The sequence below is a fragment of the Orcinus orca genome, chromosome 17 (assembly GCF_937001465.1).
Source record: "Orcinus orca chromosome 17, mOrcOrc1.1, whole genome shotgun sequence".
NCBI classification, from domain to species: domain Eukaryota; kingdom Metazoa; phylum Chordata; class Mammalia; order Artiodactyla; family Delphinidae; genus Orcinus; species Orcinus orca.
This window is the reverse complement of record NC_064575.1, coordinates 23,506,698-23,650,876: the sequence shown is the minus strand read 5'-3', so window position 1 is coordinate 23,650,876 and position 144,179 is coordinate 23,506,698. Positions and strand designations below refer to the sequence as shown.

Here is a 144,179-nt window from a genome sequence, read left to right as displayed (position 1 = left end):
TGACTTTTAAATATTCTTTCTCTTTTATGGATCGCCTTCCAACTGAAAAAACATAGCCTAGGATAACGGTTTTCCAAGTGTGGTCCCTGAACCATCAGTATCAGCGTCGCCTGGGATTCGGTAGAAGCACAAATATTTGGGCCTCACCCCAGCCACACTGAATCGGAAACTCTGGAGATGGGACCCAGCAATCTGTGTTTTAACAAGCCCTCCAGGTGGTCCTGTTACACACTAAAGCTTGATACCCACTGATCTATAGTTGACGCTCCTCAGCTTTCCTCCACACCAACTCACACCTCTGTCCAAAGACAAGGTGGACGGATCACCAGGACCCCAATGAAAGAGCTCTCTGGAGTAAGCTGGAGACTGCTGTCCTTGGCCCTCTCCCGCTCCCATTTTTATTAATGATGGATGGAAGCACGGATGGCACACTGATCTCATTAACTGATGATAGAGAGCTGGATGGGGTAGAGATGTTGAATGATGACATTGGTACCAAAAGACACAAAGTGCTGGTCCAAATCTCTCAAGATGAAACTTAATAAGGTATATTAACTAGGATTAGGTTCAGCTTTGAGTGACAGAAAACCCAAAATAGCATTGGCTTAATAAGAGAGACATGTATTTCTCATTCACATTAATGAACTCTGGAAGTGTCAGGCCAGAGTCAATGGGGTGGGTCCGCACCCTGGAATTCCGAGGACTCAAGCTCCCTATCTATCCCATTCCTAAGGTATGGCTTCGTCGTCAAGTCAAAGACGGAGGCATCCATGTTTCAGAAAGCAAAATGGAGAAAGGATGGAGAAAAAGGGCCTGTTTTTTGCTGTCTTTTAAGGATTCTGGATCCCATCACTTTATCCTGCTTGCATCCTACTGGCCAATACTTAGTCTTAGGGCCATAGCTGCAATGGAGTCTAAGAACTGTAATCTTTATTTTTCTGGGCAGCTCAGCTAGAAATGTTATGCTATGGAAGAAAGGGAGAAGAAATATTGGGACCCAATGAGTAGTCTCTGTCAACCAAAGCAAAAACAAAGTCCTTTATAGAAGGTCTAGAATGTGAATGTCCCTTGAAGATTGTTGGCAGAGAAGGTGGAAGTAGGGAGTAACAGCCATGGAAGCAGCCCTCTGCTGTCTCTGTATACAAAAGCAGAAAACCCAAGCCATTCTGGCTTAAGTCAAAAGAGACGGTGTGGGGTATAAAACTGGAATTCCCAGACACAGTGCTAGCTTCAGGATTGTCTCAAAGGATGTCATCAAGATTTGACCCTCCTTCCTATCTCGGCTCCCCATTCCTCCGTGGTGGGTTTATGCCTGTGCTTCACATGGTGGCAAGATGTTTACCCACAGGTCCAGGCCCCTATCCCCTGAACCTGCTGGTGGGCCAGGAGAAACTCAAGTTCACTCTGCCCCACCCACATCTCCACCTGTTTCTCAAGTCAGCTTCCTCTAGCAAAGTGGTTCTCAACCCTGCCTACTCATTGGAATCCCCTCTGGGGCTTTTAAAATCTCCTGATACCCAAGCCTCTCTTGGTAAATCTGATTTTATTGGTCAGGGTGGGACGCTGGCATTTTAAAAACTTCCCCAGGTGATTCTCTTGTACATCGAGAGTGAAGAACCCCTGATCTAGCACGCCGCGGGAGAGCGGAAGTTTTGCCTCTCAACTGTCTCTGGAGTCAGGTCTCCAGACACGGTGTGTGAGTGTCACGTGTCTCCTCCATCAGGTTCTGTTTCACTGTGGGCTCCCCCTTACTGCACCGCTGGGCACCCCCTGAACCTCCACACCTGTGTTCCCTTCATAGGATCCCATGTCTCCCTGTGGGACCTGAGGAAGGGACCCCTTGACTGCCCTGCTTTTCTGTCTCCCCAAGATCTCTACACATGGCTGTCAAGGTTGACTTTCTTTTACTAAAGGACTGGGGTGATTTTAAAAGGGAAACACCAGTAGGAAAGAAAAAAATTAAAGGTTTGGGGAACCATCTACTCATAGACTATAATTGAAATCTAAGACCAAGACCTGAAGAAGGTCAACAATTAAGCTCCGTAGCAAGGATTAGCTGATCAAAGAAGCTGGAAAGGATTACCCAGAGCGGTCACAGGAAATCCACAGGAGCATTGGACTCTGGGAGCCTAAAGAACAGAGGCTGAAAGTACCAGGAACAAGCTTACCCACTTTACTCTTTTGTCTACTGACCTCACCTGGTATCGTCTACTCTGATGACTTCTTCTTTCAGTGAAATGTGAAATATTCAGAGCGATGGCCACAATGCTCCAAATTTCACTTGAAGCTCAAGTTACTCCCCTCGGTTGTGTTGTCAATAGACACTCGATTTCTCTACAAAAAAACCCAGAAGCTCATATAGCACAGGGAACTCTGCTCGATATTCTGTAATAACCTAAAAGGGAAAAGAACTTGAAAAAGAATAGATACATGTATATGTATAACTGAATCACTTTGCTGTACACCTGAAACTAACACAACACTGTTAATCAACTATACTCCAATGTAAAATTAAAATTTAAATAAATAAATAAAATAGAGACTTCTCAAAAAAAAAAATACAGAAGCTCATGAAACGCTAGGAACTTCCCGAAAGATCTCCAAAATAGTGCTCCTCAGATCCTCCCAAATATCAAATCAGCTCCAAACCATGTGTGCCCAAATATTAAATCAGAGATCTAGAGCTCCAAACCACGTGTGCTGAGGTGGCCAGGGTCACAGGCTGTGAATCAGGTGGGCCTTGCAGGAGGCTTTAAATTTTTGAGGGAAACACAAGAACATCTGTCGGGCGCCATACAAATTACTGTCAGTAAGTTATTTGGACCTAACTACTTAATCACCTACAATGTTATACATTTTTTGGCTCATGAATAAATGACTGAGTTGACTATAACCATGAGCCCAGAAAGTTTGGGGATGTCCGAAACAGGTAAATAATTGACTCCAGCAAACCAAAAGCACTCTCTCTTCCTCATATTTACCATCGCTGCAGTTGTCAGCCTAAAAATATGACACCAAGGGTTTAAATATTTGTTTATTACTCCAGCTCTAAGGGAATTAATTGTTCCTGTTCAGAAATTATAAACAACCTACGGGTTAGGTGAAATTAGAATTGACAGTAGAAACAATTTAGGTAGCATACTAAGCTGAAATATTTTATTTCAAACCCATGGAATATCTGAAGAAATCTGATTCATATTCAGAACATTTTCAGTTTTATATCTTTGCTTTCAGCCCAGGACTTCGGGGTGAGTGTTATAACAACAAAAAAGCAAATAAAACCATGAAAATCATAGACAACATCCTAGTTTATATCAATTAAGTTTGTTCAATTCAATGGCCAAAGAATAAATTTCTAATTCTGGTTTTATATATGTATTATTCAGGATAGTCTTGGCTAATGTTGCAGTAAGTCCTAAAATGGCAAGCTCTAAAACTCAGTGGTCTAACCACCACCACTCCCAAAAGCTTTATTTCTCACTTACCTAAAGTCTGATGAGGTGTGGGTGTCTTTTTTCCACCCTATAGCTGTGTCAGCTGAAATACCTGGCATCCAAGTTCCTGAGTCAAAGAAAGAAAGAGATGCAGGAAGTACACCAGCTCTTAATTGCCTCATTCCTCATCCCTCATAGCCCATTGGCCAGAGCTTGTCACATGGCTACAACCTCTGCAAAGGATGCTGGGAAATGTAAGGGGGAGCATGGACATTTGGTAAACGCTGTCTCTGACACAATCCACTTGGTTACAGTGACATCAACTGAAGATATAAATTTACTAATTCATTCATTCACTCATCGAAAAATATCTAGTGAGGACCTATTCTGTGTTGGGTGCTGTGCTTACATCCTGGTGGAGAATGCTACATAATAAACAAGATACCAAATAAATGAACAAGAAGGTAATTGCAGATTGTGGCGTGAATCTTCATTCGTTCACTCATTCATTCATTCATATAGTGTTTATTCATTAATTTATTCAACAAATTCGGGTTGAGTGCTGATTTTGTACCAGATATAGCTCTAGTGCCAGCGATATAACGATAAACTAAATAAAGCTTATATTCTTGTGGGGAAGATAGACAACTCACAAGCAATAAATAAAAATAGTCAAGTGGACGGGACTTCTCTGGTGGCACAGTGGTTGAGAATCTGCCTGCCAATGCAGGCGACACAGGTTTGATCCATGTTCTGGGAAGATCTCACATGCCGCGGAACAACTAAGCCCGTGTGCCACAACTACTGAGCCCGCATGCCACAATGACTGAAGCCCACACACCTAGAGCCCGTGCTCCGCAACAATGCCACCACAATAAGAAACCCGCGCACCACACTGAAGAGTAGTCCCCACTCGCCACAACTAGAGAAAGCCCGCATGCAGGAATGAAGACCCAACACAGCCAAAAATTAATTAATTAATTAACTGATTTTTAAAAAAGAGTCAAGTGGAAATAAGAGCTATGAACAACAATAAAGCAGTAGATGTGGTGCCTCTGCTGTAGTGATGTTTGTGTATTTTTGGGTTCCATGTGGATGCTGATGAACCAACACTAAGCCTATTTGCTATTTACCATATCTCCCCTAGCTCCCATTACTGGACCTCAACGTTGAGATTCCATCTGATTTTATTTATTAATATGCAAAGATTTTCAAAATATGTTAAATTAAAAATGTTAAAGTCAGGTTAAAAATGGTATGTATGTAATGATCCCATCCCAAGGACTGGACTATAAAAGGGAATATGGAAGTCCACACATTAATATGCTGACAGAACAAATCCTGGATGTTGAAATTATACACCATTTTGTTTCCTTTCTTCATATATGGATATTCCTACATATTTTCTAATTCATCTGCAATAAGCACTGATTATTAATACACTCAGGAAAATAAAATGTATGAAAACTCTATATGGGTTAAGAGGCTAAATAATTCATAGGTTATATAAATTTTCCTGAGAGAGCAAAGGTATCGTTTTTGAATGTCCTCTTGGGAGAGTCAAGAAGGCACCCGGATTTGAAACTTGTGGAGGTATTCTCAGAGTTAGAATGCTTACTTCAAAGAGAGAAAAAAGAGATAAGTAGTGCTATGTATGTAGGAAGAGAGAATATGACCACTGTTCTAGGGTAAAGCAGAGAGGCTTTTTACCTCTAAGTGCCTACTGCACAAAATCATCAGTACTGGGAGGTGCTGTGCCACTTACCTGTATGAGGATGAAATCCAGGGCAAGACCTAGAGATGCTGGAAATCAACCTGCTCCAAGAGATTCCAAGAAAATGGGAAAGATCAGAAAACATAAGATGAGCTCAGGGTCAGTGAGGGAGATGAACATGGGTCAATGAGAAGACGGCTTGGAGATTCTGGGTACTAGAAGAGTCTTACCTACTGTTATCATCACCATCACCATCATCATCATCATAATGATGATGTACAGTTATAGAGTCTTAATAGGAGATGTGTTACATGTGTTATTTGCATGATCTTATTCAATATATTGTGTACAAATTCATTTATATTTGTGTTGTATCATATATTCTATTATTTAATATCTGGACATATTCTGTGCTAGAGTACTCACAAGCAAGTTCATGTTAGGAAGAAGAACACTTCAAGGCTCGGGCAAGTAACAATTTCCAGGTGCAAAGAAGATTCCTGGAGGATGGGTGGGGAGCCCATCCCACCCATGGGCTCCCCACCCTGGCGGGGGATGCCGATGTTGTGTTAATAACAGAGATAGAAAATGATTTACTATTTCTGGATGGGAAAAAGTTCTGGATGGGAAAGAATTCTTCTTCTCACTTGGGAGTTCTCCACTGAACTCTAAACAAAGACTCAAGAAGTAGAATCATAAAAGAAGGCAAGTGGGGAAAGATCAAGATGTGGCAAGTTACCCTCGCTCTTTTTTGCTCATCCTACTAAGCACTTGTTCCATTCCCATCCCATTTTGGGGCACAACTCTGGGATAATGGAAACATCTGCTGTAAGCCAAAATCGAGTGTCAGGAAGTGAAAACGTTAAGAAGTATCTTGACTGACTGTTTCTTAAGTCCTGGACGATAGAATATATGTGAAAGGAGAGCCAAAAAACTGCCCGAAATCAAACACATTAATATTTCTGCACCAGACATAGAAAACAAACTTATGGTTTCCAAAAGGGAAAGGTGGGGGAGGGATAAATTAGGAGTTTGGGATTAACATGTACACACCACTGTACATAAAATAGATAACCAACAAGGACCTCCTATATAGCACAGAGAACTATACTCAATATTTTATAATAACCTATAATAGAAAAGAATCTGAAGAAGAATATACATATGTATAACTGAATCACTTTGCTATCCACCTGAAACTAACACAACATTGTAAATCAACTACACTTCAATAAAAAAATTAAATTAAAAAAAATTCTTCAGCAGAAAAAATAATCTTACTAAATAGAAAAATAAAAACCAAAATAGCTTTATGTCAGTTCAGAGCAGGTTTTGTGAGTACTTTTCACAGTACCATCCACATCTAAAATTCTCTTGTTCTTTGTAGTCCTGGCTCTTATGTGGTCTCTGTGTCTGCACCATTAGGCTAGCGCACCCCTTCAGCTGTTCCAAATCACCTGTGTGCTTTGCCCACACTTTAGGATTTTCCTTCTTAAGAAAACCAAAAAAAAAAAAAAAAAAAAAAAAAAAAATTTTTCAGAGTTTAACTTCAATTTAAGGGATTGTAATAGAGCGCACTAAAATTTTTACTATTGTACTTTTTCAGTAAAAATATTAATTTTTAAACAAAGTTCATAAAACTAAAGAACTGGTTTATCTCTAGTTTCTGGCTATGTCTGATAGCCATACTGTCTAATTGTCTTTTATGTAGGTTCTAAATGAACAAGCTATAGTCCTTTAATCTTTATTTATTTATTTATTTTTGGCTACGCAGCATGCGGGATCTTAGTTCCCTGACCAGGGATTGAACCCACGCCCCCTGCAATGGAAGCATGGAGTCTTAAGCACTGGACCGCCAGGGAAGTCCCTATAGTCCTTAAATTTAAATTTCTTTCTTCTGTTTGTTTCCTAGACCACATCCCATTCATCTGTTCTTCCGTCCTGTTTCCCCTGAAATGACCTGAGTCTGGAATGTGCAGATACCTTAGCCGAGGCCTGCCTGTTGCGATTTTTCATCGTCACTTCTATTAGGATCTGTGTTTACAGTTACCCCCTACTCTTTGTTTCTGAACTGCAACAAAGTGTTTTATGGATTTTTTTTTTTTGGACATCTTTATGTATCCAAAAAAAATGAGCTTTCTCTTTGGACACTGATTTCTGTCTTGCGTTTACGATATATCAATCTTCCTTAGGACTAAAGGGCTTTATCTTTTCGCCTGCAGCATTTTGCCTTATGCCCCATTCCTTGTTTGTCCTTACGTCCCATCAGTAGCCACATTCTACCTCTAAGACTGCCCCTGAAATGTTTCTGTCCCACTTTTGCCCCCTTAACACCAATTGTATTTTCCCTCCCAACTATTTGATTTAATTATTCTTTTACTTTGCACAGGGATTCTCAAATTCAGCAAAAACTCATCCATGGAATACTACCTTATGTCTGAAGTTGTAATGACTGGTATATTACTCAGGGGATTCCAGAGAAACAGAACCATGGGAAGATTATATACATATATTTTTTATTTAATATAAGATATTATCTCACATGATTATGGAGGCTGAGAAGTCCCACACCTGCTGTCTGAAAGCTGGAGACCCAGGAGGGTTGATGGTGTAGTTTTTTTTTTGTTTTTTTTTTTTTTTTGATGGTGTAGTTTGAAGGCCTTAGAGCGAGAACCAGTGGTGTAGATTCCAGTCCAAGTCTGAAGGTCTAAGAACCAGGAGCCCCTGGGACAGGAGAAGATCAATGTCCCAGCTCAGCAGTCAGGCAGAGAGAGAATTTAACCTTCTCCTCCCTTTTTTTTTAAATTAATTTATTTATTTTGGCTGCACTGGGTCTTCATTGCTGTGTGTGGACTCTCTAGTTGTGGCACATGGGCTCAGTAGTTGTGGCGCGTGGGCTTAGTTGCAGTACGTGGGATCTTAGTTCCCCAACCAGGAATCGAACACGGCCCCCCTGCGTTGGGAGCGTGGAGTCTTGACCACTGGACCACCAGGGAAGGCTCCCTGCTGCCTTTTTGTTCTATTGAGGCTCCCAGCAGATTAGATGATGCCCACCCACGTTGAGGAGAGCCATCTGCTTTACTCAGTCCACCAATTCAAATGTTTCTTCCGGAAACACCCTCACAGACACCCAGAATAATATTTCACCAGTGATCTGGACATCCCAAGGCCAAGTCAAATTGACACATAAAATTATCACAACCAGATATATTAAAATAAGAGCACTGGCCTTGGAGATCAGAAACCAGGCTGCTAGGCCCACCTGTGCCTCCTACCACCTCTGCGAGAATGGGAAAGCCTCAGAGACCATCTGGGATCTGCTATGGGGAGGCTTGTCCAAGTCTTCCTCAACACCTTCCCATGCTCAGCTAAATGACCATCTCATAAGCAACAGGGTCCTACTGCATAGCACAGAGAACTATACTCAATATCCTATGATAAACCATAATGGAAAAAAAATTTTAATAGAATATATATGTATGTATAACTGAATCACTTTGCTGTAGAGCAGAAATTAACACAACATTGTGAATCAATTATACTTCAATTAAAAGATATATTGGGGCTTCCCTGGTGGCGCAGTGGTAGAGAGTCCACCTGCTGATGGAGGGGACATGGGTTCATGCCCCGATCCAGGAAGATCCCACATGCTGCGGAGCGGCTGGGCCCGTGAGCCATGGCCCCTGAGCTTGTGCATCCGGAGCCTGTGCTCCACAACGGGAGAGGCCACAACAGTGAGAGGCCCGCGTACCGCTAAAAAAAAATAGATAGATAGATAGATAGATAGATAGATTAAAATAAATAAATAAATATCTCTCTCTGAATTTGTCTACCCAAGGCACGTGGGCATTGATAGAGGGGGTCCCATCAGCAATTTTCCATTAGGGTTCAGGGGCAAGAAAGGCCCAACTTGCCAATTGAAGCAAATTTAGGAATATAAGATAGGCAGAACAGGAAGTAACAGAACATTTTTCTGGGAGAGAGGTCTGTACTCTTACAGACAAAATCAAAGGAGAAATGAAAATCAAAGTGAACAACCTGCTCAGGCCTTGGTTTCCTCAACAGTTGTCTTTGCCTGGCCAACATCCATGCCCTTTCCTTCTGGTACCAACACTTTGAGTTTGCTTTGAGAAGTACCCTTCCACCACTGTGTCCAGACTTGGTATGACTGTCCAAGAATCCTTCTCTCCCCTGGCCAAGCCCAGCTAAGCCAATGATTAAAGCTAATTTATCCTGTGAGCCCAGCACCAGAGACTGTCCTGGGCTCAGTGAGTTCCTGCTCGCTAGCTCTCTAGAGCTGCTTTTTTTTTTCTTCAATTTAATGTTTATTGTTTCAAACAACTTCAGTTACAAAATAAAACCACTGAATACATATTTTTATTTCAAACAGATCATGTATTCTTCTTCTTACGTATACCAAGGTTATTTTTCTTTTTAAACTTGATGTATTTATAATATCTTGCTCTATCTTTAGAATGTAGAATCTTTCTAGCTATAGTTATCAAATATATTATTACTCTTTTGTGTAAATGTATTTGATTGCATTCACATTTTTTAAAATATAAACTAGTTATCGTGCATTTCTAGTTGGTTCCATGTTTTTTTCTCTCTAAGCATACAGCTTTTTCATATACACACACTATACAAAATTGAGAACCAACAAGGACCTACTGTATAGCACAGGGTGGAGCAGCTCTTCTATGTGCCCTCTCTGGGTCTAGTTCATGAATTTATTTTTAAATCCTGTGACCTATATATACATATCCAATACTTAAGTTATCCATAGTTGGTTTCTGTTGTTTACATCTATATAACCCTTACTGTCCATACAGATTCTTCCATGGATAGGTTTCCAGGAACCTCTTTTTTTTATGTTCTCCCCACTTCTTCATCTTTTTAAAAAATTTTCCTTTTTTTTCCCTCAGCATACTTGCTCCTTCTTGCATTTTCCATAAAATGCTTAGTCTCTCCAACCTGAGAGGTCAGAGAAGGTTCTCATCATGCTTCTTGGGAGAAGCTTTGGGCATTAATATTCTTTAGAGGGGAACATCTACTGGAAAAACAAACCTTTTTCTTCCTAATATTGACCACCTCTCATAGCAAAATTTTGGAGTATTATGAGCCTCTCTTCACTCTGTCTACAAATATCTTCTCTCACGAAAGATGACAAGAGAAAGAAAAGATGGATTAATAAGAGAGAAAAAAATAGAAATAATTTTGGTGTCCAACAGAGTTGGTTAGGTAAAGTACAAGAGTATCTACTTACTCAACAAAGCCATTAAAAAGGAATTATTATACCATATATCAGATAACTATTATACCATAACCAAATAGAACCCCAATGTATGCAAAATAGAACACTTTGCTATCATAGCAAGAATCCCCCAAGGAAAATAAGTAAATATGAGATGGAGCATGAAAAACCTTCCATGAGCAAAAATGGCTACCTGGGGTAGCACACAACAAAAAGCTGAAAACCCCTTTACAGAAGGACAAAATATCTTTCCCACAGAAGGGGACTGCCAATAGAGCTACTAAAATCCATGAATAAGCAAATTAATTCTTGAATTCTTGAATTCCCCTTGTAGATTTTGTTTTTATCTGCCCAGTCCACTTTGTCTCCACTTTTTCTAGAAACAAACCTTACCCCCTTTCCATAAGAAGGTACACACATGACCCCAGCTTGAGTGTCACAGAGCCCTCTTCCTGCCTGTAGTGATTGGTCCAGAGATGGACATGGGAACGCAACTGGAACCAAGTGAAGTCCTCGGTGAAGATTTTCTACTGAAGCAGGTGGGAAAGCCTGTTCCCTCTTTGACCGTGAACAGCACTCACATAATAGCTCAGTCAGCATCAGGGCCCACTTACCTTGGTGAAGCCTGAGAGGATGATAAGGGATAACCCAGCCCTAAGTGCCTGGAGCTGCCCTCAGCCTTGTAGTCAGTCTTCAATTCGGTGATACCTTCCAACAAAACCTCCTTCCTTAAACTGGATGAGGTTCCTGCCACAGGGTCCCACCTGGAACCATCATTCACCTTAACAAACGGTGACCAAATGCATCTGTGGATTTGCTGTCATTTGCACAGTGTTTTACGTGACTTTTTGTACCAGTAATCCCTACCACGGAGGTTGTCTAGAGTGACTCACCTACAAAGCAGTTCAGACAAGCCAAAGCCCAAATCCAGAGAGCTACCAGGGACCACGTACAGACATCCTCTTCTCTCTCTTTGGGCCTAGTAGAACCACAATAGCTTCAGAGTCTTGATTACACAAAATTACCTCCATACCATCATACGGGAATCACTTATTTAAGAAATAATGCACTATGGGCTTCCCTGGTGGCACAGTGGTTGAGAATCTACCTGCTAATGCAGGGGACACGGGTTCGAGCCCTGGTCTGGGAAGATCCCACATGCTGTGGAGCAACTAGGCCTGTGAGCCACAACTACTGAGCCTGCGCGTCTGGAGCCTATGCTCCGCAACAAGAGAAGCCGCGATAGTGAGAGGCCTGTGCACCGCGATGAAGAGTGGCCCCCGCTCACCACAACTAGAGAAAGCCCTCACGCAGAAATGAAGACCCAACACAGCCAAAAATAAATAAAATAAAAATAAATAAATAAGAAGACCCCAAGATCACTATTTAAAAAAAAAAAGAAAAGAAAAGAAATAATGCACTAAAGAAAAAGACCTCAAAGTCAATAGGTGTTAATCCCCAAGATAGCTGTCCCATTGCCTTCCCATGGTCTGAATTTGTCTTTCTGCATAGCAGAGGCCACAACTAAACACCTGGACACAGAAGTGGAGGCAAATGGAGCAGTGAGGAAATCAGACTAGCAATTCAAAAAGAGAGTAAAAAGGACTTTTGACTGGCCCAGACCTTGAAACGTGGGTTCAAGCCAAGTTGACTTAAACCCCTAAAGGGAGCAACGTGGACAGTAAATGATGATCCAGTCTGCTTTCAGCTACAACTGGCTCTGAAAAGGAATATATATATATATATGTTCTAAATCACTGTGCTGTACACCTGAAGCTAACACAACTTCATAAATCAACTATACTTTAATTGTTTTTTAAAAAAGTTACGATTGTCATAAATTATTTATTTAATTCAGATTTGTTATTAACGGAGCAGGGTATGAGCAAATGTAACAGCTAAGAGGTTGCACTAAGAGTTTATATTGTCTGGGACTTCCCTGGTGGCACAGTGGTTAGGAATCCTCCCGGCCAATGCAGGAGACACAGGTTTGAGCCCTGGGAGGGGAAGATCTCACATGCTATGGAGCGACTAAGCCCGTGCATCACAACTACTGAGCCCGCACGCCACAACTACTGAAGCCCGCACTCCTAGAGCCTGTGCTCCGCAACAAAGAGAAGCCACCACAATGAGAACCCCGTGTAGTGCAAAGATGAGTAGTCCCTGCTCGCCACAACTAGAGAAAGCCCGCATGCAGCAACAAAGACCCAATGTAGCCAAAAATTAATTAATTAATTAATTTTTTAAAATGTTCTCAATTTAAAAAAAAAAAAAAAGAATCCTCCTGCCAATGCAGGGGACATGGGTTCAGTCTCTGGTCCAGGAAGACCCCACAGGCCCTGAAGCAACTAAGCCCATGTGCCACAACTAATGAGCCTGCACTCTAGAGCCTGTGAGCCCCAACTACTGAGCCCACGTGCTGCAACTACTGAAGCTTACTTGCCTAGAATCTGTGCTCCGCAACAAGACAAGCCACCTCAATGAGAAGCCCACACACGGCAACGAAGAGTAGCCCCTGCTCACTGCAAATAGAGAAAACCTGCGTATAGCAGAGAAGACTCAACAAAGACAAAAATAATAATAATTAATTTAATAATAAAATTTTTAAAAAGAGTTTACATTGTCTGAACACAAGTTTAATGCAAAGTTCAGGTGAGGGGGTGGGGAACCAGAAGAAAAACCCAAAGAGTTCAATTACATTTAAAATGAGTAATGAGTGGGACCTTCAAGATGGCAGAGGAGTAGGATGTGGAGATCATCTTCCTCCCCACAAATACATCAAAAGTACATCTACATGTGGAGCAACTCCTACAGAACACCTACTGTATGCTGGCAGAAGACCTCAAACTTCCCAAAAGGCAAGACACTCCCCACGTACCTGGGTAGGGCAAAAGAAAAAACAGAGACAAAAGAATAGGGACAGGACCTGCACCTCTGGCAGGGAGCTGTGAAGGAGAGAAAGTTTCCATGCACTAGGAAGCCCCTTCACTGGCAGAGATGGAGAGGGGTGGCAGGGGGGAAGCTTCAGAGCCATGAAGGAGAGCGCAGCAACAGGGGTGCAGAGGGCAAAGCAGAGAGATTCCCGCACAGAGGATCGGTGCAGACCAGCCCTCACCAGCCTGAGAGGATTGTCTGCTCACCCACCGGCCAGGATGGGTGGGGCTGGGAGCTGAGGCTCCAGCTTTGGAGGTCAGATCCCAGGGAGAGGACTAGGGTCGGTGGCATGAACACAGCCTGAAGGGGGCGAGTGCGCCACAGCTACCCAGGAGGGAGCCCGGGAAAAAGTCTGGACCTAACTAAGAGACAAGAGACCATTGTTTTGAGGTGCACAAAGAGAGGGGATTCCTTCCCTGTCTGCCCACACAAGGCCGAGCACTGCCTAAACGAGCTCCAGAGACGGGTGTGAGCCACGGCTCTCAGCTCGGGCGCCAGAGACGGGAATGAAACGCTAACGCTGCTGCTGCAGCCACCAAGAAGCCTGTGTGCGAGCAGAAGTCACTAACCACACCTCCCTCCTGGGAGTCTGTGCAGCCTGCTACTGCCAGGGTCCTGTGATCCAGGGACAACTTCCCCGGGAGAACACACGGTGCACCTCAGGCTGGTGCAACGTCATGCTGGTCTCTGTCACCACAGGCTCGCCCAGCATTCGAGTTGTAACTACAGTACCCCTCCCCCCAGCATGAGTGAGCCAGAGCCCCCTAATCAGCCACTCCTTTAACCCCGTCCTGTCTGGGCAGGAACAGATTCCTGAGAGCGACCTACAAGCAGAGGTGGGGCCAAAACAAAAGCTGAACCCCAGGAGCTGTGTGAACAAAGAAGAGAAAGGGAAATTTCTCCCAGCAGCCTCAGGAGCAGCAGATTAAATCCTCACAATCAACTTGATGTACCCTGCATCTGTGGAATACCTGAATAGACAACAAATCATCCCAAAATTGAGGCAGTGGACTTTGAGAGCAACTGTAGACTTAGGGTCTGCTGTCTGTGACTGATTTGGTTCTGATTTTTATGTTTATCGTAGTATAGTTTTTAGCGCTTGTTATCATTGGTGGATTTGTTTATTGGTCTGGTTGTCCTCTTCTTTTTTTATTATCATTATATTTTTTTATTTTAATTTTTTTCTTTGTTTTTCTTCTCCCTTTTCTTCTGAGCCATGTGGCTGACAGGATTTTGGTGCTCCAGCCAGGTGTCAGGCCTGAGCCTCTGAGGTGGGAGAGCCGAGTTCAGGACATTGGACCACCAGAGACCTCACAGCCCCACGTAATATCAATTGGCAAGAGCTCTTCCAGAGACATCCGTCTCAACGCTAAGACACAGCTCCACTGAACGGCCAGCAAGCTCCAGTGCTGGACGCCCCATGCCAATCAACTAGCAAAACAGGAACACAACCCCACCCATTAGCAGAGAGGCTGCCTAAAATCATAATAAGGTCACAGACACCCCAAAACACACTACCAGATGTGGCTCTGCCCACAAGAAAGACAAGATCCAGCCCCACCCACCAGAACACAGGCATCAGTCCCCTCCACCAGTAAGCCTACACAACCCACTGAACCAACCTCACCCACTGGGGGCAGACACAATGGGAACTATGAACCTGCAGACTGCAAAAAGGAGACCCCAAACACAGTAAGTTAAACAAAATGAGAAGACAGAGAAATATGCAGCAGATAAAGGAGCAAGGTAAAAACCCACCAGACCAAACAAATGAAGAGGAAATAGGCAGTCTACCTGAAAAGGAATTCAGAGTAATGATAGTAAAGATGATCAAAAATCTTGGAAATAGAAAGGAGAAAATACAAGAAACATTTAACAAGGACCTAGAAGAACTAAAGAGCAAACAAACTAATGAACAACACAATAAATGAAATTAAAAATACTCTAGAAGGAATCAATAGCAGAATAATTAAGGCAGAAGAATGCATAAGTGACCTGGAAGATAAAATAGGGGAAATAATTACCACAGAGCAGAATAAAGGAAAGAGAATGAAAAGAATTGAGGTCAATCTCAGAGACCTCTGGGACAACATTAAACGCACCAACATTCGAATTATAGGGGTCCCAGAAAAAGAAGAGGAAAAGAAAGGGACTGAGAAAATATTTGAAGAGATTACATTTGAAAACTTTCCTAACATGGGAAAGGAAATAGTCAGTCAAGTCCAGGAAGCACAGAGAATCCCATACAGGATAAATCCAAGGAGAAACATGCCAAAACACATATTAATCAAACTATCAAAAATTAAATACGAAGAAAAATATTAAAAGCAGCAAGGAAAAAGCAACAAATAACATACAAGGAATCCCCATAAGGTTAACAGCTGATCTTTCAGCAGAAACTCTGAAAGCCAGAAGGGAGTGGCAGGACATATTTAAAGTAATGACAGGGAAAAACCTACAGCCGAGATTACTCTACCCGGCAAGGATCTCATTCAGATTCGACGGAGAAATTACAAACTTTACAGAGAAGCAACAGTTAAGAGAATTCAGCACCATCAAACCAGCTTTACAACAAATACTAAAAGAACTTCTCTAAGCAGGAAACACAAGAGAAGGAAAAGACCTACAAAAACAAACCCAAAACAATTAAGAAAATGGTAATAGGAACATACATATTGATAACTACATTAAATGTAAATGGATTAAATGCTCCAACCAAAAGACATAGACTGGCTGAATGGATAGAAAAACAAGACCCATATATATGCTGTCTACAAGAGACCCACTTCAGACCTAGGGATGCATACAGACTGAAAGTGAGGGGATAGAAAAAGATATTCCATGCAATTGGAAATCAGAAGAAAGCTGGAGTAGCAATTCTCATATCAGACAAAATAGACTTTAAAATAAAGACCATTACAAGAGACAAAGAAGGACACTACATAATGATCAAGGGATCAATCCAAGAAGAAGATATAACAGTTGTAAATATTTATGCACCCAACATAGGAGCACCTCAAAACATAAGGCAAATGTTAACAGCCATAAAAGGGGAAATCGACAGTAACACAATAATAGTAGGGGACTTTAATACCCCACTTTCACCAATGGACAGATCATCCAAAATGAAAATAAATACGAAAACACAAGCTTTAAATGATACATTAAACAGATGGACTTAACTGATATTTATAGGACATTCCATCCAAAAACAACTGAATACACTTTCTTCTAAGGTGCTCATGGAACATTCTCCAGGATAGATCATATCTTGGGTCACAAATCAAGCCTTGGTAAATTTAAGAAAATTGAAATCGTATGAAGTATCTTTTCTGACCACAATGTTATGAGACTAGATATCAAATTATAGGAAAAAACTGTAAAAAATACAAACACATGGAGGCTAAACAATACACTACTAAATAACCAAGAGATTACTGAAGAAATCAAAGAGGAAATAAAAAAATACCTAGAAATAAATGATAATGAAAGCATGATGAACCAAAACCTGTGGGATGCAGCAAAAGCTGTTCTAAGAGGGAAGTTTATAGCAATACAATCCTACCTTAAGAAACAGGAAACATCTCGAATAAACAACTAACCTTGCATCTAAAGCAATTAGAGAAAGAAGAACAAAAAACTGAAAAGTTAGCAGAAGGAAAGAAATCATAAAGATCAGATCAGAAATAAATGAAAAAGAAATGAAGGAAACAATAGCAAAGATAAATGAAACTAAAAGCTGGTTCTTTGAGAAGATAAACAAAATTGATAAACCATTAGCCAGACTCATCAAGAAAAAAAGGGAGAAGACTCAAATCAACAGAATTAGAAATGAAAAAGGAGAAGTAACAACTGACACTGCAGAAATACAAAGGATCATGAGAGACTGCTACAAGCAACTATATGACAATCAAATGGACAACCTGGAGGAAATGGTCAAATTCTTAGAAAAGCACAACTTGCCGAGACTGATCCAGGAAGAAATAGAAAATATAAACAGACCAATTACAAGCACTGAAATTGAAACAGTGATTAAAAATCTTCCAAAAAAAAAAAAATCTCCCAACAAAAAAAAAACCCAGGACCCGATGGCTTCACAGGCGAATTCTATCAAACATTTAGAGAATAGCTAACACCTATGCTTCTCAAACTCTTCCAAAATATAGCAGAGGGAGGAACATTCCCAAACTCATACTACAAGGCCACTATCACCCTGATACCAAAACCAGGAAAAGATGTCACAAAGAAAAAAACTACAGGCCAATATCACTGATGAACATAGATGCAAAAATCCTCAACAAAATGCTAGTAAACAAAATCCAACAGCACATTAAAAGGATCATACACAATGATCAATTGGGGTTTATCCCAGGAATGCAAGGATTCTTCAATATACTCAAATCAATCAATGTGATACACCATATTAACAAGCTGAATGATAAAAACCATATGATAATCTCAATAGATACAGAAAAAGCTTCTGACAAAATTTAACACCCATTTATGAGAAAACCTTTCCAGAAAGTAAGCATAGAGGGAAACTACCTCAACATAATAAAGACCATATATCACAAACCCACAGCCAACATCATTCTCAATGGTGAAAAACTGGAACCATTTCCTCTAAGATCAGGAACAAGACAAGGTTGCCCACTCTCACCACAATTATTCAACATAGCTTTGGAAGTTTTAGCCACAGCAATCAGAGAAGAATAAGAAAAGGAATCCAAATCAGAAAATAAGTAAAGCTGTCACTGTTTGCAGATGACATGATACTATACATAGAAATCCTAAAGATGCTACCAGAAAACTACTAGAGCTAATCAATGAATTTGGTAAAGTAGCAGGATACAAAATTAATGCACAGAAATCTCTTGCATTGAGCTTCCCTGGTGGCGCAGTTGTTAATAATCTGCTTGCCAATGCAGGGGACACAGGTTCAAGCCCTGGTCTGGGAAGATCCCACATGCCACAGAGAAACTATGTCTGTGCACCATAACTACTGAGCCTGCGCTCTAGAGCCCACAAACCATAACTACTGAGCCCATGTGCTACAATTACTGAAGCACGTGCCTAGAGCCCACGCTCCGCAACAAGAGAAGCCACTGCAATGAGAAGCCCGCACACCACAAAAAAGATTAGCCCCCACTCGCAGCAACTAGAGAAAGCCTGAGCAGCAACAAAGACCCAATCCTGCCAAAAATAAAAAGTAAATAAATTAAAAGAAATCTCTTGCATTTCTATACACTAATGATGAAAAATCTGAAAGAGAAATTAAGGAAACACTCCCATTTACCACTGCAACATAAAGAATAAAATACCTAGGAATAAATTTACCTAAGGAGACAAAAGATCTGTATGCAGAAAAGTGTAAGACACTGATGAAAGAAATTAAAGATGATACAAATAGATGGAGAGATATACCATGTTCTTGGATTGGAAGAATCAACATTGTGAAAATGACTATACTACCCACTGACTATACTACAGTTTCAATGCAATCCCTATCAAACTACCAATGGCATTTTTCACAGAACTAGAACAAAAAAAATTCACAATTTGTGTGGAAACACAAAAGACACCAAATAACCAAAGCAATCTTGAGAAAGAAAGAAGGAGCTGGAGGAATCAGGCTCCCTGACTTCAGACTATACTACAAAGCTACAGTAATAAAGACAGTATGGTACTGGCACAAATACAGAAGTATAGATCAGTGAAACAGGATAGAAAGCCCAGAGATAAACCCATGCACATATGGTCACCTTATTTTTGGTAAAGGAGGCAAGAGTATACAATGGAGAAAAGACAGCCTCTTCAATAAGTGGTGCCAGGAAAACTGGACAGGTGCATGTAAAAGAATGAAATTAAAACACTACCTAACATCATACACAAAAATAAACTCAAAATGGATTAAAGACCTAAATGTAAGGCCAGACACTATCAAACTCTTAGAGGAAAATATAGGCAGAACACTCTATGACATAAATCACAGAAAGATCCTTTTTGACCCATCTCCTAGAGAAATGGAAATAAAAACAAAAATAAACAAATGGGACCTAATGAAACTTAAAAGCTTATGCACAGCAAAGGAAACCATAAACAAGATGAAAAGACAACCCTCAGAATGGGAGAAAATACTTGTAAATGAAGCAACTGACCCAGGATTAATCTCCAAAATACGCAAGCAGCTCATGCAACTCAATATCGAAAAAACAAGCAACCCAATACAAAAATGGGCAGAACACTTAAATAGACATTTCTCCAAAGAACATATACAGATTGCCAACAAACACATGAAAGGATGCTCAACATCACTGACATTAGAGAAATGCAAATCAAAACTACAATGAGGTATCACCTCACACTGGTCAGAATGGCCATCATTAAAATATCTACAAACAATAAATGCTGGAGAGGGTGTGGAGAAAAGAGAACCCTCTTGCACTCTTGGTGGGAATGTAAATTGATACAGCCACTATGGAGAACAGTATGGAGCTTCCTTAAAAAACTAAAAATAGAACTACCGTACGACCCAGCAATCCCACTACTGGGCTCATACCCTGAGAAAACCATAATTCAAAAAAAGTCATGTACCACAATATGCATTGCAGCACTATTTACAATAGCCAGGACATGGAAGCAACCTAAGTGTTCATCGACAGATGAATGGATAAAGAAGATGTGGCACATATATACAATAGAATATTACTCAACCATAAAAAGAAAGGAAATTGAGTTATTTGTAGTGAAGTAGATGGACCTAGAGACTGTTATACAGAGTGAAGTAAGTTAGAAAGAGAAAAACAAATACCGTATGCTAACACATATATATGGAATCTGAAAAAAAAAAAAAGGTTTTGATGAACCTAGGGGCAGGACAGGAATAAGGACACAGATGTAGAGAATGAACTTGAGGACATGGGGAGGGGGAAGGGTAAGCTGGGACGAAGTGAGAGAGTGGCATGGACATATATACATCACCAAATATAAAATCGATAGCTAGTGGGAAGCAGCTGCATAGCACAGGGAGATCAGCTCGGTGCTTTGTGACGACCTAGAGGGGTGGGATAGGGACGGTTGGAGGGAGACGCAAGAGGGAGTGGATTGGGGATATATGTATACATATAGCTGATTCACTTTGTTATACAGCAAAAACTAACACAGCATTGTAAAGCAATTATACTCTAATAAAGATGTTAAAAAAAATAAAATGAGTAACAAAACATACACTTGATGAATTACCACTAGCTCTAATTCTAGCCATAGTTTATGACTTTCTAGAACTTTCAAAGATATGTTTTATAAATACAAATGGTTAATTTTATGTGTTCACTTGCCTCAACTGTGGTGCCCAGCTGTTTGGTGAAACACCAGTCAGGATGTTTCTATGCCAATATTTTTTATGTTATTAACATTTAAATCAGTAGATTTTGAGTAAAGTAGATTACTCTCCACAATGTGGGTGGGTCTCATGCAATCAGTTTAAAGCCTTAGGATCAAAAAGACTGACATCCTCCAAGAAGGAAGAAATTCTACCTCCAGACTGTCTTTGGAGACAAGACTGCAGTGTTAACTCTTGCAGAAATTTCTAGGCTGCCGGGCTGCCCTACAGACTTTGGACGCCAGCCTCACCAATGTGTGAGCCAATTCCTTAAAGCACCTCTCCCTCTCTCTCTCTTTCTCTCTCTCGCTATATATATGTATAATATGATATGTATATATCCTGTTGGTTCGGTTTCTCTAGAGAACCCTAATATATTTACATGTGTGTATGACTGTGTGTGTGTGTGTGTGTGTGTGTGTGTGTGTGTGTGTGTGTGTGTGTGTGTGTAAAGTCAGGCTCTGGGGTAAAATAATTGGACAGACTATATTGAATTAGGAAATACTATGGAAAGAAGTAACACGGGATAGGGGTTAGAAGATCTTTACATTTAATCTTCCTAGAATCCTTTACTTCAGCCTAATGTTGGAATTTATTTATTATATTAATAGAGTTCCAAATGATCTGCTTCTTAGTTTCTCTTTAATTAAAGCTATTTCTGTTCTTAAAGGGAGACATATTACTAATTTTTGTTCTGCTTCTCATTAAAGGAGCTTACATTTTTCTATTTCCACAGCAAAGTGATATTTATTTGGGTAATAACTGGGGCTTCTCAAACTTTAATGTGCATATGATCACCGGGGATCTTTTTAAAATGTAGATCATGACTCATTAGGTCTGGGACAGGGATGCTAAGATTCTGCATTTTTAACAAGTTCCCAGGCGATACCAATGCCTTGGTCTGGGTCCCACACTTTGAGAAACAGGAACTAGAGTGGCGGTTCTCAAGCTTCAGCAGCATCGGAATCCCCTGCAGGGCTTGTGAAATAACACAGTGCTGGGTCCCACCCCCAGGGTCTCGGATGCGGGGGAATCTAAACTGGGACCCCAGAACCTGTATTTCTAACAAGTACCCATGTGGTACTTATGCTGCTGGTCTGGAGGCCAGACTTTGAAACACACTGAGCAAGTAATATTTCCCTAATCATGGGAATCACCTGGAGCGCTTTTAAAGCTAGCGAGGCCCACGCGCCTCTATTAGAGTCTGATCCAGTAGGTGCAGGAGGACCCAGCATCTGTATTCTCAACAAGCAGCTCAGACTGTTCTTAGGATAGTGAAACCCTGAGCCAAGAAGTTCTCTCCGCCCTTGAAGTTCTTCAAAACGCTGCGTCAATACAGAAGTGTGAGCCCAAACCAGACCCCCTGGATCCCACCTCTGGAAGTGGGGCAAAGCAGCTACACGTTTTGAACAGTCACAAGTGATACTGATATTCACAGAGCTCAGAACCACTGAACTGGAGCCGTGGCCCAACTCTGGCTCACATTAGAGACTTTTTGAAGTATTCATTCCCTTTGGTATCACCATCCCAGCTTCTGATTTAATTAGTCTGGGCTGGGAGCCTGTGTTTTAAGAAAAATACTCCCAGTAGCTTCTAAAGCTCAGTGAAGGTTGAGAACTCTGAATTGGAGTTTCAGCCTCAGATTGGCTTCAGGATAAATTTAAAACTACAAGTACCTTCTTCCCTAAGCTCTGGAACAGGGTGAGCAAAGCAGCCCTTTCCACACCTCCTTCCCCCTTGTGCACACATGGGACACACTTGGTCTCCTAAGGGTGAGACTCTACCCCAGCAAGAGGTGTCCCTGGACCCTGTCTGACTATAGCATCCTCCAAGAGAATGAAAAAAGTGGCCTCCTCCATTTTAAAGTCAGGTCTAAGCTCATTCACTTATTCATTCATTCAAAATATTTATTATGTTCCTATTATCAGCCATCAGTAAACTAGAAGTTGCAAATATAATTAAGCAAGTTGTGTCCCTGCTCTTAACGAGCTTATGATCTAGTAAAAGAGTCAAGCAAATATGGCCAACAGGCACATGAAAAGATGCTCAACATCGTTAATTATGTCACACCTGTCAGAATGGCTATTATCAAAAAGAAAACAAACAATAAGTGTTGGTGAGGATGTAGAGAAAAGGAAACCCTTGTGCAGTGTTGGTAGGAATGTAAATTGGTACAGCCACTATGGAAAATGGTATGGAGATTCCTCCAAAAATTATAAACAGAATGACCACACAATCTAGCAATTCTACTCCTGGGCATTTATCTGAAGAAAATTAAAACACTTATTAGAAAAGATACATGCATTCCTAAGTTCATTGCAGCATAGTCTACAATACCCAAGATATGGAAGCCCATCAACAGATGAATAAAGAAGATGGGGTACACACACACAAAGAAGATGGGGTACACACACACACATACACACGCACACACACAATGGAATATTATTCAGCCATAAAAAAGAATGAAATATTGCCAGTTGCAATAACATGGATGGACCTGGAGGGTGTTGTGCTAAGTGAAATAAGCCAGAGAGAGACAAACACTGTAGGATGTCACTTAAATGGAATCTAAAAAACAAAACAAACAAAGCAAAACAAATAAAAAACAGACTCATAGATACAGGGGAAAAACAAGGGGTTGCCAGAGAGGAAGGGAAGGGAGGGAGAAAAGAAATAGGCGAGGGAGATTAAGAGGTACAAACTTCTAGTTGCAAAATAAATGAGTCACAGGTATGAGAAGTACAGTATGGGGAATATAGTCAAAAACCATGCAATATCTTTGTATGGTGACAGATGGTAACTAAACTTATACTGGCAATCAATTTGAAATGTATAGAAATATTGAATCACTGTGTTGTGCAACAGGAACTAACATAGTGTTGTAGGGCGATTATACTTCAAAAACAAACAAACAAATATAGAAACAGAGATCAGATTTGTGGTTACCAGAGGGGGCGGATTTGGGGGAAAGGGAGCTGGAGGAAGGCAGTCCAACAGTGCAAACCTCCAGTTATAAGATAAATACGTTTTAGGATGTAATGTACAACATGATAAATGTAATTAACACTGCTGTATGTTATATATGAGGTTAAGAGAGTAGATCCTGAGTGTTCCCATTACAAGGAAAACATATTTTTTTTCTATTTCCTTGATTTTGTTCTATGAAATGAGATGAGATGATGAATGTTCACTAAATTTACTGTCATGATGTCTATAAGTCAAACCATTATGCTGTATACCTGAAACTCATACAGTGCTGTTATGTCAGTTCTAGCACGATAAAAGTAGAAGGAAACATTGATTAACTAATTAAAACGATTTTTTAAAAGATTCAAGCAAATAAATGGTACTCTGATTCATATCAACATTCCTATTCCCTGGGATTTAGGTGACAGAGGGAGGAACTTTAAACTTCCCCCTCAGAATAAGATGAAACACAAGATGTATGACCTACACTGTCTTCTTCCAGGATCGGAACCCCACACGCCACAGTGGGCAGGGGCTGCATCATTTTGCAGCTGCAATAATCCGATGTGTCCTTCGAGCGCTCTCTCAAAAAATAATAAAACAGCAGAACTGGAAGTGTATTTTTGTTTGACATGGACAGTTCTGTTTTCTACCATTTTCCATAAGCTGAAATGCCCACAAGAGGAGTTGCTGCTGTATCCCAGAGCACAGATGACCCTGGTGATCGGTCTAGAAAAGACCAAAATTCACCCAAGGGGCTGATGATCCCTGAGCCAACTGCTCCTCCTTGCTGCCACTCTCAAGACCATCTTTTCATCCTGTACATAAGTCAGGAAACAACAGCATCGTGCTGGAGCAGAACAACCATAGCTGAGCAATTGCCTCTCATGAAAACCTCTCGTCGTCTCCTTGTGGATTCCTGATAGGAGAAGTCATCAGTCAGCTGTTTTCATCATTTTTGGTTAAAAGTAAATAAAATATTTCCCAGTGTTTCTTGTCTTCCTCTTATTAGAATGTTATGAAACATTTCCACTGATTACCCACAGTCCTGTTGTCAACCGGGCCACAGTCTGCTGTTCACATCTGGAGGGGAGGATATTGGTAAGGAGAATTTTAATTTAGTTAAGAGTTTTCTTTAATGAATCTCATTTTGGCAGGAGGAAGTCGTGACAGGCATCATAACACCATCTAATCTGCCACAACCGTTTTCAAGTTGCTGTTTTTCCCTTTCCTCAGTCAAGCCCATTATTCCTTTCCTTTCAGCATCCCCAAAGGGTCAAGCCCCTGTAGCTAGAAAAAAATATTATATTGAGCGGCTACCTTTTCTTTAAATGAAAAATGTTTCACATTGCTTCATCTTAATTTAACTGGGGTTTTTTTTCCCCCTCTAAATTGTACAATTTGTGTCTGGCTAAAGGTAGACTGGATCTAGCTTACTTGTAATATTTAATATAAACAGCCCTAAAAGCTTTGCTGCAAAGCAAATTAATTTTTCCAAGGAAATTGACAAGGTTAACAAGTCTTCATTGAAGCCAGTTTCCAATAAGCAAAGCTGAAATCGGTTACATAGGTCTCTTGGCTTCTTCAGCTCATTTCTGGGTTGGTTGAATTTTTTGTGTGCGTGGAAAAAATTTTCTTTTTCTAGAAACGGGGTTTCCTCAGATAGAAGAGTAAAGTCAATGGTATGCTTTAAATACCACCCAGCTGCTTGCTTGCTGTAAAACCTGGACAAGTTGCACAAGCTCTGTAAACCTCAGTTCCTCACTAGTAAAATGGGGCTAAAATAGTACTGACGTCATGGGGCTATTGTGAGCATTAAAGGACAGCAGATCAGTATCAGTCTGAGTGCCACGCTCGACCTCAGAATAGTCATTCAGTAAGGTTGCTGCTGATAGTTTATTATTATTATTCTCTTTAGAACTAATCAGGAAGGATTTGGATTAAGTAATATACAGGCAACTATTTACTTTTCTCTCAATATTTTTTATCCTAAGCTGTCAGATCCCAGCGATCTGCTTATATGTAGGCTCTCTTCAGTAACTAGATTTTTGGGTAACTTAGTACGGTGGTTCATATGTACACAGGCTTGCTTTGCCAATATAAGAAAGAGAGCTATTATTCAGGGAAATGTAGCAGTTCATGCACTGGTAGCACGTCATCGTACTTTACATCAAAACAGAAATATTTTAAAAGAGTCATGTACCAAAATGTTCATTGCAGCTCTATTTACAATAGCCAGGATATGGAAGCAACCTCAGTGTCCATCATCGGATGAATGGATAAAGAAGATGTGGCACATATATACAGTGGAATATTACTCAGTCATAAAAAGAAACGAAATTGAGTTATTTGTAGTGAGGTGGATGGACATAGAGTCTGTCATACAGAGTGAAGTAAGTCAGAAAGAGAAAAACGAATACCGTATGCTAACACATATATATGGAATTTAAAAAAAAAAAAAAAAGTCATGAAGAACCTAGGGGTAAGACGGGAATAAAGACACAGACCTACTAGAGCATGGACTTGAGGATATGGGGAGGGGGAAGGGTAAGCTGTGACAAAGTGAGGGAGTGGCATGGACATATATACACTACCAAACATAAAATAGCTAGTGAGAAGCAGCCGCATAGCACAGGGAGATCAGCTCCGTGCTCTGTGACCACCTAGAGGGTTGGGATAGGGAGGGTGGGAGGGATGGAGACGCAAGAGGGAAGAGATATGGGAACATATGTATATGTATAACTGATTCACTTTGTTATAAAGCAGAAACTAACACACCATTGTAAAGCAATTATACTCCAATAAATATGTTTAAAAAACCCAGAAATATTGTTTTCTTTAATCCTTTCTATAGAAGCAAAATAACAATATTGAAGCATAAAAGTATTGTAGAAAATGTCACCCCTTAATCATTTAACAATGTCCCCTAAATGAAGGGAGGAGAGGGATGGTCAAGGAGCATGAAGTCCTGGGCTTCCCTGGTGGCGCAGTGGTTGAGAGTCCGCCTGCCGATGCAGGGGACACGGGTTCGTGCACAGGTCCAGGAAGATCCCAAGTGCTGCGGAGCGGCTGGGCCCGTGAGCCATGGCCGCTGAGCCTGCGCGTCCGGAGCCTGTGCTCCGCAATGCGAGAGGCCACAACAGTGAGAGGCCTAAGTATCACCAAAAAAAAAAAAAAAAAAAAGGAACATGAAGTCCTGAGTTTGAATTCCATTTCTGCTTCTAATTGGTGACCTTGAGCAAGACTCAGGACTCCACCATTTGGGGGTGAAAAGTAGTTTTCATTTATTTAAAAGACCTTTATAAATTTTAAGTTATAATATTGGAAAGAAAGGTGACTTTCTTAACAAATATAACAATTTGCCCTTGCCTATAAACGCTATTTTCCATGTCGATGTTGTCCCAGATTTTTACGCTATATTTCAAGATGGCTCTGCTGTGCATAAGACCGTGATGCCCAGGGTTGCCTAAGCTATCGATCCAAGCAGATGGAGAAGAATTAATGGATTCTTAAAGCCAGGGTCACAACTGCAGGAGTCACCAGGAACTTCTTCACTGCTGCCTAAAGACAGGGACAAAGATAATAAAAGAGAGAGAGAGAGGGGCAGTCGATCCTCTTAAGTCACCTCCTGGGGTCAGATAACCTGAGTGCAAGCTGTTAATAACATCCCCTAGGCGGTAGGACTGAATTTGTGGATTTGTAAAGAGTGTTACAATGGAACTCCCCCAACCCAATTCAAGTTTAGCTATAATAAAATAATCTCTCTCTAATTATTTTTGCATCATTTAGACTCACAGATATCTGTGCTTCTATAGCAGTTTCTCTATTATTTCTTTCTTCAAAACACTCTTCACTCATTAACAAATCTCCCTCAGGAGTATATGTTGGCTTCTTAAAGACATTTCACAGACAAGGTCAATGTAGTTGGGCAAACTGCCTCCCAAACTCTCGCCTAGAAAGAAAATTTTTTCATAAAATAGAAAAAGGAAAATTCGTCCTGTAATTAGGTCTAGAAATTACAGTGTTTTTAAAAATAATATCAAACATTTTGGGTTTCTTCCTCAAGGAATGAATATTCCATGCATTCAGTTTGACCCTAAAGAAAATATACACTGATCCATACAGCCAGATAAAAGTAGTCTATGTGCGCCTGTAACTTATATAATATTGTACATCAACTATACTTCAATTTTTTTTAATGGTTAAAAAAAATAGCTTATGTGGAAAAATGACAGAGCGTAAGGCTGATGGTCAGTCAGAAAGATCTATATGTGTGTACTGTAACCAGTGGGCAGCCAGACCTCAGGCCCAGCGGAACCAAAGCAGCTGACCAATCATGTGGCTTACTGTCCTCACATCTCCCAAGCCTAAATATCCATATGAGGTCCTATTAATATTAATTTCAAATGACAGTGGCTCTTAGCACCCCCAGTGTGACGCCAGGACGCTACTGCTTCTCCCAAATCTTCCCTGGTTATTTCTGGGAGTCTCCAGAGTGATATCTCAGGCATGTCCAGTCACAAATCTACCCTTGTTTCCCTGCTCCTGCTGTCCCTTGAGGATGTCATACCTGCCTTTGCTGCTCCCCTGCGTGGGAGAAAGAGGAGCCGTGTCAAGACCTTCCCCAAACCACAATCTATGAGATGCTGTGGCACTGCTGGGTCCTGGGGAAAAGGGGGGAGCATAGCCTTTTCCTGATTTCCGGGCACCTCCTTGTCACTCAGGTCTAAAAACTTATGGCAAGATTCTCTGAAAATCACCCATGAAAATGGTTCTTTCATCTTCCAGCTCAACTTCTTTCTCCAATGGGACTTCCAACTAGATCAAAGCCTTAGAGGGAAAACAGACACACGCCAATGCCATCTCTTTCCACAGCCCTTGTTTTCATCCCCTCCTTTTCCCTCCATGAAAGAAGCAAGAGAAACAGACAAAAACTCTCTCCACCTTCAGTTAAAAAAAAAAAAAAAAAGCCTCTAGAATATCAACTCTATCAGTCAGCATAGGCCACACTATGCAGCAGTAACAAAACAAAACTGACAGTGGTGTAGCAGCAAACGTGTATTCCTTGGGCCTCCTGTGTGTTCAGTGCAGGTTGCCAGGGGAGTTCTCTGCTCACCTGAGAAACCAAGCTGACGGAGGCTCCATCTTAACATGCTCCCATGGCTCCTGTGACCAGGCGGCTTCTTGATGTGAAACAAATCACCTCTAAATGCATTTCATCAGCCAAAGAAAGTGTCATGGGTGTGCCTGAACTCAAGGCAACAGGAAAGTACAGTCTTACCATGTGCTTGGAAGGAAGAGAACCAGAACACTTGTGAACCACCCCCTGCTACCGAATAAACCCCTTCAAATAGTATTCAACCCCTGCCAGGGGCACACAGCCAAACTCTGAACCCAGTTTGGGACTCAGCCAGAACCCTTGCCATCGTTAGGAGAATGGTAAAGTCACTTACTTTGGAAATTCAAGGTGTCACCCTGACTGTGTAGGTGCCTATTCTGTGGGCCCTATATAACCGCTGTGGGACCCAGAGGCTCACATGAAACTGGGAAGAGAAATGTTGCCATATTCAAAAGCTCATGTTCAATGACCCCCCTAAAATATAGATGTTTAATTAAAAAATAAAATTTTATGCAGAAAAAAATGATGTAATTTTTACTTCCTAGAGCATGTAGTGGAGCCGCCACACCTAGACTCATGAGTTATCACACAGTCCTCTATCATCTATCAAAGGCCAGGCACTGTGGTCCAGTCTTTAATTATATTGCCTTTTATCCCATTGACTGCCCTCTAAGATAGATACCCCATTTTGCAGATGAGAATCAAGGAAATTAATAACTTGCTCATGGGGAGTTCCCTGTGGCCTAGCAGTTAGGATTCCACGCTTCCACTGCTGTGGGCCAGGTTCAGTCTCTGGTTGGGAAACTGAGATCCTGCAAACCGTGGGGTTTGGCCAAATATAATAATATCATATATTATTATATAATATTATATACTAATAATTTGTTCATCTTCACCATTTCATGTCTTTCTTCAGTTTTCCCTCATTGATACATTTTGTCCTTCAGTGAGCCCCATCGTTGTTCTTCTTTCTTTCTCCTTTGGTCTCCTCATTTTATTTGTTGTTGCTCTTGTTTGTTGTCCAGAGAACATATATCCCAGTCAATCCCAAGCCTCTCTCCTGATTGGCATTTTCTTCTCAGGCCTTGCGTGTCTCCTGTTTGACTCCACCCACCTTCATCCTAACACTGCAGGGAAAGTTGCCTTCTTGCTGTCTCAGAGCTGGTCAGCCCCAGATCCACCAGGCTCCCTTCTGTGTCAGCGGGACATCTAAGGTACAAATACTTGAGGTGAGCAGGTACAAACACAAATGTCTAAGGGGGCCAACCATGGATTTATACATTTATTTATTTACTTATTTATTTATTTTTGGCTGCGTTTGGTCTTTGTTGTGGCGCACAACCAGGGATTTAAATGACTATCGGGTTGTCAGTGGTGAGGACTTGGTAATGGGGGCTGTGGGGAGGTCTGGCGAGCCAACAAGTCCACCAAAAGGAGGTAAGACTTGTTGCTGACATAATAGGAAATCTGGACTAATGTTGCCAGATTTGACTTTCATGAAAAGTCATAAACCCAGATCTTTATATAGGAAATCCCTCTATCGTTAGATGTCAACTTAAATGTAAAAAATTTTGTACACGTCATTTTGGAATCTGTACCATTGTCAAGGGTTACTTGTAACAATATTTTAAAATATGTCTGCGAGAAAATGTTTGGCTCTCCAACTTTCAGTCTGCAGCCTCTCTTTTAAGCAGTGAGCAAATTATGGAGTACACACACGCACACATGCACACACACTTGGAAACATCTAGAGCAAGAAGTCGCTTAGGACATTTAATAACAGAACAGAGTTTTAAACATCACCCACTAGAAAAGGAAGTAAAATAAAAGTTGAGGTACAAGGAAAGCCATTTCACACAAAGGAATAAGAGATTAGAAACTCAGGAGCCAGAAGCGTGAATGCTGAACCTGCCAGGACACTGTGGGACCATAGAGAAGTGGCAGGATCCTAGTTCCTCAAGGTCTTCATCTTGAAACAGATATTTTTTAAAAATTAAGACCAACCTGCCATAAGGGGTTCTGCAAAACGTGAATAAACTTTATAGGACTTTCACATCAAGCTTCCTCAGATTGACTACAAAACCAACAGTTCTTGCAGTTAGAGACTGTTAGGGGCACAGGGTCTTAGAAATCGTCCTGAACCGCGTCCTCATTTTATACTTGAGGGATGGAAGGCCTGGGAAGATCTGGACCAGTTCACACTGCTGGAAACCATGCAAGCCTGGCAGAGAGAAGGAGCAAGATAGGACCAGGATGGAAACAGCCCTGCAAGAGAGCACCTGGAGACCAAAGTGTGAAGGCAGGTTCCGTCCCCTTACAAAGTGTATACTTTTCAGCTGTCTCCGCTTCTGGGTGTCATGGGAATAATAACCTGCCTGAGCCTGCAGGTAGGGAAACTGCCACGATGAGGGGAAATGAATGCAAAAGGACTTCTGCAAATTGGAAAACATTACACAATTACCAACGTTAGTTGGCTTCCTTTGCCTCCCCTGATGTCCCAGGGACCTCTCCATCGAGCTCCCACCCCACGCTTTCCCCAACCACAGCCTTTATCCCCCTGTGCTGAAATTGCCCATTGATGTGCACATCTTCCCCAAGGTTCTGAGCTCTCTCAGGGCCAAGGGCTTCCTCTAATTGCATTTGGTGCACCGGGAACCCCTCGATGAATGTTTGCTCAATGTACGAACCTCTAAATCTCCAAACTCCCAACCCAAAAGACCCAAGTTACACTAAACAAAGTGTATAATTTTAGGATCTCACTAATAATAAGGCAAACATGCTCATATAAATTTGTAAATAAAAACCTTCTGAGAAATGTTCCCAACATTATAAATTTATAACTCACAATAGTCATTTTCTGGGGACTCTATTAAGTGACGGGGATGGTGTCTGGGGACAGAGGTGGGTTGTGGGGGAGACAGAGAAAGAAATGACTATAATTCAGGATGTCTCTAGGCCCCTAAGTTTCCAGGTTCCTCTCTTATCCAAAATTATACAACCACCTGGAATCAAGCTTTCAGGTCTAAAAGCTGCCTGTCTGTGGAATTAGTCACTTGACATGATGAAAATTCAGATACTCACTCCAGTGTTAAAGACTTGGGTTTCTCGTGGGAATCCCAAATTAGCCTGCTGCTAAGTGTGGACATTTGCAAAACTCCCCTTCACGTAACTAAGTATTAACGCCTACTTTATCTCCTACCTCATCATCTGTCACAGTCAAAAAGTGGCAGTGTAAATTAAGATTTCAAGGAAATAGAAAAATATATCGCACAGGAATTCCCCTTTAAAGCATGACCTTAAGAAAATTCCTTTGCTCTGTGTCTTCTAGATTGGATAAACTGGGGTGGAGAGGAGAGAGAAATAATTGAATTTCTGTGGACCCAAAAGCCCAACAAAGGTAATTTGGGTAGGTACTCTCCTGTATCCCACACATTTTGGAACAGTTCAAATCCAAAGATCTTGATAATTTTTCAAATTCTGTAAGTTTGATATTTATATTAGTATTATTCCCATTTGGAAGAAGCAATATACTCTCTGCATAAATATATATAAAATCCCCCCCTCCCTACTACTAATTTTCTGCCCATCTAATAATCGACTTTTAGGTAGTACCTGTTTATATGTTCTAGAAAAATGCCAAACTATTTTAAAATCTGGAAATTTTTTAAAAGCTTAAGAAATAACGTTTATTCCTAACAGGCAGCAGTTTCCATAGTGAGCAAATGAGAACAATCATCTTTAAATCGGAAGATGAGGAAAAACTAATAAAATTACATTCTGTCCCAGGGAATTTGGGCTTTATACATAAGCCAAATAATTAATGTAATCCTCCTTAATGATTCACCCAATGTTTATTGAGCATCTATAATATGCCACCGTTCTGGATATTGAGGATGTAGCAATAAACAAAGCAGACAAAAATTCCTGCCCATATGGAACTTACATTCTAGCAGGAAGAGAAACAAACTTTTATATAAGTAAAATGTATAAAATGGCAGATGTTGCCAAACGCGGTGTTTGATTGCACTCATGGCCCCAATTCTTTACCCTCCCTCTATCCATTCCCTTCGTCATGTTCTCTGCAGTCACCTGGGCTTCTTCCCTTCTCCTTGACTTTGAGTCTGGCCATGTGACCTGATTTGGTCAATAGAATGAGGTAGAAGTGACAGGGTGCCAGCTCCTGACTCTGGTGAAGATCACAAGAGCCCTTCATGATTCCCATGCCCTTCTTGCTCCTCTGTCATTGCCATGGGAAGAAGATGCCCAAGCTAGTCTGCTGGTCTCAGGAGAAGGATAAAAGATATGGAACAGAGCTGTTCCAGCTAAGCTTCCTCAGCCAAACTTAGTCTAAGGGCCTCCTTAAATGCATGTATAAAGCTGAGCCAACATTAGCAGGGCCACCCAACATGCCCAGCCTAGAGGAGCTGACCTCCTGCTAACCCACAGGTGCATGAGCTATAATAATAAATGACTGCTGCTTTGGTGTTGAGTTTGGGGGCTGTTTGTTACACCTCAATAACTAACCAATACAAGTACTAAAGTGTGGTCAAAATAAAGCAGTAAAGAGAGATAAGAGAGTATGTATGTGGTAGTAGTGGGGGAGTCAATTTCAAATAATTTCCTTGTATAGAGTTATTTTTTAGATATAACACAGTATTAGTAATTCTAAAAACATTCTCTTTCTAAGAATTGAGAGGTTCTTATGTTCATTACCTAACATCCTCATCACAATACACTCTCATCCTAGTACAACTTGGGCCCAAGTAAAGGGGAGGCAGAAAAAATATTGCTACCTTGTTCTGATAGGAGAAGCAGAGCAGAAATTAACACCCAGTTCCAACGCAGGTGTAAAATCTTACTGTTTCTCATGTTTAAAGTGCAGTGTGTGAATGCATATTCTCTTTTTATGTGGCATCCTACAGCTCCATTAAAATCTTCCCTAGAAGCACTCTTTCCTAATTTTTCACAAAGTCACTTCAGGTTTAAAGATAGAGGTTTTAGCCAATAGAAGTCTATTGGTGGGCTTCCCTGGTGGTGCAGTGGTTAAGAATCCGCCTGCCAATGCAGGGGACACGGGTTCGAGCCCTGGTCCAGGAAGATCCCACATGCCACAGAGCAACTAAGCCCGTGCACCACAACTACTGAGCCTGCGCTCCAGAGCCTGTGAGCCACAATTCCTGAAGCCCTGATACCTAGAGCCCATGCTCTGAAACAAGAGAACCCACCGCAATGAGAAGCCCGAGCACCAGAACGAACGGAAGTCCCCACTCACTGCAACTAGAGAAAGCCTGCGCGCAGCAACAAAGACCCAACACAGCCAAAAATAAATAAATAATATTTTTAATACCTTTAAAAAAAAAGAAGTCTATTGGCAAGTTGAGCCGATAGAACTCCTCCAACACACTCTTCGAAGTAAGGAGACCACGTTTCAAGGATTCTTTTCAATGGTTTTGAAAGTAACCAGTGTCGTCGTTCTGTGGAAATCAAAGCCTTTCCAAAGTAGCCACCCCACCTTCTAGCAAGATGAACTTGGGTTCCACTAGTCACTTTGTCCTCCTGCCTGAAAAATGAGACCAGAGGGTTCCAGCCCAGCTTTGATTTCCCATTTCATACAAATCCTAACCATGCCTTTTCCGTCTTCCATCGCATCACAAAATGAGTGCTCTAATGGAAAAAAAAGTCACAAGTTCCAGTCCAGGGTTCAAGAAGACTCTAGTGGCTAGAACTGGCTCCAATACAGACTTAAGCTAAAGTTGATGAATGTATAAAGACGGAGGAAAAAAATTCCTCTCCAGGCCTTGTCTTCTAGGGAGTTACCTGTTGGTGGCTCCAGCGGACTGGTGGAAAGGTTTGAGAGCATCTTGATTAAGGTATTTTTCAAGGGCTCCTAAATCTACTGTCTTAAAGTTTCCCTTTCCTTCGTCTTTTATGGATTTGAACAGTTGACATCATATTCCAAAAGCTGTATGATCTTTGGAAAATCACTTAACCTCTCTGAGATTCAAATTCCTCACTGGTAAAATAAGAACTGAAGAAATTCCTCCCTATTCTAACACTCTATCATTTAAGTACACATGTTTAAGCTACTGATTCCAAACTAATGATAACTTGCAGCCTGCTACAGGCTATAGTACTGGGCACAAACCAGCTGAATTAAAGTAGTTTAATAAAATGAATTAGATTAGATCTTTCATTGATAAGTTTTTTAAGTCCTGGTCCTCCTTATGCCTTCTTACATTCAGCCTTACAACTTTGACAAGCAACAACCAAAATGTAAATAGTAACTATTTCAAAATCCTCCTCAGATCTGAACTTTTTGGCTTTTTAGATTTCCGGACAAAGTGATAAACTGTGAGTTCTGTAAGAGTGCATCAGAAGTCTTTAGCAAGACTTTTCCATTCTACGATCTTATGCTGCGACCAGGCTGATAAAACTTCCCCTGTGAACTCTGAGTTTCTCCAAGCCGTACCTAATAGCTACCGGTTCCCAATCAATCGCTATTCACACGCACACATCTGCACATATAAAGCCAATTTAAACATCACGCTGTGGGGTCCTGACATGATGACTGAACCACCAGCTGTCGGGGCACTGCACTGAATTGGGGACACAAACCCCATTTCCTATGTAAATTGGCCTGGACTATGCTTAGGCCCCCCAACAAAAGGGGGCAGTCCTTTAAATGGGGCCATCTGGCCGTCCCCCGGCCCCAGTGATACCTCTGGGATGGGGGTGGAGATGGGGAGAGCGAGAGTGATCTTCGGGGGGCCGCAAGGTAGCTCGGTAGCGCGCAGCTGTCACCCCGACCCCTGGGGTCCGGTCCACAGAGATTGGGGGCCAGCAGATTCGCGGTGGTCTTAAGCCTCCGGGCCTGGGGCGCCTGAAGGTCTCACAGCGCACTCCCGAGATGGGGGAGGGCGCGCTTTGTTCCCGGGCCCCTAGGGGGCGAGGCGCCAGAGCCTCGGGCAGAGTCCCTGCTCCGTCCCCGGGGCCCCAGGGCAGCTCACGGCGGGCGGCGAGCAGCGAGCAGCCGCGAGCGCCTCCATAGCAACCGCGTGGGAGCTCCGCGAACCGGGAAGAGGAGCTGGGAAGGAAGGAGGGGAGCAGGGGGGAGGGGGGAGAGAGAGGAGGGCGGAGAGGTTCAAGGAAGGAGGGAAGGGAGCCGGGAGAAGGGGCGCACGGGAGGAGCAGAGTAGGAAGAGGGAGGGGGGCAGGAGAGAAGGCTGTGGGAGAGGAGGGAGATCTGGAGGAACTGGGAGGAAGAAAGGAGGGGAACGGGAGCAAGGAGGAGAGGTGAGGTGGAGGAAGGGGCAGAAGGGAGGGAAGAAGGAAGGGAGGAGGAGCGTGGGCGGTGGGCAGGGAGGAGTGCAGGGTGGAGGGGAACGGGAGGAGCCGGGAGCAGCAGAGAAGGGGAGGGGAGAGAGCTGGGGGGTGGGGAGGCGGGAGGAGGGGAGCCGGAACCTGGGAGGGCAAGAGCAGCGCCGGAGCAGGAGAGGAGGGTGCAGCCCAGCCGCCCGGCCCAGCCCTCCAGGGCACGGTGCCCCGGGGAGCGCGGCGGCCGAATTCCTGCCCCCAAGCCTAGGGGCGGGAGCCGGCGGCCGAGCGCTGGCGCGGGCGGGGAGAGACTAGAGGGCCGGAGGCCGCGGGGGTAGGAGTTCGGAGAGCCTGGGGTCCGTCCACCCCAGCTCGGGGGAGCGCCCCAGTAGCGCCCGAGGGCTCTCCCCTCCCCCTCGGCTAGAGGATCCCTCTCCAGCTACGCTGACCTTCCCAGCCCCGTGAGCCGGCTCCCCTGCCCCAGAGCAGCCCGCAGTTTTCCGGGGATGTGCAAACCCTCGTCCCCTATACTGTTAGAAAGGTGATGTGGAGCTTCGTTTTTAGTCCTCTCCCCTTTCCTCCCTACCGCCCCCCCCCAAAGGAGGGGCCTCTTGGAGAAAATATCTTGCCAATATTAAGCTTGGAAAATTGACAGTCTGGATGGCATTCTGACATCCAGCTGAAAAGTTTTGGGAAAAGCCAAGTCACACAAACACATCATTCTTAAGTACTCTTTGCTGAGCACCATCTTGTACAAGACATTTCACAGAGTTGGCGGAACGGGTTTGATCGTTGCTCTGGAAGAGTTGACCATAAAAATGGACTAACGTTACACTCTGAAAAGCATTTTTGAATAGCTGTCATGACGGGACGTTAAAATGTGTAAAAACAAAAATTTCAGACTTAGTATTTCAAAAGAAAATCAATAGATATAAGTGGTGTATATTTTATTTTAAAACCATTATACAAAGTAAAGGAAAGAAAAATAAACTTTGGGAAGTTCTCAGCCAACATGGCCTATGGGAAAATGAAAATAAACCTAATTGAAAAAACAGTGCTCACCATAAATAGGTTTAGCTTGCAGTCAGGGAACATGGTTTAAGGAAAAAAAAAAAAACAGCAGAAAATTAACCAATCAAATGTAAGATTGTCCATGTTTCATAAAGCAAAAGTCAAAGAATTCTGTCAAGCCTTAAAGACCACTTTCTGTGTAGATAGCCAGGGCTTTGGTTTTGTTATTTGTTCTGAAAACCCTCATCTTAACTCCTGTTTTCAGGTATTACTCAAAGGAACATTTTTTGGTTTCTTCTACCCACGTATTCCCAAATTAGGTACCAAACTAAAAGAAACAGGAAAACTTGTAGGTTTGTAATTGTGTGATATCCTATCTGGTTTCAACTCTATCTTTGCCCAAAAAGAAAAGATGAAAATGTAGACAAACATCCAACTATGTCTATAAAATTCTAAATGTTCACTTATTTTGACATAAAATGAATGACTTGTAGTCTTTGCTTCCCAACTATTTGGTATGTAATATTTTTTAAGGGTTCTCTTCATTCCAGGCATTATTCTCAGCAATTTATAGATATTAGCAATTTATATATATTAGCATTTTATTTAATATTCTTAAACATAGAAGTGAATATTAATATTATCCCATTTTATAGATGAAGAAACTGAGGCTTAGAGAGGGCATAAAACATGCCCAGATCCTGACAACTGTAGTCAGAAAGTTTGGGATGAAGACCCCCAAAACCAGCCATCACTGAGCATTTTGTTCCCTGACCACACACTATACAAGAGTGGGACTTCCCTTGCATCTCATCTAAAATAATACTGAATACAACTATGGATCAATATAATCATAGATTAACTGAATTTCTCAATTTCATCCAGTTTTTCTGGCATTAGGTAGACATGTAAATTCACAAGTCATTATTTTCTTATTTTTTAAAACGTTCCTATAATAAATCTTGGTCCAATATTGTAAACTTCAGAAATATAAAAAGCAGCAACTTGCCAGGCCCAAATCTCCTGAGCACAAATTGCTAGCGTAATGTCACATGAACACTTAGAATTGTGGCAATATTTAAAATACATATTCTGAATTCAATGATAAACCATATATTTTTTTAATTGTTTACATCCTGTTGCTTATACTTTTTTTTTTTTTTTTTGCGGTACGCAGACCTCTCACTGTTGTGGCCTCTCCCGTCGTGGAGCACAGCCTCCAGATGCGCAGGCTCAGTGGCCATGGCTCACGGGCCCAGCCACTCCGCGGCATGTGGGATCCTCCCGGACCGGGGCACGAAGCCGTGTCTCCTGCATCGGCAGGCGGGCTCTCAACCACTGCACCACCAGGGAAGCCCCCTTTTTTTTAAGTTAAAGAGTTTGATGTCCTTTATTCAAGAGAAAACAATCCACGAATTGCGTAGTACTGTGCCTCACAAGCAGAGGAGTACAGCTCTCTAGGATTTGGGTCAAGAGGGAGTTTTATAGAGACTTAGAAAGAGGCAACATGGAAAGAGGGCATGATTAGTTAGGAAGTCAGGGATTTCCTTAGAAAGCCAGCAGGTCCTGTTTTCTAGGGTAAGGTAAGTTAGCTAAAGCTGAGTTGGAGGATTATGATTGGTATATGTTAGGTTTCCTTGACAGGGGTTTCCCATAAGTGCAGGCTGACTTAAGTTTAGATTTGTGACATCGGCTGGGCCACTGAGGTGGCTTCCATTTTGTGGGTGCCGATATTCAAATTAACTTTATCAATTCCCCCTTTTGATCAGTACTCTCAGTTGTACTCAAAGTTTAAGGTATTGGGTGCCACTCTGAGCTACCGCTTCTTGTTGATGTTGGAGTCAGGTTGGATCACCAACTGGAAAACAAAGGTTGGAATATCAACATCTTGGTTTCGTAGTTGACTGTTTTCTTCATCCCATTTTTGGCATTCTAGGCAAAGGGAGATCATCTGTCTGGTCACCAGCGACTATATGCATGCAGGTAAAGCTTTTGAGAGAACACAGCAAACCAGAGAGACAATCATGACTATAATTCTGACTGTAAGCAGAATAATACCCAGAGATTGGAAGGCACTCTGAAGGCATGGTCCCCATGACCCAAAACAACTTAAATCAAGTAGATCAGAGGAAGAGCCTGCTGAAGGAGTAACTTTCTTAAACCAAGTGGCTTGTTCAGTGACTTTATGTAGCTGAGTCTCAACTTCCCCAGAAGTGTTCATTTAAGTGTAGCAAGTGGTGCTGGCCACAGCACAGATAGTTACCTCCTTGCTCAGCTAAAAGATAATCAAGGGCTATCCTATCATCAAGAACAACTTTGGCCAGAGAGTCTCAGGATATTTATTGGGCAGCTACTGCTTTAGCAGCAAATTCTTCAATATCTTCCAGAGCTAAGGAGAGATTCCTGGTTATAGCCTCGTTTTCACTTACTTTTCTATTCAGGGGAGTAGGCATCTGACAAAGGAAATGAATTTTGAATCAGGAATGCCCCCTGGTATTTCCAGTTTGAGTCTGTGGCTGGGGGCTGAAAAGGTGACAACCATGGAAGCCAGTAAAATTTAAGGGTCTGTAGACCACACAGGTGGTTTTATTTTGATTACCCTTGCCTCGAGTCCCTTTCTTTACCCAGAACCTGGACACAAGAGTCCCCATGTTTGGTGTTGTCCTGTTGCTTATACTTTAACTTGTTTCTTTATTTTCTATCTAAGGTTTGACAACAACCTTAAATTCTTAGGCACCTGCAAATTTGGAGGAATGGACTAAGCATCACTTGATGTTTGTTTGCACATTCAAAGTCAAGTGCGGGTTGAGAGTTTTCTGCTGAACTTGGCCTCTGTCAATAGATAATGAGACTAAACCCACCCTTAAACTGTTTTGCCTCTGCATCTTTTCTTTTCTTCTGTCAGAGTCAGTCCTACAGTCTTCACCTGACTCAGCTAGGGAAAGAAAGGAGGAAAAGGAAAGGAAAGGAGTATGGAAGAAACAAAAGTGAAACATTTGCCTCAAAAGTAAGCAAGGGCCTGACTTTTTCCTGTGCAGAGTCAGCAATGCTAGATGCTAAAAATGGGCAAGGCTCACAATGGAAGGGGGATGGGGGATGAAGTGAGAACTAAGGAGGCTAAGGTCCATTTTTTAGGCTAACTAGAAGGAAGAGCTTCTTTGGGGGCTTAGAAGTCAAACTGGAATTTCAGTTGACTCACTGGGAGTGAGGTGAGATGCCTTCCCAAGAGGCCAGGCCCCCAGGAAGTTTCAGAGGATGGGACTTACTCTTCCTTCTTTCTCCCACTGAAAACTGAAGGGAAAAAAGGATGTTTGGTTGTGGCCAGAGCCATTTTCCCTGATGGCCTGTGTGACTGTCCCAAGGACTCAAGAGTGAGGGAAGAAAGGGGGCCGCTGTGCTCTGCCCAAGCAAATGCTGGGGGCCAATCCTGTCCTTCTGCTGAGTGACTGCAATCTCAAATCTTTTTGTTTCTTTTAATTTTCTAAAAAGATTTTCCCCTTAAGAAAACACCCTCTCATTAACTTTAGTCCAGGGTGATTTTTGTTTTTCTTTTACAGAATTTAGGGGGGGGAAATACCCTGTGACTATTTTTAATACATATGAGAGAGAAGAGATTATTTTCTCTTTGCTTAAATATTGTGATATTCCCACCACTGGTAACTGACATTTCCCAAAACCAAAAGTGAAATTTCCCAGTAGGGTCTCAAGTCTGAATAAGATTTATTAGAAAATAAGATTGAAAGGATGGGAGAGGGAGAGAAAGAGAGATGACAAGAATTTTCCACAGATTTTTAGGTCTGAAATTTAAAAGAATGCAGCTGAATGATTTTCCCCCCTTATTAAGGAGGTCAAACAAAAAGAGGACAGTTTAATCAATATAGAGTTTGGGTTAACCAATTCAAAGTAACAGGATGAAAGTCCAGAATTAAAGCATTAAGCATCCACTGAACAGAATACCTAATTAGTATTGATCACCAAATAATTCTAAACACATGTGCTGTTTACATAGAAAGGAAGCAATATATTTTCTTATAAAAATTAAAGCGGCAACACTATATCTGGACCTCATTACCATGAGGAAAAGGGGGAAAAGCCTTATAAAATGAGACTCTGCCGCATTAGAAAACAACTTTATTGGGCAGGACACATTATTTAGTGGAAGCTGTAATAATGTCCAGGGGCAGAAGACAAGACTTGGGATGAGGGCTATGCTAGCAGAGGAGCCTGAACGGGGACAAGAGTGACAGGCTGAGGTGTCCAACTGGGCTTCTCTGCTTGGATAAAAAGAAGAACAGCTGACACTTTTGTGTGTGCAAGATGCTGGGCAAATAAAGTTACGCATATTATCTGCAATCCTTATATGGGCCCTTATAAGGCCCTCCTACCCACTGTATTATTACTGCACCCATTGTACAGGTGAGGGGTCTGAGGACTGGAAAGACCAAATAACTGACCCCAGGTCACCCGGACCACAGATGGCAAAGGTGGAATCCCCTCTCCCTTCTCCCTCTTTATCCTTCCATCCCAGTGATTAGTGAGTGGGGGGTAGAGGTGGAGACCCCCAAGGAAAAGTGCACATGGGCAAGCAGTTTTCAGCTATTTAAAACTCCCCGTCTTCTACTTTGTGTTACTCAGTGTCACTGGAAGAAGCCTCAGAGCTGGGGGTATTGCTGGTTTCCCTTGTGGAGAGAAGTTTTAGATAATACCGTCTCTTTTACGTAGAATTGGGTAGAAAGCAGAGGTGATCACTTGGGCATCCAGACATACTTAGAAGTATCCAGGATACTGACTATAATTTTCAGTTTTGAACCAAAAGTTTTGGCCTAATAGAACTGAGGGGGTGATTATTGCTTGGGAGGTAAATTGAAGGAGAATGGGAGAGAAAAATTCTTAGCTAACTGACTAGCTGAAACTTGAAATAAAGATGGATGACAGTGTTAATACTGTTACTATTAAATCTAATTGAAGGAGCTTCATTTTGTGGAATTTGCTAATTGGGAAATCATTAGTGTATTTCTTTATGGTCTGAGGGAAAATCAGGGATAGAAGGACTGGAATCGAGGAGGAAAGGCCTGAGATGGTGACTTTTTAGCAGCCTGTTAGTTAAGAAGGCGCCAACATTGAGGACCGCTGGGGAAGAGGAGAGATGGGGGTGGAGGTGCGGGGCAGCTTGTGCAAAGATCCTGTGAAGCTGACACTTGATTTTGCTGGGATTCACCATTTCCTCTGCTGTCTAAGAACCAAACTTCCAGACCAAAGGACATGTTTTATCTTTACTGATCTTCCCCATTAGCCTAAACTAGACAGGAATGTTCCTGACCCTTTCTATATGATGCCTTAACAATGTTTACCCAGGGAGTTTACTGTAGGGATTCAGGGCCATAAGCATATTTCATGGCACCCAAGGGCGGGTGCACCCTGGCCCAGAAAGGAGTTGGACCCAAACCTGAAAGTCATCAGAAGTGAGACAGAATGCCTTCCCCATTTCTGCCTTTTGTCTCTATTTCTCTTCGTGAGCCCTTACCTTTTCACCTCTGCAGACCAGCTTTCCTGCTCCTCTGAACATATGATCAGTGAGGTCAGAGAAAAGCTTAATTTTTTTTTGAGTCATCAGTTCTTTATTATTATTTTTTTATTTTTATTTATTTATTTTTTTTTGCGGTACGCAGGCCTCTCACTGTTGTGGCCTCTCCCGTTGCAGAGCACAGGCTCCGGATGTGCAGGCTCAGCGGTCATGGCTCACGGGCCCAGCTGCCCCGCGGCATGTGGGATCTTCCCGGACCGGGGCACGAATTCGTGTCCCCTGCATCAGGAGGCGGACTCTCAACTACTGGGCCACCAGGGAAGCCCAGTTCTTTATTACTTTTAAAAGTGTCATAAAACAATGTAGCTTTTAGGTGTTAACTTGAGACATTCAATTTTCCTAGACTTCTAAAAAACTATGAGATCAATTTGTAACATCTGGCTCTCAGGGAGTTATATCACCATGCAGAGGAATAAAAGACTTGTCCTACTTATTTACACCTTCAATACTTAACCAAGATTGAGCAGTTACTTTGAGAAAAGCTTAATTTATATCACCTTAGTTCCAGAAATACTACTCACTGAATCTCATTTCCAAATACGAGGTCAAAACTGAGACTGATCCAACTCAGTCAAGTGTTCACCTTTGAGCCAGTCATCTGGAGTTGAGGATGTTGATTTTAAATAGGAAGAAAGATCCCTCTCTGAGAAAGGGGTTTGAGATGAGCTAGAAAGGCAGTCTCCTACAGAATCCCTGTGGCTTTCCACATCATGTTTTAGCTCCTCATATCTTGACTTCCAGATTCTCAAAAATATGCTTTTTTCCTTGTTCCATGTTAACTGCTATTCATTCCCATTATTTAAAAAATAATGATAAATGTGTTCTCTGCTTTCCACAGCCCCAACTTCACAATTCTTTCATCCGGCCGTGGAGTAGAACACGCTCTTCTATAAATCCTGCCCACCCCCATTCTTTTTGCTTCCGGCTTAAGGGGCAGGAAGGAAGGCTGAATTATTGCAATGCAATCAAGTACAGTATCTTCTTTTAAAAACAAAAGTGAAAACAAAAATTAGCTTTTTTTAGGATTAAATTAAGCATCTGTTGTTTTTCTCTCATTTATCTTAGAGATCATCTAATCCAGTCCATTAAGAACTAAAGATGTTAAGTGCCTTGCCTGGGGTCACACACCTCATCTGTGGCAGAACTCTCTGTACAGGGTTTTTTCAGTTGTAACATGCTGCCTTCCACCCAAGTGTGTCAGGGACCAAGACACAGAGTAAAATAAGGAAGAGCAGGAACCTCACCACCACGCTACATCTCAGCTCAGAGCGGGCAACATTTTGTGATGGGCTCACTCTGGCACGTGCATGCCATCATACAGATGTTTCAAAGCGCAGGACTTTGGATGACAAGGTCCCAGCGGGTGGTGTTCATCTAAGTCTTTCTGCATTCTGGAGAGCGGTTGCTAGCAAAAAAGCCCCGTGATGGTGTCTGGATCGTTGCTCACCTCTAAGGCACAATGTACCCTGGCTAAAAGAGCTGCTACATCATAGAAATGGGATCTTTTGGAGAAATCACATGCAAAAATGACTCTCTCTGGGTCACCATTACCAAATGAAATGGTTGGATAAGAACTAAGTGACTGCCATGACTGCTCACAGCTCTAAAATCCCACAATTCCATGATAAATATCTAAAAAGAACATGAGAAATTCATCATATAATAAAACACAAAAGGGGTAGATAGTATTCAGACTAAATGCAATTTTTAAAAAAAACAGGTATTTTTTTAAAAAACAGTCCAAATAATGAACTACTAAGAATAGTAAGAAAATGCTCTTGGAATCACTGTGTATGGGAAGAAACAGTCTCAACAATAAATTATTTTTTTAATTATGAAATGAAACTCTGTATGTTAAATCTTTAAGACACAGCCAAGTTATTCTCCTCTGCAGCTTATGAAACTCTTAAACATGGATTACCTCATGGCAAGGATCCTGTTCTGAAGCAGGTAAATATCCGTTTTATAAACGAAGACATTGTGATTCAAAGAAATAGGTCTCAGGCAAAATAACATGCTCACATGTCCATAATCCAAGGCTTCAAGAGATGGGCAAACTGGATGAAATCAAGAAAAGCTCTATTTTATCCAATGAGCCTACTTTCATTTCGATTTTTTAAAAAAGGCTAGCTGGGACTTCCCTGGTGGCGCAGTGGTTAAGAATCCGCCTGCTAATGCAGGGGACACGAGTTCAATCCCTGTGTCTGGGAAGATCCCACATGCCTTGGAGCAACTAAGCCTGTGTGCCACAACTTCTGAGCCTGCGCTCTAGAGCCCGCTAGCCACAACTACTGAATCCCGCGCGTCTAGAGCCAGTGCTCTGCAACAAGAGAAGCCACTGCAGTGAGAAGCCCGCGCACCGCAATGAAGAGTAGCCCCCGCTCGCCCCAACTAGAGAAAGCCCACGCACAGACAAAAATAAATTTTTTAAATAAAATAAAATTAAAATTAAAAAGGCTAGCCATGAAATCTCTTAATTTAATAGTTAAAGCTAAGGCAGTTACACAAAACAAAGATGATATATGCTTTTTAAAATTATACAGTTTTATGCTTACATATTTGAAAATATGAATAAACTTATTTCCCTCAAAAATGCCAAAATTGATATCAAATTGACTTCTCTAATTTTAGGAATTTTGTTAAGTATAAAAGTTGAAAAATTTTCTTCACGTTTGCCAATTTAAAAAACATCCTATTTAAGAATATGTGTCTGGGAATGTGCGGGCGCGCGCACGCGTGTGTGTGTGTGTGGTGCTTCTCATTGCGGGAATGTGTGTAATTGTGTTGATGGGACTGAGTGTGACTGTCACATGGAACAATGAAGAAAGATCTGGGTTTCATTATGTAAGAAAACATATCTCAGTTTTTTAAAAAATGAGAAAATCCCTATGTATTTACTTTCTCATGAAGAAATTCTTCAGAAGGAGCCATGAGGTATAAAAAGGGTGTTATTTCTAGGCAGCATTTCCAAAAGTGTAGAGGGGTAGATAATTTTATGTGGCATATGAATAAACTTTTTTTAATTGAAGTATAGTTAATTTACAATGTTGTGTTAGTTTCAAGTGTGCAGCAAAATGATTCTGTTATATACATATATTCTTTTTCAGATTCTTTTCCATTATAGGTTATTACAAGATATTGAATATAGTTCCCTGTGCTATACAGTAGGTCCTTGCTGTTTACCTATTTTATATATAGTAGTGTGAATATGTTAATCCCAAACTCCTAACTAAGTTATCTCTCCCCTGCCCCGAATAAATTTTTATGTGAATAATCATGCATTGATTTTTATCATTCAGCCCCATGCCCCCCACCTCTTACACTCTGCCTTGGTCATTGGTTTTATTTACAGCATTTATTTGGTTCCTCATGTCTGCCACCAGGATCCCAGGCCCAGAAGGTCATCCCTTGCCCTCTACTCCCCACTCGACACTCTGCACCATCTTTTCTGACCCCGTCTTTACACCCTCCCTAACTACGGGAACTGTTGTTGCCTGAGCCCTCTGCAACTCACAATAAATCATCAGCCAGAACTCCATCTAGGGAGCAAATCTAGCTGTCTTTCCTCTAAGGCAAAGCCATGCCCTATTAACCAAGAGTTATAGGTGACAGTGAATGGCTTGCTTTCTCTTTTGGTTATTTCTTACTATGGAACAAATTACCTCAAAGTTAGTGACTTAAAATGGCAACCACTTTGTTTGCTTTCTAGATACTGTGGGTTGACAACTCAACTGGCAGTTCTGCTGGTCTCCTTGGGAGTCTTCCAAAGGATGGCTGGAACTGGAGGCATGTGGAGGCCCGCCCTCACCACGGGAGGCCAGCAGGCTGACTCTCCTCCCTCTCCATGCAAGGGATACGTGGTCTCTCCTCCCTCTCCATGCAAGGGATACGTGGGCTCCCAAAAGAAACAGAAAATGGAAACCTCCAGGCCTTCTTAAGACCTAGGCCTAAGCCTGGCACACCATCCCTGTGCCACCTTCTATTAATTAAGTAGTCCCAGAGTCAGCCCATAATCAAAAGGAGGGGAAATAAATTCTACCTTTGAGGGAGAGGAGGTGGTGCCGAGAAATTTACAGTCATCTTTAAACCACCACAATTTCTCAAACAAAAGAGTTCCTTTTAGTTTCTATGCAGAACAAATACTTTGAGGGTTTCAAAACCTATTTACTATTTTTTGGAATAAACTTAAGTTTCTTGGGTATAAAAAGTGTGATGTTGCCCCCAAAGCAGTATAATATTGAGGTTAAGAGCTGGTCCAGAGAGATGGTGATTATTATAAAGTGATGTACGCATGAGTACTTATAAATACTACTTGCCTTTCAAACAACACTCTGAAATCCAAGTTTTACAACCATGAACTTCACTTTGTAGGTACTCTCAAATCCTCCACTTTCTTAGAAATTAAAATTAATTTTTAATTTTCTAATCAGCGAAAATGTGTTTCTGCCCACACTTCTAAAAGTTAGAAAACAGATAAAAGAAGTGTCAATAAATTGTTTATATATAAATAGGGGAACTTTTTTCCATCCCAAATGTATCTTAGCAAATAATGGACAAAGCATAAATTAACCTAAGCACAGGAACCCTTCCTGGTTTAATTTATTTTATTTTTCTTCCTGGTTTAATTTAAGCTCATCTTCCTCTGAAAAAATTTCTCGGAGTATTAGGATACTTTCAGGATAGGTGCCTCTATTTCTGTTCATTTCACAACCTACTTCTTCCCTCCTCCTTTTTATTTAATCAAAATGCATAAATGCATTTAAGGTAATTAACAAGAATCTACAAGAGGGAACAGCAGTGAGAACAATTCGAAAATCACTCACATTCAATTTAGTAAATATATTGTACTTATGTTTTAAATGGCTGGCTGTATGAGGGTGTTTTCTGAGTCCAATCTTTTAGCTGTGTGGGGAAAACTGCCAATTTTGCTTAACTGCTCCTGAGTGGTTACTCCCTGCAATTCTACTCACGCTAGAAATAGATGCTGAGAGAGTTGCCTTCCCTCTGGCCTCTTCTGTGACTTGTCTGGTTCTGGGGTCAATAAATGTTTGGGTTCAAAGGGCTTTTCTCTTCGCAAAGTAAATAGAAGGAATGGAGATGTGAAAAGTGCAAGTAACTAAATGGGAATGTATTGTCAGTTTACTGGAATTTACTTTACCCATTTGCTGGTCATTTTCTACCCATGTCATCATTTATTGACTGTATTTGTTATTGCAGGTGTTAGTTGTAGCACTGAGGTAAACAGAATGAAAAACAGCCTACTAGTTACTCACAGTGATGTGGGAGTTTTGCCAGCCCAAACACACATCTATAAGGACATGGTAGGAGTTCTTTACATCAGAGCTTTATAAAGATAACAAGAGTAACTGACATGGTAATGATTGAACTGACACTGCCGAATAAGAACCACAAGCATTTTACAATATCTGGTTGATATACGACTACAAATATATTAATTTCCAATCCCTCTTCACTCTCGTAAAAATCTTAGCCAGGTGTGCAACAGAATATCCCCATCATTGCGTGGATTCTTCTGCCCAAATTCTCCTAGCCCCTATACGGGAACCGGCTCCAGGGTTCTCCCTGGGAGGTAGGTTTCTTAGTTCAATTTAGGGCAGCTTACTTTGGGGAGGAAAATCTCCCATACGTGGATACTCTTGGGAAAGACGGGAGAATTCCTTCCCCTGTTTCCAGTGCCGGCGGAATGGCTTCCTGTTCACACCAGGCTCTCATCAGCCTGCTGCCCCCTCTCATTCTGAAGCTGTCCAGCTGCGCAGATGGGAGGGAATTTTATTTCCTCCTTGAGCAGAACTGGGGGCCGGGCTGAAAAGAGATTTTCCCCATGGGCAGAAACGTGGATCCCCGATGATGGTGCGACATCCAAACTCTCTCCATTCCCGCCCCACCCACACGTACCCACGAGGCTCGGAGGAGGTAACTGATTAACCATCTCCCTGGCCGGAGCATCTGGGCCGCGACGTCATCAACACCCGCCCACCGCGCGCCAGAGGTTGACAAGGTCACGGAGGGCAGAGCTGTAACTGTTCAACTTGGTACAGTCCTCGCTGAACGCCTCTGCCTCGACCACAGGTCCTCTAGGTCAGCCTAGCATACGCTAGAAGGAGAAAAAGAAAAATGAGAACACACAAGGCCAAAGAGAAAACAGCTAAACACCAAAATCTGTGAACTGCCTCTTTAGGGGGAAGGAGCCTGGAAGTTTCCAATTTTCCTCGGAGGAAAAAAATCATAAATGCTGAGCAAGCATTGGGCATGGTTTCAGGTAACAAATGAAAGAATAAAATGCAAGTAGATTGGTGCAATTGTTAATCAGGTATACCTCAATAAAAAATAAAATTATAGAAATAAAAAATACAAGTAAATTGTCCTACATTAGCTAATTAGTAAAATCCATTCTGAAAAAGTTTTGAGATTTAAACTAAAATGAACGCTTAAGTTACTTTAAAAGTATAGTGAGACTGGAAATGGTCAAGGACTATTAAGCCTCAAAACTGGATGGAATTCAAACCCTGACAAAGAGCGGGAGGCAGTACTTTACATTCTGAATCCTGTCCTGAATATGGCTACAGTTTTACCAGAAAATATATTTTTCTACTATCAGTTTTGTTTGGCGTAATAGAATATGCAAAAGAAAAATATTATTGTTATGTATTTGGAAACTTAAGTATGCAATCATTTCTTATATATAAGAGAAAATTATGCTTTTAAAAAGAACGCTAAATCACTAACAGAAAGAGGCTTGGTTGGAAGAATCAACAAGTCGGTTAGGGTACTGAACGCACTTCAGCATATGTTGGTAGAACACCTACATGTTTGGCTTACACTGTCATTTTCTGCGGGTTTCTAGAACCTCAGGCATTCACTGGAGTCATCCGCCTGTCAGTCCATCAGCGACATTCACCAGGTTCTGTGCCTAGAGCACTGACAAAGCGCTTTGGGTCTGCTTTTCTAGATTTATGATGATGCATTCTCCCCATGAAAGTGTTTTGTTCATTTTTTTCTCCCCTCATCATTGACTTTTACCTATATTTTTCTTGTTCTGCAGATAAATACAAGATGATAAGGAGACACTAATTTTAATTTCACTCTTTATTTTTGTACTGTTTTTTTGTGTGTGTGTGTTGCAATAATATAATGCTAAAGTGATAGTTTTGTCATTCTAACGAGGTCATTTAAGCAATTTTCCAACGTTTTGCCTTATAGTTGGTTAAATAAGAGCATTGACAAAAATAGTTTTAAAAAGGAAAAAAATACATCTCCAACATATGTGTGTATATATGTAGATATAAGGGTGTGTGTATATAAATGTGTATGTATATATATGATAAAGTGTATGCAAAATAGGTCTTCTTTACTATAACACCTTACTATGATGTTTATTCCTGTCAGATGTCATGATCAAGCAAGATGCATTGCCCTAAAAATGTAAAACGCAATTGCAAAATTCTCCATACTTCCAAAGTTTCATCCATTATGCCTAAAAGAAAACTCACCTTATTTCTATCTATGTGTAAAATATGGATCTAATTCGATACCAAATATTTTCAACAGCCTTTACATACATTTCTGCAGAGTGAGATGTCATACTGTACTTACTGAAAGCATATTGGTAGAAATTATGTTTTTGGTTTTGCAGCCTCAAATACGACACTCAGCCTCTCAGCCTCTAAAACAAGCAATAAAGTTAGTTGCAAGTAAAAGTTAGAGCCCTGAGAGCCTTAGAGAAGCATTCCCTAAAGTTTGTTGTGTGGACTGCAGTGAGAACCTGTGTGAAAGCCTGTGTTTAAAAAGGGGGGGAAGGGAGGAGGTAGAATTCCTTGTTAAAAACATTTTGGGAAACAGTCTATATCCTCCCTGTTGGAGATTCACAACATACATTAACATATTAAAGACTCTTACATTTATGCTCAATTGCTTTTCAACAAAGGTGCCAAGGCAATTCAATAGGGAAAGGATAGTCTTTTCAACAAATGGTGCTGGGACTATTGGATATCCATATGCAGAAAGATATATTCAAACCTTTACTTCCCATCATACTCAAAATTTAACTCCAAATGAATTATCCATCTAAATGTTAGAGCTAAATTATAAAACTTTTAGAAGAAAACATAGGCGTAATTCTTTATGGCTTTCTTAGAAATAACAAAAAAAACACAAGCAATAAAAGAAAAATTTGATAAGCTGAACTCCATCAAAACTTAAAATATTTGTACTTAAAAAGACACCAAAAGAAAGTGAAAAGAAAAGAGGGAGAAAATATTTGCAAGTCATATTTGGTTAAGATCTTGTATCCAGAATACAAGGAACTCTTGCAGTGCAATAATAAGAAAATGACCCAATTTTAAAATAGGCAAAAAATTTGAATAGAGCAAAGAAGATATATGAATAACCAATAAACACATAAAAAGATGTTCAACATTATTAGCCATCAGGGAATGCAAATCAAAACCACGGTCGAGGGCTTCCCTGGTGGCGCAATGGTTGAGAGTCCGCCTGCCGATGCAGGGGACATGGGTTCGTGCCCCGGTCCGGGAAGATCCCACATGCCGCGGAGCGGCTGGGCCCGTGAGCCATGGCCGCTGAGCCTGCGCGTCCGGACCCTGTGCTCCTCAACGGGAGAGGCCACAGCAGTGAGAGGCCCGCATACCACAAAAACAACAACAACAACAAAAACACGGTCGAATAGCACTACATACAGTGCTGGTGGGAGTGCAAAATAGTGCAGCCATTTTGGAAAAACAGTTTGGAAGTTTCTTCAAAAGTTAAACATAAATTTATCATATGATTCTCAACTTCAATCCTAAATATATATCCAAGAGAGATAAAAAAGTATGTTCAAACAAAGACTTGTACATGAATGTTCCATAGCATTATTCACAGTACCCCAAAAGTGGAAACAATCCAAATTCCCATAAACTCATGAATGGATCAAAACAATATATGGTATATCTAGGGAATTCCCTGGCGGTCCAGTGATTAAGACTCAGGCTTTCACTGCCATGGACCTGAGTTCGATCCCTGGCCAAGGAAACTAAGATCCCACAAGCCGCATGGTGTGGCCACAAAAAAAAAAAAAAAAAAAAAAAGGTATATCTGTATGGAATACTGTTTGTCAATAAAAAGAAATGAAGTACTGATACATGCTACAAAATGGATCAACATCAAAGCTATACTTAGAGAAAAAAGCTAGACACAAAAACCAAATATTGTAGGATTCCATTCATATAAAACTTCCAGAAGAGGCAAATCCACAAAGACAGAAAGTAGATTAGTGGCTGCCTAGGGCTGGAGGTGGGAATTCAGAGTAATAGCAGATGGGAACAAGAGATGTTTCTGAGGTGATGAAAATGTTTGAAACTTGGATTGTAGTGATGGTACAACTCTGTAAATTCACTGAAAATCATTTAGTTGTACCCTTAAAGCAAGTGAATTTCATGGCATGTAAATTATACTGTAATGAAGCTGTTGTTTAAAGGAGAGGGTGTTCTCTGTTCAAAACAGTTTGAGAAACATTTTATGTCTCACATCTTGGAGATTCACAACATATATTGACATATTAAAGACCAAGGAACGCTATAGTAAAGAAACCTATTTAACTTTTTAATCCAGTATAAACCAAATTTATGTGACCACAGAAACTTAAAAATTACATCAATTAAACCCTTTCCAAACGAGTGTTAAGGGAAACATAATTAGGTATTGCTGAAAGTAGTTCCCTTCACTCTCTATCCCTTAACTTCTCCAAGCCCTCAGGTCCAAATAAATACACTTGGCTAATCCCTGAGATTTTTTTTAGCAAATATAAATACAATTTATATAATTAGTGAGTCCATATGATCCCGCAAGCTGGAAACGCCTCCCCATTCACCACGATTGCCATTGTGTCTGGCTTTCTGCTGGGGTATCAGGCTGAGAGGTTGAGATTAAACAGTAATTATAATTGAAGCTAAATGTAATTAATTACATAATTTTGAGTTGTTCAAGGTTAATTCCACTACTAAAATTATATCATAAAATTAGAGCATTAAGAAGGATTACTGTCAAAAGAAAAGGTGTGAATCAAGCAGCTGACTCATGTATGAATCATCTTCAAAGCACTTGGCTCATATTTGAATCACATATAACAGTTGAATGACAGACATATAGTCCTGAGATTCTCCATAGTCATTAGTTAAATAATTGATGTAGACTGTACATATAGAGTCCTGAGCATGGGAACTACTGTTGGAAAAAAAACTGGAAGCCCCCAATGAGCGTATTTTTTTTTTTTAAGAATTTAAAAAAATACATTTATTTTTTTTTGGCTGCGTTGGGTCTTCGTTGCTGCCCGCGGGCTTTCTCTAGTTGTGGTGAGAGGGGCTACTCTTTGCTGCAGTGCGCGGGCTTCTCATTGCGGTGGCTTCTCTTGTAGTGGAGCACGGGCTCTAGGCGTGCGGGCTTCAGTAGCTGCGGCACAAGGGCTCAGTAGTTGTGGCTCGTGGGCTCTAGAGCACAGGCTCAGTAGTTGTGGCACACGGGCTTAGTTGCTCCGCAGCATGTGGGATCTTCCCAGACCAGGGCTCGAACCCGTGTCCCCTAACATTGGCAGGCAGATTCTTAACCACTGTGCCACCAGGGAAGTCCACGTCTGTCATTTTTCATCGGGGAAGGATGATTGTTGCACAGAGGGTGTGAGGAAAATTTGATTAGGGTTGTTTACTTCGGGAAGGAGAAGAGGAATTTTTTAAAAATCATTAACAAGATGTATTCTGCAAACAACTACCCCATACTTTTTTGTCAAAGAGAGGAATGATTGTGGGATGAGAAATGGATAAACTATTTGTTATACCCAATTGGTTACTTTGCGAAGAGTTTCTTATAACCATATTAACAAAGAACTATTACAGCCACATATCAGGACTATGAAATGAATTTGCTAAGAGAACAATACTTTTTAATGATACTCTTCAGAAAAAAATTGGTTTCAAGCAAGGCATAGATAATGTGATTTGCCCTTTGTCTTTTTTTTTTTTTTGCCCTTTGTCTTTATTCCAAATGTATGCAAATAATGATATTGATGATCCTGAAAGATAGCCAGAATTTCAGGAATATTGGTTTTCATATTTGGAAATGAATCTAATTTCGATGAGAGTATTTTGGATGTATGCAAGGTAGAAGGCAAAATGAACATTTTAAAACACCACTATATGTAAATTTTGCATTTACCTACTATTAGTTACTTGTAACTAGAATAATCTTTTTAAACAAGTGTCTACTGAACGGGGAAACGAAAATCATCCAAGATTAAACTTGTTTAAGCAAGGGGAGAAAGCAAGAACTTCTTTTTGATAATCTCTAAAATCTGAATTTGTATTCCAAGTACACATATAAATTACAGTTTAATAGCATGCTTATGAGAGAAGAGCAAGCCAAAAAGGCTGCAGATATATAGCCCGAGACCACTTTGGAAACCCAAAATACCCACCTTCTCCCAACCACCTCAGGTTAATTTGATTTTTGTTCATAGTCTAACTTTTGTTTGTATCAACACTTGTTTGTAAAGTTTGTGGTTCACCTACATCTATTTTGCATATTGCATTTCTACCACTTACTGGCTTTCCTACACTAGTTTTAAGTTTTTTCTCTCAAAACCAAGCTGACCTCTGACGGTATTATATCTTCATATATTCTTCATCTTTCTTCATGTAGACTGAATCTCGTTTTCTCAAAAACAGCTTTGCAATTCCTAAAATTATTTTCTAGATAAAAAACATTATTCACTTCTCCTTATAAACAGAATGCCTTTTTTTTTTTTTTTGGAATAGAATGCCTTTTTAAAACTCCAGTTTGTGTGAAGTGTTGAGAAGGTGAAGGAATTAGATAAAGTCAGGCAAAGACTCTTTTGAGGAAAATCAGGAATGGGAGTACAGTTTATTTGTAAGGGGACTGTGTCTGCTGATGGAAGTCACCTCTGTGTACCTCTTGAATCTGAGTGATATAACATAGGAAGGACCCCTGTCAAGACTTTCTCCATATTTATGTGTCACTTCATTTTAGCCTGTAACTCAAAATGATCTCTATTCTCTCCTCCTGGATTTAAGCATTATTAAGTACTTAACAATTGGGGCTTTTTTTTCTTTCCTTTTCTTCCAGTTTTATTAACTGGAACAGTTACCTTAGCAATTGTATTTTATATATATAAATATTTTTAATCACCGTTACAGAGTGTAAAGAAAAATAAGAAAAAAAATTATTCTAGCATTTTAATATTTCCTTTTTCTATCAACTTTTTTGCGTAGTTGTAATCACAATCTACTTATGGTTTGGGGTACTATTTTATATAATAAGATCTCCCTGGGGCTTCCCTGGTGGGGCAGTGGTCGAGAGTCCGCCTGCCGATACAGGGGACACTGGTTCGTACCCCGGTCCGGGAAGATCCCACATGCCGCGGAGTGGCTGGGCCTGTGAGCCATGGCCACTGAGCCTGCGCGTCCGGAGCCTGTGCTCTGCAACGGGAGAGGCCACAACAGTGAGAGGCCCGCGTACCGCAAAAAATAAAAAAAAAAAAAGATCTCCCTTGTTGCTAAATGTTCTTCTAATCATAGATAAGCTCTGCATAATACAATGTTCTTGACAGTCTTTAATTTTTTGACATTTTAAAAATCACAATACCGTGATGAACATCTTCCTGTATATACTCTATCAATATTTTGGGTTTAATAATTATCTTTAATGAATCTTAGCCCTGCAAGACTCAAGCAATAGTGCAGAGAGTCATTCCAGGAGGAAGACCACAATGACAATGGATGTTTACCTTCTCCTTTTAGAAATTTGCACTGATTTTCAAACTTAAAAAAAAATGTGACTAGGAATCAGATTTGTAGTTTGTTTAAATTAGCTTGCACTCAGAATTGAAAACACAAGAGAAGAGAGGAAGAAAACGTTAAAGGGAAGAGTAGAGGGTATCAATGTCCATTTCTTCCAACTTTATCAGGGAGGGTATCCCACTTCCAGAGAGCAAGTAGAAAGGCTCACGCTTGTTCAGTTGGATGTCTAAAGAAGTGCACCCCTGTTAGCCAGAGTCAGACTCCTGTGAACTTGACAGCTGCCATTTTCAAAGTCAAAAATTGGTAGTTTGACTTAAATGGGAATAAAAGGAAAATAGAAATTTTAAATTTTAATTAAATTCTAAAATAAATAGAATCTAATTTTAGCCTTTTGTTTTTAATAAAAAATAGTTTACATTTTATCTTCACTAAACAGCTAAGGCAGTGGTACTCAAGGTTAAATGCCGTGGTATTTTCATAGATTGAAATGGATGGTAAGCCCCAAGTTGGTTTCTTCAATCTCATTCTTCAGTGCTTCTTCCCAAATAATGTATTTCATTGTTAATATGAAGTCCACTGTTGTACTCTTGAAAGAACTTGGCAGTTCATAAATAAAGAATAGGAAGAAAAAAATGGAAATCTTTGCCAGCCTCCAAGTCCCTTAAGGTTAATTTAACTGTCACACGTAATTTTCCAGGAAAGAAAGCAGCCTGTGTCCATGAACCAGCCAGTTAACTCATATGTGCTTGCATCGCACATTTCACTCCTGTGTAATTTTTTCAGCACAATGTGATTTACTGTGTCAAAGGCATTGATAAGGTCGGTAACCACATTCTGTTCACACTGATTATTCAGTTACTTTAGGCAAATCTTGAAGCATCCACAGCAATTTAACGGGTCCTTCATTACAAGATTGCAAAACACCGGCATTAGATAATTAAACTTCCCATACCTATAACATGATTCTTAACACATCAATAAGACATTAGAAGAGTTTGTCACAATCATTCTGTAATCATTTAAAAAAAATTTTTCTGCCTCCTCCCTGAAAAAAAAAAAATCCAGGCATCACAAATGCATTTTTAGTGTTTCTGTTTGAAATTTAATGGGCTCTAATTAATTTTCCAGGGACTGTTTGTCCTAGTTTGGGTTCCTCCTGCTGATTCTAATCCTACTTCCATTTCCATGTTGCTTCTCATTGCACCTGGATTAAGAACAGGAAATAGAAGAGAAGGCTCTGGGACCCCAGCCCTTGCCTCCATTTCCACTGGTGTGTAAAATAGTGGTAGCTGTTCTGGTTATCTATTGCTGCATAACAAGCTACCTATAAGTATAGGTAAATATAAGTGGCTTAAAACAACCATCATTTATTTTGCCCCTGAATCTACAATTTGGACAGGGCTCAGAGGGGACAGCCTTTTCCTTCTCCCACAGCATCAGCTGGTGACGACAGCCAGGGGCCAGAACCATCATCCAAAGACTCACTCACACATGTAGCAGTTGCTGCTGGCTGAAACTGGGACTTCAGCTGGGGCTGTTGGCTGGAACACCTGCATGTGGCCTCTCTGTGAGGCAGATTGCCTTCCTTGCATAGTGGCTGAGTTCCAAAAGCGAGTGTCCCAAGAGGACAAGGCAGAAGTACATGGCATTTAAAAAAATAATAATTTATTTATTTTATTTATTTATTTATTTATTTGGCTGTGTTGGGTCTTCGTTGCCTCCCATGTGCTTTCTCTAGTTGTGGTGAGCAGGAGCTACTCTTTGTTGCGGTGCACAGACTTCATTCTCATTGCTGTGGATTCTCTTGTTGTGGAGCACAGGCTCTAGGCGCGTGGGCTTCAGTAGTTGTGGCACATGGGCTCAGTAGTTGTGGCTCGTGGGCTCTAGAGCGCAGGCTCAGTAGTTGTGGCACACGGGCTTAGTTGCTCCATGGCATGTGGGATCTTCCCAGACCAGGGCTCGAACCCGTGTCCCTTGCAATGGCAGGCGGATTCTTTTTTTTTTTTTCCAAATTTATTTATTTATTTATGGCTGCACTGGGTCTTTGTTGCTGTGCGCGGGCTTTTCTCTAGTTGCGGTGAGCAGGAGCTGCTCTTCATTGTGGTGCGCAGGCTTCTTATTGCTCTGGCCTCTCCCGTTGCAGAGCACGGGCTCTAGGCACACGAGCCTCAGCAGTTGTGGCTCACCGGCTCTAGAGCACAGGCTCAGTAGTTGTGGCGCACGGGCGTAGCAGCTCCGCGGCATGTGGGATCCTCCCGGACCAGGGCTCAAACCCGCGTCTCCTGCATTGGCAGGCAGGTTCTTAACCGCTGTGCCACCAGGGAAGCCCTACATGGCATTTTTATGATCTACCTTTGGAAGTCATATAGCACCACTTGCAACTGTACTGTATCGATTGAAGATATCACAGAGGTCAGCCCCGGTTCAAGAGGAGGGGACATTGGCCATACTACTTGATGGGACGAGTGTCACTTTCTCACCGTACAAGGAGCATGGGGGATGGGGGGTATATTGTGGTGGTCATCTTTGGAAAATAAAATCTTCCACAGTTGCTAAATAAATCATTCAGATGGAAATATTCATTTTAAAAAAGGACCTGCTTTTGAAAATATCTAGGTACTACCATTGATATCTAGGTACCATTATCTAAACATTGGCTCAGGTATAGTGCTGGGCAGTATGCTAGGGGCTAGGGTTTTAAAGAGGAATATGGCATTTTCCTTACCTTTAAGGAGTGTTTAATCTATTGAGAGAGACCTGAAGTGAATAATTACAATTATATATGATATATGCAATAATGCAGGTAAATGTGGATATACATGTGAAAAGAAAACTTCATCTCATTCTACCTGAATGAAACATAGATGCATTCACAGAGGAGGACCCTTTATGTTGGCTCTTAAGAACTGTGGTAATAAAAAAGGAGAGAGGGAATCGTTTATAGTGGTAGGTATGGGATACCTCATCAGCTATATTTCTAATAAGGATACTAACTCCAAGGCAGTTGGAAATAAACAATCTTGTACTTGGATTATTCTAGTTGCATCTGTTTTTAAATTGAGGTCTAGTTGATGTACAATGTTAAACAGGTTTCAGACGTACAGCATAGTGATTCACAACTTTTAAAGGTTGTACTTCATTTACAATTATTATAAAATATTGGCTATATTCCCTGTGCTGTACAGGATATTCTTGTAGCTCATTTTATACATAGTAGTTTGTACCTCTTAATCCCCTGCCCCTAGCTTGCCCCTCCCCCCTCCCCTCTCCCTCTCACTGGTAACCACTTTAGTCGCATCTCAAGTTTAACTTCTCATACAATATATCTGAATAAGTCATACTTGGCTTAGTGACACTTTAATTACGAAAGAGAATGACATGCTAAGAATCATGAATTAGTACATAATACAAAATGTTATAAATGTAATATCTAAATACCTGACATTTCCACGAGACACTTGAGTATTGGCTTCCAAACCATTATTTACCAATAAATATGCATTGAATAAGTGAATAAATAAATAACCATTTGTCATTGTTCTCAAATAGCATAGTCTCTCAAAGTATTAAAGTGTTCCTTAATTGCTCCTAAAACAAAGTTAAGTCATGTCTATGTGAGACCAAAGAAAATGGTTTTGGATAAGAAATAAACATCCAAATTCTTTTTCATCTATGCATTTTTAACATAAATGAGATGGTTTTATGCAAATAGTTCTGAGACTTTTTCACTTACAAATTGATGGACATTAAAATGTTATTACTTACGGACATTAAGATGCTTCCAGTATTTCACTATTACAAACAATGGTATTTCTGGGTAATAACTGTGGATTCTTTTGACTTTTCTGTATTTTTCAGAATTTAATTTTGGAAGTAATCTGAAAATATGTCTTAGGTTTTAGAAAGATACCAATGCACCAGATGCATACGATAGCCAGAGACAGGTTACTTATTATATAAATAGGTGGTTCACATTTGGTTTTAATTCGGCCTCCCATTTCATTTCAAAATGTTTGTTTCTAAGGGGAGTCTTCCAGCAAAAAGCTTTCTGATTGGTCTACTCTTCATTTTTACTCCAACTGGGCAAACAATATAGGAGTGAGGGAAACATTTTGGGTAAACAGCTAAGAACAGGTTGGAAATACTGTCCCTATTTGGACAACTTTTAAAGAAATAACTTCTCTTTAAAAATTATTTATTTATTTACATCTTTATTTTGGCTGTGTCGGGTCTTCACTGCTGTGCGTGGGCTTTCTCTAGTTGTGGTGAGTGGGGGCTACTCTTTCTTGCAGTGCACGGGCTTCTCACTGTCGTGACTTCTCTTGTTGCGGAGCACCGGCTCTAGGCGTGCAGGCTTCAGTAGTTGTGGCACATGGGCTCAGTAGTTGTGGCTTGTGGGCTCTAGAGCTCAGGCTCAGTAGTTGTGGCGCACGGGCTTAGTTGCTCCGCAGCATGTGGGATCTTCCCGGGCCAGGGCATGAACCCACGTCTCTTGCATTGGCAGGCAGATTCTTAACCACTGCACCACCAGGGAAGCCCCAGAAATACCTTCTTGCATGCGGATTTATTTATCTTTTGGAGAGCTTAGATTATTTTCTTGTTTAAAAGTGTGCCCTTTGTTCAAAGTCAGGATAGTGGTTACCTTTGGATGGAGAGAGAATAACTGGTATGGGCTGGGGATGGCAGACTGCTGGAGTGCTGGAAACGTTCTTTCTTAAAAGGGCTACAATCTGTATACAGATGTACTCATTTTGTGAAAAGTCATCAAGCTGTACACTTTTGTTTCCTGTACTTTTCTGTATATCTGTTACTCTTCAAGTACAAGTTAAAAAATACAGGACCATGAATGAAAGATGATGTCATTTTGGCAGGCCCAAAGGAAAAAAAAAATCAATGAAATAAAGGGATGAGGCAAGAGGACTTGTAACTTAAGGAGTAACTTCAGGACAAAATGCTATCTCTATGTCATTCAAGAAAATGAGAAAAGGTAGCTAATGAAAAAATGCCCACCATATCAAATAATATTCTTTTACTCTTTGCAATAAATTTAATAATATTGCAGACGTTGACTATTATTCCTTTGTTTTATCCATAAAGTGGTCACCATGCTAGTTACTCTTTCCCAGATGAATCCCTTCACCTCCGTACTTGATCCTCACCCCTACCCCCAAATCCACCAACACCTTACTGCATCAATTAATCATGCCCTATCTTGGCCTCTCCACTGGTTCCTTTCCCTCAACCTGTAAAACATATTCAAATCTCTTCCTATTCTGGAAAATATCTGCCCACAACCAGGCTCCTTCGCCAGTGATTACCCTCATCATCTGTCATTTCCTCTGTTTTTAACTATCTGTTAACTCTCTGCAACTCAAAATGGTTATGTGAGTCTGTTGCACTATTGTATTGTAATCATTTATGTGTTACCCACCCAACACTATCAGACTAGCAGCAGTGAAGAGACCATGTTTATTCACCATCTATCAGCAGAACCAAGTACAGAGTCTTCCTTTCTGAAAACTGCATGCATTGTTACCACCAGGAATCTGTTGAGTAAGTGATTCCCCCCATGCCATGACAGAAGAGCACATTTCACCTCCTTCATCACACCACCGCTGCCCCTCCCTTGGAGTTTAGATCTCCTCTGACTCAAGTTTCCTTAGAATTGGTTAGTCCTGTGATCTCTGGAATCTAGCCTGCCTACCACTGTTTTCCCAATAACTGACCATGTGCCCAACTCGTGGTAGGGGCTTCATAGCTATTCCTCTAATAAATGAAATAAGGGAATAAATGAATGAATGTAAAGGAAGTATGGAGATAATCTGAAGTAGATTGGCAAAGTTCTTGGGGCTGGTCCGGAGAGAAGACGTTTCTAGTTTTCATCCTTTGCTGTACTTGGACTAGAGCAATGTTTTTCAAACTGCTCGTTAAGATCAACTAGTAAGTTGTGAAATCAACTTTATGAGTCACAAATGACATTTTAAAATGAAATAGAATAGAACAAATAGAGGGAATAGAATAGAATAGGATGGAATGGAATAGAATGGAACGGAAAGGAAGAGAAAAGAAAATATTAGTGAATTGCAAGTAGTAGAGTAAAGCAATATTTCATAATACTTTTTCTCAGTTGTATATATACATGTACATGCCTATTCTAAACTTCCATTTAAAATATTTCTTATGTGTGTCAGGGTCAAAAAATTGGAAAACTACTTCCCTAGTAGCCTGTGCAGGATATCATTAATGGAACTTCAAAAGGTAGACAGTCGTGAGAGAAATTGGGTTATGGTAAAGATCAGCAAAGTTTGAGCTGCTTATTTCTTTATTATTTTTGGTTATCATTTGGTATTTTTGGCAGCATTAAAGTCTTCTAAACAAGTTAATCTTCAACTCAGAGCCACAGTTCACTTTGAAACGTCCACAAATACTTTTTGAAATAGGGGATGGATAAATCAACTATCCATATAGAATGTATTACTGTACCAACGTCTCAAAACCACACTACACAGGGCTCAATGTGGAAATAACGTGCATTACTTTTTTGAGTGAAAAAATAAAGTTTAATACATTTCAGATATACATATATCTGACACTTACTTGATTCTCAGTTCTCTAAAAATGTTCTCAGAGTTGGGTCTGCCTTTACATTTTCTTCATCCATTAGCAGTTTCTTATATAAAATCTCACTTTATTTTTATATTATTCAATATAATCTAATTTCCTAGCTATACTTCTAATCAGATTGAGCCAGTGACCTTCACTGCAACCTGTTCACTTTGATTCTCTTTGACCATGACCCTGTAGTTAGAAGTTATGTTAGGGACTTCCCTGGAGGCGCAGTGGTTAAGAATCTGTCTGCCAATGCAGGAGACACGGGTTCGAGCCCTGGTCTGGGAAGATCCCACATGCCGCAGAGCAACTCAGCCCGTGTGCCTCAACTACTGAGCCTGCGCGCCTAGAGCCCGTGCTCTGCAACAAGAGAAGCCAACGGAACGAGAGACCCACGCTCCGCAACGAAGAGTAGCCCCCCGCTCTCCACAAGTAGAGAAAGCCCGCGCGCAGCAGCAAAGACCCAACGCAGCCAATAAATAAATTTATTAAAAAAACAAACAAACAAAAACACCAAACCAAACAAAGATATCCTGCTAGTAGGTCTCCCAGCTTCCAGGCTCCATCCCACATCAAGCTGTTCTCTGTATTGCTATCTGTTGAATTCATGAATGAACTATACTGATAGGGAAAGTCCGGTTGTCACATATTAATATTCTGCTTATGGAAAATACATTCTTTTAATATTTCCTAAATCCAGATTGCATCTAGGAGAAAAGATGGCAAGTCTTGAAGCAGTCAAGACAGAGAATCAGACCAGACAGCTAACTCGAAACACTTTCAGACATGTAGGAGAGCAGTTTTGTGAGGTTTTCTCAAAGCCTACAGTAATTGTAAAGGGAAAACAAGGAATGAACACTGACCTCAGGTGTGATGAGATGTCTGTCTTTGGAACTATTTAAGTGCAAGCCACGTGATTATTGTTTGAGATGTGAGGGACAGAACGCCAGCACTGGGAGGTGAAGGGTGAACCCACAGCTCTGAGGCCCTTTTATTTCCTAGAATCTGTTTCTAGACGTTCTCCCAAAACACACAAACAGGCAAAAGGCTTTTCAACTCCCTGGCACTACTAAGGGCAGAGTTATCTGTTAAAGACATGAAGGCATTCAGGGAGCCCTCTGACAGCCACTGATTTTTACAGATGGTTAAAGTGACTCTCAGGGAAACACAGACAGCAGGTTTTTTGCCTTTACTGTTTTTCTTCTTGTGCTTTTAGAGACCTGTACAAGAAAAAAAGATTGAACTCTGTAAGCTTTGTATATGAAAGCCTCATAAAAATATTCCAGGGAGGGGGGAAAATGGGGAGTTGTTTAATGGGTACAGAGTTTCAGATTTGCAAGGTGATAAAGTTCTAGAGATCTGTTTCACAATGTTTTCTCACTTAACACTACTGAGTGCGTAACACTACTTTAAAAAGGCTAAGACGGTACATTTTATGTTGTCTTTTTTACCACAGTAAAACAATATCTTACTGTGTGTGTTTTTAAAAGTACTATTTAAGTAGGAAAATTAGATGAAAAATTTCATTACTCTTCAACGGTACCTAGAATCAACAAGGGATCACAAATCAAACCAAAGGGTTTCGAAATTCTGTGCCATATGGCCGACATCCTAACAGTAATAATAGTTATGAGAACCCAGGCACCCAGGACCTTTAAGGGTATTATCCAAGCTGCTGCCTGGGTGCAAAATACTATTAATCACCTCACTCAATAAACAGACAGAGCTGGATGTAGCCCAGGGGCTAGGGTGCAATTTTCATGAGAGCTTAGTGCCAAATAACGAAGAGCTGTGAGCCAGAAAAGGAACTTGGTAAAATTTATAATATATAAAGGGATATGGCATAGTTAGTGATAACATGATGACCCCTTTTGCCACTCAAAGTAGAGTTAAAAGAGATTAATGTAAATTAGAAATTTTACCCCATTAAGTTGAAGTGCACCATGACACTTGGAAAGTTAATTTTCACAGCGTGTGATTAAACGAGATGATACATGTAGAAAACATCCCACCCAGAGCCAGACACAGAGCACAGATTTTTGTCTCTTCTATTTTATAATGTACCTAGAACAGTGCTTGGCATATAGTAGACACTCAACGCCTATTTGTTGAATAAATGAATAGTAAGGACTTAGTAAATGTTAGCTAACGATGTCTTAGATTTCCAACATGAAAGAAAAAAAGCACTCTCTGTGGAAGATGTGACCAAGCTGACAAAACTGGGACAAATTGCAGCTCAAGATATTGTGCAGAAGGAAACTTTCTAAAAATTCAGAAATAGTAAGAAAGACAGTGAAACCTATGAAAGATGATAGAGAAGAAGCAGCTTTTGGAAACCTGAGAACATGACAATAGGTGGTCATACACTCTGTTGATGGATAATACTCTCACACTTAAGCCTGCAGGTTTCAGACTTTCCCTTTTCTCTTAGTGCCTCAATTTATTCAATATTCATCTGACACACATTTAATGAGTGCCAGGTGCTGTGCTTGCCCTAGAGATATGAACACGTGTAAAACCTAGATCCTGTCATTTAAGGAGCTCACAGTGAGGGGGGAATGCAGACACACAACTAAATGTCATAATGTGGTAACAACACAACGTAAGGGAGCCACATAGAAGGGTGCGATTCACGTTGTCAGCTGGTGTGAGGAATGGAAGGGGTAGAAGCTTAGGCAACGGTCCTGACCTGAGGGCATCAGAATCCCCTGGAGGGCCTGTTACAGCCCACATTACAGGGCCACCCTCCTGCGCCCCGCCCCCCAGACGACCCAGTGGATTCTCAGTGGGCCCCAAGAGTTTGCATTATCTAACAGGTTTCAGGTGATGATGCCTTCTCTGAAAATCACTGGCTTAGGGTAATTAAATTTAGTTGGCATTTAAACCAGGGCAGGGAAAACAAGATGTTTGGCTTTTTTTAGTTACAACAGCTGATTCAGGAATCAAGGAACCCAGACAGCCAACTTAGAGATCACAGTTCTGCCTGTGCTTTCTTGACCGTGAGAAGCACCTCAACCATTATCCTTTCTTGTGACAGTGTTTGGAAAAGGAGCTACAGTAGAGGCTTTTAGAAGTACCACTTCTGCAGTGAGAAAATACTATTTGTTGTCAATAAAACAGAAAAGAGGGGCAGGGCAGGCTGGTGGGGCCTCTTGGCTCCTGGAGGAGAGGGTGATAATCTGAATCTAAGAGCAGATAGTGTCCTGAGATATGCCATCTGATGACACAGTACTGGGTTATGGTGTTTTTCTGCCAGTCTGCCGGCGCCAGGACTCGGCCACTGAGAGGTCTGAGGAGACGGAGGCCCCCTCTCCATCTCATACTGGTGCAGAGTGGGACTCAGTTCAGTGTGATGGAGAGTGTCAAAGGTCATGTTTTGTTGTTTAGCAGCATCACTCCACTCCGTATCCCCCCGCGGCCACCCCGAGAACTCTTACTTGGACCGGAGAGCGATGAGGCTGGGCCACAGGAGGGGTTGGAAACCACTGTCTAATATTGAGCTCAGAAAAAACCAGAAATGCCAGAATCTGAGAGACACCTCAGGAAAGTTCCAGGAAAGATACCAGGAAAACCACAAGCTTGAAGGACTTCAGGGAGAAGAGCTGGAGGCAGACAAACCTGGGCTTGAATTCAGCCCTGCTCTTTATTTCCTGGGAGTTTGGAAAATTTGCTTAAATAGTCAGCCTGAGTTTTCTTTATTTGTGATTGTTGGACATTGAGGTTGTTTTTATTTTTCACCATTGTGTAAAATACTGCAGTCAATATCTGTACATCCTTGGATTAATCTATGATAATTTAGAAGAGATTCCTAGAAGCTGCATCACGTCAAAAGTATGAATTTGATGCATGGTCAAAAGTATGAATTTGATGCATGTGTTTAAGTTGCTTTCCTGACAGTTTTCAGCGTTTTATGTATATTGACAGTATATGGGAGCGCTGGTTTCCCAGCATCCTAGATATCATGGGGTAGTTAATAAAAAAAAAAAATCTTGATTTCGTTGATTTACATAAAAATATGCATCCTATTGTGTTATGTGGCAATGCTGTAATCACTAATGAAGCTGGGTATTTTTCACACCTTTATTGGCCATTTATATTTTTCTTCTTTTGTGAATTGCCAGTTTATAGCCCATACCCATTTTTCTATTAGTCTGTTTGTATTTTCCTTCTCGGTTTTTTTTTTTTTTTTTTTGCGGTACGCGGGCCTCTCACTGTTGTGGCCTCTCCCGTTGCAGAGCACAGGCTCCGGACGCGCAGGCTCAGCGGCCATGGCTCACGGGCCCAGCCGCTCCGCGCGGCATGTGGGATCTTCCCGGACTGGGGCACGAACCCGTGTCCCCTGCATCGGCAGGCGGACTCTCAACCGCTGCGCCACCAGGGAAGCCCTTCCTTATCGTTTTATAAGAATTCTTTATACACAAAGAAGAGTTCATTTTTATCTGTCATAAGTTTGCAATCTTTGCCTTTTTATTTTTTATGATGGCCTTTTATATTTAGAAGCTTTAAGGTTTATGTGAATGGAATAATTTCTGATGCCCTTTGAAATTATTTATGGCATGTATTCCTAATGATTTGGGGGAAAAATGCATTTATATGTACACATAATTACTTTGGACCCTTATCCATGGAGGGTTAGATGTACAGATATTAGGTATACGGAGTATAGAAAAGCCAGAAATGAAGTCACTCATATATTGAGTTATAGGATTTAATGTTTAATGTAGAGACATATATACAAATCAACACAATTCTTAATTTTTTTAGTGATTTCAGATTTTGAATATGCTTTTATATGTATGTATCAGGTATTTTGGTGTTTAAATATTTAAATAAAACATTTCTTCACAGAGATGATGTAATGTACTTTTGCCTGGAACTAGCAAATGCACAATATATCGACAAATATTACATGCTTATATTTATTCAAGCTACCGCAACAAGGGAAATATGAATGAAGACTAAGAAATTTATGAAAATTTTTTCCAACGCCAGATAGGATGCTTATGTGTAGAGGGAATGATATTAAATACAAATGAGATAACTAAAATTAGACACATGTAGCACTGTGTCTACTATTTTCTTTTCTTTATTCTCTTTTTTCTTCCCTCTGGCTCAAGCAATCAGAACTGAGTAAATAATGTGTTGTTTGATATATTTTTTTAATGTGGTATGAATCCTATGAAGAGGATCCAGAAAAGCACAAAAAAACAGCATAGACGAATTAGTCCATTTCCAGGCCTAAATGTAGTGCTGCAGCTCAGCAGTCCTGACCAGTGGGCTCCTTGCATAAATCATTCCCAGGTTGACCGTCAACACATTGAGAAGAAGATTAAAAGGTTAGAAAGGAAAGCTTCAGAAAAGGTGAAGCCTGGGTTAAAGGGACTAAGGCTTCAGAATTGGCTCAGACCTGTTATTTAATTTCATTCCGCCTAAGGCAAATGATTCTACAAACACAGATGACATATAGCTAATAGTATTTGTTATTTGAGTGCTTGATAATGGAGCAGTAGAAAATAAAATTTGTTTTTTAGTCTTGCACTTTTTTCATTGTATAGGTCCAAGACTCATCTGTCACATGGATTCCATAAAGGAAAAGGGGTCATGGAGAATATTTTTCCTTATTCTCAGGTTGAAGAACCTGACGTTTTAATCAAGAAAAAGGAGCATGATAACTTGAGGATATGAAAGGCTATCAGTTTTCCTTCCCACCCCACAGAGGGCTGAGAAAAGGAGGGACTGAGAAAGTGAGGAATAATGTCCTGGGTCTCTGGACTGTTGAATTTGTACATAGACCAATACTAAAATAACTAACTAAATAAAAAGGAAAATCTAGGGAAATATTAAAATATACCAGCCCTATCTCATTTTAAAAACGATCTCCCTAACTTGCAGAGAGTGGCCCAAGGAAGGACACCAACGGCACTGCTTGAAATGTATACCCACCTGTCACTGAGCCCAGGAGATGGGCTGCTGTGATTGGCCAGGTGCAGAGCTGGGGGTACGGAGGAAATGTTCTGGGGAACCAAGCTCAGGGGTTACCGTAATGCACCGCAGAAAGACAGAAGCAGAGCTGTGACGAGGTATTTTTTTTTTTTAAAGTCAAAAATTTTTAATTAAAGTGTAACACATACAGAAAAGCACACAAATTTTAACCCCGGTATAGTTTGATGAATGTTTACAAAGTGGAAACACCCATATAACTATCACCAAGATCAAGAAATGAAACATAAAGTTTGAATTTTGTATAAGTTCACTTAGGCCTTGATTGGCTTCATCTGAGTCCCTTTCAGGGCCGAATTCTATATGCTAACTCAATAAATGTTTCCTCAAAATGGATAAATCATAATCACCAGTGCTTGTAATCAAAGAATTAGTTCAATCCTCTAAATAATAAATACAGAAATCTTTTGATTTTCATTATTTTTCTCTCATTCTAAGAAATATTCCTTAAAAAAAAAAGAAAAAAAGAAAAAAAGAAAAAGGATATGAAATGACCCTCAGAAACTTTATGTCTTCCCACCATTTATCAATCACCTGCCTGCTTTCTGTTCCCGTGTTTTGGCGTTTTCTTCATCTCCTTACTTTCTGCAGTGCTATTGAATAAAGCCAATGGCTTAATAATTATTTTTCTATATTTTGCTGTATTTTTACTTTTATGTTTTTACTCAGAAATAAAGTTTTTAGAATTATATCGAATAATATCTATTGCGGTATGTTTTAGTAAAAGGTAATAGTTCTATGGGGTTTTTTTCCCCAAATACAGTCATACCTTGGAAATATTGCAGGTTCTGTTCCAGACCGTCACAATAAACAAATATGAATATCATAATAAAGTGGGTGGCGTTAATTTTGTGGTTTCCCAGTTTGTATAAAAGTTATATTTACACTATTCTGTAGTCTATTAAGTGTGTAACGGCATTATGTCTTAAAAAACAGTGTACATACCTTAATTTAAAGCTACTTTATTGCTAAAAAATGATAACCATCATCTGAGCCTTCAGCAAGTAAATAGTAGTAACATCAAAGATCACCATCACAGATCACTGTAACAAACATAGTAATAATGAAAGTGTTTGAATTATTTCAAGAATTATCAAAATGTGACGGAGAAACTTGAAGTGAGCAAATTCTGTTGGAAGAATGGCACTGATAGATTTGCTTGACGCCGGGTTGCTACGAACCTTCAATTTGTAAAATATGTAGTATCTGTGAAGTGCAATAAGACGAGGTATGCCTGTAATTATTTTCTGTGTAATATATGTTCATGTTAAAATTTTGAAAATAACAAAGGAAAGTATAAAGAAACTGAAAATCATTAATCCCACCACACAGGGATAACCACATCAAACTTTATGATTTTCCAGATTTTTTTTCTGTGAATATATACTTCTCTTCTGCTTCACAAAATTCATAACTTCTGTCAGTTATGTATACTGCTTTTTTCTCACTTCAAAATCTTAACGGCTTTGCACTTCTAATTAGAAAACACACAATGAGGAATGTAAGTGAAATTAAACGTACCCGCTACTCAGTAGTATTTCACCTTGAGCAGACGGCAAAGGGTATAGAATCAGATGAACTCTGCAGAATCAAAAGTCATTTTAAAAAAAACAAAAAGGCACTATGAAGTTCTAACGGCCAACTCCTAGATGCAAACCAATAGAGCTCATCTGGTGACTATAAATCTCAATTAGGAGAATAGCTAAAGAACTCCATGGATCTTTCAGAGATTGAAATTTTAGCCAGTTCCTCCACAAGCAACATATGGATCATCTGTTGTGTGTCACAGTTCTACAGAGAAGCTATACAACTTCTGAATTAAGTTTAATCTCTTATGGGAAACTAATGAGACCATTTAAGAAATCATTTAAGATAGGAGCTAATAATTTAGTTAGCAATCTGAGATTAATCTCTAGGAAAAGGGGCTCTCTTCCACAGCTCATGGGTTTCTCTGCAATTGATAAACATGAAGCATGGTTTCAAAGGTAAATGAATCTGTTCAAAAGTGAAGTTAATTTTGAACATGATAAATTCAGGTATCAAGACTTGTAACAGGGAAGAGAATGTGCTTGTAAAATTGTTATCTGAATTGTTGGGACTGAAATGAAGGCAAAAGCATACTAAACTTCAATCCTCTGACATAGATTTCTTGTAAATAAATCTCCAGGCAATCTTACAAACAGCTTGGAGATTGCTTTACTTTAAGAGAAATACTGAAAGGAAAATAGGAGATTACTTTAATACATTTGAATTGGAGAAGGTAGAAACCATAAAGAAAATAAAAATGATTTATTTGACTATGTTAAAAAATGGTCTACACATTTACATTTAAAAATCTACAAAGCAAAAAGGTAAGATAACAGATAAATGAAACAATGTTTAAAAGTTTTTGTATGTTTATTGTATCACAAAGAAACAGACTTTTCACTGAGGGGTTTTTTGAATGTAATTAAGTTTGTTGGGCTTAATTTATTCTGAGCCTTTGACCATATTGGCCAACCAACTTGTTTCTGGGTGGGAGATATGGATCTTGTAGAGGTAGGCCTTTGCAACTACATCAAATAACTCTAACAAGGTTTTTACCGAATACCAAAAATTATACTTCATCAGGGTGGCAAATAAATTACAAGGATGCAGGCTAGCACTGCTCAAGGGCACTCATGGCTTGAAAGACTCACAAATGTAGGTTTAAATTCTGATCCTGCACTTGCTGGCTGGCAGGTTATTTACCTTTCTGACCCATAGTTTTTAATCTGTGAAATGGACATAAATACCTACCACACAAAGGTTTATATGATGATTAAATAAGATAAGGTATATTAGGCCCTTGAGAGAGTACGTGGCAAACAAAACATTTCTAAATACACGGTCACTACTAAAATGCAATATTTCTTTGTGGCAGTCAATTAAGGAACAAACTATAAAAAAGGAGCATATATAATGAAGCTTAGGAGTATGGCTTCCACAGGACAACACTAAGGTAAAGTCTTCAGTACCAAGTCAATTTCGTCTCAGTAAAAGTATAAAAGCAATGGGAAATTTTTACAAGAAAAGGAAGAAATAGAATTTATCAAATATACTAGTGCATTCAGTAAACATGTTCAGTTTCTAGAAAAAGTGAAATTGTTGTTATTCTAAAATAGAAATGAAGGCCTCTGAATTTTATGATTTTAGGTTTGGGACAGACACAGCAAGCTAAGTCAGAGGTATGAGTTTTTGCTTTATTCCTTAGGGATTCTCCATCAAGAGAACATTTTCCAAGAAGGTTAGCATCTAATTGAAAGAAATTTAGGTGTGACACTGATAGACTTCATAGCAGGAGATGAAAGCTGTGAAGGGAAGCATTCAGCTAGAGAAGGAGACAGAAGACTGCAGCCCACATCTGACCGGCCACCTGTTTCTGTAGGACTGGCCAGCTAAGAGGAGGGAGAAAGCTTTTACATTTTTAAATGGCTGAAAAAATATTTTTTCATGACATATTAAAATTATATGAAATCAAATTTCAGTGTGCATAAATAAAATTTTACTGGAACGTAGCTACACTCATTAGTTTAAGTATTGTCTATGGCTGCTTTCCCGCTACAATGGCAGAGTTGAGTAGCTGTGATAGAGACCTTCTCTCTGCGTGGCCCACAAAACCAAAAATATTTACTATCTGACCCTTTGCAGAAAAAGTTGGCTGACCACCGAACTTGAGATAAGCTGACCCGGAAAGCAATGTAGATGGATATTTTAATGATTTTGAAGTGGAGAAGGTCTTTCTAAGCACACAATCAAATACAATGCAGTTGTTAAAATGATGTAGACCCATATGTTTATTAAACATAAAAAGATGTTACTATATTTTTAAATGAAAAAGGGGCAGATTATAAACAGAGTACATAATATGACCACATTTTAAAAAATATAGAAATAGATCAACCAATTGATTGATGGATTGGAGATTGGAAAACGTTGATAGTCTACAGATTTTGCCACCTGTAGGTATGAACATGGAACCACCAGACTGTTGCCATTTGTAAATCACTGATATGGTTATTTAGCAGCGTATGTCCCTGAAAACCAGTCCAGGATATAGACATATCTGCATAAACATTATTTGGAAGAATATACAATACATGTTAACATTTATTTGGTAACACTGTGGGTAATTTTCATGTCTTTTTTTATTTACTCACACTTTTCTATATTTTTATATTTCTTAAACTAACAACATTATTACTCTTATAATCAGGAAAAAATACTGTATGTTTATTTGGAAAGAGAAATAAAGCAAAGGAGAAGAAATCAACCAGCTAATCAACTAAATAGCACCATTTCCATAAATTGTAAAAGAGAAATGATGTTTGTTTCCTAAAATAATAAGAAATGCTTTGATTCTTAATTTTTATTATATAATTTTCCGACTAAAATACGTGCTTATCAAAGAAAATTTGGAAAATATAGTAAAACATAAAAAAACTTCCTAAAGATTAAGATATTGGTATATTTATTTTTTACACAAAATTGGACACATTGTCCATTGTTTGTAGTTTGTCTTTATTTCTTAATATTTAGATAAGGTGATATGCTATTATATTACCAATGTTCTTTGAAAGCGTTATTAATGGGTAATAATAGTTAATAATAATTAACTAATAATTAATAGTGAGCATCTACCATAATTTATTTATTCCTACATTCTTGGAAATATAGGGTTTTTTAAAAAAATTCTTCTCTCCTATAAATAACACTTTGAAAAAGAAACTTGTCTAAAAATCATCTCTGCTGTGGCTTAGTTTTCTGGGAGTGCATTTTGGGGGCATGAACGTTTTTAAAACGACTCTTGAAACATATTACTTAGCTGCTTTCCAGAAAGCCTCTTCCAATAGTCCCAATCATCTCAACTTACTTCATACCTGCCAATTTAAGGTATTATAATTTTTAAAAATAAATCATCCATTTTCTAGAATGTTTTAATTTCTATTTGAAAACTAGTTACACTGACCTATTTTTGTATGTTTGTTTGCCATATAAATGACATTTTGATGGCAAGTGCCATTATCATAGAACTATACTGATGACAGTTATCTAATAAATTATGGGCCAGAAATTTTATTGAAAGTTTTAAAAAAAGGTTTTTTTTTAACAATAGCTTTTTAAAGAAGAACTTTATCTATGACTCTTTTTCTGCATAATTTTTTTTCCCAAAAAAGTGGCGGCGTTCTATTTGTCTACAAGATGAAAGTATTCTGATCTTACAGTATTTTAATTTCAGTTGGTAAAGTGGTATAGAGTTTTTAGTATTCATATTAAGCCTAGATCATAACCATTCTTCTATTAAATCATTAAGGATAAAAAGAACTATATTCAGTTTATAGCTCATGGTATTTGCCATTGATCCATATGTTTGTAAATTAACATTCAAAAGGATTTTTTTATTTCTGTGGAATATTGTTCATGCAGTTAGTATGTGGTAGCATCAGGTAACTGCAGTGGCATGTTTGTTTACTTTTTTAAAAAAGTTTAACTTTTAATGTTTAGGCTCAGATGCTTTCATACACAGTGAGTTAGAAATATCAAGGGGAAAAAGTTTTGCAAAGAAACACACATAACTAACCTTTCTCACCAAACCTTAACTGCTACCAATCACCATTGAATATAACCCTGGTATCATTTCCAGTCTTAAATATAATGTTTTTTTATAATGCTTTCTACATTACAGAAAAGCATTATCATGCTTTCTACATTATAGAAAAGCATGATAATGCTTTCTACATTTCTGTACATCTTATCTTAGTATCACACAGTTCTTAGGTCAGTTTTTCTATCTCTACTTCATGTGGGCTACTAACTAAAACTCTTTCATGTACTTGAATCAACGGCTTTGGTTGTCTTTTTTTTTTTACCAAGCCCTGATCACCTAGGAATAGGACAACTTACAACTGGCTATTCTCTCATCTGACAAAAGTAAAAACCAGGAGAAAAAAGGCATGTGGAGCTCACCGTACACTGCAACCGTAGAATAACTTCCTAGTTAGTAGCACTACCCAAGTGTCACTGAACCCACTCACTGTGATTCACTCGCCAGCAATTTCTAGTTTTACAAATAATTGGAAAGAGAATGTATCAGAAATAGCTTTTAGGGAGAAAATTTTATTTATGTAGAGAACATTTTAAGACATATTCAAATATTTTTATGAACAAGGATTTAATGGGTTCCACGATAATCGTCACATGAAGACCATTCCAATACACTAATGTGTAATAATTTCACAGAAGGGATGTCTATCCATTTAAGGAAATCTAGATTTCAATAACAGTTAACAACAAAAAATGACAAGTTTTTTGTGCATTGAAAATTATAAATTACTTGCTACTAACTCTCCATATATATATATACTGTATTGGAAAAATTGGTTGGAACTGACAGGTAATTTCATAGCAAGTGCCTAAATATAGTCTTGGACCACTTCGATGTGTCTTGAGCAGGAAGTACTATGAGTCATTTTAAAAACGTAAAAGGAAAAAGTTTAATTGCACATAGCTTCCCCTGGTAAGATAGGGCACAGCACAGCAACTACTGGTTACCTCCTGGCGAGAACAACTGAAAAATCAGCTGGGGGTTGGGCACGTGTGTTTCTCTTTTAAATGTTTGGGCATCCACCCAGCCCTGTAGCTACGACATTCCTGGGCAGGGTATGCTGGTAGTGGAAATATTGATGGGCATCCAAACGACTGAATTCTCCACTCTACAATACGGAAACTGGCGGACTTTGCCTCAAACATAAGTCCTCCACCCTCTTCCTCACCACCTCCACCCCACATCTAAAATATTAGGTTAAGAATATAAATTACTTTAGGTCTTTCTTCCAGCAGGCACTCAAAGAGAAGCTTAAAAAACCTTAACTATCCTGATTTTGAGTGTTGTATATAGTGTTTATAGTTATCAACTTATAAATTTATACAAATTACAAGCATATAAATAGAAAAACAAATAGCCTCTATTAGAAGTTGGCAAGAATGAGGATGGTACAGTTAGGGATTTTTGTTTATCAAAATTAGCTTCACCGTGAAAAATTACATCTAGGATCAAAGATAATTTGGTGTTTTTCTACTACCAATATCCAAACCAGCAATTGGCAACACTTTTAGACTTAGGAGAGAGTTCCTGATCAGAAGTGTGAGGTCACAGATATCTCATCTCATCTTAAAGTAGGGTAAGAAGATGGGTCTCGTCTTGAATGCCAACACCAATGGATTAGGAGTGACTGCCCATAGCACCTTATGGAGAAGGATTCTAAGGCTGTGTTGGTGATCAGTGAGAAACACTGTTTTCAGCCATTAGCTCTGTCTGCCTTAAGCGTGGGAGCACAGGGTGGTGGCACACTTACCTTGTATTTACCATTCCTGACTTAAGACATTAATTGGCGCACCCAGATTTGAATCAGTCTGTCGCTTAGTAGCTGTGATCACTTGGGCAAGTTATTTGATCTCCTTAAGTCTCAGTGTCCTCATTTGTAAATAGGAATAATAAAAATGCTTAATCTTACAGGGTTGTTTTAAGGATTAATAGATTAATGTTAGAAAATACTTAGGGTCTGGCACATGATAAGCACTCTATAAACTAAAGCTACTATTGTTATTATTAATATTATCATCCATGAATGTTTTGAAATCAAGTCCGTGGTTTAAACATTTTTTTTTAAAGTACTGGGCCCTGAAAGCATAAACAAGTAGATAAAAGTGAAGCTGTTGTAGAGCTCTGGCTGAAGGCCCAAGGGCCCTACCTACTCTGCATCAGCTAACTCCACTCAGAGGCATCTTCAAAGAACTCCTAGGATCCCAGAGCATAGTTTGAAAATCCCTGAAGAAGGTTATTTAGAAGTGAAAACAATGCTCCTCTTTTGAGGTTTGCTCTGCATTTGTTAGCCAGTTAGGCTTAAATAAGAAAGGTCATAGTCAGGGCAAAATGGCCAAATTTAAGGCAGAGAGGAATTCACTAGAAAGAAACTGTTCCTGGTGGTGAGGTATTAAGAATCAGGCAGTAAATTTACATGGTTACCATTAAAATAAGAAATATTTAATTGAGATTATTTTCGGCAAATAGAATAGGATTAAAATTCACTTTCAGTGATTTCAAGGATGAACTGGATCCTCGGTTTCATATTTATATCGTAAAACATGGCTAGATTTAGTTAAAAGAATTTAGCTACAAAACAGTAACTTCCAAGAGTCAGCCAAAGATCAGATGAAGGTAGCAAAGGGGCTAAAGTAGGAACTCAAAAGAGTGAGTGGAGAATGTATGGAATACCTGTCAAGCACCAATGCAAACAGGGAAAAGAAATGTGCAAACAAAATGCTCACTTTAAAAACTCACGTTGTAAATAAGTTAATTAGATTTATAAAAAATGAATACTGTGACTAGCAATTATCCTATAAAGAAAGTATACTTTCTCTTCAAGGATGTATTTTAAAATAGAAATGTCTTGGTGTGTTTGAATAGCTTATGCTAATTAGTCACTGTGGAATACAACAGCATATATGGTAATTTAGATCACTGTTTACTAAAGAAAGAACAAAGGGTCTCTAATAGAGCTAAAGAAATAGACATGATCTAAATGATAATAATTATCTAATATACCAAATGGACTGGATACATTAAAGGAAAACATTCTTTAATTTTTTACCAAATTTACTTGCTCAAACAAGTGAAGTTCATATGAAACTCTATAGTTTATTCTGAAACCTTTCTATATCACATCTACAGATCATGAAGACTTTTGCTTGAGGAATACTCTTTTCAATATATTTTGCCTCATAAGACTTATGTAAGTGCCTTCTCTAATGACCATAAATGAGAAAGCCACATAAATGTCTTATAACTTTACTTTTTAGAAACTTTGGAAAGCTTTCAACTCTGAAACTCAAGTATAAAAGGCCTCAAATATGTGCCACACTCTAATTATTAATCCCACAATGAAAATACTTTGAACATACTTAAATTATTATGATGGGACTCAATTACATAGTACAGTTTCAATTGCTTACAATTTTTCTTTAATGGCATGATTAAGTTTTGCTTTCTGTGTGTACATATGGCTAAAAAATAAATTGACAGTCTTTCTTAGAATATACAAAATGTCAGATTTTGCCTTTGCAGTTGCCTCATTAATCATCTCCAACGACAAATTATGTTCATAAAGGTGGGAATATAAGAAAAAAGATTCTATTAAAATGCAGGACATTAATAACAGGATGATATATTGAAAACATTCTCAAATCTGATTTTTGAAGTCACTTCATTTCCATTATATATGCAGAAAATGGACTTTTACAGTGGCAAACCAGCTAATGCAAATTTACTCATTTTTTGCTTGCAAATAATATTACATCTGCATCATTTAAGCTTAGTTTCCCAAAAAATAGCCATTCTGAGGTCTAGCAGGTTAGAGTCACAATGATACTATAAAGAAATTGCTCACATTAAACATAAAAGTTATAACAAACTGGCACGATGTGAGTTATAAATGCTTAAAGAGTAAAAACATCCCCCTTTTTCCCTCTCATATTCGTAAATGGCTAAAATTGCAATGAAGTTCATCACCTACACAGGCAAAATGTCCTCGGATTCTCAGCTCACGTTCTTGGATTTTGTGCTGAAACAAAGATGAAGGATATGGTGGTAACTTTCAAACAGCATGCAGTAAACCTCACAAAAATGCATTTTGGGTAACTATTTTTATGGACTTTCCTGACTCATAATTTTAGAGTTCAAACACTGAGAAGAAATATTATGCCAATGAATACTCAATAATGTTTAGGACTTAAACTGGCTACCTAATGAAGACAATATTCTCATTCTTCCATCTTGGTGACATAAACGCACCAGGACTGTACTCATAATGTTTTTCAAACTAACTATAAAAATAACAAAGTAGTCATAATTATAAACCTATCCTGCTGCTTAAGGAGAGGGATGGCTTGGGGCTGAAGGACCTGAAGTTTTATAAGAATTTAATAAAAATGAAATATTTATCACTTCTTTTAGAATATGATCTGAAATGCAAATAAAGGAAAAAATAACTCACATCTTCCTCATAATACATTTTCTAAAGGGAGTTCAATCATTAAATTTATACATGTTAAAACTGTACTGCATTAAGAAATCAATTAATTATGAAACTCTTGAAAGCCTAGGATTAAGCAACGTTTAAATTTTTATATCAAGCTGCAAACTTAATCTTATCTTGGAGAAGCAAGTTTAATCTTATGTTAAGTGTTATATACCAGTGCCAACAAATTAATATTCTACTTTACAAGAAATATTTCTGGGTGCTTTTCTTTAAAATCTTGTTTTGAGCACTGGTTATTCATATTAAATATTTGATTCTTAGCTTTAAAATGAAGAGAGAAACATTAAACTGGAAGAGTGAACACTATGGATTTCTGACATTATATTAATACTTACAGGAATGAAAAGTTTTCTAGCAATGGAAAAAATTTAAGGCCCTAAGTACTCCTCAAATATAGTGTACACCCCTTTCAAGTTCCCACAGTTGCATAGACCATTATGTGAAAGGATGTGAATCCATGTGGCATTGGGAGGTGGAATAAGGAGACTTCAACTCAACTCAGTCTAGAGAAGAACTAATAAGATGGATCTCAACCTAATATGGCTGCTACGTGAGCTGGAAATGAACTGATGAACTGATGGGATGAGTTCAAGCAGAGGCTGGATAAACAGGTGTGGTTTTTCTCAGGTTCCTTCAATTCGAAGATTTTATTAGTCTGTATAGTTAACAGAGATACATACATGTTGATATGACATGATAAAGTCTACTAGACATCACCTCATCAAATAGTGTTTACATGGCTGGCATGCATTACATAGCTTCAGAAAAATCAAGGTTATAATTTTTCTAAAGGTGACTTTGCTATGCTCATGATGAGACTCCATACACCAAAAATGTACATCTAAAGACCCCCGAGGTCATCCACGAGAAATTAAAGAACAGTGACCCAAATTAGGATGTGATCGAAAATCCTCTGTGCATCAAACAACAATGCATGGTGTCATTTCTACAAATCTTTGTGAACACTGAAGAGAGGTCAACCAAGTCATTGTGATCATTTGAGACTAAGAACACGAAGGGAAAGAACACTGGGAGAGTGCCCTGCGAAGAATTAAAAGAACACCAACGTTTACGTGGTCAAGGGGAGGGCTGTGTGAAGGAAATCAGTCATTCAGTCACAGTAGCAAATGCTGCAGAGGTGAGGATCGTGGCCTTTAAGAGGGTAGTTTCAAATATTTAAGTCACAGTCTAGGTTGCAGTGGGTTGAGGAGTGAATGGGATGCCCAGACAGGAACGCTGCTGTATTCTCAGAGTTCCATCGTATGTCCTTTCTGGATATATTTGACACTTCTGATGGGACAGTACCACATAAGATAGAAGAGGTACCAAACTTTTTCTAAATCTCTTAAAATCAGACCATCTGTTTTGATTAATTTTAACCTTAATTATAAGGAAAAACTGTTGGAATTATTTTAGGTCAATGTTGAAATTATGTTTTAATAGAAATTTTGACTCAGAAGAATCGTGCTCAGTATTTGGTTCATTTGCCATGTACTCGGGTCTACTATTACAAGAGTCTGAGCCACACAACGAAGATCGTCCTCAACGGGACTTAAAATGGGGAATTATGTGCGTCTGAAACAATGACATGGGCTTCTGCATCAGTTTGATAGTCTTTAGTTCGGGGAATTTTCTTCAGTGTGATAGAAAGTGTTTTTCAGGGCAGATACTTTGGCTCAGTTACTCACAAGCTTAGCATTATCAAACTGTGTCCAAGAAGACTGACAAGTCCAATTTACCGACACCTTTTGTAAGTGCAGATATTAATGAAAATCTCCCAAAATAGTTTACATTCTAAAGGCTATGGAAAGTCAAAGTCATAGTACTCAACTAAGGTTGAGGTCTGATATAAAAGAATCTTTTAACAGAGGATAAAGATAGGATTAAGTGGCAATAGAAGGGTCTAATTTAGAAAGGTACACATTTTTATCAGCAAGTCTCCTCTTTCAAGCTCTGAATGTATTTCTGAATTGGACATATCCTTTCTCATTTAGCAACTGGGGTTTCGGGAGAGGGAACACTCTGTGGACTGGGGTATGGTATTTAACTGAATTCCTGTTAAGGTCTTATTGCATAATCACAGACTAGGTAGTATCTAAAATGGTGCCATCGAAGTGTTAAATCTTGTTGCTGGATTTGTAATTCTGGAAAGGAAATAATTCACTGATGTTAAGAAGGCACATCACTCTTCAATGAATATATTGAAGTATTTACTGTTTCGCCCTATACAGAAAAGGTTTGCTGACTCCTATTACAGATTATTAGACTCCTGACCGAAAAGCAAACTGTAAAATACACCACACACACACGGAACGTGAATGACTGGAATTTTGAACATTGACTAGGTTTTTGATTTTAAGAGATTAATTTTAGTGAGGCATAAATATGCTATGCTAAAAAAAAGCACATCAAAATTGAGCAAACAAGAGGGGAAGTGGGGTGGGGGGGTGGTAGGATGAATTGGGAGATTTGGATTGACATATATACACTTATATACACTGATATGTATAAAATAGATAATAAGAACCTGCTGTATAAAAAATAAAATTCAAAAAATATTGAGTAAAGATCTTATAACTTTCATTAAGAATAACTTGAGGTGGGGCTGGGGACTACGGAAGCCTGTGATTTCAGCCTTTGAGAAGAGGTGATATTCTTTCCCTATTCAGAAAATATGTGGAATGAACATTAGCCCCAAGTTCCTACAATTTTACTGAACTGCTTTGCTGGATACGAAACCTCTAGGTCAAAGTCTTCATCATCTAGGTCCCCCGAACAGTAGGTAGACTCTACTAAGGTGTCCGTTTCCCTGAGTACACAGATGGGTCTTCCGAGAAAACAAGAGCTTGTCTAATCCTACAGACTTGTCCAGTATAGCTGAGAGAATTGGGAGGCACCTAGAAAGTAATAAATTTTCAAGGTGAAAGTATTCTTTCTCCTCTTTACTACACTGAAGAGGGACAAAGCAAAGTGCTGTGTATGCATTACTAACTTAATCTGCACTGTTTTATATCTTCACTCCACACCTCTCAATCACTAACTTTCTTAAATTGCTGAAATGAAAGGCCTCTTTGATAAAGTTCCCTGATTGTCTAACTTTGCATCTTTTCCCACCCCAAATGTCTTGTAGAATAGAGAACTGAATATACACTGTGATCCCATTATCCATCACAGGTAACTTTTCTCACAAATTGGTGTTCAGTACATCTGCCAAATACATGTATGACCAAAGAGGAAAAGAGTCCATTGACTGAAATGGGAACTTACATTTTGAGTGTCGCGTAAGTCACCAAGTAGTAACAAAGAAGGGCCAGCAAATAGACTAGGGTGCTAAAGAGTCAGCGACCTTCAGAAGGCACAAATAGAGCAAAAGTTTAGGATGATTAATGGCTCAAAAATAACTGCCAGAAGTCCAAGGTAGGATTCTAATAAACACCCTTAAGCCTATGAAATAATAAAATCTCAGCGGCCATGGCTCACGGGCCTAGCTGCTCCGCGGCACGTGGGATCCTCCCAGACCGGGGCACGAACCTGTGTCCCCTGCATTGGCAGGCGGACTCTCAACCACTGCGCCACCAGGGAAGCCCAATAATAAGATCTTTTAAGGAAGCAAATCAAAGTAAAACTATACCTACATATATAAAACTCTAGTTGTTTACCTAGAACTAAAGTAATTCTTAAAATAATTTCTTCTCATTTCCTTTGCCATAGATGAGAAGTATAAGACCCTGGGTTAGTAACTCCTGGACACTGATCCAGTTCCTATAATTGCCATTCTTTGGAATAAGCTAATTGTTTTAAGTGGCCATTACGTGAAAATTTAGTGTGGCAAAACTTGCTTTGAAGAACCACTCACGTCTCTTATGTAAATACCACCATCTCAGTTTAGGAATCTAGGTGCTACCAAAATCCAAGTGGATGACATAAGAACATGGTACAGATAAACACACATTTGTCTTTCATATGGTAAAATATAAATGCAACACCCAACGTTCCTCTTCACAAATACCAAAAATTCGTATCAGTAAACTAAAACATCAGATCCAAATATCTTTATTGATGCATTGTTGCAGTCTACACTACATGAAGGAATAAACTCCAGTAGGGTTTTCTTCCTAGTTTTTTCACATCTTCCTTATATACACTGAATATCAGACATTTAGATGTTAGTGGTGGCTATGCCAGTCATTAAAATTTTGCAGCAAGTGGCTCATACTTAATCTTGCCACTTGTTATGGAGATGGTGTAGGTTAAAAAAGAATCACAGAAGACTACTTGCATTGAGATGTCTATGGTAGTATTAGCCAAAGGTTGGGTTTGGTCATTGTGCCTTTGGGTATGGACACCTATGGTGGTGTTGGGATAAAGGGCCCCGAGGGCTCAGTGTGATCCCTGTGCATGGCACAACACAAACTACTTCTAAACAAAATTAGCTTGAGAGCTACAAGCCACGAGATACTAGCAGGCAAAAGCCTTAAAAATGTTGAGGTCTTTAAATAATCATTCACTTAGAAATAATTCCGAGCTCAGACTACGTGCCAGGAATTTTATCTGAATATAATTTGTAGTCTCTAATGTGGAAGTTTTCCCAAATGTTAAATACTTATTGAATGAGTTTGTTACGGGGAAGATAACTGAAATGAAAGCTGAGGAGCCCTGGTCTAAACTTGACTGCAAAGTCCTTATAGTTCCCTCTCTGGGAATCAATTCTGTATTAATTATCTCCTAAATCTTTATATATTGTCCTCTCAACAGCTGTTGGGACATGTGTCAAGAAGGCTGTCTTTTGCATGTCTTTCACTAAGACTCTAAAACAGACCTAATGATGCGTGGAAAATTAGTATTTTCTTATTGCCAAACTGATTCTACTGGAAAAAAGAAAAAACATTCAGAAGGTAGTATTAATAGCACGTAAGGCACCATGCAACTACGGCGCCTATCTTTTATTCACTTCAATTAACTGAATAGATTTCCTGTAGTCCATTTTTAAATTTCCCTTAGTTCAAAATTCACTTAGGACATAGACTAAGATCTGAAGGACCTCTAATTTTCTTATCTAACTATATAGATAGATCCAATAACTGAATTTCCTACACCAGCTTCCAAACATTGGTCTGTGATGACTTGTAGTGAAAAAGAAAAAAGCTCAAGTAACAATTTTTTCCATAAAGATAAACATGATTTTCTAAGTTTCAACTGTGCTCATTTTGGTGTCAAAATATCCTTCATGAGATATTTACACAAAATTTTATCAACATTCTAAGCAAAACAAAAAGTTGATAACTACAGTGGTCAAAACAAATTACAACAAAAAAATCCACCTTGAAATAGAATTTTTTGGTCAATACTGCCTTAGCCAAAATGCTTCTCAGGTAATCTTTCATTTTATTTAGGACATCTCCAGTGGTGAGGGGTGGGGGTTGGTTTTTTCCGGGAGCAATCCCACTGCTTTTTTTTTTTTTTTTTTTTTTTGCGGTACGCGGGCCTCTCACTGTTGTGACCTCTCCCTTTGCGGAGCACAGGCTCCGGAAGCGCAGGCTCAGCGGCCATGGCTCACGGGCCCAGCCGCTCCGCTGCACGTGGGATCTTCCCGGACCGGGGCACGAACCCGTGTCCCCTGCATCAGCAGGCGGACTCTCAACCACTGCGCCACCAGGGAAGCCCCCACTGCATCTTTATTTATTAAAAACTGCTTTTTAACCTTGAGCACTCTGAGCAGTTCCAATTCTAATCCCTTGGAACCGTAGAGAGTCTATCTATATAAACCAATAGAATATATCTAATTCTGCCACATGACAGTTCTTTTAAAAGTTTAGATACTAAGAATTATATGCAATACAGGCATCCCATCCAGTAATTCACTGTTTTCCAAACTAAATCAAAACTCATTTCTTTAATAATTAAAAGTCTGGATATCTAGTTATTCTATGATTTCCTTTGGGCTATTACTAATACCACCACCACAAAAACCTTTTAAAAGTATGTTTTTTCTGTATTATTAAAAAGTTTCAAAGACTTGAAATTTATATATTTACTTATAATCCATTAATCCACTAGTATGCAGCAAATATGAGATGAAGTAGTTCACCTTTGCTTTTCAACCCATTTCCAAAAGTATGTACATTTCAGGAGGAGTATTTCAATGTTTTCTACAACCTGTAGAGAATTCCAAAAAAGTAATAAAGATGAAAGACAATATGCGGATTACAAATCACTGCTATTAATTAAAGCAGCTCTCCAAGCATTACTAGGAGGTAGTTTGGGTCTTTTATGCACTTCACATAAAAAGAGACAAACCAAAAAACCCTTAATAGTCTGCAAGTCAAACTTGTAAACCTTAAGTCCAGAGGTATCTGAATTATACATAAATCAAAATTTACAAAGGTGTTCCCGACCCCAATTAGTCTAAGTTAGTATACGTTAAAAGCAAGGAAATCTGAATTAAATGTCAGAGTCAACAAAATTCACAAAGCCAGAAGCAGTTCAGTGCTCACAAGTTTATATTTTTAGGTTTGATAAAGATTCTTGTGTATTTTCTAAATACACAGACAAAACAGTTGTGGAAGTTTACATACATGTCTTAGGACACTTATACTAGGTAGGTAAATTACATTAAAAAATTGGTCTTCGTAAAAGATCTTCCCGAAGAGCTTTTACAAACAGCAGGCAGAAGAAAGTGTTCTTTTATGTTTACAGTGTTTAAAATGCTGATTCTCCCATTTCATAATGGCCTCAACCATCCCTCTCCTAAACCCAAAATTTTGTTCTCAATAGCCAGCATATTCCAAATTTTAAGTACCCAATGTCATAAAATTCAGAGCTAGAAAACATCTTTTAAAGTGTGCTTATCCCTAATACGTTTTAAACTATCTTGAACAGTTCAACTTCACTTGAAAAGTAGGGATACAGCAAGAAAAAAAAAAACCTTTCCATTTAAAATCCTAAAGTGACTAAGAAAAAACACCTGTTAGTTCTAAGCATGTATATTATGTACCATAGTTAAGTTTAAGGATCCGGGTGACTGAACGGCACAAAAACTGGGGTTCACATCTAGTTCTTCAGTTAAAAATCCTTTTAAAAATGAAAATGCTATAGCCAATTAACAGCATGTGCTACACTGAGGTTGGGTATCTTGTTTACAATCATGTGATACAACAATTGCTGTACTAGGAGGAAAAAGTATTAAGGATATTTGGGGGAGGAAGGATTAGACATTCAAATTGCTAACATAGCTGTTTCACAGGGAAAAGATGTCTCCACAGACAGACCCCTTTACAAGAGCTAAAATCCTACAAAAGTTGGGGCAATAGAGCCCCCTAAAAAGAGCATGGGCTTCAGAATCAGACCTGGTCCAAATCCAGCTCTACCACTTAGTAACTGTGTTACATGAGTCAAATTAAATTAAGCAAATTTCAATGGAACCTTTCCTCTTCTATAAATTGGAGACAATAGCACCTACTTATAGGGAATTTGATAAGATAATGTAAAGCGCATGGCATGTGCAGGCACTAAAAAAAATGCTAGCTTTTGGAATTACTCAGAAAAGTAACTTTTTCATCCTATGTTAACATCCTAAAAACATAAATAAAACTTATTGGTTTTAAATTTTATGATTTTTAAGACCCATCTTCCATCACACTTTCCCCTATTATACTACTCCAGTCATCTTCAGGCCTTTTACAGCACATTGTATTACTACAAATTTCTAAGCCCCGATCTTTTCATTCCCTATTTTCTCCCTATTCTCCACCCCTTTCCCCACTTCTTTTCGTCTTGGTTTTCCATGTATTATTAAACAACTAAGATGTGTCATGCCCCTATTATGCACCAGGCAGTGTTCTAAGCGCTTTACATGAATTAACTCCTTCATCTCACTCTTCCTTCATCAGGATGGCTCTACCAAAACCAGCTCATGTTTTCCCCCCAAATTTCAAAGCTACTCATTACTGTTCAGTTTCCCCTTCCTATAATGTTTTTTTTTAGCTCTTAATTGCTATGGTGTTAAAATTTAGCAAAATATCTAGTGAATATGAAAAATGAGGGCCAATAACAATGAAAAATCAGGGACCGTATGAAGTAACTGTCTCTGAGACTCGTAAGAAAGAACACATGATCTTGATTTATGAGGGTCTGTTACTACAAAATGAACAGGAAATGAACAGTTTATACTCTTCCTCTTCATTAAATAAAAGCTCTAAAATATTTTTCATTTAAAATATAAGTTACAAGAGAAAAATTCAGCAAATGCGTAACACATAATTCCGCCAGGGCTCCACAGACAAAATTTTGAGTGTTCCATTGTTACCTCTCTGAGACCAATCATAAGTTCTTAGTATCTATCAACTTCCTGAAATTGTACTGTAAGTCAGAAAAAGAATATACTTAAAAAAATAGAAACATCCAGTAGTATACCTTAGTACTAAACTATTTTTTTTAAAAAGATCTGGAAGGGAAAAGGCAGTCCCCTCGAGATCATGAAACAAAATAAGTTAGGCAGTCAGCAAGTAGAAAAATCTGTCAATTCTGTTTCTGGTAAAATGTTTACTTTAAAGACGAAATTTTTATATAGGCTGAGGCTAATATATTCAAGAGTATAAACATTTTTCCTTTGGATTACCTTTCTAAAAACAAACTCTTAAAGTATATTTCAGTTGACTAAAAATATAGCCAAATCTGTCACAACACAACATAAAAGGTAATGGACAATAATTATAGAATATTTTAAATTAACAGTAACAAGCCATCTACATCAAACCTTGTTTCCAACTAAAACCAAAACAAAAGCACAACAATCCCGTAGTGTACCAAGAGTGTATTTCAATTTACTGTATGCAATCTAACAAAAATTTGGTCATAATTTACCAGATATACATAAATGATTTAAGTAGTAAAAGAAAATTCAGTTTAAAGAGAGTAAGTTCATATCTTAAGGAAAAGTAAAAGTACATTAAGAATGTAAAGCCAAGTCCAGTTTCTATGCGATAAGTGAACTGTAGTTCACTTAAGTGAATCTAATAAAGCCGACTTAGGTGATTTTTAGATATATATCTTTTCTCTTTAATATATATTTATATATAGACAGATCTACCAATTGTAAACTATGGTTTATTTTAAAGGAGAGGGATAAATGGGATGAAAGAAATCTTTATACTATACTTACATATTCACAAAGCAGAACATTTTACGTTTAAAATACTTCTCCATTCATAGTATCTTTGCCCAACTAACGTCTACTTTGGACCCAACCAGAATTACATTTTACTCATTTGTCTAGAACATTGAGAAAAAGATGTACTCTTCAGTCTTAAACAAAAGTCAAACCAAAACTATCCATGTCGGTTTTTCAGTTTTGTAGAAACTATGATAAAGTTTAGGTGACAAATGATGCATCTAACCATGTAACTGTACTGTATCTTTCTTTGATTTATCCAAGCAGAAGCATCAGTGTCTAACATTAAACCATTTTTCTACTGAAATCAGAGACAGTAAGAAAGCCTGTCTCTTAAAAAACCTATCATCTTTTCAACTTTGATGGGATGGAGCACCAAAAGGATTATGTCTGCCAAAGTGTACTTTGCAATTTTCTCCACACGACTAGCATAATTTAGTTACCTGATATAAAATAGGAAAATATACTCAATTTCTATTTAAAAGAAAGCTGAAAATATGATATCCCTCAATCTTATATAATATACAATATGTTCCTGATAAATGTTGTGCATGTTAATATCAATTACATGAAATGCTGCTGTGAGTCAATCAGCTAATTCATCTGTCATCAGGCTAAACAAGTCTGGCAATTTCAACTTAACACATCACCCCCTTGTACCCTGAAGAATTTAGTTAACAGAATAAAAATTGTAAAGCCTCTCAATGCTTTATTTGTAAGATTTTTGCAGATTGTTGAATCATGGTGACTACTAGAAAGACTATATATATATATATCAAGATGTAGTGACTTCGAGGAAATGAAAAATAAATTAACTAAATTATCTATCATAATTTCAAACACTGAATACCCCAGTAAGTATGAAACAAAAGAGAATGCACTTTTTGTGTTAATTTTAATGATAAAAAGGGCACAGGAGTAAAAACCTGATATTTCACTTATATTGCATAACAAGCTAACCAAAACTGGACATGAAGGATAAATTATAAAACAAATCATTTTATCTATGACTTTTCTTTCGATTAGATTTGTCTTTTCAAATAGGACTGAGGTATAGTACACTGGCAAAAATAAAAAGAAGCAAACAAGAGTAGTGCCAAAGTAACAGATACCCAAAACCGAATGCCTTGTCAGAAAACGTCATATAGTAACCATTTATCAGATTAGAGCAGCAGGAGAAAGTTACTTCTAAATCATAATCATTTTAGTGGTATTTGTCAACCTCACCATGGTACTTTGCAACATCATTCTTCATTTGTAAAGTAGTATAATTCATGTCAAAAAGGAAAAGGGGAATGGAGGAAGTCAGTTAGTTCATTCCAATAAATTACCTCTCCAGTTCGTATAAACATGCCCATCAGCACAAAATTGAGAAATAATAGCTAAGACTAGAAGAGACTTGGTTTAAGTTATGAAGCAAATTAAAATGGAAAATACAGAAAAGTAGAACCAATGGGGTTGAAAAGGCCCCTCACTGAACATCTGTATTAAAAAAAATAAAATTAATAAAAATAAAAATAGAAACAAAACTCTACTAGTACAAACTAGCCTGAGTGGTTTGATGGACAGAGTAATTAGGTCAGCTGTCACTGTATTCTTAATAATGGATTTTCTTAATTCATGTTAAAGTGGCACATGAATGTAAGCTTTTTTAAGAACAGGTACTATATTTCCATAGGACCCAAATAGTTACTGTATATCCTATAAATAAAAAATATTTTTACTTTGATAACTGACTGAAGATGTGTGGACTCCATGTAATCCAACCACAAGGTTGTCTGCTGTACAGTCCTGTGCAAATATAAAAAAAAATTTTTTTTGCTATAAGGCTTTGACCCTACAGTTTTCACAGCAACATAACTACCATCCAGCATGTACCATATTTTGCAAGCCTTCAAGTTCAACAGTTCAAATTGTTGATTCATATTATGTCCAAATGCAGCATCCTTGAGGAGTATAGTAGGTCAGTTAGTCATCTAGAGACATACAAACATCTCCGGACTCATCCCATCGAGATGCATCATTCTGATCTTCTCCATCATCAGCCAGCTCTTCATCAGCTTCTCCACCTCCGTTCCCCTCATATTCTTCATCCCGAGGGAAATCTGTATCCTGTCCCTGATCTACACCTTCTTGCCCTCCTGGTTGTGATTTATCTGCACAGTCTACACAAACACCATAGCGTCGAGATCCATGTCTTATTCCAACACTGGCTGCTAACATGAAGATCTTCTTACACACCATACATTTGTATTTTTTATCCTTTTTATGCACCTAATTGAAGGGGGAAAAATCCAATGTAAGGATAGTACAGACAATATAATACATTTGAACCATTCAAATTAAACCTCCCATTTAACAATGAGTAAATACATCATCTTTCTGTATGAAGTTCAGTACTGGTTCATAAATCACATTCACTGTTTAAAGCAATTTACTTAATAATCTACCTTCCTTAAATTTGCAGGTAATAGTGTTAAAATATCTTAAGCTTCACTGACACAAATATAGTTTATCTCAAAGATCATTTACATTTAAAGTTACTTACCAGGGAATGTCTTTTTACATGTTCTCTGCGAGTAAACAGTTTCCCACAAATATCACAGCTAAATGATCTGACTCCCGTATGAATGAGCAAATGCCTTTTTAGTGTTCGTCTGTATTTGGCTACATAGCTACAATGAGGGCATTTTAACTTGTTCATGATTAGAGATGATTCACCTTTGAGAATTAAAAAACAAACAAAAAAAGCACTTATTATATATTAAACAGAAAACTGCTATCAAAAGCTTGTCTATTCTTGAGAACAGGGATCATTATAGGGCTACTACTATCTGAGTTTTTTAGAACCCAGAATGTGGAAGCTTTTAATTGATAAAAAGTATTAAATTCTATAGATGTTTGACTAATACTTGCCATTTTCCCAAGTTTCTTGTTTTGGCCAAGATTCAGGCAATAATCCATACTTGAAATCGTTAGAAGCACCTGGTATCAATCCATACTTGAAATCATTTGAAGTACCTGGTAGCAATCCATACTTGAAATCGCTTGAAGGGCCAGGCATCAGGCCATACTTGAAATCATGTGAAGGACCTAAAACAATTGAAAAGTGATCCTGATGTAATGATGGTAATTAAGATCTGTCTCTTATGAGGATTAAAAAAATCTATATTTTATGATAGAACAGCTTAATATAAAATAGCTGAATTAAAACTATATTTTAGTCTAAAACTGAGATGGCCTCATACCTTATTATCCCAATTTATAATATCCTGGTTGGCAGGCTATTAGAATAGAAAACAAACTAAAGTTTAAAATATAATTCAACCACAGAAAAAAAAATCAGTAAAATAAAAATACTATTTAATGGTATGTGGAGCCCACATGAAACTACCCTTTTAAATAGCTGCTGTTTCTAACCATACTATCACTTAAGACCAGTAGCAGCTGTGGAATGGGAAACCCAGCTGTGGAATGGGATCGTCTCCTATCAGTAGAGAAGAAATGGGCTAAGGATGAAGAATATAAATATAGGGTAATTACAAATGTAAAGTTCTTGTATTATTAGACCCTTGTTTGTTGTTTCAGATGCACTGGTGCAAGGTAACGGGGAATCTGGGGGTTCATCAACACCTCTCTAATGTCACCCTTAAATAAATAAAAGTCTGGAAAGTAGACTCAATGAGCCTTAGGGAATTTGTGCCTGGGGATCTTCAGACAAGCTAAAGTAGGAATCATCTCCTCTGCATTTAATTCCATCTTGAATATGTATGTAATTCCTCGGATCCAGGAATCCTCTGGCAATGTGAAGATATCCAGAATCCCCCATAACTACTGCCATCCTATTCCAATCAACCATCAACTGCTGCCTCTGGATTATCTTCAATAGCCATCTGCTTGTCTCCCAGCTCACACTGTGCTGCCTTCCTAGAGTTTATTCTAAACAGCAATCAGAGATTCTTTCAAAACTTTAAATCAGAGCAAGTACTAACCATCTTACTCATAGTACAAGCCAAAGACTTCCAATATACTACAAAGCCTTACCTGATCTAGCCCTTGTTTCCAAACCACCCCCTTGGTTACTCTATTCCAATCATACTGGCCTCTGTGCTGTTCCACCATGATAAATTGGCTCCCACTTTAAGGCCTTTGCACTTACTCCTTCCCCTGCCTAGAACACTGCTTTCTAGGATATATGCACAGCACACTCGTGCAGCAATTTAATAATTTTCCTCCCATATACACGATTTTATAAAACAATGCTTGCCAAATGAGTTTTCTAAGAATTCAATTTCCTGTATCTACTTGCCAGATACACTGCCTCTTTTAAAAATTAAAAGAACTTAAGATTTCCCTCTTAAGGAAAAATTGAAAGTATCAATACCCAACAATACAAAAAGGTCTTAAGGTATTTAAAAATTGCAATTCATTACTACTATTGTAATTGTTTTGTACTTGGAATGCCTTCACCCACTTTTTTCTTAATGTTAGGAAAGCCCTCTGAATCCATAATTATATAATTTAACTGTAATACTGCTTGGGGTAAAGTTTCAGAATCCTAAAGTGAGACACCATATCTATGTGTGTGTGACAGAGATAAGGTTGGGAGTAGTAGCCTGTGAAAGTCCATCAATTTTCAGTTTCACATTTCTACATAAAGTTTGAGTTTTATGATTCATAGCTCTTGTCCAAATCAGTACAAAACAAAGTAAGCTCTAAGAGCAAGGACTGTGCCTGTTAATCACCTCAGTATTTCTAATGTCCAAAACATACACCATTCAATTATTTGTTGAATAAATGTATCTAGCAAAGTGCTAACATGTACTATTTTTTACTTGCTCAAAAAACTTGGAAAACTAACCTCATAAATCATGTTAAATATGCTAATATCCAACAAAATATTATTCACTGCATAAGAATAAAGAGAGCAGCCCTAAAACAAGTGATGAATTGATAACTCAAGATTCAGAATTGAAGATTTTTAACACTTGCAATGTTTCTCTAGACCTACAGTAAGATACAATAAAAAGCATCCATGGTCCAGGTAAGAAAACCATATCTGGAATACAAAATGGTAATTCAAATTAAGAAAGCCTCATCTCAAACTTCTTTCATCTCTCCAGATTCTTATAACCAGTACAAATTACTTTTAGGAAGTATAAGAGCAACTTGAACCAAGGTATTGCGCCTTTGAGTGGGAGGGAGAAAAAGGATACTTTGGAGTTAGGGGATGCAGAAAATTAAAATACAATTGTTACAAATAAAGAACAGGAGACTTCAAAAACAAAAGAAAGCCACAACCCAAACAAACCAAAATTTAAATACCCAGAATTGGCAGTACCAACTGACTAGTATCACGGCAGTACCCGCCCACCCAAGAAAATTGTGCCAAAGAATTTAGAAAACAAATATACAGTAAAAGTAAACACACAAACAGCAAACTTCAGGTAACTGTTTTGGATTGCAAAGGATACATTTAATGTTCAAACAATCTGTTAAAACACCCATTTGAAAACTGAAAAAGGTATTTCCTTTGCAATTCATAAAACTGAAGGATCATTAAGGTTATTCAGTTCTATAATTGTGCTTACTGTTTAATAATCTTCTGGGTACATTATTCCATAATGGCAAAGTAAGAAGAAAGCACTTTTTTTTTGACGTCAAAACAGTAACACAGGGGCTTCCCTGGTGGCGCAGTGGTTGGGAGTCCGCCTGGCGATGCAGGGGACTGGGTTCATGCCCTGGTCCGGGAGGATCCCGCATGCCGCGGAGCGGCTGGACCCGTGGGCCATGGCCGCTGGGCCTGCACATCCAGAGCCTGTGCTCCGCAGCGGGAGAGGCCACAGCGGTGAAAGGCCCGCGTACCGCAAAAACAAAACAAAACAAAACAAAAACAAAAACGTAACACAAGGGATCTCAGTTGCAAAAATACTATTTTTTTTTTTTTGGCTGCACCATGCAACTTGCAGGATATCTTAGTTCCCCGACCAGGGATTAAACCCATGCTCCCTGCAGTGGAAGCACAGAATCCTAACCACTGGACCGCCAGGGAATTCCCCCAAATACTCATTAATGGATTAGAATGTCCCCCAAAGAGAAAGCACTCTAAATCAAGGATTTGCTTTCTGAGAATGAAATAAATTATATGGACCAGCCTCCACTGAATATGTTTATGTGCACAAATTTAAATTTTACATCTGAATTCACATGCCAAACTAAATAAACCCATTCTTGAACCAGATTTCTAAAACAAGAAAGCAAGTGCAATAAAGTACTCTTGGCACTATTAGTGATTTTCTGTACGAGAGACAAGTGTTCAAAATTCAATGCATCTAATCTGTAAACTGCTAACTTCAAAATCTTTGTAAATTCTTTTCAACAGTTAGGAGAAAACCACCTTAAGGCAGTTTCTTCAGAATTATGGCTTAATTTTGGTCCGTGCACACTGTATATTCGAAAGCCCCGGAGAGTTTTCTGTAAAAGCACAGTTGTCCCGGTCCCCATCAATTGTTTATAAAGATTTCCAAAGCTACAGAAACTGAATCACTGAATATCCCATATCCTTTTATGTATCTTCAACAAATGTTAGTTTTGTCACATGTGCTTTCGCTCTATGTATACATATACATACCTTTGTGTACTATTTGAAAACAACTTCTATGCTTCATCACTTCACCCCTAAACACAGCATGCATCTTTTAGAACTTCCTCCTATATAAACCATAGTGCCTTTATCACATCCAAGAATTTTAAAAATTGTTAAGACTATCATTTAACCCAGACTACATATTCACCTTTCCAACTATCCCCCAAATGCCTCTTCATTGTTTTCTTTTTTGGATCAATGATATAATAAAAGATTGACATAATGCTGGATTTGGAGAGATTTGTCTTTTTTTCTCCTCATGATTAAAGTCGAGTGAAACCTTCTGGCAAGTATACTATAAGACATAGGTGATGGTGCCAGCTAGTGCATCATACCAGGAGGCATACTAAATTTAATCACTTGGCTATGATCATGTTCATCAGATCTCTTTATTGTAGAGGTATCTTTTCTCCTTTGGGAATAAAAGTAACCTGTGGTATGATACTAAGACCACGCGAAAATGCTATTACAACAAAACTGTAAAATGCTATTACAACAAACTTACAACAAAATGCTATTACAACAAACTTATCCCAGTCATCATGGGATAAGCCCATCAATGGTGGCTTACTATCCAATGATGACCTTGAATTATTTCCCATGGACATTGAAAAATAGGTGTTTTTCCAATTCTATCATTCTTCTATGTTTATTAGCTTGGAATTCTTCTGTTAAGAAAGCTTTCTCCCTTTTTAATTTACCTATATTATTCTTTGGAATATTCATGGATTCTTTGTATTCATGTGCACTTCCCCCAAAGTAGTTGTTATAAATATCACTATTCAGAATTAACGTTTTCCATAGTCATCAACAACCACACTATTATTTTACATCAAAGCTAATTAAAATACATTAGTCAACCATTCTGATAGTTACCATTCTTATTCCATCTATACACTAGCAGAAAGCCACAAGCCACAAGTTTTAACAACTCTAAATAAATGACTCCCTCAAACAAACAAGAAATACCTATCCATTTGTATTTACCAGGCTTCTAAATTCTACAATCAACATAGCTGCCCAAGACTGAAAGTGTTTATACCTAATACTTTCCTTTAAGGAAAAGAAACTGCAGTAGGTCCTTAATAAACACATACACAAATACCTCCCAATCTTCAAATCCTCTTAAAGGTACTCCTGCTAAAATTCTATTGTACCTACCAGCATCACCTCCATCTTGACTGGAGCCGGCTTCAGCCAATAAATTTGTATTCACATTCCTATCACAATCTGGCCCTGAGAGTAGAGCACCATCCAGATCTGAAAAGGAGACACAGAATAATCTGTTATTTACAACCACACAATAGCCATCACCCAGACCACCACTCTTTTCTTGGAATTGTTTCTTATGCAGACTAAACAGAGGATATCTGCAAGTACTGAATAGCTACTATGTGCTTAACGCTACAAGGCACAAAAGCATACATAAGACATGCTTTTCAACCACAGGAACAAGTGCACACTCCACAGGAACACCAGCACACTGGATTAAGAATGAGCTTTAGAGCCTGGCTCCATTTGTACAAGCATGTGCCTCAGTTTCCTCATATGCATCTACCTATATCAGAGATATGATAAAGAAATTTAATCAGTTAATGCAAGCCAAGTGTTACGGTTATGGTGTCTGATACCCAAAAGATAGCTGCTACTGCTAGTATTAAGCACTAAATGTATAAAACATTGTTTCTGTACTGGTTCAGAAGTGGAAAAGACCAATGAATACTAGATTAGTAAAGGAAGACTTCAGAGAAGAGGTAATTCCTAAGAGTTAATCCTGAAATATGGAAAAGCAGCATTAAGGGCATACTAATGAGATAGTACTCTTGGTTCCAATCTGTTATTTCCCTTGAATCTGTTCCATCTCTTCTTTTTCTCTACTGCTGCCTTAATCCAGGCACTCATCATTATTCTCCTGGATTAATCAGAGAATTACTTCAACAGTTTCTTGGTCTCCTTGCTGCAAAATACAGTGTTCACTCTTCATTTCCCACAACATTGCCAGAAAGATCTTTCGACAACATAAAACATGTTGCTCCTTTACTTAAAATCAATTCACCAGTTTTTAGGATAATCTTCAAACTCCTTAATTTAGAATACAAGGTCCTAATATTCAGGTTTCTATTTACGAATCTAGCATCATCCCACTGGTACTATCTACTCCTCAAATTAAAGTCTCAGAAGACATTTTTCAAATGCCACTTATAATAGGCAATCTCTCCTCTACCTCCCATTCAAGACTCATCTTTGGTGTCACCATCCTATACTACCAAGAATTCAAGATGGAGACTAAAGTATGCGTTACTTTCATTTCATTCAATAAATACTGAGTACCTTGGAGGTCACCTGGTGATCTTAGAGTGGTACTGGTGGATCAGCTGGCAAGTAGAAAGAGTGAGAGTGGCCTGTGCTGTGAATGGAAGACGAATTAGAGATACAGTACAGACAATCTGAGAAATGTGGCTGTAAAGGGCAAGAGTGAGATGAGATATAGGGTAAGAGTCTGGGTTTTTTTTTAAGATGGAATAAACAAACATGTTTAAATACTAAAAGGAATAAGTCACCAAGAAAGGGAGAAGACACTGAAGAAATACTGCAAAAAGAAGGAATTATCAATTTTGTAAGATTCCTAAGGAGTCTGGGATCCAGAAGCATTAAGACAATCAGTATATACAGAGAGAAGTTTGAAGACAGGCACTTAAAGACTAAATGTCTACTGGCTTTTATTTTCTCTGTAACTTAGAATAGTAGAACGTGAGGTTACTGCCTACAGTAAATGGGTTGGAAGTCAGAAGGAACAGTAAATAGACACAGACTCCTTTCCTGTTCCTTGAGAGCAGGGATACTACCTAGATTTTATTTTCCCAGTATTTATCATAATGCATGACAAATAAAAGGCTTTTCAACAAATGTGGTTAAATGTTGGCTTGAGTAGTCTGCCCTTTACAACCTGTGTTACTAATTTAGACTTATGAAGAAAAATTTCTCTGGAGTTCCCTGGCAGTCCAATAGTTAGGATCCAGCAATTTCACTGCCATGGCTTGGGTTTAATCTCTGGTCAGTGAACTAAGATCCTGAAAGCCACATGGTGCAGCAAAAAAAAAAAAAAAAAAAAAAAAATTCTCAGTTTTCTGGTATATAATAACACTAAAACATTGAATAACTGAAAATTAATTAATTGAAATTTAGTGGCTTTGCTTTCCTATGAAAAGTTAAATGTATTTCAATAATCAAAAAGTAAAATTTAAATCACTATTTAAAAAATGTCCCTTTCCCCAGCATCTTATTCTAAAGTGTACAGTCTGTTCTGAGGGCACTTCTTAAAATTCTGCCAAGCAGGTTTGTAAATACAGAGTGTTTCTATTTACGTAATATTCTATAGTGATTTGTTCAAGGCTTTCAAGTATTAGGATTTAATTTGTGATCTTTAATGCTACATGGACACTAATAGAGAATATGTCAACCTAAAACCTTAATAGATGGCAAATGTATTCTTTCTGTGTACAATAACAAAATCATATCCATACTACAGATGTTAAAACCCATTTGAAAGGTACCAACTACTTGGTTCTTGATACCAAAAATAAATCTTAAAATAGATGAGCTTGTCCAGGTTGACAACAGCTTTCAAAAACCATGCTTAACTTAGGAATCAGTACATCATATCACTGCTGTACCTTATTTGAAATCAGCCAACGCACCTAGCAACTTATTTTTAATCAGCTGAGTTGATGTGAGTAAGATAGAAGCCAGGAAACCAACCAATCATTTGATACAAGAATATATTCTGGGACTTCCCTGATGGCGCAGTGGTTAAGATTCCACCTGCCAATGCAGGGGACACGGGTTCGAGCCCTGGTCCGGGAAGATCCCACATGTCCTGGAGCAACTAAGCCCATGCATCACAACTACTGAGCCTGTGCTCTAGAGCCCGTGAGCCACAACCACTGAAGCCCGCGTGCCTAGAGCCTGTGCTCTGCAACAAGAGAAGCCACCTCAATGAGAAACTCACATGCTGCAATGAAGACCCAATGCAGCCATAAATAAATTAATTAATTAAAAAAATATATATTCTGCTTCACCAGTAACTCTTGGTCATCATCTTTTTCTCAAAAAAATATAGGATTAAAAAATAAACTCTAATATACTTTGCTTTTGTGACATTCATAACCTTCCTATGGAAATCTTTCTCTTAATGTAAACTTAGCAAAAAGGGCTGAGACCTCTTTGCAAACAACGAAAGACCTTTTTTGAAGAGCTATTAAAACATTAGTTTTATAAGATAATAGGAAGTAAATGTACACTATGTAATACCATTCAAATAATCAGAGCTAAATGCTAAGCCACATGCAATTTCTTCTATTTTTACAAACGTATTTTCTTCAGTGAACAGATAATAGCTGACACCTTCCCTAAGAGAAAAAAAAAACAGGTTTTATAAAGTCCTTTTGTACATGCAATCTCATTTAAATTTCACTACATATTTATATAGTTACGAATATTCTTATCCTCAACCTTTAAGAGGAAACTAAAGCTAGTGCAGAGTGCTGCACTGTTTGTTAACTGTATTACACTGCCTCCTGACAACAGGAGCACCAAACCTGGCACTAACCAGGCAATTAAAAAAAAAAAGTACAATCTGCAATGCTGGAAATGAGAGTGCAGAAGTATAAACATCTTAAACTTACTTTCCTAGTGATACTTGGTATCTACTGCTAAATGCGCAAAAACAAAACTACCTACGCTCTGTGCCAAACCAGCCTTCACTTTATTAACCTCTTTAATAAAAGCACCTCCAAAATTTTAAGTGTACCTAGTTATTAGCTGTCATTGTTCTTTAACTAATACATTTTTGTCTATCTTCAAAGCAACTTCCTCCTTAGAATGCACTTTTTTATACTTCTCTGATTAACCATGAATTGCATTCTTTAAAAAAAATGACATCTTATTCATGGGTTTTTTAAAAACCTGATTACCAAGCAATGCAAAGAGAATGAGATGAAAAAAGAATGGTGTAAATCTCAGTCTCTACCTTCTCCCAAATTTATAACAATCATAACTTGATTTTCTTCACAAGGAAAGAGTAGCAATATTTATCCACTTCACAAAGTTGCTATGAAAAATAACATTAGTAAATAAAAATATTGCATTAATTATAAAGTGCAACATAAATGATGATGTCCTTAAATGAGTTTAATCTTGGTGCATGTGGCTATAGGTTTCTCTTGGACCACACTGGGCTAGCATCACTTCCAAAGCATCTGGTGCTTAGTACAGCACCTGCCTGTAAGTGCTAAACAAAGCTAGGTTGGGAAGGAGGTCTCCCTGACCGTTTGCTTTTGGTTCCCCAAATTCCAAACATAAGGCAGGTGCAGACTAATCCAGATTTTCTTAAAACACAAATATTCTTTAAAAGAATGAAATATGAGAGAGGACATCAGAAATCAAGGTTCTAGAAAGAACTACAACTCCATCCTACAAAAACTCAGTAAGGTCTATTCAACTTTTGTTTTCATGTAAATGTATACTAGCAACAAATTTCTCTTCTCTGAAGACAGTTTCAGAAAACTAAATCTGATTTTTTTTCATAAACAGTTATAGATTTTTTTCTCTTCATTCACTGTGTTCGAGTTTTTTTCCCTTTCAGTGGAGAGTAAATTCAGTTGCAAATGAATTATACAAAGCACCCTTGACAGTTCTATAGCAGCCTAGAGACTCAACAAATAGCAGTTTCCCTTTACCCCCAAACTCGATGATTCAAATGACAGACTAGGCTCTACTGTTTCTTCTTCGCTTCTATTCAAACAAGGCTGTTATTTCTTCCATGACTGGGCCTTAACAGGTCTCCCTGGGACACTCCCCACTCCAATTCATGAACAACACCCTCCAAATGCCTTTGTGTTAAAGGCAAATATATACAGCTCGGATCTCTAATTTAAAACCTCTCACTGCCTCAGAGTCCGTAAAATAAAATTCACAATTTATTACCATGTCAAACAGAGAATTACAATCTGGCCCTAACGTTTGACCCAACCTCATCTACCCCTACGACACTGCCCTTTCTATTCTTTCACCCACTTACTCCAATTTCTTGCCACCTTGCACCCTCTCCTGGCAAACTCCTATATAATACAAGATCCAAATCTATGAAGCTTTCTCCAACTCTTATGAGCAGTCAGGAACCTCCCCCATTGCACCCTCTGCCATACTTCTGATTTTAACATTTATCACACTGCACTGGTATGTTTCTACCCCACAGCCATCCTACTGTGAACAAATTCTCAATCTTGACAGCAATATGACCTGACCTGTTGCTCAGTTTCTTGAGGATTTAAATAAAAATTTTATTACCAAATTTCCTCTTATGATGTGGAAAGTTTGGAGTCCCAGAAAAGTAATAATATGTGGTTATAAGATAAAATTTCTGGTCACCCCAGAATATTAAACCCCAGAATATAATATAATATTTTGGTCACCCCAAAATATTATATCAGAAATAAAAAATTTAGTCTTACAAAAATTTTCAGGGGTTGACACTTACAGGGTGGGTTTAGACAACTTAATACCATCAACAGATAGAAGTCACAAAAATGCTTTTATAACTGATCCACACAAGGCTTCTTCAACACACAGCTTTAGTCTGGCCACACAAATTCTATTTCTTTAAGGCTTATAACTTGAAGAGAATGATCATTAGTGTAGCCATCTCTTGGATCAGATACGGCAGACAGGGAAGGGAAAGGAACACAAGGCAGAGGAAAGTAAAGGAGAAGGAAAAAACAGATGGCAGAATACTCCTATTACCATATAGTTACCTATTATCATCCTTTTAAGATTAAATATTGAGGAGTCTTATATATTAGTATATTTTGCAGTCCATTAGCTAGTGGTGGACATTCATTTTTTAAAATGAGCCTCAGGCCCTCAAACTACCATTTAATACCCAAATGTAACAGTTTCTAGAGAAAAATGACCTTAAATCACTTGTAGTTCATCCTTTGTAACATACTCAACCAAAAGGATGCCTGTAACGTAGAGCAGTACATCTGGAATCCCTTAAGAAGAAAGAACTAATCCAGGTCCATAAACCTGTTATGTAAAACACTTGGGTTAAGATGTACAATGCATAAATTTTCAGATTTTAGGCAAGTAATAACTACAACACCCCCAGTGGATGTAGGGTAGCAACCTGTAATCAAAACGGTATTTCTGCAACAAAACATATGGATATTCACATTTTAGGAAATAAGTAAAAAATATAAATAGGCGGTTTTGCTGCCAATTGATTATCAGGTTTTGTTGCCAAAATGATTTTTAAAAGCTTTGATTTATAGCCTCCAAGATTTCATAATTATGAAATTTTCTTTCCTTCTAATTAGACATATTATGTGTGATAAACTCAAGCCAAGTTAAGTGGAAACATTTTAAGTAGTTCATACAGTAACTTTATATGGCATGGCCAAAATATTGGAAAATCTCAAATCAGATGGTCAATTTTCAAAGTTGTAAAAATGTTTAAATTTTAAAAAAAAAGATCATTTAAGAAAGCATTTCAAGATTCTGCAACATCTGAAAGTGATGCCACGTATCAATTATCACCCCAAATATAGAAGGGCGTAAGTGCTGGTAATTCACTACTTCAAGTATGACTCATTAGGATATCTTAAAGATATATAATTTGAGCATTCTTTTCTCAAAGTTGTTTTCTAAATACTCGAATTAAATGCTTTTTAACCAATAGACAATTACACAAATTAAAGATGTTAAAGCTTAAACCTCAATTCAACTCTACTTGTAGGAATTAATAAAAATTCACAAATGCCACAAAGCTGTTTTCCTATCCAAAGTACAGATGAGAGAAAGGAACTTTTAGATTGTTTAAAAGAACCCTAAATTATATCCTTTGATCAACTAAAACCACCTTGCATCTGAGTATTTGTACGGCATCATGAAAAATTCAATTATCTAGATGAAATTTTACCAGCTTTTATTAGATAAAAATTAATTCTATAATCTACTGTTGCATTTACTAGAAAATGCTTTTGAGGAAATTGCCAATTATACTACTTAGTGTCAACTATACAAAACCCCACTGGAGAAATTCCTTTCAGAATTCAGTACCAGAAAAGTTTGTCATCCCACAGAACTGGTACGTTTCCTCACTTTGAAGGGTTTCTTATCATCTTAGAACCAACAAAAAGCAATTTTAATTAGGCTAACCATATTAACACCCTTGGCTAGCACACTTCTTTATTGCTATATTTTATTTGTATTTTGATAATTTGTTTCTTGTCAGTCATTCAAAATCTTTGTTAAATGAGGTATGTATTGCATGCAGATATAAAATGTATTACGTACAGAGTACAGTTATTTACAATGGGGCAACTTGCCAGTGTGACTGGCACAAATAATACAAAAATACAGATTCAGAAAACCCAATGTTCCATGAGTCCAGAGTAGATCAAAGATGGGATTAACATACCTGACTTGTTCTAACAGTACAGATGAACACACTGTGTAAAATAATGTAGGTATTAGTTATTTTTGCCCCTACAATTTAATTTCTAATCTTAAGATTTACATGTACTTTATTTATTTGGCTGAAACTTGTTTTCTGGCTGTAAATCAGGAAGATGAGGTTTTGAAATTTTTACATTATCAAAGGAACTCATTAAATGACTCCTTTTTTTCCTATTTTATTACCCAGAACTGTTTTTCCTAACAGTTTTAATTATCCAATAAACCCCAATAAGACAGTAAAAAAGACAGAAGTTTCTAACTTTTCTGGAGTTCCACTTCCAAATATCTTCATATTATCAAAAATGATTTGAAGGGAATCCCAGTAGTGAGTCAAATAATAGGTATACTAGCTTCTTTAAGATTAAAAAAAAATACCATCTGAATACAATCCCTGATAAACCTTCCTATCTCAGTATCTCAATTATATTTCTTTATGAGGCATCCAAACACCACCTTCAACATTATATGACAAGAAGACAACAGTATTTAGAGCTGTGATTTACAAATAGTAAGCTTAAGAATCTGGGAAGTCACAGTTCCTACAAGAGACCCACAAATCCAAATATGCCAAGCACTGCTTATAGACTAAATGGATAATTCACCACGACTTTTCACATGTTTAGGTATAGAATTTTAAGTACGTTTAAAAGCATTTATTTCACCGAAAAATTTCACTATTTTTTCAATAAGTGAAAATGAAAAAAAGTATAACCATTAATGTGGAATTCATTAAAATGTTACAAGTTTTAAAATGGGCCTCATTTTTTAAGACTGGGTCACTAGTTTATTAACTGCCAAGCTTCTAATGCCAGACAGTCCTAAACATGGAACCTGCCTCTATTTTACTAACTGAATGACCTTGAGAAAGGCCTTAACCTTGGTAAATACAGACCCACTGTGTTCTTTACTGGTCAGAATTTGCCTGGAGAGTTCTAGTCAATTCTGTGCATCAAAATTTCAGGGTGAAACAAACTGTCTATGGCTGTTAAGAAGGGTGTAAAAGGGTTTGGCATTCACAAGGTGGGAGGTACAGCACTTAGCCTAGAAGAAGGGGACTTCAGGGGAATTTTTCAAATGTTAATATCTGAAGGGTTATCAGGTTGATTAGAGAGATTAGAGGTTAGGCTCAGATTATACTACTAAAAATGGCAGAATTAGGAGTTAAAGAGAAGCAAATTTTAGCTCAATATAAAGTAACTTCCTAATAATGATATTCATTTTAACCCTGGAACAGGCTGCTTCAAAAAGTATTCTAAGTATTAAAACAAAAGGTCAGGCTGAGGCTATAATAAGACCACCTATCTAGAATTTGGTAGAAAGTACACTGCACTGGAAAACTGATTTTAAATAATCTCAATAGTCTGTAAGGGGGACTAAGATGACCATGCGAGCTATGTTTTTATATTTGTCATTTTTCATAATAACCCTATAAAATAAATAGCATATTCTAAAGAAGAGGAAACCGAGGGCACGAGTTTAACTTAATTTGATTATGGTAACATATAAGTGGCAGAGCTCACTTCCCAATCCTGATTCAATTTGGGCTTTCCTCTACATCAGCAGATTTCAACCTTGGTTCACAACAGAATCACCTGCAGAGTTTATAAAAGTTTCAACAACCAGGCCACATCCCAGACCAATTAAATCTATATCCCTAGCAGAGAGATCCAAGAATCATGGTGGCCTGTAAAGTTCCCAATTAATGCCAACATGCAGCCATGATTAAGACCCACTGCTCTATACCAAAAGTTGGCAACACTAGAACACACCCATGTTCATTTGTTTACATACTGTCTGTGAATGCTTTCATGCTACAATGACAGACTTAAGTAACTGACTTTATGACCAACGAACCCAAAAATATTTACTGCTTGGCCCTTTACAGTAAAAATTTGCCAGCCTCTGGCTCTGTATCATATTATGTTCTAGCTCTTACGGGACCCATTTTCTGCCACTGAATGAAGGTGGATTCAGAGGCACTAAAAAGTTGTGAAAAGTTTTAACAGTTGGAATGTAGCACATCACTGATACAACCAAACTTGTGAGTTAAGCAAGGCTCATCAGATACTAATGTGATATCAACGACATAACAGAATTTTCATTTATAAGATATTAGAGATAAGTTAAAAGCATACTAGACAACCAAAAATTAATTTATGATAGACCTAGTCCATTGATACAGCTAGGGGTGCTTGCTAAGATAATCACTAGCAATGTTATTTTTGAAAGTATGCACTGTGGTTCAAATTACTGCTTTTCTTCTCTTTGAATCACTCCAATTATGTGTGGCATTAATTTTAAGAATGGGGTTAGCTCTAATTAGTTTTGTCAATCAACTACTATACAAAAAAATCTGCTAACTCCTTATATTGCGTGTTATCTATATAAATTAAAAAAAAACACTACAGGTTTCCCACCATACTACTAAATGATTAATTCATGCAGAAAAAGACAACATAGCTCTAATTCTGAGAACTGCTTCAAGGTCTTCTACATTAAAAATTAAGACAAAACATAAAGTGCTGCTAAGAAAGTCTACTTACCATTAATACTTTAAAGAAACTACCTCGGGTTTTATTGCTAAAGACTTGATAAGTAGGAGGGGAAAGATCAGCAAATAGTATTCATTACACATGCATACTGATTTTCACATGATTAAAAATTTCTACCAATGAAAATTAAACCCAAACCTAAACAGCCAGAGGAACCATTTCACAGGATTATGGCATTTTGCCCTTTGGGAACTAACAACAATGATTCTCTTTAACAGAAAGTACTCCATCCCCAGATGATCACCATCATGTAACTCAGACACTGAACAGTTATAGAGCTCTGAAGCAACACAAGCACTAAATACGACAGTGGTAGAAAAGTCTGGGGTCCACATAGGAAAATCTCAAACCCACTGGGCTACTTCTTCAAATAAGTTAAACACAGACAATCAAATTAAACGTAAAGAGAAGTTTCAAATCTATTTTCACTCTTCAACAATGGTCCCCCACTCACTCCATTTTTTTAAAAACCTACACTACAAATGTGATATGTTGAGGTTCTTATATATATTCCTTTGGGAATATATTGAAGAGAAAGGTCTCAGAGGCCTCTCTCTTACTTAACTAATGTAAATGAGAATGAAAATGAGGTAATAGTGGGACAAACTTAAAATATTCCAGCTTCTGAAAGATTTATGCGGAGCACAGAACAGTAACTCTAAACAAAGTAGAATAATCCCATTAACATTTGCAAACTTCTATAAAACAATTATATGTTTACGAAGAAAATTGAGAGTAAAGAATGTTAACTAGATCTCAAAAATGTCCTGAAATGACAAACGGATCACACATTACAACCAGAAGATTTTACCTTTTCCAGTACTGGGTACAAAAAGTGATCAGAGGCTAAAGATCAGGAAAGTCAAAGAACTATACATGGTGTCCACATTCCATAAAATATGGGCAAATTCCTATATTTAACACAACCTTTGAGAAACTCACATCTACATGCTTAGAGAAAAAACTAAGACACGCCAAATCTTACATTTAGTATAAGATTATGTAAGATATAATATGTGCTTGTTTGAGTGATTTTCTCCCTTTTATTATAAAGACTCAAATTTTAGTATTACTTATATGTATTCTTTTTATAATGAAAAAAATACTTTAAGAATACACACAAGATTATATCCAACCAGAATAAGAACGAAAACTGAAATACCTCTGTATATACAATATTTACCTGGTTCTTCCTTGATGAATGACAAATCTTCTTCTGGATAGGCAACAGGTGGCTGCATCACTGAGCAATCTTCTAAATTTGTTTCATTATTAGGTGGTATATTATAAATAAATCTCTTCGTAGCTTGGGTTTTCCTCCTTGTTTTGCCAGTCTCTTGAATTCCCTGGGAGCCCATATTATTCCAAATAAACACTTTTGTTTGACCTTGAGACTCATTTTCTGTCAATTCAGGTGAACCATCCTGGACCCAACTACTGTCATTCATTTGGTAGTTTTCTATTTGGCCCTCGTCGACGTTACAACCATCATTTTCAATTTTTACATTACTTGCCAAATTGGTAAGATTCCGTGTTGCCCAAAAACTGGCAATTTTTTGATCCCGTGATGAAGACAGGCCATCTCTGTTAACTGGTTTTCTATTATTATAGTCCACAACTACAGACTCTGGAGCTTCTGATTTAATGCTTATATTTAAGGCATCTTTAATGAAATTTCGGCAAGTTTGAACAACTTCACTCATTTGAAGATAGCTGGCCACTGTCATTACTTCAATGGCATTTTGGCTTGTGAGCACCAGGTTACCAGAATACAAGAAGTCCAAGATGACTGAAAAACCTTGAACTGCAGCAATATCTAAATGGGTAGTATTGTTTTGGTTAGGGCTTTCTTTGTTTGAAAAGCAATATAAAGTCTTAAAGAAACGGCTGCCTGCAACCAGGATGTTCTTATGAGCTTTAAAGATTTTTCCGCTCACCACAATGCTGACATCACAAAGAATACCCTTCTTCCTCTGTTCATTTAGTTGTCGAAGAAGTTGATAGCAATAAGAGTTCTCATTTGGCCTACTATTAAAGTCACAGTACCCCTCCTCTGATGGTATTTCTGACTCCTGTAATAGATGGAAAACATTAATATTAAATTCTATTTACTTTTTAAAGCCATCAGACCAAAGACAACAAATCATTATCAGTAACTTTTTAAAAAGCACTATGAAATACACTAATTTGTTAGTAATCATTACATATTGAGACTGAAGTGTTGACAATCCCAAATATTGAGAGGAAAGGAGTGAGTGAACAGCTTAGCTTGCTGCAAGCCACTGTTATCATAAAAAAAAAAAAGAAACATCCTGAGGATCAGCAGAATTTCATTTAAAGAATATGTATCACATATCATGTTATCTTTTCAAATATAGCTGAAGACATGGATTAAGAATTATTTAAGGGACTCCCCTGGTGGCTCAGTGGTTAAGAATCCGACTGCCAGTGCAGGTTTGAGCCCTGGTCCGGGAAGATCCCACATGCCACAGAGCAACAAAGCATATGCACAACTACTGAACTCATGAGACACAACTACTGAAGCCCACATGCCGCAACTACTGAAGCCAGCACACCTAAAGCCTGTGCTCCCACCACGAGAAGCCAGCGCACCACAAAGAAGAGAAGCCCCTGCTCGACGCAACTAGAGAAAGCCCACACACAGAAACGAAGACCCAATGCAGCCAAAAATAAAAATAAATAAAATAATAAATATGTAAAACTCTTGGCAAACATTGAGTCAAATAGTTTAGGTCAACAAAGTTAATTAAATCTAACTAATGATAAAGTTAGGACCCTAATAAAAAATGTGCTTCAAACTACAGGAATAACCAAGTATATAATTTCCCAATCAATTTTCAAAATGACTTATCTCTTTAGGATCATAAATACTATCCATCAGGTAAAATTCCTGAACTCAAAATTCTTAATGTTTATAATCTTCCCTCTTAGCAATCTTATAAGTACTCATTACAGTTCATTTTAGCATCACTAAAGCTATGGTAATTTCCTATAAAATAACATGTGATATCAACAGAAAAAATAAAGGAGTGTGATCTAGATTTGGAATGCTGCCTATGCTAGTTATTAAGCGTGTGTCCTTGGGCAAGTCACCATGCCTTCTTAAACTAGAAAGCAGTAAGTACTACAAATGTTTCTAATTAAGAACTTCAGGACTTTACTCACAGAGTGACTAGGTGTCTATTCTCTCAGCACCTTGCTCAATAACTTCGTAGATAACTGAAGTAACAACTGTTTTCCAGCAAAAAAACGTGCTTAGACATTTCTAGTAGAAAAGATAACTGACAATGCTGACCTTATTTAAGTGTTAAAGATTCATTACTTTCTTTGGCACAAAATATTAAATACAAGTCATTACTATAAAATAATGAGATACATATATACAGATCCATGAATATATGAGCCTGGGAAAAACATGGAAAAGATACATGCTGGGAGGACTGATATGCTTGGAGAGGAAGAGAAGGAGGAATTAGGGGGGAAAAGGGTGTAGGAAACAAAGCTGTTAGGACTGCAAAATATTTCTCATTGAATATTTTAAATGGTGGTGAGATTCCTGAAGCAATCCCACATCTCCATTTAACCCCACAATGGGTAGGGCTAAATTACAAAAATAACAGGTTTCATTCTGAGTCCTGAACACATGGGGTCATGCATATAACAATCCCAATTCTCTGAAACTAAACCAGATCACATAATCTATCTAAGAATTTTCGTGCTGCTTCCAGGTATGAGAAGTCAACTGAAAGAACCAAAACACTAGAATTCCGGGACACTTCAGTATTTCACAATAGTGAAACATTACAGATAACTCTGCAAATCTGGAGTACAAGATCATGACAGAACGAAGCGCAGGAAGTGGAGAATTTCCATTGCATTTCCAACTGACCCTTGGCAGCATCCCTATCACTTCCCAGAGCCTCAACTGCATACTTATACTTCATACTTATACTTACTGCATACTTATACTGCATACTCATACTTCATACTTATACTGCATACTTATACTTCATACTTATACTTACTGCATATTTATACTGCATACTTCATACTTATACTGCATATTTATACTTATACTTACTGCATACTTATACTGCATACTCATACTTATACTGCATACTCATACTGCATATTTATACTTCATACTTATACTTACTGCATACTTATACTGCATACTTCATACTTATACTGCATACTTATACTGCATATTTATACTTACTGCATACTTATACTGCATACTCATACTGCATACTTATACTGCATATTTATACTTCATACTTATACTTACTGCATACTTATACTGCATACTCATACTTCATACTTATACTGCATACTTATACTGCATACTTATACTGCATACTTTTATACTGCATACTTATACTGCATACTCATACTGCATACTTATACTTCATACTTATACCTCATACTTACACTGCATACTTATACTTCATACTTTTATACTGCATACTTACACTGTATACTTATACTGCATACTTTTATACTGCATATTTATACTGCATAGTTTTATACTGCATACTTATACTGCTTACTCATACTGCATACTTATACCTCATACTTACACTGCATACTTATACTGCATACTTATACTTCATACTTTTATACTGCATACTTACACTGTATACTTATACTGCATACTTTTATACTGCACACTTATACTGCATACTTTTATACTGCATACTTATACTTCATACTTTCACACTGCACTTATACTGCATACTTATAACTCTAAGCCCACCCCCACATTCTTGCTCTGTCAGACCAAAATATTCTAAATTGGCTATACTCTCCTACTGGAACACCCAATCCTAAGCAAAACCTGCTAACAGCCACAGTTGGAGTAAAGTAATCAAGTTATTCATGATTAAGTCCCAAATGTTTGCTTTGAGGGGCTGGAGGAAAGGAAGTGAGGTAAAAAACACATTTTAACTTTTAGATCTTGTACATAAACCAGTATGTTGTGAAGTTTCAAACTATTTAGCAAAGGGGATGGGAAATGTTTAGGACTTGTATGAATATACAAAGAACTAAACCAATACTAAAAATATCTAAAATAGTTACTGCTGTAGTATAATTTTCTACAGAAGCATCATACTGTTTACTTTTACTAAAAGACTTTTTACTAATTTGCTTATGCTCTCTATTCACTACAGCAAATTTCCAAACTGCATCTTTCTTTGATGCAAGCCTAAAACTAAGCTTTGCTGTGCATGCCATACCTGCCCAGCAAAGCTCATTCGGTTCGAAGTTCTAACAGGTATTGTAGTTAACAGTATGAATACTTGGAAGAAGCAAAAATTTTAAGCACTGATCAAAATTTAGCAGCACATCATGAAGAGTCTGTGAAGCAGTGAATTAGCATTTACAAGTCAAGAAGTGCCTAAAGTTTATACACTAGGCAGTTCAAAACACTTTAAAAAGGAGGTGGCTACGTCATAGCAGTTATTTTAGGCCATGGTGACTGTTCTGAATTTTCTGGGCCAGTCCTAATTTCTGTAATTCTCTGCCATTATCAGACCAAATGTCCTAATTTTTAAAAATAACTTAGACAAAAGCCTATCCATCAAAATATTTGCCCATTCCATTTTTGACACAAACTATACAAAACCAAACACGCTATTCAACCACTATTTTTTCTCATTACTATTGTGCAAGAACAGTAAAGTTACCTGTTTTTACAAGCAACACTAGCTGTTTCTCCTTCAGTATCGATCAGAGCACTATGCCATGTTTCTGTAGCACCTATTAAACATGCTCTTCACAATGAAGGGTTTACAAGTCAAGAGTATATGTATTCAACAAGTGGGAGTATTATTTGAGGATATGGGTAAAACAGTGCAAAATATGCACTAAAATAAACTGCCAATATTATTTGCTGAACCAAATAAATTCCTAGTACTAAAGACAAAAATCATAATAGATCCCTAAGAAGTCATCTCTCTCTCTAGTTCTTTAACATTCTATGTCCATTCTCAGTATATTGATAAACATGAGATATCACTGATAAGTAAAAATATACTGATAAAAAGGTTTAAATATTTCCAAAACTAGTCTTTTTAAAGACCAGTTGGAAAATTTTCTATTCCCTTTCCCAAAAAGGAAAACACGACTTAGCCCAGACATTAGTCTAAACTAGATAAACAAGGAGATTTTAAGGAAATGGACAGTCAGACTTCAAAAATCAGATAATTTGCTATACCAGAGGATCTATAAATATGAAAAGTCTTCCGTTATTTTATTTGTGAAGATGCTCATACGTAAAATTATAATTTTAGATCTGGAAGACACCTTAATTAACTTTTCCAAAATTAAGAAAATATAGAAAAGTATACATTTGGTTAAAATCCTCACAGCTTATTATCTTCAAACTTATTTCCAGAGAGGCCAAAAAATAGTAAATATTTTACTCAGAGAAAAAGCTGCTAAAATCTTGAAAAATCCTGACTTTACTCACTTATTTAATAAGCATGAAGTGAATGCCTACTTTAGACAGGTTGTACACTGCAGACCCAAAATGAATTAGTTCCCAACCTGCAGTTATCACTACTGAGCAAGATTCTTAAGGTACTGAAGAGTATAACAAGCATGTTATGAGAGCAGAGAGGAAGTGCATCTAATCCAGTTTTTTTGGAGGTGGGGGAGGAGATGCTTTTTGAAAGAAAGATCTGAGCTGAACCTTAAAGGATGCAAGAGTGGAATGGCAGGACGAGCACTCTAAGCAAATGAGATGGCATGAGAAAAAGAACCAAGATGGTCTACAGATCCTCACAATTCTAGATTTATGAAAGACCTTCAAGGTGATCCCAAAAAAGCCCAAGAAATGCAAATATGCTCTTATGAATGTTTTTGGAGCTAAGTGTCTATAAGTTGCATCAGATTATCAAGAGATTTGAATCCTGCACAAGATTAACCACTGCTATAGGTGCCTACAGAGCTTTAGAAGTAGTGATCTGACTGAATTCGCAGATAGAGATGACTGTGGCAGCAAAGTGGAGGATAATTATCAGGGGATGAAGACTAGAGATACTGTGACCAGGGGAATCTATTGTTAATAGTGCAACACACTGCACTTGCCAAGAAACAAGGACCTTAATTAGGTAAGAGAGATAATAATGGGGGAAGAGGTAGAGACGCAGAGCCTGGAAAAAAGTTTGGAAAGTAAAATCCGTACTTGAGTGATTAACTAGATTTCAAGGTAGGGGTGGGGAGGGAGATCAAAGGGTCTTCACAGCATTCTAGCTGGGGGAGCTAGATAATGCCACCAACCTGTAGAGAATCCAAGACCACACTACCCAGTCTCCCCACCCTTCTGAGGGGTACAACGGGAGAGGGAACTTCAGTTGCAGTGAGCTCATCTGTAGTCAATCCATAAATTAAAAAATGCTATTTGGCTAAAAAAATCAAGTAATTAGTATTTACCTCCATACCCAGAATTACAGTCCTCTTTTGATAAATGGATTAGTAGAAAACACAATTTCCAACACAAACATCAAAGTGTAAGCTAAAAGCATTAAAACCAAAAATCTTTACTACTTTTGCTGCAGCAACCCACTGGAACAGTATACTGAAAGATTTCAAACATCAGTGTCCACTTACAAACCCAAATTCAATTTCTAGTAATGAGGACAAACAAGGCCACAGCGAACTTGATGCCAAATAGGTGCCTGCTAGTAGTACAGACAAATTATGTAACAGTCAGTAGAGAAAGAAAGGAAGATCTCCTTTGCAATCTTCTATCACTTCTCTGATCTCCTTGAGAGATGGCATCTTTCCTTGCAATTTAAGTACTATCCCTAGAAATTCTAAATCTATAGGCCTGGGGTATTAGCCTTCAGGTGATTACAACTTCCAACCAATTTTAGATGCCAAAAATATGCTTTATTACGAGCTCTCCTCAAAACCCACACATACACACTACACAGGTGCTTCTAAACAGCAACTTACACATATTTCATCGTGGTTCTCCCCTGCTTAAAACTGCTAAATAGTTTGCCCATTGTTAGCAGAATAAAATATCAATACAATCATTTCAACATAAAAAGATCATCCATAACCTGGAGTCTGTCTACCCATTCAAACTTGATTTTTCATCCTGCTCAACAACCAAATCATCTAACTTCTCAGACACATCAAGACATCAATTTCCACTATGCTCAAGCTGCTTCCAACTGCAATGCCTGGAATGCCCTCCCCTCTTCAACACTTATTCACTTAACACAATTAAGTCAGGAGCCAATTCTACAAGCTTCTCCCAACCTTCACAAATAGAATTGATGACTTTCCTTAGTGTCTTAACTGTAACTTGAATATACTTCTAACATGGTAGCTATCATTTTATGTCTGTCTCTCCTTACTAGAGTACAAGTTTCTTGAGGGCAGAAAAATGTCTTATTTATATAGGTTTATCTTCAGTGCCTTGTATCTACCTAATATGTGTATGTAAGTTTAAGAGGGAGAAACAAGCCAATTCTAGATACACTGTAACATATAGTAAAAACCACAAGGGAAAGGAACCAGCTTTTACCAAATCAAACACAATGAATGACTGTTAGAACCTATTTAAGTATTATACAAACTGATTACTTAATGGGCCATAGGCTCCGCAGTCCTCTGTAATACCTATTTCTCCTTCCTAGTGAAAGGTTTTTTCAGTCTTTCTTCCAAAATCTTTAAAACAAACAAACAACTTATTTTTGCCAAATGCAAAGAAGGCTGGTAGATCTGTCTCACCTTTGCTTTTGTTGCTCACCAACATATTCCAATTAGTAATTTTAATCAGATCACTGATCTGAATTAAATATTTACTTTCTGGAAAGGTTAACTAAATTTATAACAATAACACATTTGAGTGCATGTTTTAAGCTTACTAAACTGGAAAGAGTTGACAGAATGTGTGATTTAGGCTACGAAAATTTCACAACTGGGTAGAAAGTGATCTGAACCAAGATACAGTGGTAATCACTGTTATTAAAGCAATTTTAAGTCCTCTGGGCCGAATGGTCAAATCCTACATGAGCTAATCACTGAACCTGACTCTTAAGATATAGGCAGTTGTTACTCAAAACAGAAACTACATGTTGTCCCTTACATCCTTATAAATACAAGGGTATTTCTGAAATAGAAGGCTCCAGAACAGATTCTGAAAGCATTATTTATGGACTCTCCCATGAGCAATCCTTAACAACCAACATCCAAATAACAGAAGAATATCAAAGGTTTTAAGAATGTGCCACAGGGAATTCCCTGGCGGTTCAATGGTTAGGACTCCACACTTCCAATGTAGGGGGCACAGGTTCGATCCCTGGTTAGGGATCCCACAGGCATGAGGTACAGCCAAAAAAAAAAAAAAAAAAAAAAAAAAGAATGTGCCACAGTTTTTTGGCCACCACCATGGAATTAATGGAAAATAACTTTTCTCTTACAGAAGGCATAAGAAACAAAAAGTAAAGTAACCCTTATTCACATACTGATTTGGCCAAACTCTTAAAAAAACAGGCCTCCATGTGCTCCTGATTACGTTTAAATAAGAGAGGATAAACACACAGATGCGTCTATGTGCAAAGACTGTGGAAGTAGATAGAAGAAATTGTTATTGGGAGGTGAGGGGGAACTAGGTAAGAGGGAGACTCATCTATTATTTATCCTTCTATACTTTTCCAATTTTTGAAAATAAGCATGTATTATTTTCATAATAATAAAACTATCTTGCTAGTCCTCTGGGTTTAAAAAAAAAAAAAGGGAGGGGAGGATAAAGGGAGTGAACTACACCCTAGCCTCAAACTTAATTCTTGCCGGAGGAACTCCAAAACTCTTATTTCAGCATTTTTAAGACAGGACAAGGCTAATGCAAGATACTTCTTACGAAGGTAAGAAAAACTGCATGTATTATGAGAAAGTCTCAATGTTCAAAGAACTGAATGGCCAGAGTCTCTAAAAGTATGAAGAAGAGAACTGGTTTGCTCTCTAGAATCAAGAGTGATTCCATGAGATAAAGTGGCTCCCAAACTGAGAAAACTGGTAACACTGAGACATGAGATACCAAGTCCCCCAAAAAAGTGTTGTTATAGTTACCTACAACGAAAATAAGTAATGATGACAATAACAGTTATCATTTACTGAGTGATTACGTGCTGGCATATATACTTTGCATACATGAGGAAACAATAAGTTAACTAACTCATTTTCCTGCCAAGAAAGAGGATTAGGACTCAGGTCCCCCTTCTTTAAGCTCAAGAATGCTCTTACAGATTGTGTTATACTGCCTCCTACAGGTAATCAAAGGCTACATGGAATGGAAAAAAAGTGATTAACTCTGCCCATAGGAAAAAATAAGTCAGTTCTTGAACCTGACACTCATGTAATAACAAGACAAAAGGATTCTATAGGTGGTACCTGGGGTCAATCACAAGGTAACACCTCAAACTAAGGTTAGTTAGAATGAAAACAAATAACATCCAAAATCTAAACCAGGGAACCAATAAATAGTCATGTTAGACAAACATGACTACTAAACTTTATTACTCTCAGTCTAATGAAATAATGTCCTAAGAGAAAAAAGGTGGTCTAAAGATTATTATCTGTAAAAAGGGAGTTTAAGGGGGCAAAGGGTAAGGGAGGGGTAACTCACGGATTAAGTTTAGGAAAGGTTTTACCTAGGAATGAATTCCCTAATCCAGACATATGCCTAGGGGAGAAGGATACACCACACTAAGTCTATCATAAAGTTATCCAACTAATTCCCCTTCCTCTGATTTCAGGTTCACTAAGCAGCTAATTATAATTTGTACTCCCATTCAGATCTGCCTACACGTAGACTACGCTGAAGAAGATAAGAGTAACTGGTCCACTGGATTAGGAAAATTCATTGATTGTCTTTTTAAATGTTTCTAAATAACCAATTTACCATTTAGAAAAGCACACTTTCATTTTCACAAGCCTTCCACCTCTCCATCATACTACTAAATAACCTCAGGAATATATAAATCTTTAAAACCTCTAGACTCCTCTTCTGAAAAATGGGAACAGAATAATTACTTGGCAGAGTAAGGGACATCTGTATTCGGCATACAGAAGACAAGTTTGGCACTCCAGTGCCCGAGCTCACAAAGCTAGTAATTGCAGAAAGCTGAGATCTGAACCTAGATTTACTCCAAAACTTTTTTTTTCCATTGCAACATTCCTTATAGACTTCAGTCTCATTTATCACGAAGAACTGTAAGACTTGGGACAATTTACTTAACCTTTCTGGGCCTTATATCTTTAAGTGACCTTCCTTCTAGGGCTTAGGCAACTAAAACTTGTGCAAAAACTGTTGCCATTGCCCCCTGAGAAAAACAACCCTATGCTTTAACGTTAAAGCCTCAACTTCTGAGAAACTTCTGGGCTACAGGGTTATTGGATAGTGCCTAACTAACTCCAGTATAAGTGTTCTGAACAGCAAGATCACTCCAATAAAAACACAAAGGGACTAATATCCGAAAGGTGACTTTCTAAAATCAATGGCTAGCAATACAAAAGAATAAATTCCATCCACCACCACAGGTTGTCTAAAAGTCTTCGAAGCACTGATCAACATCTGTTTGGCTTGAAAAAGGATTATCAAAATGGTAAGACTATTATCTTTAGACTAGAAATATTAAAACAAGAGCTAAGAACAGCTAAAGTATAGCTTGTTTTATTAACTAAGAACTTATGATTTTAAGGAATCCGGTAAATACATGCTCTACCAGTCCAAATCAACTACTTGGTATAAGTAACTTTACATTAAACATCTCAAATAGTCTAAGTTTAAAGTAAACTGCATTTATAAGAAACTTTTTGAAAAGGGGGGATTACAGAAAATCTCAGCACAAAAATCTGGGTAGAAGGAAACAAAAACTACCACAATTTACCAAAAGTATGCCTTTGGAAAGAGAAGTTCAACAAGTTTGATGGAGATGAACTTAGTAAAATAATCCACGAAAAAGGAGTTATGCACATAGCTTCCCCTACATTTACATACTGCTCTCATATTTCACATTATCCTGATATGATAAAAAATATTTTTCTCCGCTGGATGTTCTCCTAAAAGGGGTTGCGTCAAAGATTAAGGAAATTGTTTAATTCATTCTTCAAAGAGTTACCAGATTTGACTTCCACCGGCAAGCTGAAAGACTACCAACATAAAGCAGCTTTCCTAAAACCACAGCTAATAACATTTGGACCCCACAAAGCTAACCTTACAGGGTTAAACCCTTCCACCTCGCGTATTAAACTTTCCTTTTGATTCAATCTGATGGGCAAAGAAATCTGCGTCATGAAAAAATTAAAACAAATTCAGCGCTACGATTAGAAAATTGTTATTCCCCCCTCCCCCGGTAACTTTTGAAAACTTGTTCCCAGGTTTTCTAACCCCCCCACGCGTAAGCTCCCGACACCTCTCTCCCAACAGGAAAGATGTCTTCACCCAGGAAAACGGGGTTTTCAGCTGATAAACCTTTCCCCCGAAGCAGACGCAGAATACACCGTACCTGGGCGTTGGCTTCGTGGAGTTTGTGCTCGGTAGAGACGTGGTGCCTCAGAAGGAGGGTTTTCTTGTAGTTGCGGGTCCCTCGCGAAAGCTCGTCGTGCCCCACAGGAGGCAGGTCCCCGCTTACCCCGTCCTCGGGGGTCTTCTGGCACCAGCCGCAAGACATAAGGCCAGTATCCTTGGAATAGCGCAGCCAGGGAAAATCTTTGAGCCAGGAGGTCTGAAAGGAGCACTGGAGCTTCTGCATTAGGGACTTGGGCCGCGCGAGCGGGAAGTGCTGGACAGTCTCTCCTTCGCCAGCTCCCACTCCGCTGCCCTCCGCTTCGTCCCCGCCATCGCCGCCCGACCGCCTGCTGCTGCTGCAGCTGCCGCCTTCCGCCCCGCTGCCGTCGCCCAGGCTCGCCCCCTCCTCTTCGTCCTCGGTGCTGTCGCTCAGGGACGCGCCGTCTGGCATCAACTCCTTCCCCTCCAGCGCGTCCAGCTCCAGCTCCACGGCCGCGGGCCCTCGCCCATTGAAATGCCTCAGGGGCCACGCCGAGGTCTCGGGGCGGCCGCGGCTACTGCCATTGTTGCCGAGCCCCCCGCCGCCGCCGCCGCCTCGGAAGGCCAGAGTCCGACGGTTCCTTTCCGCTAGCAGGGGGCCCCCTGCGCCACCGCCGCCCAGCGAGGTGGGGCCGCCCGCGTCTTGGGGGAGCAGCAACTCCTTGGTTTCCTCGGCGGCGGCGGCCACCCCGGCAGAGGCCTCCAGGTCTTGGGGCTCCAGGCCCTCCAATTCCACTTCCTCGTCGGCCCCCCGCCCATTGAGCTGCTGCGGCGCTGGCGGCTGGGGTTGTCTTGGCTGGGGGTGCTGGGGCCAAGCCGAGGCCTCCCCGCCAACGTTATTGTTCGCGGAGCCGCCGCCGCCGCCGCCGCTGGCGGTGACCAACCCGCCTCCTCGGAACGCCAGCGTCCTGCGGTTCATTTCACTGAACGACATGGCGCGCGCCGCCGCCGCCGCCGCCCGGTGCCCCGGCTCGCGCCCGGCCTCGGGCCGCGTCCCGCGCGCTCCCCCTCCGCTTCGCCCCCGCCCCCACCCCGGGCGTTCCGGTCTCGCGGGGCTCGGCCTCGCCCTCCCGCCCGGCTCGCGCTCGCTCCCCGGGGCTGCCTCACGCGTCCGCCGCCGCCGCCGCCGCCGCCGCCTCCCGCCGGGCCGCCGCCTCCGGCCGCCTCCTAATCCTCCACCCCCGCCCCGCTGCGCTCCGGGCAGCGTCCCGCGCGGAGAAGGGGGCGGGCGGCGGAGAGGTGAGCAGCGAGCCGGGGCGCGTGGGGCCTTCGAAGTTGAGAGGCGGAGTGCGGGGAGACCCTCCGCTGCCCCCTCTTTAAAGCCGCGCGCACAAACCGACCCTCCAAACAGATATTCTTCCTCCGGCGCGCCGAGGAGTCCCAACCCGCTGCCGGCTTCCGAGGCGCTGAGGGCAAGAAGCACGTTAAACTGCCGGGCTCCGCCACATAACGAACCGACAATAAAGCCGGCGGAGCGTTTCCGTCCGACCAGGCCCCGGCGGAGGTCGAATGGCAAATGAACAACGGACCGTGCGCCCACAATGCACCGGGGTAGCAGTAACCGCTGGAGGGGGAAAGGGTGGGGGCCGAGCTGGGGGAGGGGGGCTGGGCTTGGGGCTGGGCTGGGGTGGGGTGGGGTGGGGGCGCCAGGGGACCGGGAAAGGGGCCGGGCCGCGCCTCCGGCCTGGGGGCGGGGGTGCGGCCGCGGGGAAGGAAGTCGGCCGAGGAGCGGGGGACAAAAGGCCGGGCGGCGGGCTGGGGGTCTCGGGGAGGGGGCGGGCGTGTGCGGCCGGGGCCGGGCTCCGCGGAGGACTAACAGCTGGCGAGTGTCAGGGTCTGGCCGTCTCCCCGCTGCCCGCACGCACCTACCCGCGCCCAGGAAGCACATTTTCCTTCTCTCGCCACGAGTTCACCTGGGACTTTGGAAATAACTGTGCGGTGGGAGCTGCGCTCCAGCCTTGTCATTTGCTGGGGGTGGGTGGCGGTGCCCAAGGAAGTGAACTTATTTTGTTCCTTCACAAAGACTGAACCAGGCTGTGCCTTTCACGCGAGGAGGTTGCAACCACGGACACCTCCTCGTCTGATGTATTGTGTGTGCGAGGCAGCACCTCAGGCCCAAGGCAATAATCATTTCACAGAAAATGCACCGCCCCGAGTGTCTTATTGCTGTGATGAAATGGAAATTTAAATAAAAGGTCGAACACGTGCGTTCAGTGGGAAGTATTGACATGGGTGTTACATCACCAGCAGCCAATCAGATAACTCCAGTCGTGTTTATACTTCTACAACCACCTTGTGAGTATTACAGTATGTCATAACGTTATAAATATTAGGCAGGGTTTTCCCCAAGAGTGGGGAGGAGTCTGCTTATACAGACGCTGCGTGCGACTCCGAAGATCGTGTGTGTAAAGGCAAGAATTGATTTGTAAGACTTGTTTTTTTTTAACTGTTTACACTGCATTTGGAATTTAGAATGATTAGAAGAACAGATGGAGCTGGAAATGAAACTCTTACAATAATAATCGTAGTCAAGTTTTTCAGAAGATTTTCCATCTTAGAGCCCTTATACTCCTATTTAAAATTTTTTAATATGCTAAATTTAGCAAAATCTAAAGTGCTTAGATTCATTTTACTATTTTGAAATGTGAAACAAACTTGTAAAAACACAAGAAGAAAAAATAAAAGGAAAAGCAAAAAAAACAAGAAGTGTGAAATCTTAAATTATTTTTATTCAAATATATTTCAGGTTAAAAGATTTTCAAACTATGGAGGAGTTTTTACTCTCTTAAGAAATAAGAGGACTAAATGAAACAGTGTATGTAACCTTAAAAATAACTCAGTAAATTAAAAATTTAAAAATATATATTAAATTTTAATCACAAACTAATGTAAAATATGTTCAAGATAATTATTGAGTGGGAAAAAATGATATGTTACTTCTTACATTAATATATGTCAGGACGTGCATGGGGAAAAATACAAACTCTACAGTTGTAGATTATCCTGTGTTAGAGATTTTAATCTTCTACATTACATATTAATGAAAATTGTGTATGTTTAATAAAGAGCATGTGTTACAATTTTTAGGTTCTCTAGTCTTGTGATTCAGAAATTTCTTCTTTTAAAATAATATTTAAAACTTTGAATATACCATGTGGGATATGGAATATGCTATGTTTTTCAAGATTAACTTTAATAAAAAAGCCAGATTTTCCCAGACATAAAATACCATTTGTCTTTATATATATATATATATATATATTTTTTTTTTTTTTTTTTTTTTTTTTTTTTTTGCGGTACGCGGGCCTCTCACTGTTGTGGCCTCTCCCATTGCGGAGCACAGGCTCCAGATGCGCAGGCTCAGCGGCCATGGCTCACGGGCCCAGCCGCTCCGCGGCATGTGGGATCTTCCCGGACCGGGGTACGAACCAGTGTCCCCGGCAGGCGGACTCTCAACCACTGCGCCACCAGGGGAGCCCCAGTTTGTGGGTTTTTAAAAAATTTTGTCCAGCTTTGTTTTAGTTGGAAAGTTTAGGACAGTGGAATCTATGATGGCCTAATTTGTACGTTGGAGAAATGAGAGGATTCTGCCTGCTTGGCTGTATGTATTATGTGCTTCCATGTAATATATGGAAGAATGTTATAATAATACTGTGCTTTGTCCTTAATGCATTTTTTAAAATTCCAGGCACTTTGCAAATAAATATATATACACTATTTATTCAATTTTAACCACCACTGCCTCCTCCATAAAAGGAGGGAACAGTTACTGAAGTTAATTGCTTATCTAGGGTTAAGGTGATGGGAAGTAAAATGTACTTAAGAATTTTTAAATTTCAACTTTAAAGATTATTTTCATTCCCATACTGTTAAATTCATATCTTTGCTTCTTTTCATCGTATATGCCTAGTACATAGTAGGCAATATGTAAGTTTATGCTAGTATTATTATTTTTGCTGATTCCGATAGCACCAGAATCACCAGAAATGCTTGAATCCATAAAGTTGTTAATTGTGTCTGAACTGTATTTTTCTCAGACATATATCTTACCTTGTATTTTGTAAAATTCACATCATCTTCTGTCTGGAATTATGTTTAAACATGCACCGATGAAGAATGAACAACACTAGATTCAAGTGGTACAAATAAATGACTTAAATTCTAGGGCCACTGACCGCCTAACAGCCAAACAGTGGGAGTGTGTGGTGTATGTGTGTGTATGTATTTATATTTTTATCATTTTATATGTATAAATATATACTCAGGTGTCTTCTTCTAAACCCTGAAGGAAGATCGAATTAGAAACAAAGTTCAAGAGGATAGTAATCCACAAATGGCTACGAATACCCTGTACAAGGGAACTTTGAGTAACAAAAGGGGATCTCCTGTTCTGTAAATGGAGTTTTTAAGAATTCCCCCACCCCTTCCAGCCTCCTAGCAGCAAGCCAGGATCTGTTCTCCCCTCTAGCCCCTATATTTACTGTTGGGGTTCTACCATATTTAAGGGGATTCCCCCTTATGCTTACCAGGGGAACCCCTTCAGAATGGGGCACCCCCAACCAATTTGTCCCCTAATTTCACTTTAGGCTATGTGGAACTGCTGCAGGTTACCTTGATAACTCTTCCACTGTAACTCTGTGATGAGGCTGAGCTCCTAGACCTGGTTCAGCTGATTTCTGACAGTCGAACTTGACTGCCTTTATTGCCTTGGTAAAGGCACTTTGCCTCTGTCAGCACTTTGCCTCTTTAGGTTCTAGGGACAATGGTCTGTGATTCCGTCTGTGGCACTGACATGAGTCATCCACCGGAATAAAGTACCTGAGAATAGAGACTCTGTATTATTCACTCTTATTCTCCCCTACCCCTGCACCAACCCAGCACAAAGTAGACAATTAATAAATGTTTACTGGATAATCATCTTCCCTTGCAATCTGTTTTGGTAGGCCACTTTTTTCTTCTGTTTCTTCTTTCCCTTAGATAATTAAAAATACTCTTTTTTTTAAAGATATTGACCTACCATTTCCATTGCATTTACATTAAAAGCAGCAATAATCATATAACACACGATGGGTTCCATCTTTTTTTTCCTTAAAAAGAAGGAAATCCTGCCATTTGCAGCAACATGGATGAACCTTGAGGACATTATGCTAAGTGAAATAAGCCAGACACAAAGGGAAAAATACTACGTGATGCCACCTATGTGAGGAATCTAGTCAAACTCATAGAAGCAGAAGGTGGAATGGTGGTTGCCAGGGCTGGGAGGAGAGGGAAATAAGAGGTATTAGTCAAAGGGTACAGTTTCACTTATACAAGATGAATAGTCTTAGAGATCTACTGTATAGCATAGTGCCTATAGTTAACCATACTGTACCGTACACTTCAAATTTGGGGAAGCGGATAGATCTTAAGTGTCCTTATCACAAAAAAAATCAGTAAACAGACTGGGCTGTAGGAAACTTTGGGAGATGATGGATACATTTATGGCATAGGTAGTGGTAATGGTTTCATAAGTGTATACTTATCTCCAAACTCATCAAATTGTGTACATTAAATATGTACTGCTTTTCATATGACAATCATACCTCAATAAAGAGGCTTAAGCAAAAACAATGATAATCGTGGAGTTGAATATAAATAATATTAGCACCATTTTCTATGTTGCTTACAGTGAATTACAATTTACACAACTTCCTTGTGAGTTAAATCGGGGTAGGTATTATTATCTTCATTCAACAGATGAGAATACCCAAGTACGAAAAGGTTAATTCACTTGCTTAAATTATTGTTATTGCTTAAGTTATTGGATGAGGCAAAATTTGCCTTTGCAAGTTGAAGACAAGGATAATGCTCTCTAGTCTAAGGCCCCCTTGGCTACTAAAACACAAATAACACACTTCACGATGTTGTATCTGCATAATTGTAGGCTACACTAAATTTTAAATATTTTTATTGTTCAAATACTCTCATAGAAGAAAAGAAAAAGAAAAAAGGTCATCAGTGCCCAGAACTAACCACTATTGTGCAAATACAGTCTTCTTTTTTTGTGCCTAGCCAAAAAGTTTTTTTGGTGTTTATGAATTGGACTTAGCATATTTCTGCTTTTAGTTTTTAATATGTTTTAATATGATTAAAATTTTTTTGTATTTTAATGGATATAGATATACCATAATTGATTTAACCAGTCTTGCATTGTTGAACATTTCATTGTTTACAGTTTTGGGTTTTTTGCCATTATAAATAACTCTTTAGTGAGTATCCTTGAAACTAAAACTTTGTATCTTATTCCTTTAGGATAAATTCTAAAAGGGGAATTTCTGGCAAAGGGAATGAACATTTTATAAAGTCCTATTAGTATCACCTGATTGCCCTCCAGAAATGTTCTCAAAGGTGTAAAAAGTACCAAAAGAAAATGTTATTAGGGAGGTATTTTTATAATACTGGGGAGTGAAAGACCTAGTTCTAAGCAGAATACATTGGCCAGAAACCTTAAAGGAAAAGATTGTCAGAACTGACTATATAAATTATAAAACTTTTGTTTTCCAAAGATGTAATAAAGATTTTTTTGGAGTGAACTAGGAAAAAGAAATAGGGATATATATGACAGAAAGAGGCTTAATATCACTAATATCCAAAGGGCTCTCATAAATCAATAAGATAAACACATATCTAGTAGAAGAAAAAGAAATGTGCAAAGGACATGTATTAGAAAATCACAGAAGAGAAAATACAAGTGGCTAGTAAACTTATGAAAAGACGTGCAGATCTGGCCAATAATCAGAGAAATGTGCATTAAAAACACCAGGAGATGAAATTTTTTAACCCATCAGAGGTGTAGGAAAATGAATACAATTGAGAATGGGGATAGGAACAACTCTTCTGGTAGGCTATTTGGCTATAGGTATCAAAGTATAAAATGTGTATATAACTTTTTACTCAGCAACTTCAGTTCTAGGAATTTATCCTAGACAAGTATTAAAATGTCTGTGCCAGGATGCTCATTGAATCACAAGGATGTGTTTATAAGCCTAAAAATCTTGAGCTTCCATCAGTGTGGGGTTGTTTACATACCTTATGGCATGCCTATAATGAATTATTGAGCCTTTAAAAAGGTTGATGTGATATTATGTAAGTCCAGGGCTTATTATTGAGTGAAAAAAGCAATATGTATATTAACAGATATAACAGCAATAATTAATGCAATTAATAGCTACTGAGCACCTACTTTGTTAAGTACTGGGCATATATTCGTTACTGAACAAAACAGCCATGCTCCCAAGAGCGTATATATACGTTTGTATGTGACTACAAGCATAAAAAGTAGTTTAAAAGGATGTACTTTCCATACTGTCTTATACTGATATTATAATTTATATTGAGTATATAATCCAAAAAATAAAGCTGTTTTCAGTTTTGGGGAAAAAGTTAACTTTGATGATATGTTTTTCCCCAGGTCTTCTGGAAAATACTGTTCTTTCTTCTTTTTCTCCATGTATCGTGAACCAACTGTGCCCTGGCCCCCAAAAATAAACACAAAGATTTAAAAGATAAAAACCAGTGATTCTTTTCTTAGAAAATTCTAAATCCCTTTAAAACATGATTTATATTTCAAAAGCTTGTGTTTACATGCATATGTTCAGGGTAGCATCTATCTCACTAAACCATACATTCTAGCCCTGCCCTCTAATCCATTCTTACTGTGAAGCCAGTAATCTTTTTAAAATGCCAATCTGATTTTATCACCCCACCCACATTAAAACCCTACAAAAGTTTTAATTTTCTGTTGGTCTACATATCAAAACACTTTAAAGCCCTGCAGAGCCCAGCAAGTCTGGCTGCCTTCCACCTCTCCAGGCTCTCCTTCTTCCTCTAACCCTCTCCTCCAGAAGCTAGCCTCCTTCTGTCCTTCAGGTTTGCTTTGAGCCCTGTCTGGCCTTTGAACTGTTCCCTGTCTATAACGCTCTTCCTTCCCTTTTTCTAATGAACCCACATTCATTCTTTTTTTTTTTATAAATTGATTGATTTTTCTGGGTGCATTGGGTCTTTGTTGCTGCATGTGGGCTTACTCTAGTTGTGGTGAGCAGGGGCTACTCTTCATTGCAGTGCGTGGGCTTCTTATTGCTGTGGCTTCTCTTGTTGCGCAGCACGGGCTCTAGGCGCGTGGGCTTCAGTAGTTGCAGCACGCGGGCTCAGTAGTTGTGGCTCGCGGGCTCTAGAACACAGGCTCGGTAGTTGTGGCGCACGGACTTAGTTGCTCCGTGGCATGTGGGATTTTCCCAGACCAGGGCTGGAACCCGTATCCCCTGCATTGGCGGGTGGATTCTTAAACCACTGTGCCACCAGGGAAGTCCCCCCACATTCATTCTTACATCACTTCCTCAGGGCAGCTTTCTCTGACCACCCACACTCCCCAACATTCAAATATCCTGTTGCAGATTCTCCCAGCACTTTTTCCTCTCCTTCACAGCACTTGTGGCAACAGCCGTTTTTAAACATGTCAAAATTGCAGTTTTTATTTTTGTATATATATATATATATATATTTTTTTTTTTTTTTGCCACACCCTGCAGCTTGCGGGGTCTTAGTTCCCCAGCCAGAGATCAAACCCGTGCCCCCTGCATTGGGAGTGCAGTGTCTTAACCACTGGACTGCCAGGGAAGTCCAAAATTGCAGTTTTTAAATGTGTATAATTATTTGATTACTGCATACTCCGCCAACAGACTGATAGCTCCATGCAAGAAAGGACCATTTCTGGGTTTGCTCAATATTGTATTTCCAGCATCTAGAAACAGTGACTATGACATAGCATACAATCAGGAAGGATTTGTTAAATGAATCAATATATGAATGTGCAGATTGACAGGCACTAGGTACACACAACCTTGAACTTTCAACAAAAGACTAAAACAGATTTTTACTGAATAAACTAGTAGAATAGAAATATGTTATGGTAGGTTTTAAGTGTTGATAATATTTGCATGTTATACAATGTAAGGCATTTCCATAAAATATGTAGTTGTAGAAAGGTTGTTTTGCAATTTTTTTAAATTAAAGCTAGTGCATAAAAATTCCAATTTCAACTACTACGTCATTAAAAATTCACACAAAACCGCTTTATCTGTGACGTTATCCTTTTTTTTTTTTTTTTTTTTTGGCTGCATGGGGTGTTCGTTGCTGTGCATGGGCTTTCTCTAGTTGCGGAGAGCGGCGGCTACTCTTCGTTGCGGTTCGCGGGCTTCTCATTGTGGTGGCTTCTCTTGTTGTGGAGCACGGGCTGTAGAGCGCAGGCTCAGTAGTTGTGGCTCACGGGCTCTAGACCGCAGGCTCAGTAGTTGTGGCGCACAGGCTTAGTTGCTCTGCAGCGTGTGGGATCTTTGCAGACCAGGGCTTGAACCTGTGTCCCCTGCGTTTGCCGGTGGATTCTTAACCACTGTGCCACCAGGGAAGTCCCTGAAGTTATGCTTTTAAATTCTAAATTTAATGATAGCTAACCCTTTTGTGATTGCAGTGTCTATATTCTAATTAATCACAAAAACGAGTTAGTTCACTCTATTCTCAGAGAGAGGAAGTAAAAAGTAAAATGCCTCCTTTGTATATATGAGTTGCACAAAAATAGATTCTTTTTACAATATGAATTTTTATATAGGCTTCAAAGGATGAGAACTATGGAGTAGGGGAGGAGGTCGATATTTATTTTTATTGAAAACTGAATTATTAAAACCACATATAGAATACTGATTTTTGTAGGAGTTCCATCCCAAATATTTAGTTTACAGATACTGTTTGATTCACAGATTCATGTTCCTGCTAGGCTGATTAACTAGGCTCTATTCAGTAGCCATAGATTCCACACTAACCCACCTTTTTCATAAATTTGCAAATGCAAACCAATTACCTTCAGAAGGACCAGGTGAGAAAACACGGAAGACAGAAAGATGGCCAGGCCATAAAGGTACAGTGTCATGAAGAAATACCCTAAAGCAGGACTTTCTACATAACTTCAGGCAATAACTTCATAGGAGGCTTACATTCTGAATAACGTAACTCCTTTCTCCCAGAATTCGAAGGTCATGTCAAGGTCAGAAAATACCACACTTTGAAACTAAAGCTGAGAGAATCAATATCAATCATGAGATCGGTCTTTACAGAAGAAACATACCATCCCAAAGCGGTGATTAGGGTATCTCCCATGTGTTCAAGATTGAGGGTACATCTCAGGATTGGAATGTAACTGCTTCAAAGAAAACACTTAATACTTTCAGGTCTAGTCCAATGCCCTTCAAACTGGGGTGTGCTTAGCCCTGGAGGTATACACAGAATTTCCAAGGGATATGTGAGCACATAGATGGTTTTTTAAGATAATAAGCTGTCAGGCTTTCAACTTCCATATGCATTCGTTTTTCAAAACTGAACTGCGGGAGAATGTTCCTCTCAAGCTGGTTTTCCTTTCCCACCTCCCTTTTCACAATAACCTTTCTTCCACTTCACCAAAAGAGGCAAGCGGTCCGCCCATCACTGATCTTCCTGTTTTACCTTGCCCAAGGATGGAAAAAGAGCACCAGAGACAAATAGAGGAAGTAAATGTCATAATTATTTGGTAGCTACGCTTTTGCAGCTCTAATAGATTCCAGCTTTTACTTTCATCAAAACTCAAGAAGGCCCTAATTGAAGTGTCAGTTGATCATTAAAAATAATTTTCAACGATAGATCACTAGGGTTTTTTTGCACATATCTTGGAAGGAGTTTAAAGAATTTTGTGATGTAGTTGAAACAAAACCCTTTCTATTCCCATCATCCATATTTTTTTGTGAACAAATGTCCTCAGTACGTATTCAAAAAAAGAAGAACATTTTCACTATAGAAAACAATGTTTTTTTGGTTGCACTGCTCGGCTTGTGGGGATCTTATTTCCCCGACCAGGAATCGAACCCATGCTCCCTGCAGTGGAAGCACCGAGTCCTAACCACTGGACTGCCAGGGAATTCCCTAGAAAACAAATTCTTGGCACATTAATTAGTTGAAAAAAACTCAGCTAATTAAGGAATGTATTTCCAATAAATGTTTATGTCATATTTAATATCAATATATTTATGTTCCTTTGACCAAATATGCACTAATAATTATAATGGTAACTCATTTCAGGATATTTGATAACATTTAGGGTCATAGAAATTTTTTAAATTAAATTTAAATTGATAATAGACTTCTGAGTATAAATATTATAAAACTCTGTGGGGAAGTAGAATGGAAATAAAGGAATAATGTAGATTTTCCATCTGTGTGTTCATGTATTTTTTTAATGAGATCTTTCTTCCTTCTTTTTTTTGGCTGCATGGCATGCGGGATCTTAGTTCCCCAACCAGGGATCCAACCGGTGCCCCCTGCCGTGGAAGCACGGAGTCTTAACCACTGGATCGCCAGGGAAGTCCCATTAGATTTTTCTTTTAATTGAAGTATAGTTGATTTACAATACTCAAATGTACAACAGAGTGATTCACAATTTTTTAAGATTATAGTTATTATAGGGCTTCCCTGGTGGTGCAGTGGTTAAGAATCCGCCTTCCAATGCAGGGAACACGGGATTGAGTCCTAGTCCGGGAAGATCCCACATGCCGCGGAGCAACTAAGCCCGTGCGCCACAACTACTGAGGATGCGCTCTAGAGCTCTCGAGCCACAGCTAATGAAGCCTGCACGCGTAGAGCCCCGTGCTCTGCAACGGGAGAAGCCACCGCAATGTGAAGCCCACGTACCACAACAAAGAGTAGCCCCCGCTCACTGCAACTAGAGAAAGCCCGCGTGCAGTAACAAAGGCACAACTCAGCCAAAAATAAATAAAAGAAAATAAATAAATTATAGTTATTATAAAATATTGGCTATATTTCTTGTGTTGTATGAGCATGTATTGATATATTTTTTAAATTTTTTGGCTACCTTGGGTCTTCGTTGCTGCTCATGGGCTTTCTCTAGCTGCGGCGAGCAGGGGCTACTCTTCGTTGTGGTGCACAGGCTTCTCATTGCAGTGGCTTCTCATGTTGCAGAGCACAGGCTTTAGGCGTGAGGGCTTCAGTAGTTGTGACATGCAGGCTCAGTAGTTGTAGCTCTTGGGCTCTAGAGCGCGGGCTCAGTAGGTGTGACACACAAGCTTAGTTGCCCCGTGACATGTGGGATCTTCCCGGACCAGGGATCGAACCTGTGCCCCCTGCACTGGCAGGCAGATTCTCAACCACTGCACCACCAGAGAAGTCCCCAGTAGAGATATTTTTAAGTGAATGATTGTGGGTATCAAATAAATATGGTGTAAAGATTCCATTGATTGGATTTTCTAAGAAGATATAATTGTATTTTTTAGTGTCAACATTTACAACATGCCAGAAATGACACTCATTACAACAATTTGAACTTACAAGGAAAATATCTCAGATGCTACCTTAAGAATGCATAAAAGGAGGGCTTCCCTGGTGGTGCAGTGGTTAAGAATCCGCCTGCCAATTAAGGGGACATAGGTTTGAGCCCTGGTCCGGGAAGATCCCACATGCCGCGGAGCAACTAAGCCCTTGCGCCACAACTACTGAGCCCTCGCACCACAACTACTGAAGCCCGCACACCTAGAGTCCGTGCTCCGCAACAAGAGAAGCCACCACAATGAGAAGCCCACACACCCCAACAAAGAGTAGCCCCCGCTCGCCGCAACTAGAGAAAGCCCGCCTGCAGCAGTAAAGACCCAACACAGCCAAAAATAAATAAAAAGTAAAAAAAAAAAAAGAATGCATAAAAGGGTACTTAATTCTTCAAAATTATTTTGGGGAGGACACTGAACTATTTCAGCATTTCCCAAATGCTATTTTTCACCAGTTGGTGGTAAAATGAAAAATAAATACAACCTACAGAACTTTTCGTAAAGTTAAATTTGTTCAGTTTAAGACTGTTGATTATTCTGAAATTATATCCTTTCTGATGTTTTAAGCTTAAGGTATATATTTTGAAATTAAGATGTTAACAGATGGTAGCTTTTTTTTAATGCTCTTTATTGCTCCCCAAAATAGTTAAAAAAATTTTTTTACTAACTCACAAAATTCAGAACCCTGAGAGAACCACTGGTCTAACAGAATGTAAAGGGGAATATTTTATAAAACAGAATATTCTGGAATTGTTGAGGAATTGAGACAGCCAATTTACCACCTAGTTTAATGGACATAGCAACAAGCATTTTAAAGTTTTTTTCCCTACTGCCTGCCAAACACTAGAATTTAATAGATAAAGAAGATTGTCCCAACCCCCAAGAAACTCACATTTCAGTGAGGGAGATTAATATGTAAATTAACAATTATAACAGTTAAGTATTGATAGGGATATGTACAAAACGCTATGAAAACATGGAGGATAGAATGACTGTTTGAAAAATTGAATTGCTAAGGAATATAGATCCTTGAGCAGGGTTTTGAAATATAGATATGAATGTCGCCAAAATGAAAGGAAATTTATCATAAAAGTAAGGAAATTTTTAGTCGTTCAGTGTGTGTGGACTATAAAAATGCTTGAAGTGAGATTTGAAAAGAAAGGAGGGGGAAAGATCAATAAATAGTTTGTATTTTTTCCTGAAAGCAATGGGGAGAATGAAAGTTTTTAAGCAAGGAAATGACTAAATTGGATACTTTTTTTTTAATCTATTTATTTTGGCTGCGTTGAGTCTTCGTTGCTGTGCGCGGGGCTTTCTCTAGTTGCGGTGAGCCAGGACCACTCTTCGTTGCGTTGCGCGGGCTTCTTATTGCAGTGGATTCTCTTGTTGCAGGCAGAGCACAGGCTCTAGGCGCCCGGGCTTCAGCAGCTGTGGCTTGCGGGCTCTAGAGCCCAGTCTCAGCAGCCATGGCTCATGGGCTTGGTTGCTCCGAGGCATGTGGGATCTTCCCAGATGAGGGCTCGAACCCGTGTCCCCTGCATTGGCAGGCGGATTCTTAACCACTGCGCCACCAGGGAAGCTCTGGATACTTCTTAATAACATTTAATTCCTAATTGTCGCTCATCCAAAAATCTGATCTTTAATTTGGCCTTCTATGTAGTCATCCACTAGGAAGAAATTCCCTTAGTAAATGAAATGGGTTATCCTGCCAGATAAATGTTCCATAGAAAAACAGTGAATTGGCAGTCTCTTCTAAATTTGATTGGTTTGAGGTAGTGTCCAAAATCTCATAGATTTTAAATATAGCAATCAAGCCCAGTTTGGGGATGCCCATACCTGAGCTGGAGATCTGAGGTATTATTGAGATCTAGTTATTGCCACCTCTTGAAGTCCTGCCTGAGAAGCTAATAAGACTTCTAACGACATCCTGTACAGTACCCTGAAGAGTACATACCTATCAGCCTCCCACCTCTCAGGTATACTGAGAATTCCACAGTCACACTGGCAATAATTTCATAAAAGATAGTGTGATACTTTAAAAATCCTTAACACAACTTCCAGAAATGAAGATGAAATTCTTATAAACATATGCGATCAACTAACATAAAATTTGCCTCAAATTTTGAGTTATTGCTCTTGTAACAAGAGCCATTAAGAATAGCCATGCTGTCATACCTGTATTCTCATCTGGGTGGACCAGATGGTGCGGGGGGAGAAGGAAAAATCCCTGAGTACCTTTGCCTAGACTGCTCAAAGTAGTTGCACTGCTTACAGTTGCTCAGTAGTGTCGTGGGCATGTATAAAGACTGTCAACATAAATGAGGTAACTTGTTTTCCTGTTGGTGCGATGAGAATCAAGTCACTAATTGTGGCTTGATGTGTTTTTTCACCGCTTTGAGATGTGTTTCCCAGGCCAGTCATAGTTAGTGTTGGGGGTGTACTGTGCAAAGTTATTATGCCTCACTGGTCAGTGAAACAATTAGACTCATTGAACAAGTACAATCCAGGTACAGCCTACTTTTTTCTTCTGTTTAAGTAACCTGACCTAACAACCGTGGGATTCTGTTGTTGACTCTTAAATATTTCAGGATTTTCAGGTTTGCTCAAGAGACATAAATGATCAATTTGTGATTCAGAGATTTCTTCCTTTTCACACGCTCAATAATGGTACTTTAGTTAATATGTTTACATCTACAAAGATATCCACAAATGATGGATAACAGTCACGCATGTAGTTTTACTGCCGAGGACTTCAGTGTTCATATTGTGAAACTTGGGAAAATCACCTAATATCTCTAGATCCTGTTTTACTCATTTGTAAAATGGAGCTAATAATAGAATGGTAGTAGCCTCATAACTCTGTTTTAAAAATGTAATGAGATAATATATGTAAAGCACTTAGCTCAGTGTGGGGCAAATATCAACCAATAAATTAACTTACTCAACTTTTCAAATACTTACTATGTGCCAGGTGCTATACTCAGTACTGGAGGTAAAATGGCAATTAAGAATAGACACAGTTCTTGCTTTCATGAAGCTTACAGTCTAATGGAATGGAGGAGGTTGGCAATCAACTAATCATAAAATAAAAAGTAAAAAGAAGAGAGGGGGCAAGAAGGAGAAGAAGATGGTGCTTTTGGAACTTATAATAGAAAAATATGACTCAACTCCAGAGGGTGATTCGGAGCAGATTTCTCTGGGAAAGTGTCTCTTGAGCTGCTATCTGCAGGTTGATGAAGAGTTAATTCAGTGATATGGAGAAGAAAGATGGCTTTCCAGCCTGTGTCAAGGCCTGCAGAGGAATGGGCCACCACAGGTTTGAAGGTTGGAAAGCAAGGCTGAGTGGCTGGAGAAGCTGAGGGAGGGGAGAAGGATGTGAGACAAGGTGGGTTTGAGATGAAGTGGGCGGGATCCATTGTGTAGCAGCTGTAAGTTTGTCTTTTTGATAAAAACAACGAGAAGCTGCTGAATGGCTTTTGAATGAGGTGGGAGGAAAGGGCAGCGTGAAGTACCATGATCAGGTTTGGATTTTGAGACCATCTTGGCTGTAGAATATGTATAGGAATAGGACCAGAGGAAATAGAGGCTATTACAAGAGATGATGAGGGAATTCCCCGGCAGTCCAGTGGTTAGGACTCTGCGCTTCCACTGTAGGGGGTATGGGTTCAGTCCCTGGTTGAGGAACTAAGATCCCACAAGCTGCATGGCATGGGCAAAATTTTAAAAGATGATGAAAGCTTGGACTGATCATGGTAAAGGTGGAGAGAACTGGACACATTTGAGAGATATTTAGGAGGGATAATTTATAGGAGCTGGTGATGGATTGGGTATAGGGATTAAAAAGGAGCAAAGTGTTGGGGCCTCCCTCGTGGTGCAGCTGTTGAGCGTCTGCCTGCCGATGCTGGGGACACGGGTTCGTGTCCCGGTCCGGGAAGATCCCACATGCCGTGGAGCGGCTGGGCCCATGAGCCATGGCTGTTGAGCCTGCGCATTCGGAGCCTGTGCTCGGCAACGGGAGAGGCCACAACAGTGAGAGGCCCACGTACCGCAAAAAAAAAAAAAAAAAGGAGCAAAGTGTTGAGGATCACTCTTAGCCTTCTGACAGCGTTCCCTGAGAAGTTAATGTCAGAAGAACAAAGTTTGGGGGTAAAATTATGAATTCATTTTTTGGAAATTTGATTTTGAGGGTTTTTTTTGGCTATTCATGGCTAGAGCACAGAGGATATATATGTATCATAAACAAGTATAATGTATACACACACGCACATACACTACACATGTCATCTGCATATAGGTGGTGACATTTTCACCCGTAAAGTGGGAATACTACACCTGCTTCATAGGAATGTTGTATGATGAACATAAAGTACCTAAGCATATGTGAATGACTGTGCTGGGGTAACAGAGAGTAAGGAAATGGTACTTTGTCCAGTAGCGGAAGAGTAATATGGAAATGCCTGAGAAGATCCTACAAGGAGTATCAGACGAGCAGCATCCTGTATCCAGTGTGATGAGAATAGTCTGATATATACCACGTCTGAAGGTCACAAGATCTGTTAGTGGGCTACTTAACTCAGATGTTTTCTAAATAAGCAGTTATTGAATCTGAAGCCTGGAAGGCTCTTATTAATAATAACTTCAACATTAAAGTATTCAGAGGAAGCTTTCATGGAAATTCATGAACATTTATTGAGGGTCATGAGTCCAACGTGGTAAGGTCAGAGAAAAATCCCTGGAACTGAAGTGTAGAAGTTGACCATAAAAAGAAGTGAGAAAGTATGCTCTAGGAGGAGTGAAGAGTACAGAGACTTTAAAAAGCCCAGGTACATAAAAAGCACAGTGGGTTGAAAGAAGTGAAATTATCTTGGAATTAATAACATTTGGGGAGTGACAGGAGATGATATTGGCTAGGTAAAGGGACCAAATGATGGAAAGCAAGTGAGTAATGGGACTCATTAAAAGATTGTAGTCAGGGACTTCACTGATGGTGCAGTGGTTAAGAATCCGTGTGCCAATGCCGGAGACATGGGTTCGAGCCCTGGTCTGGGAAGATCCCACATGCCGCAGAGCAACTAAGCCCGTGCGCCACAACTACTGAGCCCGCGAGCCGCAACTACTGAAGCCCACATGCCTAGAGCCCGTGCTCCACAACAAGAGAAGCCACCGCAATGAGTAGCCCGCGCACCACAACGAAGAGTAGTCCTTGCTCACTGCAACTAGAGAAAGCCTGAGTGCAGTAATGAAGACCCAAGGCAGCCAAAAATAAATAAATTAATTAATTAATTTAAAAAAAAGATTGTAGGTAAAGAAATGACATATTAGACTTACTTTTAGATAGAAATGTTCAGACCATCATATACACCAGAGAATGAAATTGGAGATACAGAGGTATCAGTTATGTTGCTATTGCGATAGAACAGGTGAAAGATAAAAGCCTGACGTCCAGGAGGAGCTTAGAAAGTAGTCTGGACTGGAAATATTTAGAGATATATATTTGGTAATTGTCAGCTTATAATGGGTAATTAAAGTCAGAATAAATGAAATAAACTAAGGAGAACATGTAAAGTGAGAAGAGATATAGAATTTAAAAAGAACCAGTGAGGGGCTTCCCTGGTGGCACAGTGGTTGAGAGTCCGCCTGCCGATGCAGGGGTCACAGCTTCGTGCCCCGGTCTGCGAAGATCCCACATGCCGCGGAGCGGCTGGGCCCGTGAGCCATGGCCGCGGGGCCTGCGCATCCGGAGCCTGTACTCCGCAACGGGAGAGGCCACAACAGTGAGAGGCCCGCACCGCAAAACAAACAAACAAACAAAAAAAAACAGTGAAATGGCATCATTTAAGGAACAGGTGCAAGAAGAGGATCCTGAGAAGGTCTCTCATCCAACAATGCTCATTCTCAAAAGTACTTCTTTATATCTAACTTAGATCTGTCCTGCTGTAATCAATGTCTATTTCTTCTGTCCACTCTCTAGCTGAGACAGAAAGCAGCAGTTCATCATCTTGTGTATAACAACCCTTCCTTTGCTTGAATACTGTTATTAAGAAACCTGGTAGTCATCTCTAACTTAGGCTAAATAATTTCTAGCTCCTATTTTTCCAACCCTTTAATCATCTCTGTGACTCTGTTGAATCCCTTCCACTTTCTCCACAAACCTCTTTAACTTGCAGAATCCTTGGGCATTGTACTTTCGAGACTCACTCTGAGGATTATGGAAGAACTTTCTTAAATCTCTTATATGGTAACTTTATGTATCTCAGTGTTATGCTTGGATCTGTTCCATGTGAAATACAGGATTTCTAGTAAGCCAGTTTATTGTGGCTATTTATGTCTAACTAGCTTGTATTTATTATTAACACTAAGTCCCTTTTGATTGTGATGTTTCAGAGACATAATTCTCAATACCCTGATGTGACCAGATGAAATAAGTTATCTGTCCCTGGTCTCATGGATATCAGTTTGGGCAGGAGGTAGAAGCTTTGTACTCCGTGTACTTGCATAGGATGACATAGATTAAGAGCATGTTGTTTTTCATCTCTCCTTTCTCGTTTACACTGTGAAATCAGATTAAACTCTAAATGTGAAGGAACCTCCCGTATTTCTCTTATCTCACATGTCTGTCTCCCTTACTCCACTGAGAACTCCTTGAAGGAAGAGCACAATTCTGATTATCTTTATATTCTCAGCCCACTTTTTTTTTTGATGTGGGTGGGCGGTGCTGCACCACATGGCATGGCTCGAGTTCCCCGAGCAGGGATTGAACTCATGCCCCCTGCAGTGGAAGCACGGAATCTTAACCACTGGACCACCAGGGAAGTCCCTTAGCCCACTTTTTATCTCAAGGAAAATCACATTTGGTGCCTACCTTAAATCCGGTGTAGAAAAGGAAGGTCTTGACCAGCAATGGCCCTTGACTTCCATCTTGCTTGTCATTTCCAATTGATTAGTAGTAATTTACTTATTCCTGAGCAATGTGATTAGAAGGACTCTGAAGCAGAGTCCTGGATCATCAAAACCTGCTGTGGCCAATTGGAACTGTTGGGACTTAGAATTGTGAATTGCTCTAGCAAACTGTTTACCGTGGACATGGGAAATAGGAGAGGAGGCGTGGGTAGCCCATATTTGCCACTAAAAGCAATAACAGGACTATGCCTTCATTTCTATACAATGTCTTGGTCCCAGACTAGTCATGGACTACTCCTATAAGAAAGAAAACAGCACTTTGTTCCGTTTATGGATCATAGCAAAAACAACAGAAAGTCTCAGAGGTCATGGCCCTGCTTTAAAAAACATCTATCCACCCACTCATTTTGCCCAATTGCACAAGGCCTATTTTTAGTAGCTCTTGGAAATTGTGTTAGTGCTAATCTGCAGGTTGCCACACATGGTTCTGAAATGTCATTACAAGAGTTTTGTTCACAGTTCTTTCCTGGAAGCTGCTCAGAAAATAGTTCTGATTTAACTTAAAAGTCAACGAAAATAATAGAGGGTGTTTTGTTTTGGTTTTTTTGAAGTTAAAGAATTCCACTGCCATTTTAAAAGTTCCACAAATAATCTTATGGTGTTATTGCTAATTGTTACTTTGACAGCATATTATCAGGAGATGTAGTACTAGACCAGGAACTCGATCACTGAAACTTTAGTGACGTCTTTGTCAGATGGGTAGAGTTTGGTGTAAAAGCTGAACTAAGAGGTAGAACAAACTGAAGAATTAGTATGTTAGAGGACTTCCCTGGTGGTGCAGTGGTTAAGACTCCATGCTCCCAATGCAGGGGGCCTGGGTTCAATCCCTGGTCAGGGAACTAGATCCCACACGCATGCTGCAACTAAGAGTTCACATGCTGCAGCTAAGGAAGCTGGCGAGCCACAACTAAGGAGCCCGCCTGCCGCAACTAAGACCCGGCGAAACCAAATAAATAAATAAATTAAAAAAAAAAGAATTAGTGTGTTGGGGCTATTGTCCAGTGCCTGGAATATAATAAACAGTCCTGAAGAACTGTCAGTACATTCAACTTTTTTTTTTTTTTGCGGTACGCGGACCTCTCACTGTTGTGGCCTCTCCTGTTGCGGAGCACAGGCTCCGGACGTGCAGCCTCAGCGGCCATGGCTCACGGGCCCAGCCACTCCGCGGCATGTGGGATCTCCCCGGACCGGGGCACGAACCCGTGTCCCCTGCATCGGCAGGTGGACTCTCAACCACTGCACCACCAGGGAAGCCCACATTCAACTTTCAATACTTTTGTTTGCTTCTTTGTTTTGGTGGTATTTTTCTGTGCTTCTTCACTTAACATGAGCCTCCATGTCTAGGCTTTGGAGAATAACCCCAAAGATATATAAGTTAATGATAAGTCAAGTTGGTTGATCCACTCATGATAGGTACTGCATCTAAAGTCTACGGTTAATGGTGGAGATAAGTGCTCTAAAAGTATAACTTCGCAGTGAGTTGAGAAACATTCTGTCACTCTACATTCTTTCTGAGTTACCTGAACCTTTGACATGATTTTAAGTATCACTTGGTAATGACACTAAGTCTACAGCTACACCCCAAAACTTTCCCCAGAGCTGCTGCCTGCTACCTGAACCCTCTGGGTACACCTCAGCCTCAACAAGTCTCAAATTATTAAAGTCATCACTTCCTGTCAAACTTCCTTCTTGTCTTATAATCTCTATTGTGTTTGGTATTGATGCTATGCTCCACAGTTGTCTTTAACTCCTCCATTTTCTGTATTTCCCACATTCAATCTATCACCAGGTCTCTCCAGTCCACCTTCTAGCTAGTTCTTGAATGCTTTTCTTACTCTCTGCCTCTGCTATCACTGTCCTATCTCTCATATCCTGAATACTGCAACAGCCACTTAAATAATCTTCCAATCTCTGTTCTGGCCCTGTCCATACCTTACCATTTTGACCCCTTATTTTAAAATTTCAGCGACTCTTCATTGCTTGTAAGATAAAGTTCAAGCTCCTTAACCTGGAATTCAAGAATTTTGTGATCTGGCCCCCATCTAACTTTCTATTTTAATCCCTCATCATCTCCTTAGACATCTTGTCTTTCACTTTCCTCTCTAGCAATGGTGCTGTTACTTTTCTTCTCTGTCTCTATATGGAACACCTTCCCCCTTTCAACGCTCTTCCTCATCCTTTGGTTAATTCCTAATTATTCTTTAATAAAACCAACCTCAGTTACCATCTCTTCCTAGAAAGTGTTTTTCTACCTACCTACACACACACACACAAACACACACACACACACACACACACACACACACACACCCCTTTGTGCCTTTATGATACCCAGGATCCATGTCTACCATTGCCCTTAGCACATTATATTAACATGCCTGTGCATAGATTTGTCTGCACCACCATGCTATGAACTCTCTAAAGAGACATCATGTCATATTTACCTTTGCATCCATAACCCACTAGCATAGTGCCTTGCACTGGTAATCTTTCTATGGATGTTGACTGAAAAAAAAATGACAGAGTGTATCATTATTGGTGCATGCAATCGAACACAAGTAGAAGCAATAATATCATCAGCTTGAATTTGCAACAGATTAACCAAAATGGATAATACAAAATACAGTGACTAAGCAAGGACAATAAATCTTCATGTACTTCAAGTCCCCTAGAAGTCATTGAAGCCTGTAATGCTAAAATGAATATGACAAACATGAATAAGTATAATTATTTAACTTTAGTGCCAAACTCTCATAAATGACTAAGTAATATATTTAAAGGTTGCTAACCAAATCAGGATTGTTAAGTAACACACTTCTAAAGGAAAGTATTTAGACCAAAAGAACATTTTTTTTTTTTGGAGGAGTACAAACCCCTCTTAGAAGGAAAATCCATAAAAACGTATGACTGTTTTTGAAAGCACAGGACTACTAGAATGATCAGTACTATAAGAATAGAAAGAATGGCTAGGTATGCCCCATTTTCCCCTTCAATAAAATAGATCAATTGAATTCTAAAAGTGTACATATTTTCTCCCCATAGTACTATTTCCATATTGAATGAAAAAATTTAAATACAGTCCATATCCATCACATTTTTATTTTTCTAAATTATCTCCTAAGCCTCCCCCTAACCCCCAAACCACCCCCCCCCAAAAAAATTGATAACCAAGATTCTAATATAAAATGAACAAGATAACAATTTCTCATTTGTGGCTCTCAGAATCTCTGCCTTTCTTTGCCTAGTAAGTTTCCCTGATTATTCCCCAGGTTAATTACTTATTTTCCCCACTAACATGTTTTATGGTTGACTTGCACAAGGATTTTATTGAAAACCTTAAATATTATAAGACAACTACAAAATTAAACATCAGGTTTGAAAGCTTTATTGATATTTTCGTCTTTAAAAAGAAAATCATGGAAATACTTCTTTGCTTATTTTCGAGTACCTGATGAATCATAACAACACATTCTTTGAATACTTTGGTTATTGTGCACTCTCTTTCTACTAGAAAACAGGTTCTTCATATTTTGCTTACTGAAAATTATGCAAACATATGGGCATGACATAAATACCTATCTGCCAATCTTTAGCTGATTAGTAGGATTTTTGGATCAATGTTAGTGCCCTCAGGGATTTCAGTAAGAAGATACTAAGTTAGAGAGACCATAGTTGCTCGGTTAGAACTCTTTCTTGTTCCATTTAATTTACCATAGATGAATTTAAAATGAGATTGTTTAATGTGAAATTTACTTTTCATACCTAAAGGACAGTTGACTAAAAGGTACCTCTTCCCTGAATTCACATGAAACAAAAAGAAGCTCTCTGTCTTCTTAAATATGTGCAGCTATGCTTTCTGTGCTACTTTCTAATGTATGTAAATTTTTTTTTAGCACTCACTCTCTTTCAGTTTGATAAAGTTAAAAATCTTTAGGGATTCAAGAATTTCACATAGGTTCGTGTTTCTTTTTTCTTTTTGCGGTACACGGGCCTCTCACTGTTGTGGCCTCTCCCGTTGTGGAGCACAGGTTCCGGATGCACAGGCTCAGTGGCCATGGCTCACAGGCCTAGCCGCTCCATGGCATGTGGGATCTTCCCAGACCGGGGCTCGAACCCTTGTCCCCTGCATCAGCAGGCAGACGCTCAACCACTGTGCCACCAGGGAAGCCCTCGTGTTTCTTTTAATTATCTTTTACAGTCAGAATAATATTTCCATGAGTATCATACATCCTTAATAGGTATGTATTGAATGAATAAACAAAGCAACCAATCAATGACACGAGAAGGATCATGTGCTTTAAAATTTTCTGTGTAATATTTTAAATATGTTATGGTTGGACATCTATTGTTTTGTCTACCAAACAATCATTCTTCTGAGACAGCCCTTCCCTCAATTCCTATCAGAGCTGCCAAGTTCCCACGTAACACTGCCACTGACAGTGGTGACAACTGAAACAAGCTGGGCCAATGAATCCCACATTTTTTTGAACTTCTTTTTTTTTTTAAAGAGGTGTGCTTGCTGGGTGATCGTTCTTCTCTTTAAATCAATGGCTTTTTTGTGGTTTTTTTTAACATCTTTATTGGAGTATAATTGCTTTACAATGGTGTGTAGCACAGGGAGATGGCTCGGTGCTTTGTGACCACCTAGAGGGGTGGGATAGGGAGGGTGGGAGGGAGACGCAAGAGGGAGGGGATATGGGGATATATGTATGTGTATAACTGATCCACTTTGTTATAAAGCAGAAACTAACACACCATTTTTTGAACTTTTGATCTAGAAAATAAAATGTAAAGTCTGGGTCGTGCTAGTGGTAGCACAGCAGTCTAAAGTGTAGGCTTTCAACTCGAAGGGGCTTCCACTGGCCAAAGATGGGGCAATTTAAATATCAATAAAAATAACAAATGCAATGGATGGAAACAGTTAAATGTTAGAATCCGTGAGTCCATAATGATACCAGAAAACATTGATTGGTCACTTTTACTGGAGAACCAACTCATTATTTTGAACACTAGTTAATAAAGGAAAATGATCAAGGATTTATCCTGCCTTCCTTGAATTTACTGTACATTAGGGTAGCTAAATAGGGTAAGCTGTGACAAAGTGAGAGAGTGGCATGGACTTATATACACTACCAAACGTAAGGTAGATAGCTAGTGGGAAGCAGCCGCACAGCACAGGGAGATCAGCTCGGTGCTTTGTGACCACCTAGAGGGGTGGGATAGGGAGGGTGGGAGGGAGACGCAAGAGGCGGAGATACGGGGATATATGTATATGTATAACTGATTCACTTTGTTATAAAGCAGAAACTAACACACCATTGTAAAGCAATTATACTCTAACAAAAATGTAAAAAAAATATAGTTAAAGAAAAATTTATAGAGCTGTTCCGGCTAATAAAAGAAGAAGGAATGATAGACTAAGTTACGCTCATTTGCAAACGCCTAGTGGGCTATGCAATATGATATCTACAGCCATACAAGGTTATTGAGCACTTGAAATGTGGCTGGTCCATAATGAGATGTGATATAAGCAATAGTGTGCTGATAAATATTTAATAACTGGCTCTCTGAGATGGAAAAAAACCTCTTTTTGGTGTTTGCTGTGGAGTGAATATTACCACCATAGCCAATTTCGAACAACCGAAAGGATGCCATGAGCATAGAGTTGGGATGAGATGCTCACAGCTGACTCTCATAGGCTGGTGTGAACAGGCTCTAGCACCCACCACCTATGAGTGGAAAAAATACACAAGACTTTGAAGACTTAGTATGAAAATAAGACTATACAAGATTTCATTAAACATTTTAAATAAATGTTGAAGTGGTAATATTTTGGATATACTGAGTTAAATAAAATATATTATTAAAATTAATTTTAAAAAGGAGTTTCCTGGCAGTCTAGTGGTTAGGACTTGGTGCTTTCACTGCCGTGGCCTGGGTTCAATCCCTGGTAGGGGAACTAAGACCCCACAAGCTGCATGGCATGGCCAAAAAATTATATATATATATTTTTATTTTTAAAAAAATCGGGGCACTAGAACTCTTAAAATTACATATGTGGCTCATATTATATTTCTCTTGGGCAGTGCTGCTGTAGACAGTGATAATCACTAACTGTCAACATATCAAGTAGCTAGACAAGCAGATATTATGTGACTCCTGATGGAAGTACATGACACCACCTGTGAAGCAGTCTCTCTCTTTTGTGTGTGTGTGTGTGTGTGTGTGTGTGGGCACACTGTGTAGTTTGTGGAATCTTAATTCCCTGACCAGGGATTGAACCTGGGTCCGGCAGTGAAAGCACCAAGTCCTAACCACCGGACCACCAGGGAACTCCCGAAACAGTCTTTTAAAGAACCAAACCTGTACGAGGTCAATCCTCTAGGATAAATGACTAGGTTAACAGGAAATACGGGAGACAGACGAACATGTTAAATGACATCATAGGGGTACAGCCTTCAAAATCCAGGCCGCGCGGGCTTCCCTGGTGGCCCAGTGGTTGAGAGTCCGCCTGCCGATGCAGGGGACCCGGGTTCGTACCCCGGTCCGGGAAGTTCCCACATGCCGCGGAGCGGCTGGGCCCATGAGCCATGGCCGCTGAGCCTGCACGTCCGGAGCCTGTGCTCTGCAATGGGAGAGGTCACAACAGTGAGAGGCCCGCGTACCGCAAAAAAAAAAAAAAAAAAAAAAAAAAAAAAAAAAAAAATCCATGCTGCGGGATATATCATGGGACCCAGTTTCTTCAATAAATACACTGCAGGGAGGAAAAAGAGAAATGGAGGAGGATAAATACCATATGATATCACTTATATGTGGAATCTAGAATATGACACAAATGAACCTACCTACGAAGCAGAAACAGACTCACAGGCATAGAGAACAGACCTGTGGTTGCCAAGAGGGCAGGGGGCGGGAAGGGATAGACTGGGAGTTGGGGGTTAGTAGATGCAAACTATTACATATAGAATGTATGGACAAGGTCCTACTGTATAGCACAGGGAACTATACTCAATGTCCTGGGATAAATCATAATGGAGGACTTCCCTGGTGGCACAGTGGTTAAGAATCCACCTGCCAATGCAGGGGAC

At 39.2% G+C, this 144,179-nt stretch overlaps 1 protein-coding gene across 2 annotated transcripts; it reads right to left on the bottom strand.

Annotated features, from left to right (window-relative positions):
• Positions 1–77,164: 77,164 nt before the first annotated feature.
• Positions 77,165–119,834, bottom strand: ZBTB10 (zinc finger and BTB domain containing 10). 2 transcript variants are annotated; one of them, XM_012535341.3, is made up of 6 exons: positions 119,606–119,834; positions 106,331–107,219; positions 95,240–95,338; positions 90,349–90,525; positions 89,981–90,153; positions 77,165–89,706 (listed from the first exon to the last, which is right to left on the bottom strand). In XM_012535341.3, the coding sequence occupies exons 1-6, from the start codon at positions 119,699–119,701 to the stop codon at positions 89,401–89,403; spliced, it is 1,740 nt and encodes a 579-aa protein (XP_012390795.1). In that variant the 5' UTR covers positions 119,702–119,834; the 3' UTR covers positions 77,165–89,400. The 2 variants fall into 2 exon arrangements, with proteins under 2 accessions (XP_012390795.1, XP_004276223.1); XM_004276175.4 differs by lacking the exon at positions 119,606–119,834 and adding an exon at positions 117,696–119,258.
• Between the last annotated feature and the right edge of the window lie 24,345 nt (positions 119,835–144,179).

Excerpts from the sequence above, each read along its gene's own strand:
- ZBTB10 (XM_004276175.4), bottom strand. The coding sequence starts at position 118,670 with ATGTCGTTCAGTGAAATGAACCGCAGGACGCTGGCGTTCCGAGGAGGC. Across the intron at positions 90,526-95,239 it reads TCAAGATGGAGGTGATGCTG|GTCCTTCACATGATTTCAAG; the intron begins GTAGGTACAATA and ends CAATTGTTTTAG. Across the intron at positions 89,707-89,980 it reads ATGTAAAAAGACATTCCCTG|GTGCATAAAAAGGATAAAAA; the intron begins GTAAGTAACTTT and ends CCCTTCAATTAG.